Source organism: Nuphar pumila, chromosome 2, assembly GCF_984573655.1.
Source record: "Nuphar pumila chromosome 2, dmNupPumi1.hap1.1, whole genome shotgun sequence".
NCBI classification, from domain to species: Eukaryota; Viridiplantae; Streptophyta; class Magnoliopsida; order Nymphaeales; family Nymphaeaceae; genus Nuphar; species Nuphar pumila.
Genome location: NC_143250.1, coordinates 136,663,334 through 136,807,512, shown reverse-complemented (window position 1 = coordinate 136,807,512; position 144,179 = coordinate 136,663,334). Strand labels below are relative to the sequence as shown.

General features: G+C 36.4%; 4 protein-coding genes across 5 annotated transcripts in view; 2 read left to right on the top strand and 2 right to left on the bottom strand.

The window, feature by feature from the left end:
* LOC149847253 (rho GTPase-activating protein 4-like) overlaps window positions 1-7,899 on the top strand; it is a 10,169-nt gene extending 2,270 nt beyond the window's left edge. The window contains exons 2-5 of the mRNA XM_089998360.1: window positions 4,895-5,015; window positions 5,105-5,224; window positions 6,755-6,985; window positions 7,081-7,899. Coding sequence (XP_089854486.1) covers window positions 4,895-5,015; window positions 5,105-5,224; window positions 6,755-6,985; window positions 7,081-7,653 — 1,045 coding nt within the window. The 3' untranslated portion in view covers window positions 7,654-7,899. The remainder of the gene's footprint in view (window positions 1-4,894; window positions 5,016-5,104; window positions 5,225-6,754; window positions 6,986-7,080) is intronic.
* A 35,416-nt stretch (window positions 7,900-43,315) lies between these two features.
* On the bottom strand, window positions 43,316-103,648 carry LOC149847251 (uncharacterized protein At2g38710-like). 2 transcript variants are annotated; one of them, XM_089998358.1, is made up of 5 exons: window positions 103,277-103,648; window positions 86,646-86,765; window positions 82,018-82,132; window positions 80,625-80,715; window positions 43,316-43,494 (listed from the first exon to the last, which is right to left on the bottom strand). In XM_089998358.1, exons 1-5 carry the CDS (start codon window positions 103,378-103,380, stop codon window positions 43,430-43,432), a joined length of 495 nt encoding a protein of 164 aa, XP_089854484.1. In that variant the 5' UTR covers window positions 103,381-103,648; the 3' UTR covers window positions 43,316-43,429. The 2 variants fall into 2 exon arrangements, with proteins under 2 accessions (XP_089854484.1, XP_089854483.1); XM_089998357.1 differs by lacking the exon at window positions 43,316-43,494 and adding an exon at window positions 79,956-80,386 and having other exon boundaries at window positions 103,277-103,590.
* LOC149847252 (uncharacterized) lies at window positions 55,507-57,021 on the top strand. The gene has a single exon (XM_089998356.1). The coding sequence runs from the start codon at window positions 55,978-55,980 to the stop codon at window positions 56,746-56,748; it is 771 nt and encodes a 256-aa protein (XP_089854482.1). The 5' UTR covers window positions 55,507-55,977; the 3' UTR covers window positions 56,749-57,021.
* A 19,314-nt stretch (window positions 103,649-122,962) lies between the features above and the next one.
* LOC149847250 (F1F0-ATPase inhibitor protein) lies at window positions 122,963-132,349 on the bottom strand. Its single transcript, XM_089998355.1, has 3 exons — window positions 132,152-132,349; window positions 131,936-132,007; window positions 122,963-123,149 (listed from the first exon to the last, which is right to left on the bottom strand). The coding sequence occupies exons 1-3, from the start codon at window positions 132,290-132,292 to the stop codon at window positions 123,120-123,122; spliced, it is 243 nt and encodes an 80-aa protein (XP_089854481.1). The 5' UTR covers window positions 132,293-132,349; the 3' UTR covers window positions 122,963-123,119.
* Between the last annotated feature and the right edge of the window lie 11,830 nt (window positions 132,350-144,179).

The following is a 144,179-nucleotide window of genomic DNA, read 5'->3' as shown; positions in this document are numbered from 1 at the left end:
ATCTTAATGATCTGTGTGCTTGAACAGCTATTTTTAATATCTTAGCATAGAAATGATTCTGGCATTAGTTATGATGGGTGGTGGTCAATAGACATCTTTTTAGCAGTTATATGTAATGCTTCTGTGTTTGACAGAATGATCCTTGACCTTTAAAGACAACCTTTGAGAAACTGAAATGTTTTTCTTTTTCACACTTTATGAGAGTTTTTTCAATTTTATAGTTATCTGATTTCATCTGCATAGAAGGTTCTCCATGACCTACAAGATGAGGAAGACTTTGTTGATGTTGTATGTGTAAGAATTGTGCTTGTCCTACTCTGTTTTGTGGTATATATATATATATATATATATATATATATATATATATATATATAGAGAGAGAGAGAGAGAGAGAGAGAGAGAGAGAGAGAGAGAGAGAGAGAGAGAGAGAGAGAGAGAGAGAGTAGCTGCCTATGGTAACCTACCGCAACACAAGGGGGGTTTCTGAGTTGTTTTTCCCAAATCTGACAATGCAGATGCATTCAGTGTGGTCACTTTGCTAGGAAACAACACTTTGATCATGTTTTTTCAATAAAAAACATGATTTTAAGCCTTGATAATTATAATATTTATAAAAAATTTACACCGTTGATTTTTCAACCTTATAAAAACCTACCTGCACGTTGGAATCAAATGATGCAAGAGTCCATTCCTATAAAATCAAACACGTAGAACCTATGTCACAGGGACTCGGCCAACTAGGTGCTGCACCCGCATCGACGCGACGCGACGCGATGCGATGCGATGCGGGTGCAGCACCCGGTGCGGTTAACCTGATCCTAGGTGTGGTCAACACACCCAGGGTCATTTATGTCCAACTTTTGGACTATATATATATTTTGCCGCACCCCCGCACCCAAGTTTTTTGAAAGTGCCGCACCCGCACCCATGTGACATAGCGTAGAACACATCTGTATTGTCAGATTCGAGAAAAACATGTAAAGAAACCCTTCAAAATCTTGATAGGCAGCGGTAGGCACGAATCAGTGTAGGCAGCTACTCTCTACTTTATATATATGTGTGTGTGTGTGTGTGTGTGTGTGTGTGTGTGTGTGTGTGTGTGTGTGTGTGTGTGTGTGTGTGTGTAAAATCTTATTCTTCATGGTATATGTTAGTAAATGATGTGAGAATAGAGATAAATCTGGCAAGCTAAACAACCCAAGACAGTCATTGATGATGTTCATGAAGCTCCAATCTGCAGAAAATTTCTCTTTGATAACATCATCTATCACATTTTAGCCACAATTTCATACTCTTTTTTGGAAAGAAATGCTTCTCTTTTGCTGTTTTTTCTTGTATAATTTTTACCAATTTCCCTTTTTTCTTACATTTGGTCTATGTCTCTATTGTTTTTTATTAAAAAAATATGTTTAACCCTTTCATTTCATCCCAGTGAAATTAAAAAAGTCTTCATGTTGGGCAACAATTTTCTGCTGAGCTGGTTTGCCATATCAGCTGTAAGAGAAACAATGATCACTAGGAGTTAGGGTAATGCCTTCTTCTCTAGTTTGTTGGCATCACCTAGAGAATTAGATTAATAACAGACACTCTCTGAATGAAGGCACATAGCATTTGACCAAGTTCAGGATAATAGCAGATTTTCCCCTGAATGGAGACACTGAATGTTTGGCTAAGTTCAGCTTTTAACCTTCCAGGTAGCTTTTGAATTTTTCTAGTATCTGTTGGCTAGGCAACAAAACCCCTAGTTTGGCAGGTTAGATATGGACCGGTTATTATTATGGTGGATAGAAGCTTCCCGAATGGCCTGGAAGCCCACTTTTTGGAGGACATTTATGGAAGTTCACTTGATTAGTGCTCTATGCTTCTCAGACTTCTATGATCTACTCTAGAATGGCAGTTGTGATTCCCTCTTGATTGTGTTGACCACTTCAAAACCCCTATACTTTCAGTTTCTAGTTTTGAGAACTCTTCCTACTTTTGCTTGGAGCAACTGATCCATGGGCTCATTTGTGGTTGGAAATTGGTACTCAAAAAGAGTCACTTATGCGAGTAAACTGGTCATATTGGTAGTACATTCCATGGGTAATCTATGGGGTTATGGTTGGTAGGTTGTGGGAAGGCAAAATTTCTATGCAGTGACAGACTGCCGGTAGGGAATCTGCTCCAAGTACACATCATTAAAGGCATTCTGTTAGGAACTGCATCTTCTTCTGCTACTAGTCCTTTTAGTCAGCGTGTCAATCCCAATTAGGGATGCAAATGGGTCAGATCCAGAATGGAGATTTTGCAATTTTTGGCTGTTTCAGATCTGATTCCGATCTGATTCCCCATGTATTTAGCTGTTTCCAGATCCAAACCATTTGCATCCCTAATCCCAATAATAGAATAAGCCTTCTAAACTTGGTGAGCTGCTTGCCTTTTTTTTCCATAAGTTTCTTTATAACTCTGTTTTTAAGCTTTATCCTTAGCATCAAGGCTCAGTTATCTTCATTTTTCTTTTCTATTGAGCAACATAGCAGCATTCACTCATCATAGTTTTTTATATTGTTTTTTTACCACTTACCCTCCCAAACTATGTTATTTTCACTTTCTCAGATGTGATAATCCTTTCGACTTATTGGTAAAATAGATGGTAAAATTTTCTTGTTTATCTGTGCACATTGCACTCGCACTGTATGTGCATAGAATTTGCTAATTATCAATGATCCTTGACAATTTGTATGAAAGCTGGACATGCCCATTATCGAAGCAAAACAAGACAGGAAATAGGGTGAGAGAGCATGGAGGAAAGCACAAGGAAACTTCATTACTTCACAAAATGAATGGTTACAAACTTACAACAATAAAAAGGGGGCAACCCTCCAAGGCATTACAAGACAAAAATAGTTGACTCTGTAACAAACCATGGAAAAAATACAATAATATCCCTATAAATAATGATATGCACATAAGGAAAGGGGTAGCACACAAAATGGTAAAACATATGACACTTCTCAACACCCATGAGGCATGAGTATTGTAGGATGGCAAGGAATTTTGTTTTATTAAGTCCAGAAACTGGTGCATCCTATGCACCAATTTTAGATTTCATGCATTAAACAGAAATTATTTCACAGTGTAATTTACTCAAGTCAACAATGGTTCACTTAAAGCTCATATTCTATGGCTCATATCCTATGGTTGAATAGAATAATGTAGCTGCATATATCTGCAGGATATGCCATTTAATAATAGTTATTGATTTAATGGATAATAACAAATTCGCTAGATTATTGCCTTTGAAATTCTGTTTGTTACGTTGCATTAACTATCACCAGTTTTAATAATATTACAATGAGAGCAAATCACATCTGCAAGAAGGATTTCTATTTTTGCAAACTAAAACTGATAAATGTACTGCTTATTCTGTCATGTCTAGGGACTTACATGAGACTAGTTCAGTCTGAGCATGGGCTGCTTGAGCTTAGCTCAGTGCCTTAGGTATCAGGCTCAAGTTCGGCTCGAGCTTGAGCTTGGTTGCAAACTTGAACACCTATTTTCAAACTCGGTTGATTGAGCTTGAGCTGATCTCTCTCTCTCTCTCTCTCTCAAGGAAAGATCTTCCTTCGAGTTTCGAGGGATAGCTTGGTTGCAAACTTGAACACCTATTTTCAAACTCGGTTGATTGAGCTTGAGCTGATCTCTCTCTCTCTTTCTCTTATATGTATGCAAATTTTTTTGTTTCTAAACAATGAGGATGGGATTTGAACCCATGATCTCTCTTTTTGAAGGAAAATATGGTAAACTACGTTGTTTTACTTGTACACAAAAATGTGCTTAATAATTATATATGTATGTTCTGGACGAGCTTAAACAAGCTTTAATGAGCCCAACCTCAGGTTTACTCTCAGCTTGTTGGGTAGCCTAGTCACAAGATTGTTATATTCATGTATTAATGCAAATCCCTATCTGGTCTATCAAGGGGAGATATGCTGATTGGATCTTCTAGTTTACAGAATTTTTTATGTGCCATGAACTATTTTACTCTTGGAATATCATTTACAGATTTATTGGCTTTTTCATGTATAGTAGTGGATGTTTTTCAATGTGTACTTTTCCTGGTATCACTAAGGGTTGATCATTGAGTTGAACTAGAGTTTTTATTTCTTTTTGTATGTCTGCTTTGTGCTTAGCTGCTGCATTTTGACTGTTAAAGCTATGGTTGTCAAAAGGTGAGATTTGGGGTCTGATACCTGGCTGAATCAATCCCCATTCATGTTTGGAAGGGGAAAATGGCATCAAGATAAAAGGAGGCTGGATTTTGGCAAACTCAATTGGGTGTGAGGTGGATACGGGTTGCATAGAATAACATCAGGTTAGGTTACCTGTATTGGTCACCTAGTATTGCTCTCATCTAATGGGCCTGTGTTCCATCATTTCTTGTCATGCATGAGTGATGTGTGTGCATGTGTACAGGACTGTTGGATGAGAGGAACGCTAAGTGAACAATAGTCAGTTTCACTTGTTAGCAATGCTATACACTCAGATGCATTAAGGTTGGTTAGGGTCAAACTGTTGCAGTTTACAAATTTGGTAGTCTGTGGATTTTTTATTATAGGAAAAGAAATCCATTTGGATTTGAATTGTCCCATATCTGAACCATGATACCTGTAGCTGAATCCAGATCAGGCTGACCCTGATCTGACCTGTTGATAGCTTGACTTAAATCATTCGACTATTTGATATAGAAACTTTGTTTTATACTGCTTGCTGATTGCTTTGAAAATGTGCGAACCTCTTCGCTTCTATGTTTTCCTTTCATCTAGTATTTCCACTTGTTGGTCTTTTTTATTCATGTGTTGGAGTTTCTTGGTTCTAATTCATACTGCATACAAGTGTTTTTTTTGTTATGCAGTACAAGTGTTTTTGGGGTCTCTACAGAATCTATGCAATGTTCCTATGACACCAGAGGCAATAGCGTACCAACAATACTTTTGCAGATGCAGAGAAAATTGTATGCTCAAGGGGGACTTCAAGTATGCCCTCCACTATTCTGATGATTGTATTGCTTTTATTTTCAAAACCTAATATTCATCTGATTTTTCTTATCGTGATTAATGTGCAGGCTGAGGGCATATTTAGAATCAATGCAGATAACAGCCAAGAGGAATATGTCAGGGACCAGTTGAACAAGGGCATTGTGCCAGATGGTATTGATGTCCACTGTTTGGCAGGTTTGATAAAGGTACTTACCATATTGACCATATATGCTTCTTATGGACTTACCTATATGTGACATGTTTTATATTGGGGTTTTGCGAGTCTTGGTCATGCATTTTGCTGGGTTTGCTCAAATTCCTTAAGCTTGCCTACCCTTTACTTGAGATGAACATCTTATAATCTCATTGTCCTTCATGAACTTAATCATTTTTGTTGGCTTTCATTCTGAAAAATGCTCTGTGCCACTTTTTCCTTTTATTATAAGAAAAATATGTACAACATATATGCTACTAAAAGTAGTTCATAGATTCCATGTTATATATCATTTGTTACACATTGCTTACTAGTTGTTATGATGTCATTTTCAATATTGTTACATGAATTTAAGATGCGAACTATTTTTATATTTTTATTTGCTGTATAATAATAGTTTATTTCTTTCATTGCATATTAATGAACATAGTATTGTTATTCTGTCCAATCCCATAAAATAAACAATTTTTTTGAAGAGAATACTTATTGCCATCTATCTGGGTTGCAATGGTTGTTCTTAGCATAAGATGTATCCACAAACTCGTCTTTTCTTGTTCTCTCTATTTTCTAAAAATCCTTATTGATGGGGATTTCTATTGCCTTTCCCTGGTCAACATATCACCCTGACACACTCGGTCTGTTTGTTTCAGGCCATTTTCATGAGAAAGTGCCATGCTGGTACTGCCTTCCCACCATGGGTGAAACAAACAGCCAAAAGGTACAGAGGAAGTCCATTCTGATCCGTGGTGCCCAGCATCTCACTTCCTTGTTTCACTTGAAAATGCCTTTGCTTCTCCCCCCATGTGAAGGGACTTTTCTTAAGGGAAAGCTGAGCTGGCAGGATTTTTTAAAAGATCGTGCCCTTTCCCATGAAAGGGCTCTCCCTTCCATGGGAACGAACCAAACGACCCCTTAGGGATACTTGTCATTTGACAGAAAAAAGAAGGAAAATATGCATTTTTAAGAGTTACAAAGGAATGCAGTGAACACATGCATTCTACATAACCCCCATCTTAATTCAAACCTGAATCATCTTGGATAAAATTTTGAATGATATCTATCTTCATGCCAATCGTTGTTCACATTTGTAAAAGTAAATTAGCCGTATTTGTCCCACTTGTACAGTTGATATCAAACTTATTTAGTACCTTGTTAACCCAAAATTGGTTAATGGGTAAATTCGTAACTATCTTCATATTAGTGTGTGGGGCTTGAAAATTGATGACTTTTATTTATTATTTCATAATGTTTGTTAGAAATACTGAATTTCTTTGTTGATGGGTGAGTGTGAGATTGATGCTTGATCTCCTAAAGCATATTCAGGTGAAACTTGCTTGGTGCCTAAACAGTGACTTTCTCCTGGTTATTTATCACATGGAATGCATGTAGACCACCTGTAGACTTTAGTAATCCATTGTTTTCTTGCTCTTCTTGGGTTTTCTCTCATCTCTCAATTTGAAATCAGCATAATGTTATTCATAATTCCATTTCTGGGTTCTCATGCTTTCCGGGGCTTCCTCAGGCTTGGTTTAGGGAACTTCCAAAGGGGGTGCTGGACTCTCTTACGCCTGAACAGGTGATGCAATCAAATACGGAAGAGGATTGTGTCCAACTTGTTGGGCTTTTGCCATCAACAGAAGCAGCTCTACTGGATTGGGCTGTGAATTTGATGACTGACGTTGTCCAAGAGGAGCAGCAAAACAAAATGAATGCTCGCAATGTTGGTATGGTGTTTGCACCAAATATGACACAGGTTCTAACTTGCTATTACTTTCTATTTCCAAAGAATCTTATTTTTACAGCTATTTTTCTTATTGAAACTTTCTATAAATGATTCCTCAATTGCAGATGGCAGATCCCTTAAGTGCATTGATGTATGCAGTTCAAGTTATGAATTTTCTTAAAACATTGATTCTAAAGACGGTAAGAGAAAGGCAGGAGGCCGGTCTTCAGGCAGCACCGTCCTCTTCCCAGTCAGAGCCCTCCGATGAGAATGATCACCACAAATCATCACAGTGCTGTTTAAGCACAAGCACTAAAGGGGAGCAAGAACAGGAAGAGCATGTATTTGCAACCACTGAGCCCAACAATGGTTCTTCGATTGATGATGTAGGTGGCCGTGTCGAAGATCAAGAAGACAAATCAAGTACTGATGTCTGTTGTAGGGCTTCTGTTGAAGAATGCACAAGGGAGGAGCCTTCTCAGCCCACACTTCTAACTAATGGAACAAAAACTGTTGTAACTAGTTCTAGAACTGGCAGTAAGGGAAGTGGCCACAGAAGCAAAAATGGTTCAAATGCAAGAAAAGATGCAAAGAATATGGACACTGTTCAGGCAACCACACCATTCGAGAAATCAAGGGGAACGAGCATTGTAAGCCATATAAATTCTAGTTTGGAACGAGTTGAAGCATGGAGGTAAAGTTGGTTGGTGATGACTAACTGCTTCTGGGTAATTCAGGTTTGTTGGTTCTGCTGCTTTGTCTTTTGAGACTATGACATTTGAAGGTTGACCGTTGCACGTGCTTTGTATGGTTGGTTTGATTTTCGGTTTGATGTTTCCAACTGTTTTGAGGTTTTTAAAATTTGTACAACACTAACAAAGGTCTCTTTGAATAGTGTAACTCTGTTGATCCATGAAACTTCTCACTGTGTTTATTCTCAAAAATTTCTTTTGATGAATTCTGTTAGATAATTCTTCCTTCTTATCAAGATCTGTATGGTTAGGATAACGAACGTCCACCTCATTCTTTGGATACCTGTTCAAGCATAACCATCAATGATTGTTAAGTGATTAAAGTTTTTAGATATCAATTCTATGGGAGCTTAAGGATAAAAAACTTATTAATTAGTCCAAGTTCATGTTCCTTAAATGAGTCCAAGATCCTACACAACTAATTTGAAGGTGACCACCAACTGTTATAAGAGGGGCCACATTTCATGGAATACGACGGCCGAAGTAGTGGCAAGGACCATCAAATCTTTACAATTTAATTTGTGGACGTTACTTTAGAAAATCAATGTTATCTCTCCTACCCATTGGGTTTTATTTATTGGGCAGGGTGCGTTTGTTTACCTTGGTTTCGATTGTATTTGGAAAGGGGCTTACACGAAATCCACGATTCGTGCAACCATGGGGTCTCAAATCCTGGGATTTGAGATGCAAAAAATGGCTTTATATTCATGAATCTCTCTCTCTCTCTCTTGAAAGACAATCTGGGGTTAGGCGGACCCCTAACAGATCAGATAAAGATCAAGCAACATTACAAAAGAATTATATCTCTTCCCTTGGCGGCAATGTGGGGGATGATCTTTCCAAGATTTTCTCATCCCCACTTTTGCTAAATTTGCTAGATGTCTAGCAAATTTAAAACTATACAAAATCGTTCTCAAATTAAGAGGAACCTCACGTTCGTTGCCTGTCTTCCAATGTCCGTTTCACCTCAGCTACCAGGTCCAGCCTGCCATTTTCTATCACGACCTTAGCTACAAGGTTCATCAGCCTTAAACCACTCTTGGTGGCCAAACACCCTCTATAATTTGATTTGAAATACACCTGCACCTATCCCAACAATTGTAAAAATAATAAATTGTTGAAAAATATTTTACTCAGTGGATAAAGCAACTGAGCTTAAACCAAGTGTGCTCGGAGGCATTCATTGCACGCACTGTCTTTAAAGCAATAGTTGCCCCCACTTAGATAGCCTTTGGTGCAATGAGTATTCCTGCAACTTCGCCCACAGGATACAACTGAGTTTTTACGCTCGAAACTAGGTGAGACTGATAAACTCGATACATGCTACCTTGAATAACCTTTTGACTAAGTTAGGTTAACCTAAACTCAACTATAGCCATACCTATGCTCTTAGGCATGAACTTAGGCAAAACCTTGACTAAGTCAAGGTAGAAAAAGTACTAGAGAAAATGAGAGAGAGAGAGAGAGAGAGAGAGAGAGAGAGAGAGAGAGATGAACGTTGCACTATATAGGGCCAAACCGAACAAATAGAAATTAACGCCCATAAAGGGCATTAAGAGGACCCAAACAGCCAGCCATAAGGTGCCTAGGCTGGCCAAACGGTTAGGGAATAAGGCAGGTAAACGAGCTGAACAAATCAAACATGTTGTGTTCAGGCGCAACTCATTTACAATGAAACCCAGCTCAGGCTTGGCCTCAAGTTTACCTGAGCCGAGCATGAGCAATGATTGAGCCCGAGCCAACTCATGTTAGAAATTGTATTGAATATGTAAGATGGGAATGATAGGACTTGAAGTATTGAACCTTCATCATACTTGTTATACACATTGACCAATTGCACCTATATTCTATATATCCTTGTTTAACTGAGTGTAACAAGCTGGGCTTGACTCATTTATACATAATGAACAACTCGTGGTTTGACTTACCATCTATATGACCCGATCACCAACAAGTCTCTAATGAACCAAACCAAGTTGAGCCATGAGCTACTCAGCTCGTTTAACAACCCTACTAAAAAAATCCAAGGGTAAAAAGACTTGGTCACCAGGACAAATAGGATCCTATTGGGGTCAAAATTGTCCAAGATTTGGTTTGGGGTCAACAGTCAAAGGGCTTGGGTAGCTAATGGACCATTTGACTATACGCTTATTTTAGTGTTAATCGATAGCTTAACACTATGACCTAACGATGTAGGAAAAGACTTACAATATTAATGATCATATTTTCTTATAATTTTCTCCATATAGTGGGATTGAGTTAATGCATACTGATTCTCATGTCTAATCAACTTAAAACCAAGTATAACATCAGTTAAGTCCATATCTTTTGTCTCAAATTTAAATGAAAGTGTCTGATATTATTTATTCATTTTATATTATTACTCATGATTAACATATCATCCACATAAAGACAAATAATTATAACATGATTATTCTTTATTTTACTATATATATATATATGCATTTATCAAAGTCATGAATCTTAAACCAGTATGAAATGATCACTTTATCAAATTTCTCATGTCATTGTTTAGGCAATTGTTTGTTTCTAACCATATAAAGACCTTAGCAACTTACAAACTTTCTTTTCTTGACCTGGTATAACATAACCATCAGGTTGTTCCATATAAATCTCTTCTTTAAAGATACTATTTAAAAATACAGTTTTAACATCCATTTGATGGATTTCAAGTTCAAAAATTGATGTCAAAACATCCATTGTTTTAATGAATGCAATCATACTTGCAAGAACATATGTGTCAAAATAATTAAGTCCATCAAGTTTTCTCTAGAAAATCCATTTTCATCTTAAAGGTTTAAAACAATGGAATAAATCAACCAAAATCAAAGTTTTTTTTTAAATGATAAAATCTGATTCACTCTCTATAGCCTATTTCTAAGAATGAGCATATGAGGAGGTCATGACTTTAAAAAAATAGGTATCTACCTATCATGTAGAGATGAAAATTAAGACCAAAATCTTTTGGTTTTGTTAATCTTTTAGTTTTTTAAATTTCAAGATTTTTGGGCTCACAAATTCTTTTTCTTAGTTAGCTTCAATAGATTTAAAGTTAATTTTTTTTTTTAAATTTGGCTTAGATACTTTCTAAAATCACTTTGATTTCAATATCTATAAATCTATAGGTTTTGCTATTTGGGGAATATCTAATAAAGACATACATTTGAGTTTTGGATCAAGTTTGGTTAATTTTGTTTTAGTAAGTTTTATATAAGCAATGCAACACAAAACTTTTAAATAATTTAAATTTGGTTTTCTATATTTCTAAAGTTCATAAGGTGTAGTGTTTGAACTAGAATATATAACTTTATTTAAGATATGAACTAAGCAAGCCATCACAGCATAGATTATATTCTATTCCAAGATTTATAAGCATTGAATTAACCATATTTATTAGAGTCCTATTATTATGTTCTATTACACTATTATGATGAGGAGCATATGGACCAATATTTTGTTTATGTATCCTACGAACTTCACAAAATTTGTTGAATTCATTTGAAAGATATTCACCGCCTCTATCAGATCTAATAGTGAAGTTCTCACCTCTTCAATATGGGACAAAACCTAGTAAGAATAAATAAACACCCATTAACTTACGTAAATGTAGGATGAGGAGTAGAAAACCTAGATAGTTTTGAACCAAAACCCCAATAGTTACCTTATATCAAATGCTTTGAATCGTAGTTTTCATTTATTAAAAAACTTTTGTACCAACTAATGTTATAATGATTTATCATTAATATAAAGTCAAAAACAATCATAACGAAAAATGAGCATACTGTACGACAAAATAACATGTTTCTTAACTTTTTTAGATGATTTTACCCCTTACAACTGTGAATTTCTGATTTTCGTGATTCATAAAGCTAAAAGTGGATGGACCCACGAAACTTGTCAATAAAATTGCATTAGAGGTTGCAATATTCTAAAAAATATTGCAAAATTCCAAAACACTGTGAAAATCATGACGAATATTGCAAGACATGTTGCAAAAATCTTTTAAGTGCTACAGAAGTCTGTACCTTGTGAAATTCCAAAAGAGTATCACATAGGTATTGCAAAATTCCTTGTTTTTTGCAAAATTTTGTTCGATATAAATGACACCTCATTTCTCAACCCCTTATTTGCATCCAAATGCCCTATTTTTACAACCCTAAGGTTCTTTTGGTTCCCAACCGGTGATGTAATGCCTCAAAATCTTAACCCAAAAATTTATAATTGTTATTTTAAATTTAAATAGCAAAAAATGATATTTTTCATACAGGAGTTAAACAACTTTGAATCGGGTTATAAGTGCCAATCAACAACACAAGATCAAAGGATTCATTACGAACAAATCATGATTTATAAAAAGCCAACCATTTATATATCATTTGTAAATAATTCACAAAACAGGGTGAAACAAATGAAAAATATAGAGTTGTAATTAAACAAATACTTAGAATTAAAATAGATATTATAAAAAAATCCTAAGTCCAGTCCTATATCCTTAGAAGTTTTGGTCCATCAATCTCCACCTTGCATCCTGGCACTTGCATCTTGGTATTTCATTCATCAACTAAAATGTTAAATATAGATTGGGTTAGAACAACCCAATCTGGTAGGTACGCACCAAACACAGGTAATTATATAACATTAAAATATAAAATGTCACAGTTCATCAAATGAAACAACTATGTAGGATAAATATGGAATGTTCACAATATTTGAAAGTAGTACATCATGCTATGATTCAATAAAATCAATAGGCATATTTTTAAAATGTGTTAACAACAAGGTCTTTTTTTCTCTTGATTATTCTTCTCTTGGGTACTCGGGTAAACTATTGCAACAGTTGAGGCCACAATGGCTATTTATTACGCAATATATTTTTATTGCCCAAAATGTCTAACTATATAGGGTCCAAAGTGGGTGGCTTATAGTTAAGAGGTAGCTCTTGCAAAGGCATCATTCAGTACAGATGCATCCATAGACTAACAATAGTCATTGAAAATCTATCACCAAGGACACGTAGATAGCCCCAGTCTCCTAAACCTCCAAGTGAATAGAGACCATTTGAGATGCCTTGCTTTCATATGGTCGATCTTTAAGAATACATTGGCTTTTAAACATATCTTCAATGTATGGCAGAGGATAGTTATTCTAGATCGTGGCCTAATTAAGCATCCTGTAGTCGATGCACAACCTCATTGATCCATTATTCTTTTTAATGAACAATACTAATGCTACCCATTACGATACACTTGATCGGATAAATCTTCATTTCATCAACTCGTGCAATTGTTTCTTGAGTCCCTTTAGCTCTGTTGGAGCCATTCGATATGGTGCCTTTGAGATTGGAGCAATTCTAGGCAATAATTTGGTGTTGAACTATATATCTTGATGTAAAGAAAGTCCTCACAACTCCTTCTGGAATACATCTAGGAATTTGTGGACTATCTCTAAGTCCTCAATTAGCAAGATTGTTGGCTCTGTCAAGATGACACTGACTAGGAAAACAATGCATCCTTTTCTTAGGTACTCCTGGGCCTTCAATATAGAAATCACCTAGTCCTTTAGAGCAGGTCTAGATAGCCTGAATTCCACCTTAGGAATTTTAGGACGAGCTAACACCACTTTTCTTTCATGGTATAGTACCTTAATATGATACTTATATAACCAATCCATACCTGATATGACATCAAACTCGGTCATATCGAGTAGAATTATATCGACAGGTGACATCTATGTTGGATACATAATTCACGCATATTTCTTTGGCCTTTAGTAGGTTATATACTTGAAGATCGTGTTCTAGTGATTCAATATGTACATTCAAATTTTTGACAAAGTTTATAAAAATAAAGGAACGAGTTGCTCCACAATCAAATAAAACGAGAATTGTTTGTCGAGCGATTAGCATAGTAACTTGAACCAAGTCGCCCTTTGTCAGCTGCTCTACAGAGGTAACATAAACACATTCAACCACCTTTTTTATGCATTTTACTATTGTTGTGACCGCTATTGGGGCTAGGATCCTCCAATACCTTTCTTCTTGTCATCAGCTCCTTCTTACGACATTCCATGATGTAGTGGCCCATCTTGCCATAATACAAGCAACCTTCAGTTTCTTAGAGACATGATTGTCCCATATGGTCGTGATTGCATTTTTGGCGTATTTGAGCTGATCGTTGTTATGGTGGCTGGGCTACAGTCCGTTATTGTGGCCGAGCTTCTCCTTAGAATCTCTGCCTTTTGAAAGGAGGAGTAAACTTCTTTCCTCCAAAATTTTTCTTAGTCCAGCTCCTCTAATCTCTGGACTATGTACAAACTTGGTTGACTGGGACTTTTGTGTCTCAGCCCAATCATCTTAAAGCAGAGTGGCTACCTCAATAGCATTGTCGAGTGTCTCTGGCCCACTGGTGTAGTCCTTAGTCTAGAGTGTTGGTTTCAAACATCTTGCAAACTTTATTGCCCTTTCTTCCTTCATTGTATAGACGTTCAAGAAGTACCTCGTTAAACCCTTGAATTTGATGATATAATCAGGCAAGGTCAATCCTCCTTGATGTAGATTAAGAAACTACTACATGTTGCAGATTCTCTCATGTTTTGGGAAGTACGTTGTATATAAGACTGTCACAAATTGATCTCATGTGACTGGCTCATTTCTGAACTTCACGTCTAGGGTGGTTGCCCACCAACGTTCACTGTTATTCTTCAGACAGTATGCTCTGAAGTTCACTTTTCTATCCTCAGGGACTGCCAAGACTCAAAAGATTTTCTTTATCTCCCCAATCAATTCTCGACTACTTCAGGATTCGTCTTTCCTGTAAAGATCAGGGGATCCAACTTTAGAATTTTTTAATATATAACAATGTCTTGGTTACAGTTCATCTCCATAGGTGTAGCAGGTTGTCGCTAGGTCTACACTTTGTCCCATATGGTTGTGGCCAAGCTATTAAAGGTTTTCATGATGAATCATCGCTGGTTTGTCCACTCATTTGGTAGATCTACATTCATCTAGTGAGTTATCTTAAATTATTAATGTTTTAGGTCAACGGTTCGCAATTTAAAAATAACCAACTCTATGACCTATAATGTCCAGAACATAGGAAAAAAACATAGATTAAGCATAATTAACTTAGTACATGTTAGAATATGTTAAAAAACCCAACACTACTGGTTAACTTATGCATAAATAAATCTATCTAAAATAGGAATTCATTAACTTGAGTCCAAAACAAAAACCTTTGGATGCCTTGGCATGCGTAGGGTGAAGGAGGGCAAAGTCGGAGTGTAGGCGGGCAAAGCCAAAGTATAGATGGGCGAAGCTGGAGTGTAGATGGTCTCCCAATTATCTAGTACGTTCAACGATGAGTAAAAAAATTACCTCTACTGGCACTAGTGTGTCAAGGAGGCCACCGACGTGTGAGGCCTTATTAGCAGGATTTGCTACTGCTAGTTGCCTCTTGTCATTGGTTTGCCTATGTTGACATTCATAAATAAAATGACCCATTTCTACACAATAGATGCACTCCTCAAGCTCCCAAAAACATATTTGTCCAATGTGAATTCCTTGCCTTAGGCAGCATTCTAGCACATCACCAAGCCCTTCTCGGTTTGTATTTTCATGATTCAACTATTAAACCTAGAGTTTCATGTTTTGAATGATTGTCCTTTGATGTTCCACGGCTTCAATCAGGGCATTCAGTGCCTAGACTATTTTGTTGTACAACATCTACCCAAAAAGAATTCTTAGTATTCCTAATTATATTAAGTTTTATAATATCTTATGTTGAAATAGTTAATAATATTTCAAGATAAAAATACTCATAGCATGATGTTGGATGCATGTCGAGACTCGAACTAGAAATTTTGAACCAGAGCCTTAACACCAAATTTATAATGGCGCAAAATTTCAACTGAAAATTTAGCAAAAATTTAAAAATTTTTATGCAAGAGTTAAATGACTTTGGAGTGGGTTACAAGTGTAAATCAACATTATAAGATCAGAGGATTCATTACAAACCAATCATGAATTATTTATGAAAAGTCAAACCATTTATTTATTATTCATAAATCATTCACAAAATATGGTGAAACAGATGAAAATGATAGAGTTATAATTAAACAAGTACTTAGGATCAAAACATATATTATAAACAAAATTCTAAGTCTAGCCCTAAATCCTTAGAAGTTCTGGTCCATCAATCTCCGCCATGTATCCTGGCACTCATATCTTGGTATTTCATATATCACCTAAAATGTTAAATATAGATTGAGTCAGAATAACCCAGTCTGGTAGGCACACACCAAACACAAGTAATTACATAACATTAAAATATACCTCCAAATATAAGATGTCACAGTTCATCAAATGAAAACAACTCTGCAGGATAAATATAAAATGTTCACAATATTCAAAAGTAGTACATCATGCTATGATTCAATAAAATCAACAAGCATATTTTCAACATGTGTTAACAACAAGGTCTTTGTTCCTCTTGATTATTCTTCCCTCGGGTACTCGGGAGAAACCATTGCAACAATTGAGACAACAACAAGGGTTTATTATGTAATGCATTTTTATTGTCCGAAGTATCTAACTGCACAAGGTCCAAAGCGAACAACTTATAACAAAGAGGCAACTCTCACAAAGACATCATTCAGTACAGATGCATCCACGGATTAACAACAATAGTTGGGGATCTATCACTTAGGACACATTGATAGCTCCAGTCTTCTAAACCTCTGAGTGACTAGAGATCATCTGGGATGCCTTGCTCCCATATAACATATGTTACTCAAGGTTGTACCACCTACCCCTCTAAGGTAGATATAAATATGAGTGAGTTACATTGTTATCTTTATAAAAGAGACTTAATAGTTCATGTGCCTCTTACCAGTAGGCAATTCAGGGCCCAATATCCCAAGTAGCCCTCCAAGTTAACAATCATATTATGACTCATTTATATGTACCAAATCCATTTAGTATTGTTCTGTCACCTTTAGACCATATGAACACCTCACCTGTGAAGGCAAATATAACATATTAAGTGTGTGTGCATGTATCACTCATAGTACAATGTCATTTTTGTACATCAGGTGTTTGTATCAACCCCAAGCTTGTATAAAAAAATCACAAGTATATACATGCTTCTCATGCCCTTTAGTACAACACAAATCACATGCTATACACATCAATGTACTCAAATTGCACCATAAGGGTTCCTTGAACCACAAGCTATGATACGAGCCATCATTCATGCAAATCATGCATCATTTCATGTGGCATAAAAATAAAACATATAAGAGCATGTTGCGCATGTTTCATGAACCATGAGATCTATCATAAGCGATAAACAATTATCGTATGCACATATACATAACATTATGTAGCATTTTAATATCATATATATCATATGCATCGTAAGGTAGTCACATGAAACATTGCATTCTATCATGCATTAAAATACCAGTATTCAGGTTTTCCAAAACACCTTTGTATTTAAAAACCAACAAGGGTATTAGGAAAAATTAATACAGTCAAAATAATACCCAAGTCTCATGCCGGGGTATTTCAGATTTATTGGTTGCATATCAAAGAATTCAATCTACGTTCAATCATAGTTCACATAATCGAAGTCCCGCAATTGCACAATTAAAATATTTCAATTAAACATTCCAAAATTTTATATACATCAAAAATATATTTTTGAACAACATACTATTTGAGACATGCATAGTAATGTGCATAACAACTATCATTCACAAAGTCATCATTCCAAATGTGAAAAATGCATAATTCATATGTCAAGATATTTTAGAATTTATGCAACAAGTTCGAGACATGCATAGAATCATCTAAATTCATGCATACATACAAGTACATTCAGAACATGCATATTAAATATCATGCCTTAGTATTTTATATGTAAAATATATGTATTTAACAGTTCTATGGACCTCAAAACATGTATGAGTATTTTATATATATTTCAAAACATGAAATCATATCATTAAATATATATATTTATGCATTTTCTATATAATTTTTATGTAACATATATTTTAATATTATATAACTATCATGCAATTGGCAGATTCCCTACGTCGAAGTTCGTGCAGGTTTACAAAGCAAAAAATCCTAAAAATATTCAAAGGGATTTTCCTCCATAACTGTTTGGCATGGGTCATGTTTCTTTGATGGGCCAAACGTGGGTGAAGCTTAGTGAGTCCTAGGGTCCCGTGTTGCAAGCATGCATGCATGCGATATTGTTTTGCTTAAGTGGGTCCATAAAACGAGGTGGTGGCAGTTTGTGGGAGACAATCAAAAGTGTGAAGCTCGACTTGGGTCAAGTTGTGGTTTGGCAAAGGTGACAGCGAGGCTGGTGAAGTGGCTCTGAAAACTCCAGTGCAGGTGGTGGCTATGAGCAACATTGGGTCAAACTCGTGCTTAGCTCGTCTTGGCTAGGTCAAGCTTAGTTCAAATGATCGCGTTGAAGGGAGAGAATGTCACTGGAGTGGCGGCCTTTCTGCAGGTGGTTTTGCAGCCAAAAGGGAAAGTGGTGCAGACCAAAAGTGGGTCAGTCCACAACGCACACCCTAAATCTACTAAAATATAGAAACTTCTTTTGAAAACTGGAATTGCTCCGAGACGGATTCTATTTCTGCGAGATTTCTGCCTAGAAAAACTCAGATTCAGGAAAAATGTCCAACATGGGAAACATGTTCGACAACATAATCTTTCCAATGAATTCTAAATTGCCTAAAAAAGATCTTTGGTTGCAGATATATCGGTAACTAGGACAAAAAATTCTATGAGGAAATGGTCCTAGGGTAGACAAGCAACAAATTGTTCATAACCAGTTTCAAAGACAATATGGACTGAATATAAAACTGGTCCAAACATGAAAGATTTAAACAAATTAGTTATCTTTCCATTAAAACAAAAATCAAAGTTTTATTTATTTATTTTGGATGGTCTAAATATGATTTAATCAATGAGACAGACTGACAAAGGACAAAACAATCACCACAGTAGTTGTCTTTCCTATTCTGGGCCATCTTTGACAACGATAACCTTGAAAATAGGGAAAGTCAACAAATTTACAAATAAATAAACTACATATTTTTTTATTACAAACGAGAGAGTTATGTTTAAAATACCACAGGCAGATCAACTTAGGTCATAACTCTGAAAAAGCACACACACATAAAACTGAAGCATACGTTCAATTCTGTTTTTGGAAATAGAGATGATTGAATCACATGATGGTCAAAACTTGAAAGTTGTTAAGCTATTCAAAAACTTTCCAATAGGTCCAAGAACTCTATAAACTTACCAATATCAAGAGAGATATGATCTGTTTAATAAGATTGGGATAGAAGAAAAAATCCAAACCGAGAACAAATAGACCTTAAACAAACAAAAACTTAATTTATTTGTTTTTAGTTAGATGTTAAGTATACCCTATACAGAAAGTACTTCTAATCCAGTTCTCTAATGAAGCTAATCCCTTCCTCCTTAAAACCAACTTCGGTTAGATAAACATCTACTAAACATGAGATAATATTTGAAACAACTTTCACAAAATGAACTTTCGAAAAACACCATTGAAATTTAACTTTTTCAATATAAATCAATAATCTAACCATCCGAAACAAAACCATTGTTAACAATTGTTCAAATACAAGATCAACAAAACATAAGTTTCTAGCCAAACCGATGAAGGAGGAGTTGGCTAAACAACATGAACAATGATCCACAAGTTGACAAGGAAGGAGATGTAAACTTCCAATAGTTACCAATATAGAACCAACAAGCTTCTCATGTCCAGTAAGACCATTGATGATGCATGAAATGCATATCATATTATCATAAAATCATGCATTTATATAAACTTTTATAGCTTAAACCACCTTGTTTATGTTGTTTTAGGTGTGAAGGAGCTACAGTTCGAATTTCATCAGAATCAAAGTTAAAATGAGGAAGTTAGAGCATTTTCTGTGAAATCAGATCTGTATCGATGTGAACTGGATCTAGATCCGATCCAAATCATACCAAATGGATATCAAATCTGGTCCACACATCCTTCAGACCCAAAGTCTAAGATCGACACATGAACAATTTCAGAAAAATCCTCATTGAAAATGGCAGGCACATTTTAGCATTTTTAAAATGTTTCAGGTACTAAATTATAAATAGTATAAAATAGGCCTTGATTTGGAATTGTAAAAAGTTTTTTTACATATAGTGAACATCTTGTTCATTGTATTTTTCTAGGGTTTCACGCCACCCTCTCTCCCAAATCCTTTCTTCCTTTTTGCTTTCTGATTTCTTTTTTCTTTTCTTGTTCTTCCTTGCCTGCAATTTTTGATATTCTTCTCCTTCAATGTTTTGCATGTTTCTTTTTCTTATTTGGCTTCATTTTTTTGTAGGTACACACGACTGGAGACTTTTAACTTTCATTTGGTGTGAACCACCATCTACTTTCATGATTGAAGGTTGAGAAATCTTCCCTTGCAACTGATCGGTCTCTTTTCTTCCACCATCAATCTTTCTCTTCATCAACTCAGTCTCTAATGCGCTGCAGCAAAAAATGGATTTCAGCAATAAAAAGGATATTTGTGGCATGAAAACTAAGGCATTCGCCGAGCAACCCTTTAGGTGTGCCTTCCTCCCCCTCACTACTTTTCAGTCTTTAAACCTTTTTTTTTAAAGAACCCAATCTTGGCCTCTTTTCTCTTTCGCTTTTCTTTAAGTTTTTGGTATTAGGTGTTATTTTGTGTCTAGAATACATTTACGGTGTCTGATTGTTATTTTTGGTATTTTGGTCGAGTCTTGTTTCGTCCGGATCCAAGAACTTAATCGAAAAGGCCCATCGAGAAAGTTCTGTTTTGTAAAATCTGTATGTATAGATTCGCAGCATAGTATATTTTTATATTTACTTTGATTAGATTAATTTTATATTAGATTTAGATCTGATCTCAGTTTCTTGGGTTTTAGATTTAGGTTTTTCTAAAAATAAATTCTGCAAAAAATTAGGGTTTTTTAATTTTTTTTTGTGTTTTCCTTCATATTTTTCATATTTTTTTAAAATCGTTAGTTGTAGAATAGGTTATTTTTATTATTTTCATGATTTTTTATTAGCTTAGGTTAAGATCTAGGTTAAATTTAATTTAAAATAGATTCTTTAATCCATTATTTAGTTTTAAATAATTATTTAGTAATGTCTCAATAGCCGATTAGGGTTTCTTGAATTATTTTGAATCTTTTTATCTTCAGTAGTAGATCTAATTTTTGTTTGTGTATTTTTTTTAATTAGGTTAACTAAATACTGATTAAATTATGTTCTTTACATATTAGTAATTAGAATCAAATAGCCGAATAAATTAGTTTCCTTTGAATTTTTTCTTTTCTTTTCTTGAAATCGGGTAGTTAGATTAGACCTTGTTGTTCATTAGGTTAGATTATTTAAGTGTGCTTCATGTTTTCATTTATTTACTCAATAAAGTAGCTAGTCAATATTTCTTTTAATTATTGTTTATTATTATGTATGCATCATTGATTTTGTTGGATAGTTAACCGCAGTTTAAAATAGTCTATTTTCATTATTAACCACATAGATTAATCAATTGGTGTTCATTATTAATTAGTTTATTCCCGATCTTTTAATTCTAGCAAGTTATTTTCAGAATAGTTAGTGATTAAATTAAATTAATCTTTAGATATTAATGCATGTAGTGGATTTTTTTATTCCAGCCAATTTGGTTAATAGTAGTTATTTTGTTATTTCATAGTTATTAATTCACGTCAAAGCCTGTTTACACATTAGTTAGATTAGTATTATGTTAATTTAATATCACTAAATTAGATTGGAGTAAAAATTAATTAATTAGAATAAATTAGTTTAGCTGAATTAGATAGTTAATGCTTTTATTTTTAATTAACTATTTTAATTTCATGTTTATTCTTGTTTTCACATCAAGTAAATCAAGGTTAATGTAGTTAAATTAATTGAAATTGGATTACTTAGACTAATTAGTTTAGAATAAATTATTGTAGTCGATTCACTCTTAATTTCAATTATCATTTTTTTATATGGCCTAGTTAATATTAAAAATCCTTTTCATCATGTTTTGCTATAGCTTAATATTATGCTAATTTAGTTAGTCAAAGTTAGATTTGTTTAGCCACGTAAGTAGTTAGTTTGCTTTTTATCGTGCAAATTGTTTAGTTAGTTAAAATACATATAGCCGATTCTTTATTCTTGCATTTATTGTTTCATTAATTAAGTTAGTTTTCATTTAGTTTTCTAGATTGTTATTCAGTTACCTTGTATATCCTCACAACATAGTTGTTATTAGGTTGTTAGTTTGTTTTTTTATGTTTGTCATTTAGCTAGTTAGTTTATTTAGTTCAATTCTCGATTAGTTAATTAGTTAATGTTCTTAGTTAGTTATTTCTTGCTTTAGTTGAATTAGTTATGTTATTTAGTTAGTTAGCTTCTTCATTCATTGAATTCATGATTTTATATATTGAATTAATTGAATTTAGTTTAATTATTTATTCATTGCTTAGACGATAATTGTAGTTTAGTTTTAGTTCCCTCTTTTATTAAGTTCCTTTATTGTATTTATTTGATATTTATTTGCTTATTGTTTAGAATAGGGTAGATCCCTTTTTTTTATATTACAGGTGCCTACTGTGCCAGCATAAGGAGGAGGGTGGGCTGGGGTGGATACAAAAGAAGAAGATGATTGTACAACTCCCTGAATATTATTTGAGGGCCCGAGCATAGTTTGGAATTTTTATTATTTTTATTCTTTTTTAATTTTAATTAGCATTACAATTAAAGATAGTGTAATTTTCTTTTCCAGTTATTAATAAAGTGAATTGTTTTGCCTAAGTTCTGTTCCCTAAGGAGACGATCTGACTTGCTACTCTGCAACGAGTGTAAAAACTGGTTTTTAAATTATTATTTGATGCACAGTTCTTGGTTTAAAAATATTGTTTTCAAAATTGTCACCAAATTTTTGGCATCGTTGTCGGGGAACGGCGAAAGACAATAGTTCACTACTTGCTTTATTAATATCTATGTTAGTTTAGTTTCTAATATAGTTAGTTAGATTCAGGTTTTAACATAGTTAGCTATATATAGGCTTACTTTCTTTTGTGTTTGTAGTTAGATTTTTTATTATTATTCGATTAGGTTCACCTGCATACCTGATTTATATACCAGTGTATATAAGGGCGTAGAACTTTGGGTATCTCATTGCATCCCTTTGTCGATGATCCTAAGAGAATAATCCATTCTTCTCTAGGTCCAAGAGAAATGGGTGACATGGCTTCTGCTGCTCCTACATGCTTTCTGAGGGAGTACTTCGTTCCCACGGAGTACACCCAGGCATCTTGCATCAAGAGACCTGATGTAGGAACACCGTAATATGATATTAAGGCTAGTGTTATCCAAATGTTATCATCCTTTTATGGCCTTAGTCATGAAAATCCCTATAAGCACCTTGACGAGTTTCTCGAAATATGCTCTACCATGAAAATCCAAAACTTTGGGGTCGTTGGTTTAAAGTTGACCCTTTTCTCATTTTCATTGAAGGACAAGACCAAGTATTAGTTAAAGTCCTTAGATACCATAGAAATAGGATAATGGGATCATATGCAAAAGGTGTTTCTAAAAAAATACTTTCCCATAGGTAGAACCAATTTGTTTAGGCGAACCATCACTAGCTTCTCAAAGCTAGAGGGCGAATAATTCTATGAAACCTGGGAGAGAAAGAAAGATCTCCTTCAAAAGTGTCTCCATCATAAGGTGTCGAGATGGCAGTTGGTGCAGTGCTTTTATGATAGTCTATCTGATCATAATTGTCAGATGATCGATTATTCCTGTGGGAGCATATTTATGTTAAAGAGCGAAGATGAGGCATGGCAGATATTCGATATCTTAAGCGAAAAATTCTTCCATCGTGCCTCTAGCTATCGTATTGAGAGACCCACACATGACATTGTCAAGAAAGGTGGTGCCCTAAAAATTAGAGAAGCTGCTGAGTTAAGGAGAAATGTTGATCTGATTACTTAAAAGCTCGACCAACTTCTTGTGAGCCCATCACCTACTCGTTAGGTGTGTGTTCTATGTGCCAGTTTGGCACATTCTGTTACTGAGTGTCTTTCGACATCTCAGTACTCTGAATTTGTCCAAGAACAAGTTTAGGCTACTCAGAGGTTCGCCAAACCCATGAATGACTCATATTCTTCTACATATAATCCGAGTTGGCGAAACCATCCTAATTTCTCATGAAAAAATCTACAAGCTATATTTCAGTCCCTTTGAACCAATAGGTTAGGCCCAGTACTTTCACTAATACTTATCAAAGGATGAACTATCTCCAGACCTCTCCAATATTTCCTTCGGTTACCGCTTAAGAGACCGCTCCACAATCATCTTTTGAGGAGAAACTTCTTCACGCACTTTAGGATGTGATGACTTCCAATCAAAATGCATTCGAGAAGTGTAACAAAGTGCTAAGTTCCCATAGCCAAGCTTGAGCAGCAAATGGGATAATTAGCAGAGGCTCTAATGCGAAGAACTGAGGGTAGTTTACCCAATCAACTTGTTATGAACCCCAAAGGCAAGGAACCCAAGTTTGGCCTGCACATGACAAATATTCATCAACAACAGGCTAAGACAGTGATGGCCCTTAGGAGCGGACGAGAGTATCATGTAGCCTCGAGAGAGATGATAGATGATCCCGGTGAGATCATGCCATCTATTTTTGCTCAGTCGTCTATCTATGATAAGAAAAATGATAGAGGTGAGTCTCCTCAGCAGGAGGAAGACCTCCAACATATGTCCCGAAACTACCCTATCCAAAAGCATTAGAATCTTCTGTTGGCATCAGCAAGCAAGTATTTAAGATGTAAGACATGCTTGAAGTATTCAAGCAAATGTGAATCAACCTTCCCTTGCTAGATGTCATTCAACAAGTTCCAGCGTACGCCAAATTCCTGAAGGAACTTTGCACACAAAACCATAAATCTAGAGACAAAGTTCCTACCAAGGTTCTCCTGACCGAGCAGGTGAGTTCAATGCTTCAACACCAAACTCTACCTAAGGTCAAGGATCCTGGCGCCCCTATTATCTCATGTGTTATAGGGAATATCCATATTGAGAGAGCATTGTTGGATTTAGGGGCCAGTGTGAATATCCTACCCGGATATTTCTATAATTCTTTTGGGTTAGGAGAAATGAAGCTGACTCCTATGACCCTGCAACTAGCAGATCATTCTATCAAGGTTTCAAGAGGAATCCTACAAGACATGCTAGTCAAAGTTGATGAGTTTTATTTTCCAGTCGACTTCATCATTCTGGACATAGAGAGCGTAGAAAGCCATGGACAAACTCCGATTATTTTAGGCTGACCATTTTTGGCAACGACCAATGTGTGTATTAACTGTCATACCAGAGTGATGGATTTATTCTTTAGCAACAAGAAAGTAAGATTAAATATCCTTAATGCTGCAATGAGACCTGTTAGAGATGAGTCTTGTTTCCATGTAGATATCGTTTAAGAGTTACTAGAAGAAGACTCTGACTTCTTGTTGTTTAAAGATCCACTCGATGTATGTTATACAGTAGAAGATAGACTAGACAATGATTTTGTTGAGATGTCTTCTGTTGTGTCAGAGGAGGGGATTTTGCTCAGGCATATTGTGCCCAAGAGAGGAGTCTGATAGGATTTGAGCGGAGATCTTGTATTATATGCGTATAGTAAAAGTGGGATTAGATTGTATTTTCTTTTCATCTTTGCTTTACTTTTGATTTGATTGTTTCATTTTTGTCATGCATATATGCCTTGATCTTTTGCGCTTTAGTGTTATGAGTTACAGGTTATAGGACACAGAGCACTTTACAGGAACATCTCATTGGCCAGATCAGCAAGAAATCATGCATTCGTATATGCATGATGGTGGTGCAAGGACAAGACAACTATTAGCTCAAGAGGCTCTGCATAAATAGGTTGTATCTTTCCTTTCTCCCATATTTATTTCATTTATGTTCTTAGGTGTGCATCAACATTGCATATTTACATTATTGTATGCCACTAGGGACAGTGTCATTCAAGCAATGTGGAGGGTATGGGATGCACACCCACAATTTTTTCTGTTCATATATCTGTTTTTGATCAAAACTCATAAAATTAGGATTTTAAGAAATAAGTTTTAGGCATATATGAATGTTTTTACATAATTTGACATTTTAGAGAATTTTAAGTCCCATGTGAATTTTTTTTCTGAAACTAATCTAGAAAGAATGGTTATTTATGTGGATTTCAAGGAAAAGATTGTATATGAATGTTAGAGTTTGTTTTGAATCATAAGTATGAATATGCATAGTATGTTTTTGAAAAACTAAGCGAATAAAAAAATTAATAAGAGCTTCAAAAAAAAAGAGCATACATTTAGTTTATTTGATATTTTGGTTGTTCCCAAGTAGTTGGGCTCAAACACAAGCTGAAGTGTTTGCTTCCCATGTTGAAAAGGACAATGAAGGAAATCACTTCCTTGTCTAGTCAACATCTGTAGCCTCTTTGGTTTGAGCAAGTAAAACCTGATGAGTGTTTATACTTGGTTCCCTAAAGCCATCTGGTTTGTGAGCCACTAGCCTGCAAGCCCATTACATAGATTTTATAGAAATCCTAAGAGATATAGATATTACACATGACAAAAAAATGACTATACGTAACGATAAAAGTCTAAGGTCTAGTGACTCGAGCAATTAAGTCTGAGAGATACTCTATATCTGATGCTCTAAGGTCGTCTGGCCTAGGAGTCACTGGCCCAAAGCTCGCTACATGGGTCACGAAAACCTAAAAATTGAAATAGTGCTCAACTGAAAAAAAAATATGAAATAATAGAAAATAGAAAATAAAAAATAGAAAATAGAAAATAGAAAAAGAAAAATAAGAATAAGAGCTTAATGAAAAATTCATTGCTTAGAAAAAATTATGAAAAACTGTGTAGAAAACATATAGGTGATGATGAATGGGCAATGGCATGATTATACTTGATTTTTTGAGAAAAAAACATAGATAATTATAAATTTTAGAAAAGTAAAAAGAAAAGTTTTTCTATTGTGGATGCATGTTAAACTCTAAATATGTTGTGAGAATGTAATTGCATGAAATGTTTGTTTAAACTAATTTCTTAATTTCCTAATGCCTTTTGAAAAACAAAAATTATATGTATGACATAAATGTTTGTGGGTAGCAACACTACAAACCCTCATGAGACCTTACTCATCCACTGGGTAACCTAGGGGTATAAAGGGCTTATTGCATATGTCAAATGCAACCGTAATTCCTACTAAAGTGAGTTAGGATTTATTTATTATTTGCTTTTAAATTCATGCATTATTTATTTCTAGTTTTTTAGCAGAGTAGTTTAGATTTAGTTTGCTTGAGGACTAGCAAACAAATAAGCATGGAGGCATTTGATGAGGCATGAAATCTATATCATATTATCATAAAATCATGCATTTATATAAACTTGTATAGCTTAAATACCCTTGTTTATGTTGTTTTAGGTGTGAAGCAGCTACGGTTTGAATTTCATCAGAATCAAAGTTAAAATGAGAAAGTTAGAGCATTTTCTTTGAAATCAGATCCGTATCGATACGAACTGGATCCATATTCGATGCAAATTGTATCAAATGGATATCAAATTTGGTCCACACGTCCTCCAGACCCAAAGTCCAAGATCCACACGTGAACAGTTTCAGAAAAAACCTCCTTGAAAATGGTGCAGGCATATTTAGCAATTTTAAAAAGTTTCGGGCACTAAATTATAAATAGTGTAAAATAGGGCTTGATTTGGAATTTGTAAATTTTTTTTCTACATATAGTGAACATTCAGACCTGTGTTCATTGTATTTTCCTAGGGTTTCATTCACCCTCTCTCCCAAACCCTTTCTTCCCTTTTGCTTTCTGATTTCTTCTTCTTTCTTGTTCTTCCTTGCCTGCAATTTTTTATATTATTCTTCTTCATTGTTTTATATGTATCTTTTTCTTGTTTGGCTTCATTTTTGTTGCAAGTACACACAGGTAGAGACTTTCAACTTGGATTTGGTGTGAACCACCATCGACCTTCATGATCGGTGGCCAAGAAATCTCTCCCTGCAACTGATCGGTCTCTTTTTTTCCACCATCGATCTTTCTCTTTGTCAACTCGGCGTCTAATGTGCTGCAACAAAAAATGGATTCTAGCAATAAAAAGGATGTTTGTGGCATGAAAATCAAGGTGTAAGTCTGCTCTCCTCTACCCCCACATTCGTCGGACAGCCCTTGAGATGCACCTTCCATCCCCTCTCTACTTTTCGGTCTTCAAACCCTTGTTTTTTTTTAAAAGAACCGAATCTTGTCTCCTTTTCTTTTTTTATTTTCTTTGGATTTTTGGTATTAGGTGTTATTTTGTTTCTAGAATACGTTTACAGTGTCTGATCATTTTCTTTTTGGTTTTTTGGTCGAGTCTTGTTTCGTTCGGGTCTAAGAACTTAACCAAAAAGGCCCATCAGAAAAGTTCTATTTTGTAAAATTTGTATGTATAGATTCGTAGCATAGTATATTTTTATATTTGCTTTGATTAGATTAATTTTAGATTAGATTTAGATCAGATCTAAGTTTTATTGGTTTTTAGATTTAGGTTTTTCTAAAAATAAATTAGGCAAAAAGTAGGGTTTTTCATTTTTTTTAGTGTTTTCCTTCATATTTTCTTGAAATTGTTAGTTGTAGAATAGGTTATTTTTATTATTTTCATGACTTTTTTTAGCTTAGGTTCAGATCTAGGTTAAACTTAATTTAGAATAGATTCTTTAATCTTGTAAACACCCCAAATTTTTCTCATACACCCTTTTTTTAGTAGATGCCAATCCTCTTATGTCAGTCTACCCCTAGGTCCATTCTAGTTTAGGTGTCATTTTGGCCCTTTTGTCAATAAAATTACCATTTTACCCCTATGTAACCTTAGATCCCTAACAATTAGATCCAGTCAAACTCATTTCAAGTTCAGAACTGTTAGAATGTCAGTCATTTCTAGCTCTCCTGAGCTCACGATGAGCAAACCCTATTCATTTTCTGACCATTTCAGTTAAAATTGATTCATTTCCTCAAAAATGAGCTCAATTCCAGTTTGAATTGTAGTCAATTGTTCCTGAGTCAGTTAATCCCAGTCAACCTTATTCCTCTGAGTCTAACCTGAGCTCACCAAGAGTTCAAGTAGCCTAGATCTAGTTCAATTCCATTTCTCACAGTGTAGGAGTCTATTTTAGCTTGTTTCAGCTAAAATTGAGCTGAGTCCAGTCAGTTGAGCTAGTGTTTGAGCTTCAGAATTAGTTCACCTTAGTATTACTAATCTTTATTCTAGCTCAAACCCAGTGCGGTCTCGTTACCCATTTCATTCAAGTGATCATTTCTCACAATTTCTCTGAGAATTACACCATTTATCAATCATTCAATCGGGGAGTTTGTTTGAGTTAGTGTCATTTTGGTTCACTTGAGTTCATAAACCTTAGGATTCAGTGTAAACCAGTCGAGACCAGTTCAAACCCCGTTCCATTATCACTCCATGCCCTGCAGGGACAAAATCATTTCTCGGTTATCTTGTCCTAAACTTTATTTTTATCATTCCCCCACTTGGTACAATCAATAATCGGAGCTCAGATCGGTTCTTTTCCTTAAAATTTTAGATATATTTGAGACCCATTTCACATTTGGATCAGATCCAGTGTCAGATCAGATATTCAATTAACAATTTTCATCCTCGAACAAAAATGTTCAATTCTTTATCTCTCCTAGGGTTTCGAGAAATCAAACCCCTCATCCAGGGTTAGCATTTTTGTAATAATTTCATATCATTTCTTGTCATTTTGTGTCATTTTGTGGCGTTTCATTGCATTTTATGTCATTACATGTCATTTTCGAGATCCAACACTTTAGTTTTTCAAAATCTTCAATCCAGATTTGAGTTTTAAAACCCTCTTTCGAAATCAATTTAAAAAACCTGGGTTTTAGATCGATATTTGTCATTTGTCAACCCCTAGGATCTTATATTACTTTATTTTAAAATATTTTCCTTAGAAAGCGATCTAGATTCGTTTTAAACTCAATTTTTAATTGATCGGATGGGACCCATCTAGGTAGTGTCGCTTCTGGATCACTGATTTCATTTAGATTTCTTAAATTTTAGTTATTTCAAAGTTTTAGTGGATTCAGGACTCTGTCTTTTTACCTTTTCAAACTTTCATTTTATTGGTTTTAAATCAGAGGTGGCCTTACCCCTTGCCCATTTCTTTCATTTGGCCTTTTTTTTAGAGTTTAGTCGGATTACGTCTTTGTTCCAGAGTTTCAGTTGGTTTAGGACTCTAACCCTGACTTCATTTTCGAGAAAATCTTTTAAAAAACTCTTTATTTGTCCTTAAAAAAAACAAATTTCAAAGTTTTAGGACTTTATCTCAGAATTTTAGTCGGTTTAGAACTCTAGTTTGGAGTTTTAGTTAGTTTAGAACTCTGTTTAAACTTGTGATTTTAATCTTGTTTCAAAAACATTTTTTAGTCTTTATTTTGACCTTTTCAAAACCCAAATATGGGGCCCGCACAACTGGCACCACATTTGAGGGATTTTCAATTCATTTAGGACTCTAGTTGAGTTGAAACTTTGGTTTTTATCTTTTGTTTCAAACCCTTTTTGAAAACCTTATTTTTAATCCCTTTATTTTGAAGTTTTAAAATCGCTTTTTGAAAAACCAAATGAGACCCACAGTAGGTGGCATCACATTTGAAGAAGTTTAGGTTAGTTCAAGTCTAGTTAGTATTCAAGTTTGGTTAGAAGTTTAAAAGAATCAAAATTGATTTTTAAAACTCTTCATTTTCACTTTGATATTTAACTTTGATTTTTAGCTTTTACTTAAAGTTTTAAAAACCAAATGTGGGCCAATAGAGGTGGCATTACATTTGATGTCATTTAAAACTAATTAGTACTCAATTAGGTTAATTAGGGTTGACTAATTAGAGTCTTAAAAGGTTAGAATTTCCAAGCAAAACCACCCCCCATTTGGTTTATCCTAATTAATTAAGAGTGATTTCAAAAAAACTAAATTCTTTAATTAAGAGTTGAAAAAAAAAGTATAAAAGGGGGTCATGGGGGGGTTGAACAGGCCATGCTTTCACCCTATCTCTCTCTCAAATTTGTGTGGCTCTCTCTCAGCCTTCCTCTTCCTCCATTGGTGCAAGCAAGGTAAGTCCCTCTTCTTTTTTTAATTGTTTTGTTTTATTTTTTTATTATTTTTGCCTTTGTCGCCCCTATGTGTTGGTTCTTCTTTAATTTTTTGTTCAAAGCCCATGCTCCATGATTCAAGATGATGATCCACTGATCAACAATGATTATTTTTATATTTTTGATTTGTTGGATTCGTTGTAAAATTGATTGTTATGTTAAAAGCCCTCAAAAAGATCGAGATTCGACCTTTTTATAATCTGAATCCCTCTTTTAATGGCTAAATCAAATATCTAACCGTGCTTCCCTGATTTTTTTTGTTTATTTCATCATATTCATGTTTATTTTAGTTGTTCAAGCATCAAATCATGGTTCATTGCACTATTTACATGTTTTTTTTTATATTTTTAGCATGAATAATCTATGCTATTTTGTTCTAGGGTTTTAGATTCGATATTTGCGATTTTGGCCGTCTGTTAATGTATTTATTTCTCTAGTTTATATTTATTAAAAAAATCTAAATTTTTTATGGTAAAATCATGTATGTGTCTACGATTTTAAATAAAAAAATCAGGATTTTTAGAATTTGTAATTTTATGTTCAAAAATCAAAGCCGAAACCTGTTTTATGAGTCGAGAAAACGCTATGAAAATTCAAGAGTACCTTTCCAAGGTCATATCTCCCTTGTTCAAGATCCGATCGACGATCCATAAAAATGGTTATTTCTGTCTGAATATCTAGTTTGTTTTGTAAAAAAAATTTAAATTTCAATGATAAAATGCTATTTTATTTCAGTCAAGAATCGGATCTGTATTTCTGTAATTGTCAATCGTTATTTAGAATCAAAGCTAACTTGCCGGAATGATTTCTCCCAAACTAGAGATCTGATAGATGATCCGTAAAAAGGGTTGTTTTTGTAAAAATCTATAGTATGTCTCTATAAAATTTTATAAATTTGGAAGACTATTTGTTATATTTCTCTTCACCCGAAACTGGATCTATCTGTTTTACATCGTTATACATAAGCCAAAATTAGGTACGTATTGTCGAAATCATATCTCTCTAACCGAAGATGCTTCTTCCAATCTGTAAAAAAAGTTATTTTTATTCATCTATCTATTTTTTCTTTATAAAAATTCATAAACTTTCATTATTGTTTGATATCTAAATCGGTTTTTACACTATGACGGGTACGTGACCGCGAACAAAACACATATTTTCATGTTTTTATTTAAGTTTTATATCCAAATAATCCTAAAAATTATATTTTTCAATTAAATTTTATTTTAGAGTTATTAGAAGTGTCCATGTCAATTTTTATGAATTTTGGAATTCATTTGATGCATTATTTAGTTATTTCATAAAAACAGTATGCCCACGGAGTCTTGATTCAATCGAAACACAGGCAAAATTTGATTTTTGTATAATATTTCGAATTTTACATAAAAAAGTTTTATATTTTTAGGGTTTGATCATATCAGGGTACCCTCCACCCGATTGGACTTCGTTTGATCTCCGGATTAAGCATTTTACCAAAAAACTTTTCTGAAAAACCTTATTTTGCAATAAAGGTCAATTTTCAAGGGTGTTTTAGCCATTTTTTTTAAAATTCAAAATTTCAAAGTTGTTTGTTTTTATTATTCATTTAATTTTGCATCATCTTTCATTATGTTTATTTCAAGGAAGTATAAAAAAAGGCTTATATATGCATAAATCCCTCAATTTCTAATATTGTTGGATAAATCCCGAAAAGCCAACATTTGTCCACTAACAAGTTTGTTAATTTTGTAGCAAAGTTCAAGAATTTATTATTTTTATTTTATTTCAATTATTGATCTAAATTAAATTGTAAATTTGGAATAAGAATTTACTTTCCTGCTTAGTGTAGGGTTGCATTGCATATAGTTTATTTACAATAATATTAATTGTATGATGGATGATTCATGCATATTCAAACCCATAATGGTCTACATGAATAGCACGTGCACTCACTTCTAAGAAGTTAATAAACTCGATTGAGTTTGTATTTGTGGCCATAATCAGAATATGAACAATATCCAAATTTATCATCTTCTTTTAACCCACAAACAACCTACACTCTTAGGATGTTTTCAGAAATCATGGCACATTTTTAAAACTTTTCTAAGTATTTTCTCCTTTTAGAATCAAACGAACTATATTCAATGCATATTCGTAACCATACTCAGGAATATGTGTTGAGTTTATTTCATCAAAATTCTATAAGGTATAAAAATCCTTTTACAAATAATTCTCTCAAAATTCTTCAAAAAATAATTTTACAAAATTGCATTCATATATCATCTAGGTTTAGACTGCATCATGAAAAGATTTCACAGGGCCACGTGCCTATCCTTTTGATCAATTCAAGGGTTCAAAAATCGATTTTCTTAAAGTTACCTGGGTTTTTCTCAAAAATCTATTTTCTCAAAACTTCAAGATCTCCTTTTCCCACAAAATTGATTTTGAAGGTTCCTCCCCTTTTCAAATATTTTCCTAAGTCCAATTCATGATTTTTCAACCTTCAATATTTCTCAATTTCAGAGTTTAAATTTAGAGAAATCAATTTTCTTAAAACATCATGATTTCTATTTCTTCAAAAATTGATTTTCTTTTCTTCAAAAACATTTCTCAAATGTGGCTCACAATTTTCAAAGTGTTTCCTTTTCCAATAATTTTCAAGAAATATTCAAAGCATATATCATGTTTTCAAATTGCATTTTCCAAAGTTCATAGCACATGCCTGATTCTTTGTGCATTTAGGAATATAACATCGATTTAGACGAGTTGAGCAAAATCCAAGCACATGGTTGATCCTTGGTTCGATTACCCCTGGTTATGGTGCTAGGAACAGTTGAACATCGTACCGACAAGCGAGTCTCATTCCTCGAAATTTTCCCGTATTTTAAAACGGAGGCAAGTTATTTTCAAAATCTTTTTCAAAGGTTTGTTTGACTTGCAAAAGTAAAATTTTGTGATGATAACAAATCCATTATTTAGTTTTAAATAATTATTTAGTAATTTCTCAATAGCCGATTAGGGTTTCTTGAATTATTTTGAATCTTTTTATTTTCAATAGTAGATCTAATTTTTGTTTGTGTATTTTTGTTAATTAGGTTAGATAAATATTGATTAATTTATGTTCTTTACATATTAGTATTGTTTTAATATAATGTTGCCTAATATTCATGTGTTAATCAATTAGAATCAAATAGCCAAAAATTAGTTTCCATTGAATTTTTTCTTTTCTTTTCTTGAAATCGGGTAGTTAGATTAGATCTTGTTGTTCATTAGGTTAGTTTATTTAAGTGTTCTGCATGTTTTTCTTTATTTACTCAATAAAGTAGCTAGTCAGTATTTCTTTTAATTATTGTTTATTATTATGTATGCATCATTGATTTCGTTGGATAGTTAACCGTGTTTTAAAATAGTCTATTTTCATTATTAGCCACATAGATTAATCAATTGTTGTTCATTATTAATTAGTTTATTCCTGATCTTTTAATTCCAGCAAGTTATTTCCAGAATAGTTAGTGATTAAATTAAATTAATCTTTAGATATTAATGCATGTAGTGGAGTTTTTTATTCCAACCAATTTGGTTAATAGTAGTTATTCTGTTATTTCATAGTTATTAATTCATGTCAAAGCCTGTTTACACATTAGTTAGATTAGTATTATGTTAATTTAATATCACTAAATTAGATTAGAGTAAAAATTAATTAATTAGAATAAATTAGTTTAGCCGAATTAGATAGTTAGTGTTTTTATTTTTAATTAGCTATTTTAATTTCATGTTTATTATTGTTTTCACATCAAGTAGATCAAGGTTAATGTAGTTAGATTAATTGAAATTGGATTACTTAGACTAATTAGTTTAGAATAAATTATTGTAGTCGATTCACTCTTAATTTAAATTATCATTTTCTTATATAGCCTAGTTAATATTAAAAATCCTTTTCATTGTGTTTTGCTGTAGCTTAATATTAGGTTAATTTAGTTAGTCAAAGTTAGATTTGTTTAGCCATGTAAGTAGTTAGTTTGCTTTTTATCTTGCAAATAGTTTAGTTAATTAAAATACATATAGCCGATTCTTTATTCTTGCATTTATTGTTTCATTAATTAAGTTAGTTTTCATTTAGTTTTCTAGCTTGTTATTCAGTTACCTTGTATATCCTCACAACATAGTTGCTATTAGGTTGTTAGTTTGTTTTTTTATGTTTGTCATTTAGCTAGTTAGTTTATTTAGTTTAATTCTTGATTAATTCGGTTAGCTTTTTCTTGATTAGTTAATTAGTTAATGGTCTTAGTTATTTCTTGCTTTAGTTAAATTAGTTATGTTATTTAGTTAGTTAGCTTCTTCATTCATTGAATTCACAATTTTATGTATTTAATTAATTGAATTTAGTTTAATTATTTATTCATTGCTTAGACAATAATTGTAGTTTAGTTTTAGTTCCCTCTTTTATTAAGTTTCTTTATTGTATTTATTTGAATATATCTTTTCTTATTGTTTAGAATAGGGTAGATCCCTTTTTTTTTATATTACAGGTCTCTATTGTGCCAGCATAAGGAGGAGGGTGGGTTGAGATTGATACAAAAGAAGAAGAGGACTATGCAACTCCCTGAATATTATTTGAGGGCACGAGCATAGTTTACATTTTTTATTATTTTTATTTTTTTAATTTTAATTAGTGTTGTAATTAAAGATAGCGTAATTTTCTTTTCCAATTATTAATAAAGTGAATTAAGTGAATTGTTTTGCCTAAGTTATGTTCCTTGAGGAGACGATCTGACTTGCTACTCTGCAACGAGTGCAAGAATTGGTTTTTAAATTATTATTTGGTGCACAATTCTTGGTTTAAAAATGTTGTTTTCAAAATCGTCACCAAATTTTTGGCACCATTGTCGGGGGAACGGTGAAAGGCAGTAGTTCACTACTTGCTTTATTAATATCTATGTTAGTTTAGTTTATAATATAGTTAGTTAGATTTATGTTTTAACATAGTTAGCTATATATAGGCTCACTTTCTTTTGTGTTCGTAGTTAGAATCTGTCCTCAGGATAAAGAGATGAACTATGCAATGTAAGCAAATTTGGATATTTGCGAGAATAAGAATGTTTGCAACTTATAATTCCAAGAGATATAGAACAATAATGTTCATGCATGTTCAGAAAAATAAGGTTATCAAGTTGAGAGATTACCCGATTTCCCTGATTTGAATTTTCACAAAAAAATGCATTTAACCTGTGCTTGAAAATCAACAAAAGATAGAGTTTGCAAAAGATTGTCTTGACACAACAAGTCATCTATCATACAATATTTAACAAATTTTTCTTGAAATAATGCATAAATAAAAACTTTTATCATTAACATATAAAAATTTTCTATTCAGCATCTCACTTAAAAGATACTTTTTTTTTGCTAAATTCACCACAAGATACCAAAAAATGATGCAGTTTCTTTTTCAGAATTAGCAAGGAAGTACATTCTAGAAATCAACAGTTCAAACAATCTATATGTATTTTTCTTAGATTCAATTACAATGCGTGATGTATGTTCTAAATCATCTAAGTTTTGATGTAAACAATAATGCATGTACACTTTATTTTCAATTCTAACAAAATTTTGGTTATCACAAAAAAAAATAGGGCTTCTATATTCACAATATCTAATGTGTTCAACTCGCATTTAGGATTATGATGAATCTCTATTGACTCAACATGAGAATTTTCAATTCCTAAATGCTTAATGACATACATCTTGATCGAATTTTCAATGTTAAGATTAGACTTTTCAATTTCCACATCTTCCTTGATGATGGATTCAATAATGATGTGTGACATCATTGTTGACAACTATGAAATCCTCACATTCAGATGAGACTTCTTCTTCAATGTCCTCATCAAATTTTTTGAACATCGGATTTTCATATATTAGTTTGTTCTCACATAAGAATAGACAATCTTCATCATCCTCAACGAAGATAGGGTTATCAAAAATGACACGAGAAGGTTATTCATGATATTCTATTTCAGAAAACAAAGAAATTTGGTACAACTTTTTGAGCACCTCATATTCATCAAAGATAGGTTCGTTGATGATCTCAAGTATAGGAACATCTTCAAATTCAAATGAGGGTTCCTCTTCATCTTCCTCATCGAATATGAGGCCCCCAAAGAATTTATGAGAAGGTTTATCTGGGGGTTCCTTTATGAAAATATAAAATGTAGGATTAACCTCTTTGTACTAGGGCTTATCCTTGAGATCCAAACCAAGTTCTAGATCTTCACTCTCCAATATGACTTTCTCGATTTTCTCAATGAATTAAGGTTCTAAGTCTTAATAAAAAATTGGGTTTTGTTCAACCTAACTAGCATACGAGGCAACTTCAAACATAACCCTAGAATTTGAAGGCCTAAATGAGGTGGGGTAGGGTTGTGGATAGAACGATGATGACACATGAGTATTCTATCTCGGTCTCTTATGTGAGGATTCACATAACTCTACATTAGATATTGAATATCGAACTCCCATTTGGATATCCTAGGCGGATCCAAAATACCACCCGAATATGAACGCCAAGGTGAATCAAACTCACGATCGAAGTCATATCCGCTAAAAGATCCTCGAGATCCATGGACACCATGCTAAGATTGACACTCTCTCTAGAAAGGCATAAAAAAAATTTAAAGTCCGCTCAATGACTTGGTTCTGTAATTATCAATTCTTGCAGTGAAGTGCACAATTTTTAGACCTTGTATCATACACTCTATAGCTTACTCATTTGATCCGACATGGCGAAAGCACCCAAGAGACATACTAGAATCAGAAAAGATTCTACTAAGCTCTGACGCCAATAATGATGCAGACCAAAAGTGGGTTAGTCCACAACTGACATCCTAAATCTATCAAAATGTGGAAGCTTCTTTTGAAAACTGGAACTACTTACAGACAAATTTTCTTTTTACAAGATTTCAGCCCGTAAGAGCTCAGAATCAGGAAAAATGCTCAACATGAGAAAGATGTGCGATAGCTAGATATTTCCAAAGGATCCTAAATTGCCTAAAATAGATCTTTGGTTGCAGAGATAGCAATAAAAAATTTGAACATAAAATTCTAAGAGAAAATGGTCCCAGGACAGACAAGAAATAGATTGTTCATGACCAATTTCAGAGACAGTTTTGACTTGATCTGAAACTTGTCCAAACACAAAAGATTTAGAAAAATTAGTTATCTTTTCAACAAAATAAAAATCAGAATTTTTTTATTTTGGATGGTCCAGATATGATTTAATCAATGAGGCGTAATGACGAAGGATAGAACAGTCACCCAAGTGGTTGTCCTTCTAGTTCAGGGCCATTTTCGATAGCAAAAAACCAGAAATAGGAGACGGCCAAAACATAAAGATTGTCAAAAAAATTAACAACTTTTCAAAGAAATAAACCACACAATTTTTTGATCACAAATGAGAGAGTTATCTCTAAAATACTACAGGCAAGTTAGGTTACGCCAGAACTTTGAAAAAGCAAGCACACTTAAAATTGAAGCATAAGTTCAAGTCTATTTTTGGAAATAGAGACGATTGAATCACATGATGGTCAAAACATAAAAGTTGTCAAGATATTCAACAAATTTCCAACAAGTCCAAGAACTCTGTAAACTGACCAATATCAAGGTAGATATGATCCGCTTACTAAGACTGGGATAGAAGAAAAAATCTAAATCGATAACAAATAAATCCTTAAACAAACCAAAACTTGATTTATTTGATTTTAGTTAGATGTTTAAGTTTAACCTGTAGTGAAAAGACTTATAATTCAATTGTCTAATGAAACTAATCCTTTCCTCCTTAAACCCAACTTTGGTTAGATCAACATCTACTAAACATGCGATAATATTTGAAACAACTTTCACAAAATGAACTTTTAAAAAACACTCATAAATTCTAACATTTTCAATATAAATCAATAATCTAGTAATCCAAAACAAAACCACTGTTCATAATTATTCAAATACAAGATCAGCAACACATAAGTTTCTAGCCGAATTGATGAAGGAGGAGTTGGCCAAACAACAACACAAATAATGATCCATAAATTGACAAGGAGATGTACCCTTCCAATGGTTATCAATATCGAATCAGCAAGCTTCTCATGACCAACAAGACCACGAACATGATCTCATCAATCTCACATCAGCAACAATGGATATTTGCTCCATCAATGGTGCTCAACCAAAATGGTAGCCACCAACAAGTTCAAGCAAGAATAACACCCTAGTTCTGCTAGGGTTTTCTTCATACAAGCCCTAACCAGGGTTCCTTCAAAGTGGTCGACCTTCTCAAGGGGGACTTTTTGATTTTTTTTTATTCTTTCTTTTCCAAAAATTTTCTTTAAAATAGTGAAAAGACCCCCACTTTTTTCACTGAAAAAGTTTTATATATGGGAGACAATGTAGCATGACCTCTCATTGGGCTTTTGGGAGGTCACCTTCCAAGAGGCTAATGAGAGAACAATATTTGAATCTGCTTGTCCCATTGCACCTTAATCTTGACCAATGGAAGCTACCAACATTCATAAGAGACTTAAAGTGGGTGGCACATCAAGAGGCCACCAATGGGAGGGTGGTGAGGTGGCTGAATTTTGAATGACATCATAAGTGGTCACCTCACACTTTAGCCAATGTGACTCTAAAAGAGTTGGCCAATAGGAGCGCTCCAACTTAGATGGCTTGGACATCCAAAATTCAAGACAAAATTGAATCCAATATCTTAATCAATGGTTGGAATTAAATAGAAAACTACCCTATTACCTCTTAAGCCTATAGTGCCACAAATAAATCCTAATGAGCACTAGACCTATCCGAATCCGTAGAATCCGACACCTAAAAAACTAAAACAAAAAAATACAAATATTTTTAACATGGTTCCAACAATCACAAAAATAAAACTAATATTACAAAATAATTTTTTTGAGGTGAATGAAACAAAAATCTCATAAAATTAAATGATATAAAATGACCAAAATGCCCCTCAACTACAAATAGGCCCAAAATGGGCAATTTTCACATAAGGTTGCAAGTCTTGCAATCGTGATCGAATCTTATGCTCCTTGCTAATATCCGGATGCTCTGCATCATCCCCTCTTAGGTCGAAAGACTTCATCTTCAGAGCCTTGTTCTTCTCAAGTGAAGCTCCATAATTTCTATAAAATTCAAAATAATATCAATGCAAAATTTGTCCCCAAGATAAAGAGATGAACTATGCAATGCAAGCAAAATTAGATATTTGTTAGAATAAGCATGTTTGAAACTTATAATGCCAAGAGATATAGAACAACAATGTTCATGCATGTTTAGAAAAATAAGGTTGTCAAGTTTTGAGAGATTACCGAATTTTTCCAATTTGAATTTTTACAAAAACCATATTTAACATGTGCTTGAATCTCAACAAAAGATATAATTTCCAAAAAAATGTCTTGACGTAACAAGTCATCTATGATACGATATTTAACAATTTTTTCTTGAAATAATGCATAAATAAATTTTTTGATCATCAACACATACAAATTTTCTATTCAACATCACACTTAAATGATAAAATGTTTTGCTAAATTCACCACAAGATACCAAAAATAATGTCAATTTTTTTCATAATTATCAAGAAAATACATTCTAGAAATCAACAGTTGACACAAACTATATGTATTTTTCCTAAATTCAATTGCAATGCTCGATGTGTGTACTAAATCATCCAAGTCATGATGCAACTCATACTGCATGTGCACTTTATTTTCAATTCTAACCAAATTTCGGTTATCAAAAAAAAATTTAGGGCTTTTATGTTGACAATATCTAATGTGTTCAGCTCACATTTTGGACTATAATGAATCTTTATTGACTCAACATGAGAATTTTCAATTCCTAAATGCTTAATGACATACATCTTGATCAAATTTTCAATATTAAGATTGGATGTTTCAATTTCCACATCTTCCTCGATAATGGGTTCAATAATGACGTGTGAGGTCATTATTGACAACTATGAAATCCTCACATTTAGATGAGACTTATTCTTCGATGTCATCATCGAATTCTTGTCACAAATGAGTTTGTTCTCTTATAAGGATAGACAATCTGCATCATCCTCAATGAACATAGGTTTGTCAAAAATGAAACAAGAAGGTTCTTCAGGATATTTTATTTCAAAAAACAAAACAAAAAATTGGCACAACTCCTTGAATACCTCATCTTCATTGAAGATAGGTTTACCAACAATCTCACGTATAGAAACATCATCAAATTCAGATGAGGGTTCTTCTTCATCTTCCTCATCAACCTCGTCGAATATGGGGTTGCTAAAGAATTCACGAGAAGGTTCCTCTGGGGGTTTCTTCGTGAAAATATCAAATGTAGGATCAACCTCTTCGTATTAGGGGTCATCCTCAAGATCTGAACCAAGTCTTAGATCCTTGCTCTTCCCTATGATTTTCTTAATTTTCTCAATGAATTGAGGTTTCAAGTCATAATAAAAAATTGGGTTTTCATCAACCTCGTAACTAGCATACAAAGCAACTTCAAATCTAACCCTAGAATTTGGGGGCCTAAGTGAGGTGGGGTTGGGTTGGGGACCAAACGAGCACACTGAGTATTTTATTTCGGTCTCATATGTGATGATTCACATAGCTCAACATTGGATATTGAATACCGGACTCACATTTGGATCTCCCAGGCGGATTCCAAATCCTACCTGAATATGAACGCCAATGCAGATCAAACTCACGATCGGAGTCATATCGACTATAAGATCCTTGAGATCAACAAACACCATGCTTGGATCAACGCTCTTTCTCTAGAATGGCATCAAAATTTTTAGAGTCAGCTCAACTACTTAGTTTTACAAGTCGTGATTCTTGCACTGATGGGCATGATTTTTTTACCTCCGATCATATGCTCTATTACCACCCATTCGCTCTGACATGGCAAAAGCACCCAAGAGACACACTAGAACCATAAAAGATCGTACTAAGCTCTGATACCAACAATGGTGCCGACCGAAAGCGGGTTCGTCTAAAAGGGACACCCTAAATCTACTAAAATATGGATGCTTCATTTGAAAGTCGTAATTGCTTACATGCAGATTCTATTTCTACTAGATTTTGGCCTAAAATAACTCTGAATCAGGAAAAACACCCAATAAGGGAAAGATGAGGAACAACACAATATTTCCAACGGATTCTAAATTTTCTAAAATGAATCTCTGGTTAACGACATATCTATAAAAACCTGGGACAAAATTCTATGAGAAAATGGTCTTAGGGAAAACATGCAACATATTGTTCATGACCTGTTTCAGAGACAGTGTGTACTGAATATGAAATTGGTGCAAACACGAAAGATTTAGACAAATTAGTTATCTTTTCAACAAAAACAAATCAGAATTTTTTTATTTTGGATGGTCCAAATATGATTTAATCAATGAGGCATACTGGGAAAGAAAAGAACAATTACTAGAGTGATTGCCCTTCTTGTTCTGGGTGATTTTCGATAGTGATAACGCTAGAAATAGTAAATGACTACAATATGAAGATTGTCGAGAAAGTCATCATTTTGAAGAAATAAATCATGCAATTTTTCAATCACAAACGAGAGAGTTATGTCTAAAATACAACAGGCATGTCAGGTTAGGTCAGAACTCAGAAGAAATAAGCAAACATAAAACTTAATCATAAGTTCAAGTCTATTTTCAGAAATAGAAATGATCGAATCACATGATGGTCAAATCATGAAAGTTGTCGAGCTATTTAATAGCTTTCTAACAAATCCAAGAATTTTGTAAACTGACCAATATCAAAGGAGATATGATATGTTTACTAAGACTCAAACAGAAGGTAAAAATCCAAACTAAGAACAAATAAAACCTTAAACAAACCGAAACTTAATTTATCTAATTTTAGTTAATTGTTTAAGTTCAACTTATAGAGAAAACACTTCTAATTCAGTTCTTCAATGAAACTAATCCTTTTATCCTTAAACCCAACTTTGGTTAGATCAACATCTACTAAACACGCGATAATATTTGAAACAACTTTCACAAAATGAACTTTCAAAAAACACCAATCAAATCCAACATTTTTCAATATAAATCAATAATCTAGCAATCAAAAACAAAACCACTGTTAACAATTGTTCAAACACAAGATCAACAATACATAAGTTTCTAGCCAAACTGACGAAGAATGAGTTGGCCAAACAGCAACACGAATCTCAATGCCCCAACGTCTATCATCTCACCCCTCTCCCCTTTCCTCTGACGGCGACAGCTCCAATCCCTCTCCATCTGACGATGCCCCTTTCTTCTTTCCCATCTCTTCTTCTCCCTCCTCTCCCTCTCTTGAAAGGCAGTGACTCCCTACCCTACTTACTCTCTTCCTTTTTGCTCTCTGCTCCGCTCCCTCTCCCACACGGGGTTACCATCAAATCTGCAGCAATGGCTCAGTGTCGGTCTCCTTAGAGGTTTCTCTAAGCAAATTGGTGAATTCTCACAGCTTCTTTGCATCTTTTTTGCTTTTCAACTGAAATTTGATGTTCTGATGAGAGAGATATTAGAGCTTGTATTGGCGCCTGTTAGGGATTTGATTAGAGGAATAACTAGGATGAATTTTGGTGTACATTCGTTGATAGAAATTTTTCCTTAATGCAGGTTCATTTCCATCTATTCCTTAGGCTACAGTATGGACATTTGAATCTCGTGTCAAGCTACCAAACAAAAAAAATTAGATTATGATGCAAATGGGATTTCTTTCCTCACATTAAACAAACATGAGATTTGAATTGCATGAGATTCAAAATCAAAATGATTTTGAATCTCATTAGATTTCAAATCTCATGTGATTTACTTTTACTTTTGAAAAGATGCTTCCAAACTTTTGAAAAATGCCATCAAACGTACCCTTGAAATCTCATGAGATTTTGAAAGTAAATCTCCTTTTAACTTTATTTTCATTTTTCAAAAACACAACGTGTGCATGCGTGAAATTGAAAAAGAAGCATATATAATCACTAATTTTTATTTTCTTAAAGAGGTTTCTAATTTATTGAAAAACAAGATCCAACAAGGAAGGGGAGAATCAAACTCCTCTTTTGTTAGAATTAGAACAGAAATGAGATGATTTATTTCTATGTTCAACCCAAACAATATTTCCATGTCCGTTGAGCACACATGGCTAGCAGGGTGTGTGTGAAGACACTAGAGATGAAGGATGTCGGATCAAATCCCATTGCTTGCAGGATGTACCCCCACTGCATTTTTTTGGTCAGTCTCCGTAAGATGTGGGGCTGCTGGATTACCCAGGGTTCACTTCGTACGCCTGGCCAATTAAGTGACCCATGTCCCTAAGAAGGTTCATCGTCACAAATAAAAAAAAGAAAAGAAAATGTACCTGAATTTCGGGTTTGGGTCGGGTACCCCATACAAACCCTACTCCAACTTGTAATTTTTCTAAAGCTGACATGGAATTTTGGGTTCGAACCCGTATTGTCATTATGGGCCTGAATCAGCCGATATGTATCGTATCGGTAGAAAATCAATACGAAATAGACTATTGTTTAATAAATGTAAAAAATATTTAAAATTAGTTTTTAATATTATTTTAATGGTTTTAACGTGTCACATTCTAATTGACACGAAATATTTTTTAACGATTCACTTGAGAATCAGTATCGGCGCCGATTCACCTGAATCGTTGGCCAAACTATTCAGGGCCGATACCATACTGGCAACATTGGTTCCAACTCCAATCTTATGTAGCAAGCAACCAAAAGAAGCATATCTGTAAATTGAAAAAAAAAAAAAAGGCAAAGGAGGAACACTTTTCCAAATACAAAGGAACACAATTAAAAAAAATGGAAGAATGGAATCCGAAGGGAAAAATAGAAACACAGTCCAAAGGGCTCCACCTTCCTGGCTAGTGGCCACCCTCGTTTGTTACTTTACACGGAATGACTACTGTTCGAAACTCACGGATGGCATCCCTTTCTATAAGGTCAAACATGGGTGTGCTCCCTTGTGGGTATGGAGGAAGACCCTCAGGGTCTTTACCAACCGGAATCCTGCCAATTTGCGTTCGACAACAGGGGACTTTTCCCTTGGCTTAGTCAAATAAATAAATAAATAAATAAATAAATAAATAAATAAAAGATGTCAATAAGTTGGATCATGTAGATTGCATTCAAATGAATCATAGCAGATAAATCAACTAAATACAGATCATGATAAAGTTTAAAATCTGGTTGGGCTCCCCAGTGTGCAGGGAGACCTCAAAGATTTTGCCAATGTATGTTCAGTGACTAGAGGTTTTTCCTTTGGCGTAATAAAAAAAAATAAAAAAGGAATGTCAATGGGTTGGATAATTCAGATTGCATTCAAATGAATCCTGCCAGCTAGTCAAGTAAATCCAGATCATGGTTACAAAAGTTTAAAATGACAAAAACAACAGCAGCCAATTTTTTGGATAATCTAAGGTAAAAAAATACTTCATCACTGACCTCACATTGGCTGGACTTCGGTTGATAAAAACCTTTGAGGTCCTCCCTGTCCACTAGAGAGTACGCCTAGGTTTGACCTTGCGGCAAGAGCCGCCACATGTGGGTTTCAAACTTGTGATATCCCGTCAACTTGGTGACATTCACAAGTTGCCCCTACCACGTGAGCAAAGCCCTTGTAGGCAAGGGCAACAACAACAACAACAACAGTCAACTGTGTGTCATGAGAAATTAAACCATTTTTGTTTATTTTGCATTTTTATCAGTAAAATATCACCCTAAATAAATAACCTATAAAACTAAGAACAAAGATACATAAAAAAGAAAAAATGAAGAATATAAAAAATAAGTTAACACAATTTTTTCTCAAGATATGGCTGACACGAACATAAATATCATGATAAAATCAAAATATCCTCATTAAAATTACAAAATTACGATATGTTGAAAAATCATGATATTTTGGTTGTTTAAAATGGTGTCCTTAACGTCACATCATATTTTCAAGAAATCGTAAATATCTGTCATGTATGATCCAGACAACACCCAGTTCATTTTAGTAATTTTTATCCACACCCAGCTAACATACAAAACCAAAAACCAAAATTAGATTTACTTCATTCCGTATTAATTGGCCCAATCTAGGCCTTGTAGGTTCGAAATCCTTCAGACCTGAACCCAAAAAATACAGGTCCTAATCGGATCTGGATCTTGACCTTCTTAATAGGTTATTAGCGGCAAAATTTAGCGACAGAATTATTCTGTCACTAGTTAGCGACAGATTAACGAGCGAAACACATCCGTCGCTATAATCAATGAAATTTACGAAAATAGCGACGGAATATATCCCATCGCAAAATTCGTCGCTAATTAGCAGCGGATTTTGCGACGAAATATTTTGTCGTAACGGATGCAACATTTAGCGACGGCGGTTGCAACGGATAATCTTTCGTCACTAACTAGAGACGAAATATATTTCGTCGCCATTTACGTGTTTTGATTTACGGCGGCTTAGCGACGGAATTAATCTGTCGCTAAGCCGTCACAAATTGTTGCATAACCCTAATCCGAGCCCTCTTTTTCTTTTCTTCTTTCGCTGCTTCCGCTCCCGCCAGCCTTCCGTCGTTCGCCGTTCACCGGCCCCACCGTTCGCCGGCCCGACCGTCCACTGTTCGCCGGCCCCACCGTTCGTCGTTCGCCGCCGCCCGGAGACAGGTAATTTCTAAAATACGTTAAGGGGGTCGACCCCCTGTCAAAAAGGCAAGGGGTTAACCCCCTATGTTTCGGCAGGGAGTCGACCCCCTGCCGGAACAGCAGGGGGTCGACCGCCTGCGGTTTTCGGTAGGGGGTCGATCCCTACCGAAACGGAGGAGGTCAACCCCCTACGTTCCGGCAGGGGGTCGACTCCTTGCGGTTTCCGATAGGGGGTCGACTCCCTGCATTCCTGCAGGGGGTCGACCCCCTGCGGTTTCAGTAGGTCATTGGGTAATGTGCTTCTCAAGGCCTATGCAAGATGTTATCATTTGCCTCGGGTTTTTTTTATGGTGACTTCATTTTAAAATAGTGTTTTTTGCAGATTTCTCAATGGAACCTGTTTGTGCTCAGCCACCTATGGTAAGTAAGTGACAAAAACAATGCAAATCGGGTAAATACCTGTGGTGAGTAAGTGATGCAAGCGCATCACATGTTATTTAATTTATTAGATGTAACACTTTATTGTTCACACACTCACTTAGTTGTTGATATCTAGGGTTTCTTTGTTGGATTTCGGAGATCATGTTGAACATGATTTTAATGTATGAATATAGAAGTGTTCTTATTTTTAGAGTACGGATTCCATGCTAGGCATGGTAGTAGTTAGTGGAATATTGAAGTGTGTTTGCTACAGGTACATGTTTGCCATTTGTTTGATATGAATGATTACGATGTATTACAATGTTTGATGTAATTATATTCATGCTTGCATGTAGTTACTTTCAATTTGATTATGGCTTTTATGTGAAATTGTATAATGAAAGCATGCTTCAAATGATTGTATCGTGTCATTAATAGTTTGCACATGAAAATATTAAGTTATCAATGCATGCATCATAATTTTTGTTATTGTATGACATCATATATTGCATGATAAATTTGATATTTTCTTTATCATAGCATTCTGATGGTTCTCTTTTAACTGGTTAGGTTATTATTCGTAGCATCATAAGAAAATGACTGCAAACCGTGAATGTATTATACTTGATGTGAATGATTTGAATTATTTGAATGTATTGTAATACTTGTTGCGAATCATTTGAATGTATTGCAATACTTGATGCGAATGATTTGAATGTATTGTAATACTTAATGCGAATTATTTGAATGTATTGTATGACATTTGTTATTTGTTAGAATATGGTTCGTGGAGGTTACAGTGGTCGTTCATCCAATAGTAGCTAGACCCAACCTTCATCTTCACGGGCTTTTGTTATAGGTATATCATTTAACTAATTGGATGCTTGATTAGTTGAAATGCGCATTCTGAGAATTTCTAACGTATTTTTTTATAGATGATGTTTCGCCTGTACACGACCCACCTACACCAGTTGATCACATAAGTCAGGAGCCAACACAGGATGCAGGGTCTTCTCAGTCTGGCACAAGAAGACTCATTCAAATAGTGTATATCGATAATCGATTGTAAGTATTTCGTTTTCAATTATTATATATCTTATAAATATTTTATATTAATATTTACTGTGTACCAATTCATACACAACACGAGGTTTGAGCCACAAGAAGTACTACGCGAGATTAGGAATTCACTTCTTCAACATCTATCAGGATCAGTCGCTCAATGAAAAGAGTATCCAAAAGAGGTGATAGATAGATTGTGGTCCTCATTCACGGTATACAGTTGTTTCTCATGGTTAATGTGTTTCATATTTAATTTTTTTTTAGTCATGTCTAATAACTTTCTGAAAATATTTGTAGGCTTCGAATTGCTTCACAACTACGGTGGAAGAAAATGATGCAAGGAAGGTGTGGCAGAAGGTGGTTGCCAATCGATTTGCAGACATGCTGCATAATATGAAGACTGCAGCAAAAAAAGCATATGGCGGATTAGATGATCCACTACAGTGGAAGGGTCATGGCCCTATTACTATCAGGAGACATTATTGGGATGGAATGTACGATAAGTGGGTGGAGGATGCATTTCGAAATCGCTCTGCAAAGGCTGTACAAAATCGAGTAAAAATGTTTGAAGCCCATCTGCACATAGGTGGATCTAAGACATTTGTGAGCCACCTGCAGAAAATGGTAACTCATTAATATATAATATTAATTTTATAAGTATTGTTGCAAACTTGTTAACTAAATCTTTTATCATTTAACTTCGCATGAAGCAGAAAAAGGAGGCATTGTACCATATAAGGAAGTGTTTGTTGAAACACATAAACGAAAGACCACGGGAGACTTCGTATCAGAGAAGGTGAGAACGACAACGGTATGTATTTATTCTATTAATAATCATTGAAATATGAAAGTTATCATAATATTATCATTAATTATTAATGCATACTTTAAACATTATTTTGTAGGAGACATATGAGCAGCAGATGGTAGAGCGATATGGCGATGACACTATTCAACATTCATCATTTGATCCTGCAGCATGGGTGACTGCAGCAGGTGAACCCAAAAAGGGTCGTGTGTTCGGGTTTGGGAGTAATATGAGCACTTCACATGTTATTGCTTCTTCCAGTTACGGCTCACAGACCTCTTCCGTCGACATAAGCTCCAAGCAGTAGCCTATTCTTTCTAGTGATGATGTACGCCAGATCGTTAAGGACACAATGCGTGATTACTTTCATGAAACTGTCGTCGACGTTCTTCGAGCTGAGTTCAACAGTTTTTTGCTGAATAGGGGAACTTTGATTGCAGGTCCCTCTCAGGTATGAAAGTTTCATGCAATATATTGCATGTCGTTAGATTTCATGTAACTTTGATTGCCTTAACATATTCAGTTTTTTGACTGCCTTAGAACACATATGAGCATGCTATAATCACATATTCAGTTTTTTGACTGTCGTATAACACATATGAGCATGCTAGAATCACATATACAGCTTTTTAACTGCCTTAGAGCACATACGAGCATGGTAGAATCACATGTGAGCATGCTATAATCACATATTCAGTTTTTTGACTGTCTTAAAACACATATGAGCATGATCGAATCACATATATAACTTTTTGCCTGCCTTAGAACACATATGAGCATAGTAGAATCACATATAGAGTTTTTTGCCTACCTTAGAGCACATATGAGCATGCTATAATCACATATAAAGTTTTTTGCCTGCCTTAGAGCACATATGAGCATGATAGAATCATATATAAAGTTTTTTTTACTGCCTTAGAACACATATGAGCATGCTATAATCACATATTCAGCTTTTTAACTGCCTTAGAACACATATGATCATGCTATAATCACATATTCAGTTTTTTGACTGCCTTAAAACACATGAGCATGCTAGAATCACATATAGAGTTTTTTTACTGCCTTAGAACACAAATCATTCATGATAGAATCACATATAAAGTTTTTTGCTTTGCCTGCCTTAGAGCACATATGAGCATGGTAGAATCACATATAGAGTTTTTTTTTACTGCCTTAGAACACATATGAGCACGCTATAATCACATATTCAATTTTTTGACTACCTTAGAACACATATGAGCATGATCGAATCACATATATAGGCTTTTTGCATGCCTTAGAGCACATATGAGCATGGTAAAATCACATGTAGAGTTTTTCTGGTTGCTTTAGAGCACATATGAGCATGATATAATCACATATAGAGTTTTTTTATTGCCTTAGAACACATATCATTCATGATAGAATCACATATAGAGTTTTTTTCCTGCCTTAGAGCACATATGAGCATGATAGAATCACATATAGAGTTTTTTTACTGCCTTAGAACACATATGAGCACATGATAGAATCACATATAGTGTATAATTTATTTTAATATATTTTGTTTATCAATACTGATTGTTCTTTTCTTGTGTAGGTTGCTAGCGATAATCAGCGTAGCGGAGCTGAATGGACAGATCAAGGCAATGAACAAGAAGACGCACAAAATCTTGGCGATGATTAGATTAATGTGTTGAATTTGTTCTATTTTTTTTTTGTTTCAAAAATGTAATTGTTGAATTGTAAATAATTAAACTTGTTAATTTTAAAGTGGAACGATTAATTGTTTTAGATTCCTTTTATATGAAATTTTATGTGTACTTTGTTTTTTATTTACAGGAAATATAAATTGTAGCGTTCTCGATATTTAATTTTCAAATATTTTTTTTCTTGTTTGCGACGGATATATCTGTCGCTATACATATAATTTAGCGACGGTTGTAAATCCGTCGCTAAGCCGAGGTTGTCGTTTAGTACCAGCGGATTTGCGACAGAATTCGTTGTTCGTTATTCTGTCGCAATTAGCGACGGATTTATTCTGTCGCCAGTTAGCGTTGAAAAAAATGTGACGTAAGCTATCCGTCGCTAATCCTTCGCTAAGCCGGTTAGCGATGGATTAGCGACGGAATGAGGTCGTCGCTAATCCACTGCTTTGTTGTAGTGATATCCAACTTGTACACACGTGGAGAAAAACCCAATCTAGACCTTGTGGGTGACCCATATCCATATCCATATCCATCCCATATACTCATTCCATATTAGCCCAATCTAGACCTTGTCATGTGTTTGCATCATGGGACAAACACCGCACCGACAGGAAACGCAAGCCTTTGTCCCAGACTCGCCAATCGCACCCTTAAGGGTGTGACTAGCACGTCCTATACATACACTTTACACAGGATGCACTTTGTTTTGTCCTTAACGTTGCACGTATCAAATGCCAGACATGCAACACCTAGGTAGGGACAGGTCTATCCCCACTATTTCAATTTTAATTTCATATTGTTATTTAGTTATGATGTTTTATATGATTGTGTCTCTTATTGTCTTATTGATTTCTCATGTTTTTGTTTTTTCTTCAGAAATGTGGCGGGTCAGGCTTGGAAATGTTCTAAATTTAAGAGTTTTTGCTATGTGCATTCTTAAGCAAATATATAGTGCAAGTGGATGAAAAAAAAATGAGCAAATTTATACAAAAAAAAAAGATTGAAGCATAAAAGAGTCACCTCATTTACGTTTGCTACAACTTACGATTGAGGCAAAGGTATGCAAAATTATAAAGATTATTTGTCATTTTCATGTATTTATTTAAAGTTTTTTTATATCATTCAAAACCTAACTAATTTTATTTTTTTTATGTCATCTTTTTAGGCAAATCAAAATGTTATCATCAAGGAAGCACAAAGAATAATTTGATCATATATCATTTTGAAACATTTTGATGAATTGAATGCATGAGTTGAAGAAAAAACATGAACTTTTTTTAATTTAGAAAACATTTGGTGGATTAACGTGAAAGAATCACATTAGGTAGATGATGAAAACCCTCTGTATCTTGAAAATGATGTGGATGTCGAAGAAAGAGGAGAATAAGAAAAAGAAGATAATGATAATGAAGATGATTATGATTATTGAGGTTTTATAGAATATGTTTAAAAAAACTTGATTATTTAACATTTTATTATTTATAGACTTTATTATTTTATTTTTGTTTATGTAATATAAAAGTATAAGTCTTGTGGCATGTTCATAATTGCAAGATATTTAATATTTTGCATTTTTCTTGTGAGACATGCATGCAATATTATTGATTCTATATTAGGTGATATTTGATGATGTTTTATGCGGCTCATATAGATATAAATGTTTCATATGTGATTTTATGATTATATTTTGTACAATTCTATATTAGGTGATATGATTTTTTTTATTTTTTAAAATTTTTTCTTAAAAAAAATTGATATTTTATGATTTAATACTATATAGTCTTAATTTTGGTCCGACCGATATGGGCAATGATATGACACTTGCAACCTTGGTCCCAACCACTACCTGGTCAGCCAAGTTTGACGAAAATATAAAAATACAAAAATACAAAATTAGTCATTTAAATAATGACTAAAAAATAAATTTAAATTAAAGTACCTATTCTGCCCCTGAAAGTATATGTTAAGTGCAATTAATCTACAAAATAATTAAACTAAAAACTTGATACCCAATAGGTATACCAAAGATACTTGAATACAAAAAGAAAGAAATACAAAGAGAAACCTACAAGTATACTTAGGTATGTACAACATATTTACAAGATACCACGACATTACATATATCTTAACACATCCATCCTTTTAGAAATTGTCGTGTCCTACCTTTGTACCCTGTCATACCCTATACCTGCATCCATACCTATGTGACATAGGTTTTGTTTTATGAACCCCAAGCCTTATGGTTTTGTAGGTATGCTTTCCATGCACTGGTGGTTCTTGTATTCTTGTGATTAATGATATAGGCATCATATTATGTGACATTACAGGCCTCTCAAGGGAAATATATCTAATGGAAATTTTCTTAACAAGGTTAGAAAATTTTGGGAACTTTTGCCTTCATGTTGAGCAGGTTTATGTGTCACTGTTTGTTCATAATGATAATCCAAATGAAGGAAGAATTAGCTGTTATAATCTATTTTAGTATAAATTGCTGGAGATGTTCTGAGATATCTATTTAGCCTTTGTGTAGATTGGTAAAGCTAAAAATATTTGCAACAATAGCTTAGTTGTGTGCAGTGTTATTAAAAACGCGCCTCAAGGTGCAAAAAACGCACCTCGCCTCAAGGCGAGGGGCTTCATGCCTTGAGGCGCATGGGTAAAGCGCAAAACCTATGAGGCGTGTGCCTCATAGGCCTTGAGGCGCATGCCTCAAGGTGAGGCGAGCCTCAGAATAAGGCATAAACGCCTCAATTGATTTGGTCAAATGAGGGTCAAAACCCTCATTTGACCAAAAACTAGGGCTTAAACAAAGCCCTACTGACTCTTTTATGTTATTCTTTTACTTTTTTTCTCACCCTATTGTTGTTTTTTTTTTCTCACGACCTTCTCTCCCAGCTCACAGCAACCTTTTCTCCCTCACGACAGAGCATTCTCTCTTGTGGTGGAGACCAGAAACAGGTACGGGTTTTCTTTTCTCTCTCGTTCTCCTCTTCTTCTTCTTCTTCTTAGCTCTTCTCTTCTCTCTCACGTGATACAACATTCTCTCTCTCTCACGCGTGAAACTTGAGAAACTTTCTCAACTCGCAGCTTCACATTCATTTGTCCAGTTGAGAAACTTGAAATCACAAACGTGCGATATGAAGAGATACATGTTGTCTGGTATGACTACATGACTCCATGCATATTCTACCAGCCCCTTTGAGTTGAAGTATAAATCTGTTTCTGGGTTCCCCACCTGCATCATGACTCGGGTCAACAACATTAGTTGCTAGCTAGCTAGTTAGTGGTAACAAACCAACTCTTGCACCTACATGTCCTTCTTTATATATGTGCCATTGAACTATGCTTTCTTTTCTCTGTCTATTGATTTAGAATGCATGAAACCAGATGCAAAATGGCACGTTATTTGACTCATTCTAGCAGTACATTATGTGTTTTCTATAGATCCAAACTCAAAGGCCAAAACCAATCCTTGGATCATGTTTATTATGTGCATTCTGTGCTTATTTTTCATATGGTAAAGTTGACTACGACATGATGTGTAGGGTCAAATTTGCATCTTTATCTTTTTACGGTCTTACAACCTATGTCACATGAGTGCGGGTGCGGGTGCGGGGGTGCGGTAAAAACTTAGGTGCGAGGGTGCAGCATTTTTATTGTAATTACATTCTTTTTATTGGGGTTTGAACTTGCAACGTCCCAACACAACGACCGCAACCCCCCAAAAAAAATCTTTCCCCTATGACCCCCCGCCCGCTGACCGTGCAGCGGGACCCACGTCGGGGGGAGCCCCCGAACCCCCTTACTGCTAGGGGAAAATCTTTGAATCTTTGCATTGTAACTATGCTTTTATTTCATAAAATTTGTTTATATTTGAATAGACCTTATGTATTCACATTCATTGAGGCTGGAGTTGCAACTTTAGTGCTTACTACATGTGTAATCTGGTAGGGTTTACTTAGCTTTGCCCATTATATGTTATCATTCACATTGAATCTTTGCCCATTTACTTAGCTTTGCCCATGATCTGTTTTTATTCACATTGAATACATTGTTAGTTTTTTCTATATTCTCCTTTTAGTGGCAAGTAATTCAAATTGGTTCCTAAATAAAAAAAATTAAACTAATAATTTTCTAGTTCTCACTGACTTCATGTGTTTGTGTTTTCACTAGTTTTCAATTTATATATACTGATTCTTATTGAATATGAATCTATTTTTTGTGTTGATATATATTTTGTTATATGTATTTTTGCAGTTGAACAATGGGAAAAGATGTAGGATGGGATTTTTTATTTTTTGTTGTTGCATTAATGTTACTTTTACATGTTAATCTCATATTTTTTCCGTATTTATTTGAGATTTTTTATTTTTTGTTGGTTGTTGCTTCATCAATAAAGCATTTCTTATTGATTTATAATTCTAGATAATTTTTATAGTTTTTTTAAGTTTTAATAAAAAAAAATTTTGAGGCTTACGCTTTGCGCTTCAAGGCTTACGCCTCGCCTCAAATTTTGGTGGAGCGCCTCACTACACCTCAACCCTTTTCACAACACTGGTTGTGTGCAAAAGGAAGAGATTTCCTTGGGACACAAGGGCAGGGAACTAGAGCTATCTTTCATTCTTGAGACTTAATCTTAATAGAGATAACTGCATGGACAAATTGCAATTTTAAATAAAACATAATTCTGCTGTAAGAATATCTCGATATACAGAACAATGTCACCGATATTTTGAAAACATGCTCTGTAGGCTCCCAATCATTCAGACCCTAACCCAAAAAAAAAATGAAAATAAAAAACACAGTCCCTAATCGGGTCTGGATCTGGACCCTCGTGGGCCCAAGATTCAACATATACAACGCGTGAGGAAGAAGCGATAGGGTCAGATTTTCCAACCTCACGTCCCAATAAATCAGGAATGCGAAAACCCCGCCACTCAGAAAAAAGGATATATGTTTGGAAACTTTCGCGAGAAAATGAGGAAAACTTCACGAGATATATCCAACTCTTATTTTCCCTCGCCAGAGGAAAAAGCCTCCTAATTATAGGGAGAGGTTGACACCGCAACGCGTTGCTTTGCACCAACAACCCTCTCTCCACATCCTCCTCTCATGAATTGAATCGGCTCCCTTCTTATTGCCCTTCTTCCCCACACCACCTTTCCTCATCACACACCTCCTCTCATCTTCTCTGCTGAGATTTCAATTGGTTCAATCTTAATTCCGAGCTTTTTCCGTGGGAAAAAATGGCTACCCTCGAAGCCTTACGCCATTACTTTGACAACCCAATTCAAGAAAAGAGCCTTCTCGACGCGTTGAGTGCGCTCAGCCAGATGAAGACCATCACCCCCGTCGATCTCGCCACCTTTACGGAGATCTTCGGTGAGCTCCACTTCAAGGAGGATCCCCATGAAGACACCCATCAACCCGTTCAAGACGCTTCATCCTCTGTTCCTCCCGATTTCCCAATCGTCGATGATGCAAAGAATCCCTCGCCGGATTCCCATTCTCGCCGTCCGGCCGATTCGAAGTCCGGCGGTTGTTTTCTGAAGAATCTGCAGATGTGTACAGAGGGGTTGGGGTCGGAAAGTTGCGGTGATATGGAAGAATCCGTCCAGAACTCTGCGGTTGATTCGTGTAAGCCGTCGGCGGATCAATTGGGCAATGGAAACACTCAGAGGAATTGGAATAGGAGAGCTAAGTATGAGGGATTCCCACCGCCGATTTCGAGCATAGGAAGAAACGGGCAGCCGTGGGTATCGTTCAGATCTTATAGGGAGGGTGGGAGACTTGTTTTGAGAGAAATCAGAATCCCCAACCAAGAGTTTTTACATGCGAGTCGCGAAGATGGTCGGCTGAAACTTCGTTTTGTTCAGAAGGATGATGAGATTGAGACAGAGGAGGAAGAAGAAGAAGAGAGTGGTGATGACCAAGAAGTGGATTCCCCACAAGCAGATGATGCTATTGTTGTTGTTGATGATGATGATGGGAATGAAGTGGAAGAGAAAACGAGTTAGTGTAGTTAAAATCTTCCATTAGAGATGCAGAGTTTTTTACTCAGAAAAATTGGGGTCTCTTTTTTATTTTCAAAACAGAAAAGAATATCAACATGTAGATACGGAATTATGGTTGTGAATATAAGTCACAGAATCTTCTTCTGTCTTCTATGATTGATGGGACTCCAGTTTGATAAGTTCAAAAACAGGGCAGAAAAGACAAAGAATCCTGTCATTATTTTGTAATTTTTTCTTCCCACTTGTTTTCTATATAAGATTATTAGTCTGTAGTAATTGGCATTGTTTTTTCACTGATTGAGTACGTACTAAGATTCTAGTACAAATTTGATCATCCAGCCCTTTACTGAGACTTTTTTATTTTTTTTTATTTTCTCTTACTGTAAGTCAATGCTTGGTTTCGCTTGATTGAGAGAGACACTATAGTTCAAACTTCAAACTAGTGTGGAGCAGAAGCAGCTCAGTTGAGACAAGCTCGGAAACTGCTATTGTAAGATCAAGATATTGTTCCTGCAAAACGCGTAAAAAGGCTAAAAGCAAAAAAGTTGGAAAACAGAACTGCGAATCCCTCAATTTTAAAAGCAGAGGCTGCAAAAGAATGGTCTCTTTTACTTTTTCTGGTTTTTTGGAGCAGAGCCGATCCAGTGATGGGGGCCCGAGTACCCAGGGCCGGATGGCCTCTTTGAGATTGATTTGAGGTCACCGCCTAGTGCCTTAAATGAAAAAAATATATATAAAACTTATATTTCACATGCTGAGAGCCACCAATGAAAAACAAATATATGGAGAAATATGGGCCTCCAATGAAATAAGCTTAAGGCCTCAACTTCTCTTAAGCCTTCTGTAATGATGCTTTACAGGAAAAGTGTGCCATTAGTGATTTTCTGTGTTTTATGTGGCCCGAGTAACCACCATTATGATTAGGGGCTGAGAGGTGCCGTGTTGACTGCCATCTTGTTTTGGTGTCAGTGGTGTAAAACCCCTAAGGTGACTGTCTCCCTGCCTACCAGCCAATGTGCGGTCCATGGAGGGTTTTTCTCATTGAATTGTCAAAAAAAAAAAAAATCTTCCAATGATTTTAGCTTTATGGCCAAGTACAGCCTCTCCCGCAAGGATGTTGATAGACAATCTGCTTCGTACCTCAAAAAAGAAGAAAAAAAAAAAAGGATAAAAGATCTGCCTCTTGACAATTATCAAAAAGTGCGAGCTTAATCGAGAAAGGAAATAGACAACAAGAAAAAACGAATCTATAATATAAAAATAACCACTTACGTGGCATGCATGGACAATCCTAAAAAGAAGCTTTGTGCTTTAAAATCCCAACTGTTGTGGAGGTAATAGCCTGGTCATAACTCATAAGGGTTGATCTTAGTTGTCCCATTGATCCAGTTGTATCCTAAGGGTGCCTTTGTGTGTCACGGAAATGGTGGGTTTTCGCAGAAACGCGCAAAGCTCGAAGTGTTTTCGTGAGCCCCACCATGACCACACAAACATAGGGATCTCTTTCCTCGACGAAAGATAGCTCCAAAATCAAATTCGTATATTTTGGGAGAAAAATCACATATTTAGGAGGACATTATCATATTCTCATGTTTGAGAGAAAATTCACAAATGTGTGAAAGAAATTTCACAAATAAAAGAGAAAATTTGCATATTTGGATATTTGAGAGGAAAGTTTGTATATCTGAAAATTCGCATGTGCAACGAGTGAAAAGGTCCTTTTACAGACAAAAAGCTGCAGTTTTGAACATGGGGTATATTTTCAAAATTGTAAGATTTTTATGAAAATACATCATTTTTGTTTCACAGTACAATCATTTTCCGTAAATTTAATGGCTTGTAAAAACTCACATTTACTTTTCTCTCTAAGGAGTTAGCAAGTAGTGATTCTAGATAACTTGTTCTAATGATTTTGGAGAACTGGGTCGATAATGCCCACAACCCAATTTCGTTTGTAGGGAGGTCCAATTAATCATGTGACTAGGGGTGTCAACGGATCTTATAAGGATTACATGAACCCAGTAGAATAAATTTTTGTTTATCCTTTTTACATTTAAAAATACCTGATGGCAATCCGTCAGGGGTGCCTTTGATGTCATTCATCCATGTGATAAACTGCAACCCAAACACCATATTTGGATAGCTTACTTCTCATATGGGTCCTACAAAAAATTTCAAAGTTGTTCATGTTCTAGATGAACGTCATCTAAAGCACAAAAAAAAAGAACAGCTGAAAAACACTAAAAAACGGTGGTGTTTGGATATGGCATCTAATTAAGGCACCTCTTACGATAATACCGTGAGAGACCCGATACAATCTCATTGAATAATTTTTATTTTATTTTTCGATAATCTAAGAGAATCCCCACCACCCCTCCCCCAATTACTGACTGCACATTGGGTTGGCTTCCAGATGGTAAAAACCTTGAGATCCTTTTATCCACTGGACAGTACGTACACCTTGCTTTGACCTTGTGAAAAGGGATGCCACTAATAGGTTTCAAACTTGTGACGTCTCATCAACTTTGTAACATTCACAATCCCACCAAACCAAATGAGATAGAAGATAGATGTGATGTCAAATAAATATGCAATATCACATCAATTGTTAGAATTAAGGGTGTCATTCACCTATGAAAATGACATGAGGCAGACACCTTTCAAAGATTTCTCTTCTACTAATTCAATGTCACAAAGATAGAACAAGAAACATGCCTTGCCTTTTATATCACAAAGATTTGGATATGGTAAACGAACCGAGCAGCTCGTGACTCGGCTCGGTTAAGCTAGTCACGAACTCATTCATGATGGTAGTTGGCTTGCCGAGCCACGAGCAGCTCGTTTATCTTAAACAAGTCGAGCCCGAACACAATGTATTCAGCTCAGCTCGGCTCAATAGTGCTTGTTTATATAAAATATATATATTTTTATGAATGATATATATATTGTGTAATATATAAAACGAAGAATGCATAAAATATATAAAAAAAAAGGATGAATGAAAATATATGCATACAATATGAACTATTAAGTGTAATTTATAAAAAGTTACATATATTTTCAAGTATGATATATAAAAATGTATATACTATGTATAAATAACCTGAAATACTTTTACACAAGGCAGCTCGTGTTCAGCTCGTCTCATTCGGGGATGAACCAAGTTCAAGGTCAGAAACACAAATGCAAGTTGAGCTACAAGCTCAATCTAGTAGTAAACGAGTCGAGCCCAAACATGCCCTATTCGGTTTGTTTGGCTCGTTTACCAGCCCTAGATATGGATATAACCCGAGTACACAACACATGTTAGGGCATCTAAGTAGGGCTAGGAAATGAGCCAAGCTCGGGCTGTTCGGGGCTCAGCTCACAACGTACACCCTACTTGAGCTCAGCTTGTGAACCCTCCCTTTTGTCATCCCTGCAGCTTTCAGAGGTGAGTCTTTTTTGCACAACATTTGGTGAATTTGCCTCGCTCGTCAACGTCATAGGAGGGCTACCTAAGTGTGTGCTATCACTTTATGCAAGTATTTTTGTTGATGCTATTTTACCACTAGAAAGCTTCCACCATACCTTGCCTCGCTCATCCGCAACTCTATATGAAGTTGTTGTTCTAGTATTTAAATTAGATGATGATGTGACATTTTTCTTCCAAAATCTTGACACATTTTGCTTACTAAAATACCTACCTAAGCTAAAAAAACACATGGTAGCAATTTGCAAAAATTTTGCTAATATATATTATTGCAGTGCTTGCTTTTATTATGGGTGAGTAGAAGTATCTTTACGAAAATTAAAAATAAGAGTTACTTGGTGTAGTGGAAGAGGGGCTTGGGTGCTTGGTGGGTGGTTAGAGTTCCATTCTAACGGACGTCAGCCCCTTCATATAAGAAGGGGGCAAAGGCATTATGTCCCTTGCTCGTGCCGAAGCAAGGTGAGTCCCTAGGGCAAGGGGTGTGCCACAGGTTTACACCATTGAGAAAGCGATCGTAATCACGACAAGCTTAGCCAGTGCAACTAGGTCTCTGATCCCCTATTCCTCATGGAAGAAAACAAGAGTTACATGGAATTTGTTTGTGGATGATTGGATGCCTCTCTTTTATGGAAAGTGTAACGTTGATCAAATCAAGGGCTTCTTGCCAAAGCTCTTTATCTCTTCTCTGTCCTTTAATGCTCATGATTCTTTACCTAACATTAGCAAAATTGTCATGTTTTCAGTTCATAAAATGGCTAGAAATGAAAAATGTATTCATCTTTCTGATTGGATTTAGATAAACTGATCATAGGCGTGGAATTGGTCTCAAAAGGTAGTGGGTGCTAATTCAAGGGGAAATGAGCGGTGGGTTGCATTTTGTTAAGAATATGTTGGATCCAAGACAGAACCCGCACCAATTCATATCAGGCAGCCCATATCCAAATCAATTAAGAGATACCCAGTCGTTCGAGACTTCTTCCAAGACTTCTTCATTAAGAAAAATGTTAACTTGGATAAGACTCCTACAGATGATATGAAACCAAAAGAGAAAGGAAAGGCCAACTACCTACACTCTCCCACAAATAACAAACAGTTATCCAAAGCTAATCATATGAAGACTCCTAGTGTGAATAGGTGACTTTTAAGAGAAAGGTTCTATCTAAGAGATAACTCCAACATTGTATTCTACGTTAGACTCTAATGGTATGAATCAAAAAACCGTGTACACCATCGAATCATTATATGTGGAACCCCTCATCTCTCAAACCAACAGAAAAAGATAGAGAGAAACCATTGAGCCGTGGACATAGGCTCATCCAAAGTCTTGTGTGTTTGTGTGAACTCTTTTATGGTGTCAGAGCTCACGTCCTGGTGTATGTTCACCCCCGATGATCCACTGAATCCCACGTTTGTGTTCGGGGGTCCCAAAAAGCACCACGTATATAAGCACATGGGGCTCGTATTCTCGTGTATGTTGACATCACTTAGCATTGGAGTCTGGTTTGATTGCAAAGACTTAAGTACCCTTTCTTGCTATTCTTGCCATAAAACGACGGTTTGAGAAAATGATAAAAATGTCCTTCATTCAAAAAAGGAAAACAAACGGTTCAAAAAAAGAACAAACATGTTCTTCATCCAGAAATTCGATGATGATGTTGACTCTTCAAAGTCTACATAGCGAAATGAACCTTAGCCGACGATCCGATGGTGATTTGGCGAAATGATGGTGAGCCGGCGATCCAATGGTCATCCGGCGAAACGAACCTGAGTCATCAAAAATGTCTCTTTGAACTTTTCATCGTCATCTTCTTCTTCTTCCTTCTCCGTAAAACACTATAAAACCTCTCTCTCTCTCTCTCTTTCTCTCTCTCTCTCTCTCTCTCTCTCTCTCTCTCTCTCTCTCTCTCTAGAGAAGAAATCATGGGAGGCAAAGAGTTCCCCCTAGAGAAGGCCATGAACATCAACCCTCTCACTTTCTCTCCCTTCTCTTTCTACTTTTGTGCACATCCAGCAGACGATCCTACATTGCTCCATCAAACACCGACTGACCTGCACACTAACTGTAGCATCGTTCAACTTGATTCGTTGTGGAGCCTGATTCAGAATTTTTGCCCTTACAGGAGGGGTGTTTGGGGGCTCCTCCCAGCATGGGTAGCATTGTTCAACTTGATTCATTGTGGAGCCTGATTTAGAGTTTTTTCCTTTACAGAAGGGGGGGGTCGGGGGCTCCCCCCCGGTGCGGGTCTGTGTTATTTGAGTTTAATTGCACAGAATAATAGGGGTCTGGCTTTTAGTTAAAATGGAGAATGAAATGATAATAGAAATTGCTAAAAATTTGCAGAAATAAACTAGACTCAATAACGAAGACAACATTTTTTACGGATTTGAAATATGACCTCCAGTTAGGGAGATATAACCCTGACAAGTTGGTCCTAATTCGAGTAGTGATTTACAGCGATTTGCTTATTGAATAACACTACAAATCGCTACAGTGATTTGCGAAAGACACTACAAATTGCTATAGTGAGATCCAACAACACTATAAATCGCTATGAGGCTCATTGGAGACCCAAAAATACTATAAATCGCTATAGTGATTTACGGAAGACACTACAAATCGTTGTTGAAAGGCTGGATAACACTATAAATCATTGTGGGGCTCGTTGGAGACCCGAAAATACTACAAATCATTGTAGAAAAGCCCGACAATACTACAAATTATTATTGAAGGGCCGGATAACACCATAAATCGTTGTGGGGCTCGTTGGAGACGCGAAAACACTATAAATCAATGTAGGAAGGCCCGACAATACTACAAATCGTTGTTGGAAGACCGGACAACACTATAAATCGTTGTGGGGCTCGTTGGAGACCCGACAACATTAAAAATCACTGTAGGGGAGTCATTAAAAAAATTATGGGAAAGAAACAGAAAAAAAAAATAGAAAAATCGTGGGAAGAGGTGTTACGAAAACCTCGAGCAAAAAACAACCGAAGGAAACATGAGCCCCACAATTAAACAAAACGCTTTATTGTTCTTTTTCGATAGTTAAAAGAGGGAAAGAAAATAAAAAAAATTATACAAGGCCCCAAAAAAATTTGGTCCGAGGGCGCTGCCCTCCGAGCCCCTCACCAAGGGCGGCCCCCCGCTGACTGCCCAGCGGGACCCGCGCCGAAGGGAGCTCCCTGACCCCCCTCCTGTAAAGGCAAAAACTCTAAATCATGCTCCATAACGAATCAAGTTGAACGGTGCTACCCATGCTGAGAGGATCCCCCAAACCCCCCTCCTGTAAAGGCAAAAACTCTGAATCAAGCTCCACAACGAATCAAGTTGAACGATGTTATCCACGCTGGGAGGAGCCCCCAAACCTTCCTCCTATAAGGGCAAAAACTCTGAATCAAGCTCCATAACTCATCAAGTTGAATGGTGCTACCCACGCTGTAAGGAGCTCTCAGACCCCTCTTCTGTAAGGGTAAAAACCCTGAATCAGGCTCCACAACTCTTCAAGTTGAATGATGCTACCCACGATGGGAGGAGCCCCCAGACCCCTCTTCTGTAAGGGTAAAAACTCTGAATCAGGATCCACAACTCATTTAGTTGAATGATGCTACCCACGCTGGGAGGAGCCCCCAAACCCTCCTCTTGTAAGGGTAAAAACTTTGAATCAGGCTCCACAATAGTCAATGTGCAGGTCAGTCGGTGCTTGATGGAGCAATGTAGGATCTTCTGTTGGATGTGCACAGAAGCAGAAAGATAAGGGAGAGAGAGAGAGTGAGAGGGTTGATGTTCATGGCCTCCTCCATAAGAGATTTCTTTCTCGAATAATCCTGCAGTGCAGAGACTGGGTCTTAAATAATCATCTTCGGGGCACTTAAGTCTTTACAATCACTCCTTTTCTAGAATCGTTATTTTTTTTGGCACCAATGGAGGAGAGGGTACTTAAGTCTTTGCAAACGCATCAAACTCTAATGCTAATTAATGCTGCCAAACATGGGGATACGAGATGCACAGGCTTAAATATGTGGTGCTTTTTGGGACCCCCGAGCATGAGATGCCATGTTCGGGGGGGGGGCATATAACCTACTTCGTCCTGCAACCTTATTTATCAAGTTCATGTTGACGCCATCATCATACTATGACTCGACTTGTATCTCATTATCATGGGTTACTATGGTTGTAGAAAACAACTATGTCATTATAGGTGCGACTAGCCTCTTTAATTTGCTTTCTACTCCTACTAGCTTATAATACTTTCTATCCAAAAATTTGTCTACCGACAAATTGCTCTCGTTGGAATCACAGTTATGATCTCATGGGGTATGCTGATAGTTCAAAACCCCATCAAAATGAATATAATAGTGAAGAAAGAAAAGAAATAGAGAAAAACCCTAAGTTTATCAAGTGGGAATGCATGGACCAGTTATTATTGAACTAGAATTTTTCCTCACTCTCAGACAATATGCATTGCCAAGTGATTGGATTGACCATATCATATAGCATGTGAAACACAGTTAAGAAAACCTATGTTGCACACTCCAAAGCTAGAGTGTAACAATATTGAAATCCAAGTTACAAAGTTTGAAAAAGGGATCTGACAATATTACTGCATATATTCACAAAGTCAAAAGCATCGCCCATCAATTGGCTATGGTCAAAAAACCTATATCTAATTATAACTTTACTATGCATATCCTTGTTGGATTACCCATGAGCAAATATGGCTCATTGAGAACTGTGATAAACACTAGAGAAGTCCTTGTTTCACCCAAAGACCTTCTTGGTATGTTACTTGTTCATGAAGCCCAACTGCATGAACTAAAGGAATCTGAGCCACTCATGGCCAATCTAGCCTACAAATAGCCCAGCGAGAGTCAAACTCAGGTAAATCGTAGTACCCAAAACCGATTTAACTCCTCACGTGGGAGAGGAGGAAGACAACAATCCAATAGGATCGGCCAAAACCATGGGTACAACCAGTCTAGTTTTAGTAGTTCAGTAAATCCTATTATATGTCATGATTGTAGAAATCAAGGACACATCGCTACTCAATGTTATACTATATGTCAGTCAAAAATAAGGTCATGGTGCATTGCAATGTAAGGCATTCTAATTTCAGAAAGATCCTCTTAGCCCAAAAGCTTATAACACCAATATGATGCATTATGTTGATAATGGAGCATGGTTCCCTGACTCTGGTGTCACCCACCATGTCACAGTTGACTTGAACAATCTCTCACTCCAGTCTGAATATCAAGGGAATGATCACATTAAAATTGGTAATGGTTCTTGTTTATAAATTCAGAATATTGGTGATTCTATCTTTCATAGTGCTAACACTGAATTTATCATGAATGATATTTTGCATGCTCTTGCTATGACATGAAACCTCTTTTCTGTTTTAAAATTTACTAAAGATAATCATTTGTTTTTTAAATTTTATCATGATTGGTGCTATGTTAAGGATCGCAAAACGAGGACAACAAATCCGCAGGAAACAAATGATCGAGGTCTTAACAGGTTGGACATCACCAAACGTGGATAGCGAAAGGAAGAGCATGGTGTGTCTGCCTACTTAGGTGAATGTGCTTCTATTGAGCAGTGGCATAAAAAGATGGGACATCCTTCTTTTCAGATTGTTAGTCAAGTTTTAAATGAACATAGTCTTCCTGTTTTGAGTAAGCATCATAGTTCTTTTTATGAGAAATGTCAAATGAGTAAGAGTCACAATCTACCCTTAGAGTTGTCGACATATAAGGTTGGTGGACCACTTAGACTTAATTTATTCTGATGTTTGGGGATCAACATTGGTTCCTAGTGCCAAGGATATTCCTATTATGTTAGCTTTGTGGATGACTTTTCAAGATTTACATGATTATTTCTTATTAAAAAAAAGTCTCAAGTTTTTTTCGTATTTTAAAATTTAAAAAAAAAACTATGGAAACTAAATTTGAGTGATGCATTGGTCTTCTTCCTCCTTAGATTTGACTAGGATATCATCAACATATGCATCCATAATCTTATGCATCTGGTCATGGAAAATAACTTTCATTGCACGCTGATAAGTTGCCCTAGCATTCTTAAGCCCAAATGGCATGACTGTGTAACAGAAAGTGCCCCACAGCGTAGTGAAGGATGTCTTGGACTGGTCACGAGCGGCCAGCTTGATCTGATTATATCCAAAATATCCATCTATAAAGGAGAACATGGCATGACCTATTGTATTGTTGATCAGTAGATCAATGTTGGGGAGTGAATAGTCATCCTTTGGAATAGCTTTGTTGAGATCACGAAAGTCGATGCAAATTTAAACTTTACCATTTTTCATGGGAACTATCACAATGTTTGTTAACCAATCTGGATAGTCTATTGCTCGAATGAATCCAGCTTTGAGTAAATCCTAAAGTCCTTCCTTGACCTGTTGCTCAATTCGAGGATCCATTTTCCTTAACTTGTACTTAACTGCCTTGACGTCCGACTTCAACACGAGGTGATGTTCAACCAATTTGGGGTCTAAACCAGACATATCCTCACAAGTTTATGTGAACACTTCTTGATATTGCTTAAGAAAATCGATGAGCCTTTCCTTCTCATCTGTGCTCAGACTAGTACCGATCTTGAAAATCTTCAAACTATCCTCTAAACTGTCTTCAGTTGGATCCTAAACTAGGGATGATGGCTCATCTTGCTTCTGAATTGTTGTAAATTCTGGCAATTCTTAAAGAGATGAATCAAATTCTGTGAGTTCTTCTAACTGCTTTGTTGTCATACTGTCCTCTATTCTTGCCTTGACCCGATAGATCTTTGCGGGTTTTGACATAATTGAAGAATTGACGACGGGTTTCCTTATTGATTGGGAAGACATTAAAATGCAGAAATCAAAGAAATGAGGTAAAGAACGATGGAAGATGCTTTTAATGGATCCCCTTGATGAAGACAATATTCTTATGAGATCTCCTTCCTGTGAATCTCAATCATGCTCTGCGCGGGTGATGGTTAGGGATTACTTGCTCTAGCCGGTCATTTTTGTTCTTGCCCAAGCCTTTGAAAAGTTGATAACCATGCTTCAATAAAAGTTCAAATCCTTTCTTGACTTTTATAAACTGTGGAAATAAAGGATGATCTCTGAGAGTATTGTAATCAAGATGACCTTCAATCTTAAAAAAATGTGGTCCTTGCCATCGGACCATTGCGGTGGTATGTTCTGTCGCTTGTGTTGCCTCTAGCTTTAACACACTATAACAACGCAGTAGATTAGCGACGACCACATTCCGTCGCTAATCCGTCGCTAATCCGTCACTAATCCGTCGCTAACCATGTTAGCGACGGATTAGCGACAACGCGGCGACAGTATGCTTACGTCGCGAATATTTCGACGCTAACTGGCGACGGAATAATTCCGTCGCCAAGTCCGTCGCTAATTGCGACGGAATAACGAGCGCTATATTCCGTCGCCAATCCACCGGTACTAAACGGCGACCACGGCGTGGCGACGGATTTAATTCCGTCGCTAAGCCGTCGCTAGATTAATATGAATAGCGACGGAATCATCCGTCGCTAATCCGTCGCAAAAACGAAAAAAAATCAAAAAAAATTATTTAAAAATTAATTACCGAGAACTGTACAATTTATATTTCCTGTACAATTTATATTTTCTGTAAATAAAAAACAAACCACACAAAAAAATTCATATAACAAGTATCTATAATAATTAATCGTTCCACCTTAAAACTAAGAAGTTTAATTATTTACAATTCAACAATTACAATTAGGAAAAATAAAAAAAATAGAACTTCTTCAACACAGTCCTCTAATCATCGCCAAGATTTTGTGCGTCTTCTTGTTCATTGTCTTTATCTGTCCCTTCAGCTCCACTACCCTGATTATCGCTAGCAGCCTACACAAGAAAAGAACAGTCAGTATTGATAAACAAAATATAATAAAATAAATTACACACTATATGTGATTCTATCATGTGCTCATGTGTGATCTAAGGCAATAAAAAAACTCTATATGTGATTCTATCATGCTCATATGTGTGCTAAGGCAGTCAAAAAATTGAATATGTGATTATAGCATGTTCATATGTGTTCTAAGGCATATAAAAAAACTCTATATGTGATTCTACCATGCTCAGATGTGCTTTAAGGCAGGCAAAAAACTATATATGTGATTCGATCATGCTCGTATGTGTGCTAAGGCAGTAAAAAAATTGAATATGTGAATATAGCATGCTCATATGTGCTCTAAGGCAGGCAAAGCCAAAAATTTTATATGTGATTCTATCATAAATGATATATAACATGTTCATATGTGTTCTAAGGCAGTTAAAAAACTCTATATGTTATTATAGCATGTTCATATGTGTGCTAAGGCAGTCAAAAAACAGAATATGTGATTATAATATGCTCATATGTGTTCTTAGGCAGTAAAAAAACTGAATATGTGATTATAGCATGCTTATGTGTTCTAATGCAATCAAAAAAACTTTATATGTGATTCTATCATGCTCATATGTGCTCTAAGACAGACAAAAAGTTAAATATATATATATATATGTGATTCTATCATGCTCATATGTGTGCTAAGGCAGTAAAAAAATTGAATATGTGATTATAGCATGTTCATATGTGTTCTAAGGCATCTAGAAAAACTCTATATGTGATTCTACCATGCTCAGATGTGCTTTAAGACAGTCAAAAAAACTATATATGTGATTATACCTGAGAGGGACCTGGAATCGAAGATCCCCTATCCTGAACAGCGGCCTTGATCTCATTTCTCATCTTTAGGCAACATACTCTTCACAATCATGCACAAACGGTCAAAACATGATTGACTCAAATTATACTCGGACTTCAAATTCATTAGTTGAAGAACTGCAGACAAGATAGTGTGACTCTCACAACCGTTCCAAAGTGGCTCATCAGCATCTTTAAGTAAATCATAAAATCTACTAGCTGCATCGTTTGGTGATTCTTCATCTACGACAGTTCTTACATCACTAGAACTCATAGCAGAACCCAGTTCTGTTCCTGCAGCATCAAATATCAAATTCGTATATGGATTATCGTGCACCATATTTGAAGCATGTTTTTATTTATCATGCAATATACTATGTCAAACAATAACAAGAATTTTGATGCATGCATTGATAACTTAATATTTTCATGTGCAAACTATTAATGACATGATACAATCATTTGAAGCATGCTTTTATTATAAAATTTCACATGGAAGTCAAAATCAAATTGAAAGTAACTACATGCAAGCATGGATACAATTACATCAAACATTGCAATACATCATAATCATTCATATCAAATAAATGGCAAACATGTACCTGCAGCAAACACACTTTAATATCTCACTAACTACTACCATGCTTAGCATGGACTCCGTACTCCAAAAATAAGAACACTTCCATATTTCTACATTAAAATCATGCTCAGCATGATCTCCGAACTCCAACAAAGCAGTCCTAGATATCAACAACTAAGTGAGTGTGTGAACAATAAAGTGTTGCATTCAATAAATTAAATAACATGTGATACGTTTGCATCACTTACTCACCACGGGTATTTACCCGATTTGCATTGTTTTTGTCATTTACTTACCACAGGTGGCCGAGCACGAGTTTGTTCCGTTGAAAAATCTGCACAAAAACAAAACAAATTAAGTAACAAACTAACTAATCATGAAACAAGATGAAACACTAACTAAAAAAATTAAAACAAATTAAAACAACTCTAACTAATTGAAAGAAGAGAAAAGAAAAATAGTATATATGTTAAGCCAAATCTAACTAGAAGATGCTAATTTAACAAACCAGCTATAACATGTTGAACCAGTCGACTAACATAAAGTCATAGACAATTTCTAATCTGAACTACTTAGCAAAGGAATAGTAAATTAATCAATTAGTTTACTAGAAAAGATGTGAACTCCGTTTAACCACCACTATCATAAAGAATTCAAATAGCCCTAATCTAACTAACTGATTGTTAGAACATTAAATACCAATCTATCTAAGAAAAATATAATTATAAAAGACTAATAGATTGAAATACTCTAACTAACCAGATTTCAAGAAAACAAATTGAAGTAAAACTAACTACCAGTAGACATTAACAAACTAACAAATTGATAAAAATTTATGAACTACTCTAACTAGAACAAACTAACAAATTGATAAAAATTTATGAAATACTCTAACTAACAACAGTTGATTAAATCTCAACCTAGCCAGTTGATTTCGATTTGAATTTTTTTTATAATTAAATTTTTTTTTGAATTTTAAATCTCAACCTAGCCAGTTAAACCACCTGCCTTTCCGGCAGGGAAGGGGGTTAAACCCCCTGCCGGAAAGGCAGTTCCGGCATGGGGGGTTGACCCCCTGCCGTGCCTTTACGGCAGGGGGGTCGACCCCCTGCGTTTTCGGCAGGGGGTCGACCACCCATGCCTTTCCGGCAGGGGGTCGACCACCCCTGCCGGAAACGCAGGGGGTCGACCCCCCATGCCTTTCCGGCAGGGGGTCGACCCCCCCTGTCGGAAACGCAGGGGGTCGACCCCCCTGCCGGAAAGCACGGGGAGCGGCGGCTGGCGAGGTTGCCGGTGGCCGGCGCAGTCGACAGCAGAGAGGGGGAGATCTGGAGCGAAGCTCGGGGGCCACTGGGTCGCCGGAACTCAGAGCGGAGGCGAAGAGGTGGCTGCAGGGAGGATCGTCGGTCGTCGGCGGCTGAGGACGCCGGTTGCGAGTCGCCGGCGAAGGGGAGACAACACCTCCCGGCAGCAGCCACAGAGGAACAGCAGGGAGGAGGAAGAGGTCGGCGGCGGGTCGCCGGTGCTCGGAGTCCCTGGCGCAGCCGCTAGCCAAGCAGGGAGGTCGGCAGCGAGGATCGTCGACGAGGCGGCGGCCGGACGGTGGCCAGAGCCGACGGGCGGCGGGAGGGAGAGAGCGGCGGGCGGGAGCAATACAGCGAAACAGGAAAAAGAGAAAGAGGGATGGGATTAGGGATTTACGCGATATTTAGCGACGGCTTAGCGACGGAAACATTCCGTCGCTAAGCCGTCGCTAAATCAAAATACAAAAACCGCGACGAAATATATACTGTCGCTAATCCGTCGCTAATTAGCGACGGATTAGCGACGACAGAGTTCCCTCTCTAAATCCATCGCTAAAATGGTGTTCTTGTAATAAAAAGTAGCGACAAAAAATTTAGTCGCTAATCCGTCGCTAAGTAGCGACAGATTAGCGATAAAATTTGTTTCTTCGCTAATCCGTCGCGAATTAGCGACAGATTCTATCTCTAGCTAATCTGTCGCTAATTAGCGACGGAAAAAATCCGTCGCTAATTTCCGTCGCTAATTAACAATTTTCTTGTAGTGACATTTCAAGGCTTTCTCTGAGAATAACCTCATCACTTTCTATGATGCTAGGGATATCCGCAGTGCAGGTTGGTCTGGAAATCATTGGTTGTGGCAGCCTTTCTTCTAGATCTTTCCCCAAGATCGTAGTAATCATGTCGCCTTTGGACCATTTGATGCACTGATAGAGAGTGGATGGCACCGTGTTCGCATTATGGATCCATGTGCATCCCAATAATAGATTATATGTTGGTGGCATATTGATGACATGGAAGAGAACCATGTAGACCGAATAGTTGATGAATATCTCTAAGAAAATCATCCCCTTTGCAGTCTGCTCATGGTTGTCGAATCCATAAATGTTGATGGGATTAGGGAGGTATTCTTCTTCCTTCAATCCCAGAGCCTTGGCAGTCATTTCTGGATAGATGTTGAGGTTGTTGCCTCCATCGACAAGCACATGGGGTACCGTCATTCTCCTAGTTCTGACTACGATATACAAGGCATTGTTATGGAATGCATGAGGCTTTGGCAGGTCTTCATCTGAGAAAGTGATTGGAGTGTTAGTCATGGCCTGATTGACGATCTGGGCCATGTCTTTCGGAGTTATGCCTAGCTTTACTTTGATCTTTTGCAGTAAATCATCCAGGACTTGTTGATGCATGGGAGAGGCATGCGCCAACTCAAAGATTGAAACATTCATGAGGGCAGTGATTGGCCTCTAGATCAGGTCGGCATTTTCATCAGATGCCTTGCTCTTTTCTTGGGCAGTCTTGATGAATCACTTAGAAAACCCCAGAATTCTTCTGACAACTTCAGCGGATGCCTTTGTGGGATTAATTGATACATTTAGCTTACTGAAAGCTGAGATGAGATTCATCTTCTGGGCACTAAACTAGGCCTGATACAACACTAAGACCTGATGTTGAACATAGATATCGTCACTGGAACATGACTAAATGTGATCTTGTGGCTGGAATGGATGGCCAGAGATTGTTGCTGCTGAATATTGGAAAAATGGCTAATTCAAAATGGTTATTTTCTCATTATTGCTATTTTCTACCAGAAGGTTTTTATCGATATAATCCTGAATAATATTTTTGAGAACAAAGCAGTTCTCAGTATCATGTCCCACTGCCTGGTGGAACTTACAAAATTGATCATTCATCTTTCCCATGACGATGGGTGGATCGGCTACCTTCGGAAGCTTGATCATTTCACTTATGAGCGTATACTCAAGCACGGTTTCGAGTGATTGATCCAGTGGGGTGAATTTGCGATTATAGTTCCACCCTTCATGTTTCACTTTTTGTTGCGGTTTTGGTTTCTGCTATGGTGTGACAACATTGGTATGTCCTATCTCGCTACTAATCCTGTGTTCCATAACTGCACCATGTACATCGACATTGATGTTCACTTCATTCGGGATCATGTTCTTAAGCATCATATTTAAGTTTGGTACATCTCCTCCACTGATCAAGTTATCGATGCCATGACTAAGCCACTCCCATTGAGCTGCTTTTATTTCTTAAGGGACAAACTCAACACCCTCCCCAGGCTGTTGAGATTGAGGGGAGCTGTTAAGGATACGTTGAATCTAGGACAGAACCCACGCCAATACATATCAGGCGACCCAAATCCAAATCAATTAAGAGATACCCAGCCATTGAAGACTTTTTCATTAAGGAAAAACGTTCAGTTGGATAAGACTCCTATAGATGATATGAAATCGAAAGAAAGAGGAAAGGCCATCTACTTACAATAAGACTCCTGGTGAGAAGAGGTGCCTGAGAAAGGTTATATCTTGGAGATAACTCAAACATTGTATTCTACGTTGAACTCTAATGGGATGAATCCCAAAATTGTGTACACCATTGAATCATTATATAGGGAACCTCTTATCTCTCAAACCAACAGAAAGAGATAGTGAGAGAAAAACCATTGAGCCGTGGACGTAAACTCATCCTGAGTTAAACCACGTAAAACCAGTCTTGTGTGTTTGCATGAACTCTTTTACATTGAAAATTAAATATGAGCTTCAGGTCCAGTATGGTCTTGGAAAGATTTTATTAAAAGATAGATGTGTTCAAGCTTGTAGAAAGGATTGATGACAGTTTACAAACTTATGATGAAAGTGGTGAATAGTTTAAGCATTTAATTTTGGGAAGAGCCATTTGCTTTTGGAGCAGCCTCTGCTTGCAGATTTGACTTGCTTCACATGGAGGACTTTGCTCTCACACCAGATTTGGACGATCACTTTGTTTCAAGAGGGGTGTAGTTACCTTCAACTGCCTAATATGTGTACCTATCTTTTTGGAAAACATCTTAAACCGTGCTCTTCTAACATGGAGAAATGAGTTCAAGCAGAGGTCAACTCGTATGAGCCCAAGCCAAATGACCCAAGCTGGCTCACCTAAATAAAAAACTATTATATATTAAAGGGTTCATAGTGAGAATGGAACCCCTAATTTGGATACAAGTATACCCCACCACTTAGTTGAGCTAACATGTTTTTTGAACACATATGGTACATAAAATTCTATATAAGTTATTTGAATGGGCCTATACGAGCCAAGACAAACACCCTATGTTCGTGCTCAACTCGATATATATAATAAGCAAGCTCATGCTCGGCTCACCATCCAAACGAACCAACACTAAAGAGCATGCTGAGCCACGAGTTGCTCTGTTCGTTTACCAGTCCTAAAGCCTAAGAATATGGACTAGTGTCAACAGAAGCTAGGATGAGAGGCTTTATGTCTGAAAGACAAGCACTAGGCTAGAAACTTGTTTTCATAACTGGCCTGTCATTTGATTTGTTGAAATCCAGCCCAATGATCCTTGTAGATTATTTACAAAAGTTTGGCTATGATCTCATCATTCCTCAACCTCCGAGCTTGTAATGCATGAGCGCCCTCGTGGATATTCACTTTTCTCCATTCAAACTTTGAGAAGGTGGCTAGTGATAAGTGAGTATGAGCAAAAATGTTGGTGCATGGTTGGGACTCTTCTGCTAAATGCTTGAGGTTAACAAAGGAATCACATCCTATCGAGACGAATGCAGGGTCACATATAGTAGCCAGGCGCATCCCAACCAATGGGCCTACATGGAGTGCCTGCACTTGATCCAGTCTTACTGTTGGACAGTAATTCTAAAAGCTTTGAAAACCAAACCCCCCTATGGCATCTCTCAATGACACCATGTCACATAACTGGGTTGCCACCTTAAGTCTCTAGGCCAACCGCAGTTGAGAAATGTAATATCGTGTTACACTTCAGTTGATTTGTTTTTTAGGAAAATAGATTTCATTCAAATACAGAAAACATTACAGAGCTGCAGCAGCTAGTGATGAGGAATCACCTGCTGCTACAGAAAACAAAGCGCCAAAAAGAAATACAATTACAGTCCAATACAGTTGGTGTGACCCCTCTTATGTGCATACTATTATTACTAAAGGTATTCCTGTCTATAAATGTAACTTAACTGCAGGGTCAATATTTGAGTCAGAAAGGGTTAAACTTAATTGCAGGGTCAATATTTGAGTCAGAAAAGGTTTATATCTTTATTTTAGACGTTAGATAGCTAGAGGTCGACCCTTTATCTTCTTCTCCGTCCCCTCTTGCTTCCTCTTGATTTAATATACTTGTTGGAAATCATCACCTCCACTGCCTATGTGACCGCACAGGTCTTTCTTTAGAATCATCTTGCTGTCTTAGGTTCATAAATTGCACCAACATTTTTGCTAAGACTGCTCAGGACTGTAATTGCGTCTTCCATGTCATTGGCATTTCTACAGATGTACTGCTATCACCAATTCACCATGCTTCTGCAGAGGCGAGATCGATCATGCATAATCTCCAATGCTTGATGAAAATCATTTTGTTCAGTTGTCGTTGATCAGTCAGTGAACCGCACGGCAAGGCCTTGTGGAAGATGAACTACTTATTGTTGCCTATTATACTGTACCACAAGGACTCAGCAAACCCCCCAACCCATCTAATAAGGATGTGATGCTTTGGCTATATAAAAACAACCGATTTCTCAATAAGGCTGCAGCAGACAACTGTCACAATCCTTCAATTTCATGAGAAGAACGATTTTCATTGCTAAAGCTAAAGTTTCATAGCTCTAGGATAAGAACAGGTGTTTTCTATTTTCTTTTTTTGGATGATCAAACTGGGGGATTAAGGCCCCCCTTCCCTTTCAGTAGACAAAGCCTTACTGGTAGCATACAGCTAGGATATGTCACCTAGGTATGGATATGGATGGTACGCTACCATAATTCTAAAAAAATGTGGGTACGGGAACACAATTATATATATATATATATATATATATATATATATATATATATATATATATATATATATATATATATATATATATATATATATATATATATTACAAAAACACAAAATAAATTTAAAATAAACTGAATATAATTTAAATATATATGCTATATCTAAAATATATATTATATTCTAAAAATATAAAGTTATAAATTAAAGTGTCTAGTACCCACTCCTGTGTCGACAGGTGTCAACACGGCTACGCTGACCCAAATGGTGTGTCCCAGTACCATAGCAGCCAGGCAGTTATTCAACCACACCCATACTAGTGCGGTTCGAACTTGTTAAGTCCCATCGCATGGTGACTTGCACAACTGCTCCTACCAAACAGCCGGATCCCCATTGGTTGAGGAAAATAGGTTAGTCAAATATCCTTTGTATACCTGGAGATCATTTTTGTTTCATGCTAGCTTTTTTTTTTTGTTATGATTTGGAATGCATTATGAATTTTCATCGATATATGTCCATGTCACTATCTGGAATACGACCTATCCTTGTATATTATGGAGGTGGATGCTTGAAACCTTTATTCGTGAATGGAAAATGAGATTATTAACAGTTTTTTTTTTTTCGACAGAGAAAGCTGGGGTTAGGCAGACCCCTACCAGTTATACAACCATACCATGGCAAACTTGCAACGTCCCAACACAGGGTGACGTGCACTAATTGCGCCTGCCAGACAAGCGGAGCCCCCCTTGGTGAGATTATTAACAGTCTTGGTACATAATATTCACTGCTTGAAGGTTTAGTTTGTTATAATTGCTGATATGCATATGAATCATCTACATTGAAAATGATGAATTCATCTGAGAACGATGTGTATGTGCCTTTATGCATGCATGTACACACATGCATACTGAAGATTCTACATGAGTAATGAACAAAGTTAATACAAATTGGCATTATATTTTCCCCCTTCGATGAGACCTGTCTTCCTTGCAACTTGGTGATCACATTTACTTGTTTCGAAGGAACGTCAGTGTTGCTCCACTTTTATTCTGTGAAGGGTTCACCTCTTTTTCTTCAACTGTCTCAGAATCAATATATCATTGTTAAGCAAATTTAAGTTGTCAGTTGGTATGTTATTGGGCTGTTTCTTGATAGGCCAGTGATATGAATCATAGATATGGGTGGAATTTTCATTAGAAGTTTGGTTGTTATTCTGCAATGCACTATGACACCTTTTCTGTTCTGCATTGTTTTTATTAGGTTCTGGATGGTGGGGAAAAAATTAAACTTCTTGTGAATAAAACTGAAAACTTGCAATTCCAGGTGAAAGATGGATCTGACCTGTGTTTGGAGATTTCACTATATATCGTACTTTGTTTTTTAATTTTTCTCCTGTTTTAGGCTGATAACTTCCAGTGGCAAGGCAGGCAACTGCAGCTGAAGATGTGGTTACAAAACCTCAGATTCAAGTTGATGGTTGTGGGAGCCGTTCTTGCATTTATAATTGTAGTATGGTTGATGGCTATGTAACGCTCTGTTTATATTGATGATGTAAATATGTTTGGTATCTTTGAACTTGTGATGAGAGTATTAGTCGTCTTGGTGCCTCTGCAGTTTTATTCAGGTAGCAGTTTAGTTTTGCATACTTAGTATTGAAGCCGAAACATGGTTCCTCATTTGCTTCTGCAGTCTGGGTAATCTGGAAATAGCAATAGCTTACCTACCCAAATACTCCTCTCTGATTCCCTCCTGCATATTTAGAGATTGTAGTTTCCCGCCTCCCAGTTGCTTGTTCTCATCATGTTCTCTGATGATAGTTGCATTGGAGACCTTTAGGTTTCAAGTGTCTGGCCCAAATAGTTGCTTGTTCTCATCCTGTTCTCTGATGATAGTTGCATCGGAGACCTTTAGGTTTCAAGTGTCTGGCCAAAATAGTCTCATATCTCAAAAAGGAATTCCGGATCTTCATTATCAGCGTGCAGTTGCCAACCATGATCCCTTGTATACCTTCTTTTGGGATAATCCAAGGGAACAAGCCTCCCTCCCAAATCACCGATCTCACATGGGCTGGTTTCCGGTTGGTAAAACCCTTGAGGTCCCTCCAGACCCCCATCACAGACTGCACATTGGCTCGCCTCTTACTAACCCTTGAGGTCCCCTCAGTAGGGGTGCACACAAGCCAGACTCTAGCCGAGTTCAGGCTCAAAAAGCCTGGCTCAATTTAAGCCGAGCTTAAAAATCTGTGTACGAACTCAGCTCGAGTTCAAGCTCAAGCCAGGCCCTGCTTGAACCGCATTAAATTACATTAAAAAAAAAAGAGAATTCATAGTGGGGGGGGGGGAGCAGGATTTGAACAAGGACCTCAATCATATAGGCAAAGGCATTACCTAGTTGTCTAACGGCAAGTTTTATAAATATTTGCCAACAAAAATAGCACACATCTTAAAAGTAGTCCCCATATTACTCTATTAATCGGGCTAATTGAGCCTAATCAAAGCTCAAACGCCTGATCAAGTTCGGCTCAGTTATTTACTCGAACGAGTCCAAGTCGGGTTTAAACGAGTTGAGCCCGAGCCCGAGCCCAGCTCAGCCCTAACCCCCAGACCACTACACCCAGCAGCAAGGGATGCCACCTTGTCTCACCAAATGCCTAAAGCCCCAAGGCTAGGTATGTGGAGACAAAAAAAAAAAGATGACCTGGGGGATACATGCTTGGAACCAAAGGAGACCTCATGCATGCAGCCTAAACCAAATCTGGTCACATTCTACAACTTGGAGGCATCAAACTGCGGAAAACATGGGTTGTTGACAATCTTTCTCGAGGACAATGGTGTGCTTTAATGGCGTAATTTTGGGTGCACATCCTTAATGTGCATTTCACTATTTTCACACAAATAGTAATGAATTCAAAAAGAATATCCATTAGAAGTAGACGCAAGTCACAACATGACCAGCATTCATGTTATAATTTAAGACAGCAAAATCCTTGTTTTCTTCAAATAATGACATCAAATTGGTAAGAATTACAGTGACCTGTAAACAAATATAATTTTTAAAATTCGCTTGCTTTTTTTTTATTGAACATTGTTTAAACTAAGTCAACAATTAGAAACTTGCACCCCCACTAATCAGCAAAGACGCACAATAGGTTGGGAGGGTGAGGTCTACAGTACTTGTACTACCATACGCAACCATTACTTATACACTAATTAGGATTAGAAAAACTGAAGGAATAAGTCTCGAGATGATTGTTCACAATAAAGTAGCAGATAAATAGAAATGCGTCTAAATCAAAATCGCAACATTATGCTGCAAGAGTGGAAGCTTAATAAAAATTGAAGATCAAGCACTTTCACATATATGAATCCAAACTCTAGTATACACCAAATTAAAACTGAACCAAAGCAAGGAGATCTTGGCAGACTACTCATACACGCGACAAGGAGAATTGTTCAGCACAAAACCATACTCAAATAGTGACACCAAATCAGAAATATAAAAGCAAAACGCTCCTTCCACCAAAACAAAAAAAGTGTCCACACCCAGACGAGGGCAAGACTATCTGTTGGAAGTCGCTTATCATATAAATCACTTTATAGATATAAGCCCAAGACTGTGTGATTATGTGAGTCCCTATCTGCTGAAATCACCTATATACAGGAGACGTTTTAATCAAATCATTTATATAATAGGTGAACACATGAGACATGACTTTCTATTTGTTGAAGTCACTTTGCTTTTCTTTTTCTTTTTGTTTTTTTGAGAGATTGTTGAAGTCACTTCTTAGTATCTTACATATATAGGTTATGTAACTTAATAGATGACTTCCATAGTGCTCATAAACCCGACAGGGTCTGACATTCACAGTGCAACAGAGTTATGAACCAATTACTTTTGAAATCTCATTAAGAAAGCCCTCGCAAACATTACCAAGACTGACATTTGTGACACCAAAGCATTAAACTCCATGTTCAGTCCTAAATCAATCTAGTGGCATTTCCTATGAAATCTCATGAAAGTCAAATTTAACAAGCATGCATATCATCTCACATGCTTGCATAGTAGAGCACAAAATGGCAAACCCTTAAGTCTGGTTATGAAATAGGAGAATCTTAACAGCAATTGATTGCATCTAGAACCCATGGAATTGGGTTTTAAATAAGCAGTCTTATAGAGTTAAATATCAGTTAACAAATTATAATTGGCAGGAGGGTGGTGCATGAAAACAGAGCCTCACCCTACTTCGGCCACAACTAAATGTCTGATGAATAGATCTTCACAAGTTAATTGAGAAGAATTTCAGAGTCAATGGAAGGCCTTTTAACCAATTGCCGGAGCTTGTCCTCTTGTTCTTTTGACGTATGAGGCATAGTCACTAAAGTGCATTGTATACAGTGTGCTTTGGTAGCGGGTCAAGCGCACTCGCTTGCGGAGTGACTCGGTGATTGCACCATCATAACCCGCTTTGCGCATCAAAGAATCAATTGTCTCGGTCTTTGTCCATCCTAGTTCACATACAAAAGATTAAAGGGTCTTGCTCATGGAAAGACACAAAACCAAATTAAACCATCAAAAATCTTGAGAATGGCAAGCAAATGATTATTAGTATTCAAAAACTTATATTTGGAACTTGGAGAATTCAGTAGTCAAGTAACAAGATTAAAGTTTAATCACTTCGAAAATATGGGAGAGTTTAATCCAGGAAAAGCACAAATCCATTCAGTTAAAAGAAACAAAACATACCTTCATGAGCAGCTACCTCAGGCAAATAAGTTGCACTTCGCCTAATATTGTGAGTATCAATAAATTCTATGATTAAACCATGTTTTCCAATCTGAAAGATTAAGCACAATAAAAAATGACTTCCCATGAGAGTAAATTGAATTGATAATGTTGATTACCAAAATGAGAAACAAATTCCTTTCATGCCAGCTTCATCAATTAAATCAACCCAACATTGTAAACTCTATATATATATATATAAGAGAAAAAGAAAATTATTTTTCTTAGCTATTTTTGTAGAACGATGTGTTCATTGACTTACAAATGACCTAATCAGCCACAAAAAACATGCTTCCCCAAAAAATAGAAGTTTAAAAACGAAATATTTAGTATTGTACTATGTTGATTATGCTGAATAGCAACTGTTCCCTTCTTTGAGAAGGAAACAGAACCAGAACAATTGATGTAGCTGACAAAAATTTTACCATCCTCAAAGAAATTGCAAAAATGGGAGCAACATCCAGGTGAGACTTGTCCAGTCAAAATTATTATCAGAATATGAAGCGTTTGATACAGAATCCTTTATGCATAAATTTCAGATATCTCTATGGATGGGCCTCTGTTAAATCTTCGGCTGGAAACTGATTTGTTCTCATCATGCAGTCAAATAACTAGAAGCAAGGAAACACCACGGGTATATTTAGTGATCTATGACAAAAATAAACCTAGTTCCACAATCATCCTGAATCGAACCCTAGAAGGAAGAAGTTTTAATTAACACAACTGAGTGAGGGTTTAAACAAGGGGCTAAGAAGAGGATATTGGTATCAGTGAGGCAGAGAAGAATGCAAAGGAGCTTGGAAAGTGTTAGGTAGAATTCCAGCTTATAATGGCAAATGGTGAATTTAAAGTGATTGTTCAATTTTAAAAAAACAGAAAGATAAGTAGGTAAATAGCCCATGCACACCCTCCCTCTCCCTCTCATAGCATAATTACAATAAGACCACATGCTCTTACAAACAGTAGTTAACGTTACAATAGGCACAAATAGGCATGTTACCTTCAGTTTCTGGCCATGGCAATTGGCAAGGCCAGATACCTGGGAGTGATGCCATGCAATATGTTGCCAACCCCACCAGTTTTCAGTATTACCGCCAACACACACACACACACACACACACACACACACATATATATATATATATATATATATATATATATATATATATATATATATATATATATATATATATATATATATATATATATATATATATATAATTTTTATTTATTTATATAAAACCTTATCTGGGTGTGTGCAAGACACACTGTCCAAAAATCATGTCAACATCACAGAAGTAACACTTAGGTGTTCCAACTTGTATAACATCTTCCTTAAGGGTGAAACTTGTACCTCCCAATCAAGATAGTGGAGAGCAGATTCATAATCAGTCAAAATGGAAACTGTACATTCTAGATAAGGCAATTCCTTAGCCTGAATTGGGGGAAACCGACGGTCCCTCAATGCACTGCAAGATAACAAATAAAAGAGAGATAGTAAATCATATGTATCGACACTTCTACATCCTGGTCTGCAGTTCAATTAACAAATCAAATCACTACAAATTAAAGACAAAAACTAAGCTAATAATGCAAAGAAATCAACCACACATCAATGGATAAAAAATAAAATTTAATAAACATTAAATGCACATACCAGAATAACACAAGTATCTCATTCAACATCTCAAAGTGCTAAGTTTGTGGTTCCAGACAACAGGGTAATGCCACAAATCAGAAGCACAATAGGTTCAATAAGAAAACCCACCTAACTATTTTTAGTAATTTATTTTTCAAAATGGTTCTTTTTAAAATATTGTGATATTTTCATGTAGCTTTTATTCTTACAACAACAACAACAACAACAACTACGCCTTCATCCCAAAACAATTGGGGTCAGCGATATGAACCAAAAAGAAATTCATTTTGGGTCTTCCACATGAATCCTTTTCCTCCAATCATTTCTATCCAACGCCATGTCCTCGGTGAGGTTCAAAGCATTCATATCCTTTCCTATCATCTCCATCCAAGTCTTCCTAGGCCTACCCCGACCTCTTTTAACTAATATATTTTCCCATTTCTCCAACCTTCTAACTGGAGCATCATTAGGCCTTCGCCGAATATGTCCAAACCACCGTAAACGATTCTCTCGCATCTTATTTTCAATGGGTGCAACACCTACCTTCTTACGTATCTCTTCGTTCCGAATCTTATCTTTTATTGTATTTCCACACATCCATCTAAGCATCCGCATCTCAGCTACACTCATTTTTTGAATATGATGTCTCTTGGCAGCCCAACATTCCGTACCATATAGTAAAGCGGGTCTAATAGTCGTCCTATAAAACTTTCCCTTCAACCGCAATGGCATTCTACGATCGCACAGCACTCCAGTAGCACTTTTCCATTTCATCCACCCAACCTTTATCCTATGATTTACATCTCCATCAATTTCTCCATACTTTTGAATGATGGATCCCAAATATTTGAAATAATCATTCACCGGTATATCTTGCTCACCAAGCTTCACTACACTCCCATCACTACTTCGTTGCTTACTAAACCGACATTCCATATATTCAGTCTTACTCTTACTCAACTTAAAACCTCTAGCTTCCAATGTCTGACTCTATAATTCTAACTTAGCATTAACCCCAGCTCTAGACTCATCAATCAAAACAATATCATCAGCAAACAACATACACCACGGTACATTTTCTTGAATTGATCTCGTAAGTTCATCCATCACTATCGCAAATAGGAAAGGGCTTAAAGCAGATCCTTGATGTAACCCAACCGTTATCGGAAAATTGGTTGTCACCCCTCCACAAGTGCGGACATTGGTTACTACTCCTTCATACATATCTTTAATTATACTAATGTACTTGAGAGAAACACCTTTCTTCATCATTGTCCACCAGAGAACGTCCCTAGGTACTCTATCGTATGCCTTCTCTAAATCAATAAAAACCATATGCAAATCTTTGTTCATCTCTCTATATCTTTCAATAAGTTGTCTAAGAAGATGTATAGCTTCCATAGTTGATCTTCCATAGCTTTTATTCTTAATTTGTAAAATAAATGACTCCATTCTTATTCACTTCTCTTCATATCTTGTCGTTCAGACAAATTTGTCCCATTTCCGCTGAAAGTTATGCCACAAGGATACAGGTATGACTTAGACACATGATGTGGGTTTGATTCAATATGAGTGATGGTAAGAGGTGGACACTGCTTCTTCCCAACCCTGCTCAGCCTGATGCCTATTAGGGCCTGACCAACCAGGTCTTAACCTTGACCTCCCAACAACATGACCTGGTTATTGTTGGGTTCAGGTTGGGCTCGAGTCTCAGTGGCTCTGGCATTAATAATTGCCCACAAACCCACCCAATAAGCCAACCAATTTTGGGTCAGGTGGCTCAGGTCAAGTGGAATTATGTAGTGTGTTAAATGTACACCATAAGTTTATATTGCATGCTTGATCTTTCCTACTTATTGGGATAATCAGGTAACAACAATTGCCCTCCTAAAATTGAAGCCTAACATTTGGTTTCACCATACACCAGACTGAGTCCAGCAACTGGGTTTAGTGTACCGCTTCTGGCATCCATCCTGCATTGGTGAGAGACAGCAACATGGGACCTATTTGTATATAAATGTTAAATGGGAATTGTTCTAGACTCCGCCTCAACTAGGGTTACATGAATTTGTGGAGAGAGAGAGAAGAAGAAGATACATAATTGGCAGTACCAAGACAGAGAGAGAGAGAAGCATTGTTTCACGCCTCACTGATCATCAATCAGCAACTAGGGAGAAATAGTTAAGGGTGGATGCCACTCAATGATGACCAATGGAATAGTCGACCACTAGTGATTCCCCTTCCCCTTTCGCAGCATGCACTTTCTATCTCTCTCCTATCTCAAACATTTGTTGCCCCTTTTTATTAACTACATTATAAGAAAATTAATTGAGATATTAAGGGCCTGATTCAATGTAGTGAAAAGCATTGAGGTGTAGCGTAGCGCTCCACCAAAAACTGAAGCAGGCATAAGCCTCAAATTTAAAAAAAAAAATTTAAAAATCCTTTAAAAAATCCTTTAAAAATTATCTAAAAATATAAATAAAATTAATAAATAAAAGAAATGCAACATAAGCTTTAGTCAACAAATATCATACAACAGATCATTTGATCAGAGAAGTGCTTCAATCACTAGTAATTATCATAATAAACCTAATCAAACAATATGCACCAAAGAGAAAATGTAATGACTACATTGGCACATGAACCTTGTCGCTCCCAAGAAGATCGGTGATCGAAGACAGAGAGAGGAAGAGGGAGAGCGAGATAGGGTGAGAGAGAGAGAGAGGGTGACACCACCTTCTTCTTCTGCTGCTGCTTAGAGGAAGACAACGAGAGAGAGGAGGGCGGGAGATTAGAATGAGAGACGAGAGGAGGGAGGCCCTAATCAGTCGGCCCTCCCCCTTTTTCGGGTCAAATAGGGGCTTTGACCCCCATTTGACTCATAAAAAATGAGGTGCGCCTCAGTAAGCTTATGCTTTATATGTGCGCCTCAAGGCCAAAAGGCCCTCGCCTTGTGGAGAGATGTGCTTTTGTGCCTTAGAGGTGCGCTTTTAACAACACTGGCCGGATTGAGCCTGACATAACACTCAAACATACCTGACAATGCATTAATTCAAGTTTAGACTTAGTTGTCAAAAGTGCCAGACGAAGCCTAGGTGGAAGACCCCTAAAACGACTAGTGCAGTTCCAAAAAAATAAAGCATTAAGAAAAGCAAAAATATTACAAATAGTTAAATTTAGTAAAAAATATATTGTTGTGGGTATCTTGAGTTTTGGACCTTGTTCGATTCATGACCCGATCAGAAAATATTTTGATGACCGTACAGTGAGAATTTACAATGAAGCTTGTGGTGGTAGTGGAGGGATTGGGCAGTTACGCCTGAGACCATACAATGAAAACTTTTAAAACTTGTTTCTTTATATTTTTGCAAGAAACATCTTTCTTATTATGATTTATATTTTTTCAATTTTTATAACCTCCAAGATTTTAATGAGAAAAACCACTTCTTGAAAATATCTCCGAGAAAAACCCTTGGCAAGAAATTACCTTGAACAATACAGGTGATTATGATTTATACATTTATATTTATAAAGATTTTATTATGTGCATGCATGGTCACAGCCAAAAGCACCCAGCACAAGCACACAAACAAGAGTATGCTGTGCATACCGAATATTGGATGAGGGACAAGTGAGGGGTGAAAGGACAGCACACGAGTAGAAAATTTGCAAAATAAACTGTATGGCTGGATAACTACCAAATAAACAAGGAACATAACATGCCAAACTCAAACCGTTCTGGTTTCTCAACCAAAAGAAAATTTGGATAGCCATGAACCTTATATAGCAAAGAATCTTGTTGCCTGCACCTTTGCTTTTTCATAAAATGTTTCTCATAGTCATTCTCTTTAGCCAAAAAGACACTCACATTAGAAGAAACATAGAATTACCACCTTACCATAAAAACAATTGTTCACCACTCACCAGTCTTGTGCAGGTGAATTTCACATGTGAAGTAGATTAAGTACCATTTTAAATCCTAGTATATGGAATGATAATCATACTTTTTCCTAATATGTACACCAATTTAGATGAATCAAGACTAGAATTTCAAATGAGCATATAACACCATTTTGGCCTCCTACAAAATGCTTCTTACCATCCATGAAAATATTCAAACTTGCAGTCTTTTTCAAAAGTCATCAGGAGGCAAGTGCAAGATATAAGTTCAAAAGAAGTATGAAAAACACAGCAATTTCTCACAGCATTTCAATATGGACAACCACCTGAAATACAAACTAGACATATAAATTAAACATTTCACAAAATGATATCATGAAAACATTCATGAATAGTGGATGTCATTGCCTGCTAGAAGAACATAGTTCCTTCACACATACCTTGTTAAAGCATAATCCCTGAATCCATTGATCAAGCACCGTGCTTCCAAAGTTCCAATACATCCTCGTAGGCGAGGTTCTCCACCATTGACTGTTTTCTTCCAAGTGACAAACAATGGACTGAAATACACAGAGTTACACATACTATTTTAGAAGTCGAATTGAAACCTCTTCTAAGCAGAGGACAATGTATACTTCACCTCAATCATTACAAAAATATTATATGTTAAAATATGATATATCATATGGCAATCTAACATTCCATAAAATAAAAAAGAGCTCCCCATGACCACACCCATACCTATGTGACATAGCATATAACATTTTTTACAGATAAACTTATTATAATAGAGCACTCTCATAAATTATTAACTTACAGTACAGATATATGATATAGTTGTAACATACTATTATTATTACGAGTCAGATAGATTATTAACTTGGTTTAGGAAGAGAGAGTCTCACCTAGTATCATTTAAAAGTGGGGTTAATACGAGTCAGGTAGATTTTTTCCTACTTAGAAAGAGAGATAGGGGTTGTTGCATCGATTGTAAGGTTATACCGGGAGAAAGTGTAGTTACACAACATAGAGTCTTAATTTTAGATCTTAGAATTAGAAAATGCCACAAAAGGGATAGACATAGGATAGATCCTAGAATTAAGTGGTGGGCACTGAAAGGAGCTAAACAAGGAATGTTTGTAGAGAAGGTAGTTAAGGAAGTTGATTGGTGTCTCGAGGAGGATTCAGAATCAATGTGGAATAAGATAGCGGGTGGCATGAGAAAGGTGGCTAAGGAGGTATTGGGTGAGTCTAAAGGCGGTGCACCGCTAGGTAAGGATACATCGTGGTGGAATGAGGATGTCAAATTAGCTATTAAGGTTAAAAGAGAGTGTTATAGAAATCTAAGTAAGAGTCGTGATAATGAGAATTTGAAAAAGTATATGATAGCAAAGAAGGAAGCTAAAAAAGTAGTTTGGAACGCGAGGGATAAGGTATATAAGGAGGTTTATGACAAGTTGGATACCAAAGAGGGCGAGAATGATATTTATAGGCTTGCAAAGATGAGAGATAGGAAATCGATGGATCTGGGTATGGTTAGATGTATCAAAGATGAAACGCAAAGGGTTTTAGTCAAAGATGAGGAGATTAAGGAGAGATGGAAAGATTATTTTGATAAACTATTTAATGAAAGTCATGCTCAAGATCTTGGAGATTTGTCCATTCCTTTTCATGAGATGAATCGTGACTTCATGCGCAAGATTCAAAAGAAAGAAATTGCAGAGGCTTTGAAGAAAATGAAATCAAGAAGGGCAGTTGGCCCAGATGGTATACCTATCGAGGCTTGAAAATGCTTGGGAGAGAAGGGTTTAGAATGGTTGACAAATCTTTTTAACAAGATTTGGCGAACAAATAAGATGCCTAATGAGTGGAGGAAGAGTACTTTAGTGCCTCTATATAAGAATAAGGATGATATACAAGATTGCACAAACTATCGTGGTATAAAACTCATGAGTCATACTATGAAACTTTGGGAGAGGGTGATTGAGTCTAGGTTGAGGAAGATTGTCATGATATCGGAGAATCAATTTGGTTTTATGCCTGGAAGATCAACTATGAAAGTTATACATCTTCTTAGACAACTTATTGAGAGAAATAGAGAGAGGAACAAATATTTGCATATGGTTTTTATTGATTTGGAGAAGGTGTTTCTCTCAAGTACATTAGTATAATTAAGGATATGTATGAAGGAGTAGTAACCAATGTCCGCACTTGTGGAGGGGTGACAACCAATTTTCCTATAACGGTTGGGTTACATCAAGGATCTGCTTTAAGCCCTTTCCTATTTGCTATAGTGATGGATGAGCTTACGAGATCAATTCAAGAAAATGTGCCGTGGTGCATGTTGTTTGCTGATGATATTGTTTTGATTGATGAGTCTAGAACTGGGGTTAATGCTAAGTTAGAATTATGGAGACAGACATTGGAAGCAAGAGGTTTTAAGTTGAGTAAGAGTAAGACAGAATACATGGAATGTCGGTTTAGTAAGCAACGAAGTAGTGATGGGAGTGTAGTGAAGCTTGGTGAGCAAGAAATATCGGTGGATGATTGTTTCAAATATTTGGGATCTATCATTCAAAAGTATGGAGAAATTGATGGAGATGTAAATCATAGGATAAAGGTTGGGTGGATGAAATGGAAAAGTGCAACTGGAGTATTGTGCGATCGTAGAATGCCATTGCGGTTGAAGGGAAAGTTTTATAGGACGACTATTAGGCTCGCTTTACTATATGGTACGGAATGTTGGGCTGCCAAGAGACATATTCAAAAAATGAGTGTAGCTGAGATGCGTATGCTGAGATGGATGTGTGGAAATACAATAAAAGATAAGATTCGGAACGAGGAGATACGTAAGAAGGTAGGTGTTGCACCCATTGAAAATAAGATGAGAGAGAATCGTTTACGGTGGTTTGGACATATCCGGCGAAGGCCTAATGATGCTCCAGTTAGAAGGATGGAGAAATAGGAAAATATATTAGTTAAAAGAGGTCGGGGTAGGCCTAGGAAGACATGGATGAAGGTGATAGGAAAGGATATGAATGCTTTGAACCTCACCGAGGACATGGCATTGGATAGAAATGATTGGAGGAGAAGGATTCATGTGGAAGACCCAGAATGATTTTCTTTTTTGGTTCATATCGCCGACCCCAATTGTTTTGGGATGAAGGCGTTGTTGTTGTTGTTGTTGTTGTTATACTGTTATTATTATTGTGATGCTTGAAATGGCCATGTACGAACTTGTTTGCAGCACTACTAACAACCAGTAAGTATTATTCAATACATTATACAATTTTGGTTAAACCAAACAACTGCAATTATATCTTTACACAATTTAATAACAAAGCTTGCAAGCTTTATAGGTTACAATGTGATTAGAGTTCATACTTACCAAAATTGCATCTTATTGTTAGTTATTTAATTTGTCAATCGTGAAAATGTTGGCAAAAGATTAGCTTTTTATCCTACCTAAACCTAAAAAAGACTAAGGGCATCAAAAACCTAGAGACAGAGATGGTATCATCAGAGCTTTCTAAGAATTTATTTTTGTTGTTCCTATGATGCACCTGTTAGAAATATCGTGTTTATATGTAAGGGTAAAATAGTCTGATGTTATGTTTGTATTGTCATTCCATTAGATGTCTGTAGTAACAGTAAACCAGTCTTTTATCATACCTTAATGTATTGTTTATATACTGATTAATGAGAACAGAACCTACAAGAGAGAAATCATGGGATTTGGCTACACTCGCACATTCAGATCTTGGTGGAAGGCATGAATTTTCATGGTATCAGAACTCAGTACAGGCAAGTTTTCTGTTGGATCCAAGCTTTCAATCTTCTCTCCTTTTCTTTCTATTGTCCTTTCTTCTCTCTTGTTGTATCTCCTTTTTATTTCTCTTGTTGAGTCGTTGAACCTGTTATAGTCTGATTCAGATCCATTGATTTTCTGATCAGATTTTACCTGAACTGAATTTACTCAGGTTCATATCTAATATTTTGAGCCAAAATATATCCAGAAGAATACTCAACCCTTTCTTATACAGATCTTCTGTATTTCTGATCAGATCTGATATGGATTGAGTTTTACCAAGATCAGATCTGAATCCTCACATCAAGATACACCTTGGATCTTGATTTCTATAGCCAATCCAAATCTGTGTGCCCCTTCCTTTCATCTCTGTATTTTTAAATATTGTTTTTCTTTATATATGTTTTGTTCAATCTCTTATTTCAGTTATATCTCATCACCTCTTGCAGCCTTTTATTTGTCTTGGATCAGAAGTAACATGAAACCTGTTAAAATATGAATGTTTAATATGTATTTATATATATATTCTTAAATATAAAACAATATATATATATAATGCCCACCAGGAGCATTTTGGTCATTTCACTGTATGTAACTAGGTTAAGTAAATATTTTTTATTTTTTTAATAAATGTAATTTAGGTTAGTGTAAGGGGCTCTACGGAAATTAACCCATAGAGACGTTGGATAGCTCCCAACGGCTACAAATATAGCCGTTGGGAGCTCCCAACGTCTCTATGGGAGCTCCCAAGGCTCCCTCTATGTGTATAAATAGGGACATAAGCTCCCCATTTATTTTCAAGCTTCTCACTAAGTTTTTTGACAATAAAAGATATTTTTTACATTTTGTTGCAAGCCCTAGTTGGCTTATTGTGTTATCTTTAAAGTGGATTTGTGGTTGTATTGTGTGTTTGTATGCCCTTCGTTGGCTTGTATTTATTTTCCACTCATTTCATTACATGGTATCAGAGCGATAGGGCCATCGATCTTGAGGAAAATGTTTGTGTTCGTGAAGAAGCATCCAAAAGTGTTTGTGTGATAGTAAGTGGTCAGATTCTTCTACCTCTCTGTCCTTTTTCTCTATCATTCAAATGGGGCATGAACAAAAGATTAATCTTTCCTTCAAACTCAATGGTATGCATTATCCCCTCTTTGGATGAATTGGCACTATTAGAGCCTAAATGGGTGGCCACCGAAGACCTAGAACTTAGGTGGGAACAAATAGAAAAAGAACACTTTTTTTTCAATTTTTTTATGGATTACGTTCGGAATTTGAACAAGTAAGATCGTCTCTTCTTCATAAGACATCTTCAATTCACTTAAAAGATGTCGTTGTCGAAGTATGCCAAGAAGAAACTCATCTAGGCATGGCTAAAAAAGGAGATGAAGTGATGACCGTATCTAGGCCCAAAAACAATGTTAAAGCATATAGAACTCCATAATTTGGGAGGCAAAATGGCTCATGGAACAACAACTATGGAGAATCAAAAAAACTTATTTGGCACTTTTTGAGCCAGGTCACATTAGACCGCTTTGTCCAAAGCTTAGAAACAATGTAGCTTTCGTAGAAGAATTCACACCAAAGAAAGGAAAAAGGCAAAAGTAGAGGAGAGCTAAAGGACACACTTTGTCAATTAACTATGGCGCTTCAACAAATACTTAAATCTTCATCCTCTACATCGGGCGCCGCCATTGCCACCTCTTCATATCTCGATGAGTGTTTATGGATTCTTGACTCGAGAGCTTCCTTTCATATGACTCCACATGAGATTTCTTTATCCAACATATGCACTAACCCAAATTTGTCTTGTGTTTCCACCGCCGATGGAACACCTTTAAAAATTAAAAGTATTGAAAATTTAGAATCTCAAAAAATTAGGATTGTTCCTACGTTAAATTTGAATCTTTTTTCCGTTTCTCAAATTACCGACCATGGATGTGAAATCTCCTTTTCATCTAAAAGTTGCTTTGTGCAGGATCTCTGGTCCGAGAAACAGATTGGGCAAGGCCATAGGAGGAGAGATCTCTATTTCATGGACTCTTTATCACTTCTACCAAAAAAAAATTGTAATTATGTCCAAGATAATGATATTAAAACTTACAATAAAAGACTTGGACATTCAAGTTATTAAATAATGTATCCTTTTTCTTTTAAGAAAAAAATTTGTAAGAAAAATGATGTAGTATGCAAAAATGGTATACTTGGCCAAATGAAATCCATCCCTTTTCCAAATAGAACCTTCATTTCTAAAAAAAACTTTTGAGTTAGTGCACTCGGATGTTTAGGGTCCTTCTCCGGTTATATCGAAAAGAGGTTATTCATATTATGTGACATTTATAGATGACTTTACTATATATGTATGGGTCTAATTTCTCAATTTAAAATTCGATGTATTTTTTTCTTTAAAGAATTTTATATGATAGTCAAAAATAAATTTCAAAGTAACATTGTCATACTTAGATCCGATTCGAGTGGAGAATATTTATCAAAAGAATTTCAAAATTATTTAAAACAATATAGAATTTTTCATCAAAGATCTTGTCCTAAAACTCTCCAACAAAATGGGCTAGCGGAAAGAAAACATAAACATATTATGGAAACAGTTAGAACCCTCCTTATTTTTAAGAATACTCCAAAATCCTTTTGGGCTGAAGCCGTGTTGACTTCAACATATTTAATAAATCGAATGTCATCATTATTGCAAAATATTTTCCCTTGTGAAAAGTTATTTAAAATAACACCCGATTTCAAAAGATTAGGGGTTTTTTGTTGTAAATGTTTTGTGCTCCTACACAAGAGAGATAAATTATCCCCAAAAGCCATTGAATATGTCTTTATTGGATATGGGTAAAAGCAAAAGTGATATAGATGTTTTGATTTTAACAACAACAAACTTTATGTTTCCAAAGATGTAACTTTCTTAGAAAATGAGAATGACTTTAATCAAATAAATGAAAAAGAAGAAGTAGACTATACTTTTTTATTTGAACTCGCTCCAAGGAATGATAATAAGACTTTAAATAATGATGATAACCATCCTAGTGATGAGAGTATAGAACCTTGTGATCATCATACTATAGATGGTGATATAGTAGATAAGAGATCTATTGAAGGCATACGTGTTTATACCCGACGTGAGGAAAATAATCTTCAAAATGCTTTAAAAAAATATTCTCCTCCCGAAGAAAAATCATTAGATAAAAATTTAGAGATCAACCATAATCATTCTATAGAAGAATGCAACCTTAGAAGATCTAGTCGTTCATTCAATCCACCTAATAGACTTGTGTCTTATGACTTCTTATCCCCAAACTATAAAGCATGCCTAATAGCATTACATTCTTATCATGAACTATCTAATTATATTGAAGCTAAAAACTTCTCTCATTGTAAAGAAGCTATGAAGGTGGAATTAAATGCCTTATGAAAGCCACAACATGGAAAATAACTACTTTACCATTAGAAAAGAAAATCATAGGTTGTAGATGGGTGTTCAAAGTTAAAACCATGAGTAATGAAAGTCTAGAAAGAAATAAAGCATGGCTAGTTGCCAAGGGCTATTCTCAAGAATACGGAATTGACTATGAAGAAACTTTTGCCCTTATAACTAGGATGACTACTGTTAGAACCCTAATAACCGTAGCTTCCATATAAAAATGATTTATCTATCAACAAGATGTCAAAAATGCATTTCTCAATGGAGAATTAAATAAAGAAGTTTATATGGACCCCCATCAGGTTTTAGTATTGACAAAGGAAAATTTCTTAGATTAAAAAAAGCGTTATATGGTCTCAATCAGGCCCCAAAAGCCTGCTCTTTTGTTAAAAGTACAGGTACCAATATTGTCATTCTTCTGCTACACGTGGATGACATGATATTAACAGGGAATGATGAACAAGGAGTTATTGAAATTAAAAATGTTTTAAAAGAAAATTTTGATATGTCTAACTTGGGTTTTTAAGATATTTGAGGTATTGAAGTCGCCTATTCTCCCAGGGGCTATACTCTTTCTCAGATGAAGCTTTCTACTGATATTTGTGCTAAGTTTGGTATAACAGATGACAAAAAAGTGGAGATACCTGAAGTTGTCAATGCAAAGCTAAAACTTGAAGATGGGACACTTCTGGACGATCCTACTCCATATAGACAGTTGATTGGGTCACTTACCTATTTAACCATCACCAGACTAGACATAGCTCAGGTTGTTCACTCTGCAAGTCAATTTCAGCATGCTCCAACCATCGTACACATGAGTGTTGCATTGTATATTGTGAGATATATAAAGAATTTCATAAATAAAGGGTTTTTCTTATTATCATCCTTATCTTTGGATTTGCTTGCTTATACTGATACTGATTGGGGAGGAAATCCAAATGATAGAGTTTCAACTACTAGTTTTTATATTTTTTTAGGGGATTTTTTAATTTCATGGCGGTACAAGAAGCAATAGAAAATTTCACTATCATCTACTAAAGTTGAATATAGGGTTATGGCTACAACAACTATGGAACTTGTATGGCTAAGGAATCTTCTTAAAGATATGGGAATAGACATCTCCAGACCTTCAAAGATGTGTTGTGACAACAAAAGTGTTATCTACATTGCCAGCAACCACACCTTCCATGAGCGCAACAAGCATATCAAAATAGACTGTCATTATGTATGAGATAAATTTTTGAAAGGAATCATCGAGCTTTCATATGTTACTTCTAAATATCAACTTGTTGACTTCTTCACCAAAGCTCTTGCATCACCTCGTTTCATGTTCTTTACTTAAGAGTAAGTTTGAGGAGGGGCTAAGTCACACGAATTCAGCAAAGCAGGTGTCGCACCCGCATCGACACGATGCGATGCGAGTGCGCATGCGGCACCCAGTGCGGTCAACACGACCCTGGGTGCATTGACCGCACCCAGGGTTATTTTCGTCCAAATTTCAAACGTAAAAAAAATAATTTTGGGGATTAGGGCAAATTTTTGCCCTAATCCTCTTTCGCAGCTCTCCTCTCCCGCGCAGCGTTGTTTCTCTCTTGCTCGCCTCCTCTCATCCTGACGTCTCTCAGGGGAGCCCGACACCATGGTCGCCACCTCCTCCTCTCCTCCCAACATCTCTCAGGGGAGCCCGACGCCACGGTCACCAGCTCCTCCTCTCCTATGAGTCTCAGGTAACCTCTCCCTCGTCCCCTTCCTTCTTCTATCTTTTCCCAACCCTTCCCCCCCCCCCCCTCACTCTCTATCGCTCTCTTGTTGAGTCGGCAGGGGAGGGGCCGAGCCCCCCTCCCTGCTCCTCATGGCACATGGTGTGGTGCTATTGCGGTGCCTCATCTACGTCATATGGTTCGCGCGGCTGCGATACTTGTGGGTGTGGTTGCGTGCACCTGATGCGCGTAGTTGCGGTGCAGTACAACAGTTGTTGGTGCGGTCATTGCACATGTTGCGCACTGCGACAGCGATTGGGTGGTCAAAATTTTTTATGGTTGCCCAGGTGTTTTTCGGGTTCCTCCTGTCAGGCGGGGGTCAGCGCCCAAAACACCTATACATGGGACCAAAAATTTCGATCCTCGTGGCACGCGGTGCGGTGCTAGTGTGGCACCTCATGTGCGTCACATGGTTCGCGAGACTACGGTACTTGTGGGTGTGGTTGCGTGCACCTGATGTTGCTCAGCTGCGGCGCAGTGCAGCAGTTGTTGGTGTGGCCGTTATACATGTTGCGCACTGCGACAGCGATTGGGTGGTCAAAATTTTTTATGGTTGCCCAGGTGTTTTTTTGGGTTCCTCTTGTCAGCGGGGGGGTCAGTGCCCAAAACACCTATACAGGAAACCAAAAATTTTTATCCTCGTGGCACGCGGTGCGGTGCTGCTGCGGCACCTCATGTGCGTCACATGGTTCGCGCGGTTGTTGTACTTGTGGGTGCGGTTGTGTGCACCTGATGCGCGCAACTGCAGCGCAGTGAAGTAGTTGCTGGTGCGGCTGTTGCACATGTTGCGCACTGCGACAGTGATTGGGTAGTCAAAATTTTTTATGGTAGCCCAGGTGTTTTTCAGGTTCCTCCTGTCTGCGCCCAAAACACCTATATAGGGGACGGAACTTCGGAATGTTGAGGCGCGTGATGTGCATGGGTGAGGCGTCCTGTGCATGCGTTGCCTACTGTCTGGGTTGCATCAGATCTTCTCTCGCGTTCATCGTCATTTATGTAATTATTCATGGTCCTGTTGTGGCACCTCTTTTGGTACATAATTTAGTTCTTTTCTGCTTTACTTATTTAATTGATATTTAGGTTGATTTATGTAATTGCTTTACTTATTTGATTGATATTTAGGTTGATTTATGTAATTGTTTTACTTATTTGATTTATATTTAGGTTGATATATTGCATGCATGATGAATGATATTATGACAATGTTAACTGTTAAAACTTCAAAATTATATATATATATATATATAATATATATATATATATATATAATTTTTTACATTTTTGCCCTGCCACACCGCCACACCCAAGGTTTTTTAAAGCGCCGCACCCAAGGTTTTTTAAAGTGTCGCACCCACACCCGCACCCATGTGACATAGAGGAGGGGTGTTAAAATATGAATGTTTAATATGTATTTATATATATTCTTAAATATAAAAGAATATATATATATATAATGCCCACCAAGGGCATTTTGGTTATTTCACTGTATGTAACTAGGTTAGGAACAGGTTAGGTAAATAGTTTTTATTTTTTTAATAAATGTAATTTAGGTTAGTGTAAGGGGCTCTATGTGAATTAACCCATAGAGACATTGGATAGCTCCCAATGGCTACAAATATAGTCGTTGGGAGCTCCCAAGGCTCCCTCTATGTGTATAAATAGGGACATAAGCTCCCCATTTATTTTCAAGCTTCTCACTAGGCTTTTTGACAATAAAAGATAGTTTTTACATTTTGTTGCAAGCCCTAGTTGGCTTATTGTGTTATCCTTAAAGTGGGTTTGTGGTTGTATTGTGTGTTTGTATGCCCTTCGTTGGCTTGTATTTATTTTCCGCTCATTTCATTACAAACCCATTTATTTCACGTTATATATTTTGTCTACGAACTGTTTGGTGATTGATTAATGATCGTATGAACTGAAATTGATATTAATGTATTGGGATCTCCTACGTCTGCTTGCTGCAGGTCATCTGCAAAAAAAAGGATAATTGTTACAGTTGCTGAGTCGCATTTCTTATCTACTTTTTTTATCCGATTACATTAGTGTTTTTTTCATGGCTGCAAATTTGTCCTTTCTTTTACCCATAAATTCTTCTTTTCTCTCTCAGCTTGTTCCATAGAAATTGATGACTTCCAACTTTCTGATCTGGAAGCATCAAATCACTTCCTTTATTGAGAGCTTAGATTTGATGGGACACATGGACAATTCTGATCCTATGCCCCCTGAGTTTCTTATAAAGATTAAAAGGGAAGGAGAGAGTGTCAAGGCAGACACCTTGCTGAACCCGACATATTGTAGTTGGGTGAAGCAGGATAAAATGTTAGTTGCATATTTGTTGTCTACACTCTCGCAGAAAATCCTTATCAGTCTCGACGATGAATTATCAGCCAAAGAATTATGGGACAAACTTCGTCAATCATATTCTCAAGCCTTAGAATCCAGGGTCATGCAGTTGGAGGAGTTTTGAAACACCAAAAGAAGGGATTCTTCAATCATGGAGTACATGAACAAGGTGAACAGAGTCATTGATGAGTTGGCGTTGATCAGTAGGCCCATACCCGATGATGAACATGTTCATCAAATCCTTGCAGGTCTAGGCCCGGAGTATACCATGCTGATTGTCTCTCTTCAGTACCAAAAAAAATTGTTGTCTTATGAAGAACTGTGTGCCACCCTCATACATTTTGAAGCCAACCATGTACAAAAGATGAGAAACAACCGGCGAGATGCTGGTCGTGGGAGAAATTGGCAAAACAGAAGAGGAGATCGTGACAGAGGTCAAAATAATTGGTCTGGTGGAAGAGGCATTCTTCCTCTTCCACAAAATGCACAGAATACCACGTAGGAAGCCAAGTGTTGCTGGTCAGAACAATAATCAACAGAGGAATGTAGTGCAGTGTCAATTATGTAAGAAAAGAGGATACACAGCTGATAGTTGCTGGGATTTAGCGGCTTATGGTGTTGCTGTCAGTGCCAAGAAAGTTGATTATAATGTTAATTACATTCAAGCTCAAGAGGGTCGTGTGCAACAAGAGCAGCATGGACAGCAAAGCAATGAGGTATTAGCAGCCACTCTATAAGGGTTAAAGCTAGACCAGCATGCTTCCCAAGGTGAATAGTACATAGGTTTGAGGGCCAGAAATCATGTAACTGGCAATTCGTCTATGATTTCCAATCACAAAGCCTTTAAAAATCATGGTAGAATATTTACAGGAGATGGGACTCCTCACCCCATAACTCACTTAGGACATGCCCAAGTAGTGTGTAAAAGGGGGTCGCTTGTCATTACCAAATACCTTTCTTGTTCCTGGAATTAAGAAAAACCTTATTTTTGTATCTCAGTTGTGTGATCAAACTGCTTCTTATGTTGTCTCTTCACTCTTGTCTTGTACATGTGAAGGATCTTCGCACGAACAAAACGTACGTTGAAGGAGTAAGATGCAGGAGTCTATGTCATTAAGGAAGCTCATGGTAGTCCTTCTAGTCCATATTCATCCAATTCAAGTCCGAGTTCGAGTTTTGAGGTGTTGATTTCCAAGACCAAGCCCAATTTGGAAGATGTTGATATTTGGCATCATTGTTTCACCCATTGCAGTGTTTTGTTTTCGAAGTCATTGTCAAATAAAGGAGTCATATCTAAAGTATCTTGTAATAAGTTAGTAAATGCACCGTTGTGTCCAAGTTGTCAAATTTGTAAGAGTCGCCAACTTCCCTTTCAGCAATTAAATAAAAGAGCTTCCTTTCCTTTTAATATCATCCATTCTGCACAAATTCCTTTTCATCTAGTAGATTCTATGTCACTTTCATCGATGATTGCAATAGATATAGTTGAATATTTTCATGAGATGTAAATCTGAAGTATTTGGTCTGTTTCGTCAGTTCTACTCATGTATTCAGAGTCAATTTGGGCAAAACATAGTCAATTTTCAAAGTAATGGTGGGGGTGAGTATAGTTCCCATGCATTCGGAGATTTTTTGCATGAACACGGTATACATCATAGGAAGTCATGCCCGCATACTCCACAGCAAAATGGAATCGCTGTGCAAAAACACAGGCACATTGTTGAAAGAGTGCACAATTGGGATTGTGGACAGAGGCCTTCCATACTGTTGTGCATGTCATTAATAGGCTACCAATACAAATATTAGGAGAGAAAATACCATATTACACATTGTTGTAGATCCATGGTATGATGAGTTAAAAGTATGGGGTTATGTGTGTTATGCTCATATAGATGATTTACAGAGGAATAAGTTTTCTCCAAAAGCACAACTCTATAGATTTTTTGGGTATGCTGATAGGTACAAGGGTTATAGGTGCTGGAATCCAGAGAAGAGATGCATAATCACATCGAGACATGTCATATTTGATGAAAAGAAATTTGATATTGCTGAAACTTTAAAGTGCAAACAGGTACATAATGGCAATTCTCATACATGTGTAGATGACTTTGAATTTTGGTCAGATTTGTCACTGTTGCAGGGCTCCAGTGGTGAATGCAATCTAGACCATCATCAGCACATGCAAAGCCATGAGGAATCATCAAGTATCAATGCACCTATTTGTGTAGAAATGCCAGCAGCAAAAAAACTGAATACTGATGACTATATTCAGCCACATGCAGAAAATACAAATGTTAGCAGTTACGTTCAGCAGTCTACAAGTGCACAGCAGCAACAATTAGTCAGCAGGGGTGAACAAAGTAAAGACAGGTATTATGGCCAGACTTATCAAAGAAGAAGAATTCAGCCTGGGAGAGTTGATACATATGAACAGATTAATGATAATCAGACTGATGAAGCTGGACAGACTCAAGAAAGGATTGAACAGCCCCAGAGTCAAAAAGACACTGATGCCTTGCAAGCTCAAGAATCTCTTCTTCGGAGGTCAACTAGAATAAAGCATCTGATTGATAGGTGGGTTTCATATGACACCTTCAGTTTGGAATATCAAGCTTTCTTCAATGAGATTCAACATGAACAAGAACCCATCTCTGATGCTCAAGCAAGTAAGAATTACTGATGGATCAAAGTAATAAACGAAGAAATGAGTGCACTGCATTATTGCAAAATATGGAAAATCGTTGATAGACCACTAGAAAAGAATGTAGTTGGGTGCAAATGGGTACATAAGATAAAATACAGAGCAAATCGCAGTGTAGAGAGATACAAGGTGTGTCTAGTTGCTAAAGGATACACCCAAGAGCAGATTGGATTATGACGAGACCTTTAGTCATGTGATTTAAATGGGGACTATAAGGTTAGATTTGTCCTTAACTATGATACATAATTGGGAGTTGTATCAAAAGGATATAAAGAATGCATTTTTGCATAGAGATCTAAAAGAATTAGTCTACATGCAGCCATTGGGTTTTATAGAAGGTGATCCTCATTAAAAGGTGTGGGAATTAAAAAGGTCTCTAGATGGTTTGAAACAGACCTCTAGGGCTTAGTTTCAGAGTTTCTCTTATGGAATTTGGGCATATGCTTTTCAATGAAGTCAAGTGGACTATTCGTTATTCACTAGTATTGGGAATCATGGCATTACCATTTTATTTATATATGTTGATGACATTGTCATCATCAGGACCTCTATAGATCATATAAATCTCTTGAAAAATTACATGGAAAGGCGGTTTCAGATGAAAGATTTGGGTGTGTTAAGGTATTTCCTTAGAGTGGAAGTGGACCGCAACAAAGAAAGTATGTTTCTATCGCAACAAAAATATGCAATGGATCTTCTCCAAAGAAGTGATATGAGAGATTGCAAGCTTGTGTCCACACCTATACCAATTGGCTCAAAACTGAAAATGGATGAAGGAGAGCTATGTAAATATCTGATACAGTACAGAAGTATAATGGGAGCACTTCCGTATTTAACTTTTACATGGCCAGATATCTCTTTTGTAGTCAACCAAGTGCCCCAATATATGCATCATCCTAGAGAGGGTCACTTGGAGGCAGTGAAATGTATCATGAGATATGTCAAGGGTACCGTGAATGATGGGTTGAAGTACGTCAAAGAGTGTGATAACCCATTGGTTGTCATTGGTTTTACAAATGTCGATTGAGCTCGTGATCCGAATATGTGAAGGTATGTGTCGGGATATTGCATGTTTCTTGGTAAGAACTCGATATCCTGGAGCAGTAAGAAACAAAGAAACCATTGCAAGATCAAGTGCGGAAGCTGAATATCGATCCATGGCAGCCTTAACAGCAGAAGTAACATGAATCAAGCATCTACTTTCCGTCTTAAACAGATCATAGGAAAAACCCTGATATATTGTGATAACCAGAGTGCTATCAAGATATCCATGAACCTCGTTTATCATGTGAAGACAAAACATATTCCGGTTGATCAGCATTTGATAAGGAAAAAATAGAAGATCAAGAGATAGAAGCAAGGTTTGTGGGTTCTAAAAATCAAGTGGCTGATATATTCACGAAAGGGCTATCGAAGGCGTGATTCTGGTTTCTTAAAGGCAAGTTGTCCATGATAAAGAAGACATGTACAACTTGAGGGAGGCTACTAAAAATATTGTGTTTGTAAGGATAAAATAGTTTGATGTTATGTTTGTATTGTCATGTCATTAGCTTCTTTTATTAAGGGTAAACCAGTCTTTTATCATACCTAATGTATTGTTTATATATTGATTAATGTGAACAAGACCTACAAGAGAGAAATCGTGAGATTTGGCTGCACTCTCCTCACCTTTCTTCTCCTTTCTCTCCCACACGCACATTCAGATCTTGGTGGAAGGCAGGAATTTTCAGCACCCACTAAGCTACACAGGAGTAATTTTAATATATGGAGATGTAGCATAGGTTATAACCCTCATAAATGAGAAGGGATAACTCAAAAACACATTCCTACTTGCTTCTTTTTGTTTTTGATAGTTCAAGGGAAAAACCACACACCCATCATCGACAGCACATTGGTTAGCCTCTAGTTGATAAGACCCTTGAGGCCACCCCTGCCCACCAGGGAGTACACCCAGCTTTGACTTTGCGGCAAGGGACGCCACCCGTGGGTAACTTTCACCTACTTGCTAGGACAACCATGCTAATATTCTTGCAGGACATCCTGATTAGTGTGTTTGAGGGCAATAAAATGGCCAAAAAAATAACAATAGCCATTATGAAAAAATAAGAAGCTACATCAAAGCCCACATCTAGTTTCTGTTAGAGCAATACGATTCTTCAAATATGAAAGAAAGAAAGAATGTGGTCGAACCTTCTTTTTTAAAACAAATAAAGGCCGAACATTTGAATAGGTGTTTATCGACAATGACCCTGTAGGTAACACATTCCAGAGACGTTGGTGTAAACAATAAGTAGTCTTTGGGCATCGTAGAAGGTAGTTGCAAGTTGCAACCACGCTCAGGATGAGCCCACACCTGTTAATCTATTGGGGCTTGTCCTTGCAATCAATACTTGGACAGGACCACAAACCTCCAATAGGCCGAGATTCAGGTGAACCTAACTGAAGATAATTTAGTAACAGTAGTATATTTTCATCTCAACCACAGCTTACCTTGCATATCCAAAAGAGACATAAAACAGGTCACACCAGAAAAGTAAGACGAGTAAAACGAATACACCCATATCCGTTTCAACATGCAAATTACAGCCAAATCCGTTTTAACATACAAATTACCTGGAAAAATCATTCACCAAAACCCACATGCATGAAACCCAAATTGACAGAAACTTGATAAGTAGCATCCCCAATCTAAAAACTACCATTCTAACCCAACAAACCAATCCTATGAATACCCAACAAGAAATTTACCCCTAATGGTGAAGACCTTCCAGGATAAAATCCAAACCCAATTGGCAATATTCAATAAGCTCCCACATTATTAAAAAAAATATCTACAAAAAGGAAAAAGAGAACGTTTTCATGCTAAAACTGAAAATGCACAAAATATCACTCACCAAAATCCGGAATCCGTCCAACAACCAAGCAATGAAATCACGAAACATAACAAAACTAAACAATTCCCACCAAGAAAATACTAAGAATCATTGAAAAAAAAAAGAGGGTGGGAAAGGGATGAAAGTTACTGTTGGCCCTCGTCGAAGGCCGGGGGAGGAGCTTGCTCGCAATTGTAATGTGCGACCAGTGTGTCGAAGCAATATACCACCATCTCCCGATTTGCGGAAACCATCTCTCTATCTACGATGGTCGGAAGCAATAGCGATTCTATCAATATGAATTTCAGGAAATTGAAAACCGAGAAAAATCAGGGACGAATTGAAGCCCCAAAAATCGGGAAAAAGACAGGAAAATCAAGAAATCAAGCAGAATAAGAAGGGGTTTTAGGAAATCATCGTTTGGTAACGGAGGAGGAGGCCCATTCGCCACTGAATGAATGAGTGAATTAAAGAGGGGCCAACGTGGGGGGTTGCAAAACCTCTCGGTGAAGGAATCCTCAGGCAACCACTCTTCCCCACAATTATTGGGAATCTGGTATTTCCGTATTTATCCCTACTCTTTTAACAAATGACAATCATATCCTTTAACCTTTTTTAGCGTAATTGTGGGTTATATTCATGGTATTATGGTTCCGGTTGAACTCTTCGAATTAGGGATGTGAATGGTTCGGGCTCGGATCAGTTCTGGTCAATGCCAGATCTGACTAATCGGATTTGGATTTGGATTCGAATGGTGAAATACTCATACTAATTGGATTCGAATATCCGATAAATTTGGATATGTTTTGGTTTCAGTGGCAAGAAATTAGAAACATATCTGCATGAGTATAATTGGATATGGTCTTGGGTTACCAAATCCCCAAGGGAGTACATAAACCCCAAGGGATTGCCCATATGTCCTCGAGCTTGTGGATAGAGAGTTTTTCCTATATTGAATAGAAGCTCTATTTTGCCTTACATATGTCGTTTAGTTTTGGTAAGAAACTAAGTTAAAAAAGGCCAATAAACTCGTTTCTAAATGCATATGAAACCCCTCTATAATAATATAAGAATTTGGTTCCTTGTACATGGAAAACCAATACAAAATTTGATTTCATTTGTGCTAGTGGCATTGTATTCATCTCAAATAATGTAAAATCATGGGATAATAGAACCTCTATAGCCCCCTCTTTCTTTTATACGTAGATCTATCTTACTTCCATTGAAATCATCAGCAGACTTCTATAGCTTCCATTGAAATTGTGGGAGGTTATTTATTTTTTCAATCCAAACCCTACTTTCATTCTTTTTATATTAATCTTATGGTTGAGAGTTGAGAAGACAAGCAAGATATCATGCTCATAGTTACATTTCACAAATTCTTGCAAGAGTCAAGATTTACATCTTTGACCATATTAGTTTGAGATTGTTCTATGCTTTTTCCTTTGTTAGGTTATTGTTTTAAAACATTTTGATTTTACAAGTAATACCCATTGTTATAGCTATATATGGTGAAATTATGTGGAATTTGTTTTCTATAGTTAAGGGTTTTACTTTTTATCTCAACGTTATATAATGTCAAGGTAAATGATGAGATTTAATTTCTAAAAATTCACATCAATTTCATTATCATCAAGTAAACTATTTACCAAAACCTTCTATCAATGTCTATAAAACTGGTACCCAATTTTTTTAGAGACATTTCCATAAAAATGTACCTGAAACTTTTGAGGGTCTTGCATACTGGCTTCCGTACCCATCTCTAACAACTATGGTTTTTCCCATACCCCAAGTTCGAGTACCCATGTGAGAACTTCTTTTTGCAAAGAGTAGGAGGCTCCCTTGGGGTCAACGGGGCGCTTGTGGAGTTTTAGGCAACCGAATCAACAATTGAATGTAGTTTTTTTCATGTAATAAACAAAAAAAGGTCAAAAAATGAATATATATGAGATTTTTCTTTGAAAAAATAGGAATAGAAACTACATGATTCAAATTCACTACTTTATGTGATTTGAACTTGAGATCAGACAAAATTGGACCCATAATTGAGCTTTTTGAAAAGTTTTTTTATATAAATTTGTGTTGTATAAAATTTTCCCTCAAAAGGGCGAGTATTTTTGCTGTTATTTTTTTTCAGATAGGCTTTCGTTTGTTTTGTTTTTCTCAAATCTCTATCCAAAATAATACACAAGAAAAACCCAATTTGGCTAGGTTATGTGCCAACAATTACTTTGCACATAACATTACTGAAATAGGCCATTTTGGTGTAACTTGTATTTGAAAGGATAAACTACCTAAATACTTTCCTTCTCTGGCAGATGTATAGGCTTACTTGTACTAGTAAGGTCTGACTAACCCTAGCTTGACTATAAAAAAAAAAGTGCTTTATTGAGAAGGCATGCTTTAAAAGAGTTTTGTTTACAATAGGCTGAGTATAGTAAGTCCAAGATCCCATACTTGATCAAAGCTTGACTTTACTTGGGTCTTGGCTATGCTGGGTCTAAGTCCATGAACAAGATGTAGTCAAATGTGATCAATGGAGTAGAACTGGTCTAGGTTTCAAAGTCCAAGCTTGACAATCAGCACAACAAAAGAATACATGATCAATTAACCAAGTGACCTCAAATTTTATCCTAAATTAGGTGATGTAAGACAAGTGCAGGATCACAAAGGTATATGCTAAGAACTACCTTAGGTAATCTAAATTAAACCTAAAATCTATTGAAATTATAAAAAATAACAATAAAGTAAAGAAAAACAAATAACAATATCTAGAATTCAATGCAAATTTTTCTTTAAAACTAACAATATATATAAAATGGCGCCAACCTTTAAATTATCCGATTTCGGTAACAATATATATACTTTTTTTATTCTAGAGTAACAATATATATAAAATTATCCGATTTCGGTAAAAACACTTTTTTTTATTCTTTTAGTTGTTTTTCATGAAACCAACCTTTAAATTGCCTGATTAGGACAGATAGGTGTTTTTTTTTTAGGCGAGCTGGAGTTAGGCAGACCCCTACCAGTTATACATCATACCATTAGGATTTGAACTTGCAACTTCCCAACACAAGGTGATGTGCACTAACAGCTCCTACCAAACAAGCGGAGCCCCGGGATTGCGGCGTGGGTATGGTTTTATAAGGCTACAGAAATCAACAGCCTACAATGTGGGATACTTTCTTGGGTCATAAAATTGTGTTTTCATTAAAAAAATCACAACTAAGAGCTGGTTCCTACTATTTTGAAACATGGTGAACACATCTATGAGGTCTGATTGAGTCATATATAAATAAATTTTTTGAATTTTTATGTTCCTTTGAAAAACATGGTTTTTTTTAGCAGACCGATTCAATCCAGACTGATTGGGGCTTTTGTTTTTCTGTTTTTTTTTTTAAATCGATTCTGATTAAAAACATAAAAGAAAACGATTCTGGCAACATTAATGGTCACCCTCTTGCGTAAAGTCAAACTGAGCTAAGTCACTTGGTCTAAGCCCCCCATGGCAGGGTTAAGTTTATGGTCACCCTCTTGCGTAAAGTCAAGTTGAGCTAAGTCACTGGGTCTGAGTCCCCATGGCAGGGTTAAGTGCACAAACAGAAAGGAAGACCAAGATTAGTATATATCTCATGGACTAGTGGCTTGGGACATTTTGGACATTGTTGAAAAGTGGAGGGGCAATTTAGGCATCTCGGAACAAGAGCGATGGCAGAAAAGTTGCAGAGGTTAGGAATCTGTTCCCTTTCCGTCAACGCGTCTCGCTTTCGGCCTTTTCTTACGCCACTCGTGTGAACACGTTGGCCAGGAGACACAAGCCTACGGCAACCTGTTTTAGGGTGTCAATGGGTCGGGTTTGACCCAGACCCAAATCCTTACCAAACCCTGTAAGGTCAGGGTTTGGTAATAAACAAGGAGGTCCAATTATAATCCACGTTTGACTCAAAGGGTTTGATTAATAGATAGAGTCGGGTATAGTTTATTAAATTTCATACCAGACCAGAGCCCGACCCGAGTTCCCAACTAAGATTCATAAATTTTCAATATACAACAACAACAACAACAACTACGCCTTCATCCCAAAACAATTGGGGTCAGCGATATAAACCAAAAAAGAAATTCATTTTGGGTCTTCCACATGAATCCTTTTCCTCCAATCATTTCTATCCAACGCCATGTCCTCGGTGAGGTTCAAAGCATTCATATCCTTTCCTATCATCTCCATCCAAGTCTTCTTAGGCCTACCCCGACCTCTTTTAACTAATATATTTTCCCATTTCTCCAACCTTCTAACTGGAGCATCATTAGGCCTTCGCCGAATATGTCAAAACCACCGTAAACGATTCTCTCGCATCTTATTTTCAATGGGTGCAACACCTACCTTCTTACGTATCTCTTCGTTCCGAATCTTATCTTTTATTGTATTTCCACACATCCATCTAAGCATCCGCATCTCAGCTACACTCATTTTTTGAATATGATGTCTCTTGGCAGCCCAACATTCCGTACCATATAGTAAAGCGGGTCTAATAGTCATCCTATAAAACTTTCCCTTCAACCGCAATGGCATTCTACGATCGCACAACACTCCAGTAGCACTTTTCCATTTCATCCACCCAACCTTTATCCTATGATTTACATCTCCATCAATTTCTCCATACTTTTGAATGATGGATCCCAAATATTTGAAATAATCATTCACCGGTATATCTTGCTCACCAAGCTTCACTACACTCCCATCACTACTTCGTTGCTTACTAAACCGACATTCCATATATTTAGTCTTACTCTTACTCAACTTAAAACCTCTAGCTTCCAATGTCTGTCTCCATAATTCTAACTTAGCATTAACCCCAGCTCTAGACTCATCAATCAAAACAATATCATCAGCAAACAACATACACCACGGTACATTTTCTTGAATTGATCTCGTAAGCTCATCCATCACTATCGCAAATAGGAAAGGGCTTAAAGCAGATCCTTGATGTAACCCAACCGTTATCGGAAAATTGGTTGTCACCCCTCCACAAGTGCGGACATTGGTTACTACTCCTTCATACATATCTTTAATTATACTAATGTACTTGAGAGAAACACCTTTCTTCATCATTGTCCACCAGAGAACGTCCCTAGGTACTCTATCGTATGCCTTCTCTAAATCAATAAAAACCATATGCAAATCTGTGTTCCTCTCTCTATATCTTTCAATAAGTTGTCTAAGAAGATGTATAGCTTCCATAGTTGATCTTCCAGGCATAAAACCAAATTGATTCTCCAATATCATGACAACCTTCCTCAACCTAGACTCAATCACCTTCTCCCAAAGTTTCATAGTATGACTCATGAGTTTTATACCACGATAGTTTGTGCAATCTTGTATATCACCCTTATTCTTATATAAAGGCACCAAAGTACTCTTCCTCCACTCATTAGGCATCTTATTTGTTCGCCAAATCAAGTTAAAAAGATTTGTCAACCATTCTAAACCTTTCTCTCCCAAGCATTTTCAAGCCTCGATAGGTATACCATCTGGGCCAACTGCCCTTCTTAATTTCATTTTCTTCAAAGCCTCTGCAATTTCTTTCTTTTGAATCTTGCGCATGAAGTCACGATTTATCTCATGAAAAGGAATGGAGAAGTCTCCAAGATCTTGAGCATGACTATCATTAAATAGCTTATCAAAATAATCTTTCCATCTCTCCTTAATCTCCTCATCTTTGACTAAAACCCTTTGCGTTTCATCTTTGATACATCTAACCATACCCACATCCTTCGATTTCCTATCTCTCATCTTTGCAAGCCTATAAATATCTTTCTCGCCTTCTTTGGTATCCAACTTGTCATAAACCTCCTTATATACCTTAGCCCTCGCGTTTCGAACAACTTTTTTAGCTTCCTTCTTTGCTATCATATACTTCTCCAAATTCTCATTATCACGACTCTTACTTAGATTTCTATAACACTCTCTTTTAACCTTAATAGCTAATTTGACATCCTCATTCCACCATGATGTATCCTTACCTAGTGTTGCACCGCCTTTAGACTCACCCAATACCTCCTTAGCTACTTTTCTCATACCACCCGCTATCTTATTCCACATTGATTCTGAATCCTCCTCGAGACACCAATCAACTTCCTTAACTACCTGCTCTACAAACATTCCTTGTTTAGCTCCTTTCAGTGCCCACCACTTAATTCTAGGATCTATCCTATGTCTATCCCTTTTGCGGCATTGTCTAATTCTAAGATCTAAAATTAAGACTCTATGTTGTGTAGCTACACTTTCTCCTGGTATAACCTTACAATCGATACAACAACCCCTATCTCTCTTTCTAAGTAGGAAAAAATCTATCTGACTCGTATTAACCCCACTTTTAAATGTTACTAGGTGAGACTCCCTCTTCCTAAACCAGGTGTTTGCTAAGATCATATCATAGGACAAACAAAAAATCTAAAATCCTTTCTCCACTTTCATTTCTTTCTCCTATACCATAGCCTCCATGGATATTCTCAAATCCATCCCTACTAATGCCTACATGTCCATTAAGGTCACCGCCGATGAAAAGCTTTTCTCCATAAGATGTCTCTTGTACTACTTCATCTAAATCTTCCCAAAATTGATGCTTAATGGAATCATCTAAACCTACTTGAGGTGCATAAACACTAATAATATTAATAATATCCGTACCTAATACTAATTTAATAAGTAAAATTCTATCACCCTTCCTACGGACCTCAACTACATTATCTATAAACTGACGACTCATAACAATCCCTACTCCATTCCTATTCCTATTTATTCCTGTATACCAAATCTTATATCCCCAAGGTTCTATCACTTTAGCTTTCTCACCTACCCATTTGGTCTCTTGAAGACATAAAATATCAATCTTTCTCCTACACATAACATCTACTAACTCTACCAACTTACCATTTAAAGACCCTATGTTCCAAGTGGCTAACCTAATTTTATGGTCTTGGACTAACTTCTTTACCCCCACCCGTCCAACAAAGTGAGGGAACCCTTGCCTATTTGACACCACACCCGGGCGCCGGTGTGACGCGTCGCTTCTGGGCGACGACCTAGCAACCCTTGCACATTTATCACTGCCTCCGGGCCTAGAGAGTACAGCGCGTCGCTCGGTAGGGAACGCCCCAACGAAATTCTCATATTGGTTCATTTACATAGGATATGACAAAGTTTTTATGCTGGCTGTCACAGGCCTACCGCAACCCTCCTCCTTTATCCGGGCTTGGGACCGGCAGTGTATAACTACACAGGCGGAGTTATAAATTTTCAATATAAAAAGATAAAATATTGTTGCAATTGGTAGGGGATTCAGGTACTGTTTTTGACACAGGTCCAGATCCAGTACCAGCATCTCAAATCAAATTTGGGTTTGGCACTTGAGTTCGAACCAAACACGATTCTTTAACATCCCTAGTTGTCCATGCATGACATGGACCAGATCTCCAACTATTTGGGTTCAGTCCAAACTTGAGGGGAGCCTCGGATCTACACCATTAAATGCGCCAAATGGACAAGATTGAGACATTCTTGTGATGAGCCCAGCTCGAATTCATTGTAAATCCAAATTAAACAAGCTGAGTTCAAGCTAGATCCTCAACTAAAAGTACATTTTTATTTTTATAATTGAATATAATATAACTTATTGTTAAAATCACTCTGCCTTGCCTAGTTTGGACCCGAGATGGAGAACATGAAACGGGGATGAAAGTTAAAATCAAAACCTATGTGGGGATGGAGGCTAGGATGGATTTATATGTTTTCCTGCCTTGCCCTGCCCCATCTCCGATCCTTGTTAGTAAAATAATTAAAATACCCTTCGACGGTTCGACCTCCTTCTTTAGGAATGGCAGTGGACTGGAGGGAAACGACCCCCTCCCCCGTCTAAATCGGAGGAATGGAGGTTAAAATTAAAACCCGTGCAAGGATGGAGGACAGAATTTTAAGACGAAGCCAGAGACTTTGTCCCACACATCCACCCCGTCCCACTGCCATCCCTAGCTGGAAGACAATACAGAGAAGGAAACGTTACATGAATGATGTCACCAAAGCTGTGAAGATTTTTTTCCAAGACGGTAAACTCTTGAAGAGAATCAATTGGACCAATATAGCTGTGATTCTAAAATTTGAAAGAGCCAACATACTTACACAATTTTGTTCTATTGGATCGTGTAATTTCATATACAAGGTCATAACCAAGATCATGATAAACAAAATGTGGGGGAAGGAGATCAAGCAGAGTTCTGATTCTATCCTTGGTACCCTGAAGCACCAAAAAGGTCAGGTACCAATGCTTAAGACATATATCAGAGATAAAGTGAACAGCCAAGAAGCTCCCCAATGCCTCTATGAAAAAAACTAAAGGATAGAAAAATCAGAGATAAGGAATTTTGATTAAGTCTTTTTCTTGATACAATGTTTTTATAATGGTTGAGTATATAAATACAATTTCTGTGTTGGTTTACTATTACACCTCAAATGTAGGTAATGTCTGAGCAGATAGATTATTATCCTGAGTTGGTTGTTCCCTCCTCAAATGATGATAAAATACTTTAAATGCAATTAGCGGTTATCCTTATATATGAGCCCAAACGACCTTCGTAATGATGAGCACAAATGAAGTTGTACTTGTACCTACAGACGAGCCTCAAATGTAGCTACGGATACCTTTCTTAGATATTGTGGTTAACCATAATCTCCTTTAGATGTAGTAAATGTAGATAAATTGTTATATGTAGATAACGATTTATCTGAAACAACTAATAAGCTCCCTCAAGTGGGAGCATGTGGATCAAGCATGCCCAACTTGGAGGGAGAGTTGTACACTGCCCAAGGCCTTTGTGAAAATATTTGTGCATTGGGAATGTGTAAGAATAAACAGAGTACGGATTAACCCACTTTGAATTTTTTTCTTAAATGAGATGACAATCAATTTTGATGTGCTTGATGCACTCATCATAAACAGGTTAGCAGCAATATGTAGTGCGGTTTGATTGTCACAAAATAGAGTCATTGGTTGAGGATGAGAGATCCCAAAGTCGGTCAATAGGGACTTGACTCAAATGAGCTCACAGGTAGCTAAGGCCATAGAACGATACTCGGCCTCTGCAGATGATCGAGAGACGGTTGACTGCTTTTTGGATTTTCAGGATATCGAACTCAGACCGATCATAATGCAATACCCAAAAGTAGACCTGTGAGTTATCAGGCAAGATGCCCAATCTGAATCAGAATAGTCAACAGACTAGATGAATTCATGAGAATCTTATGGCCCAGGGTACCTTTGAGATAGCGCAAAATCTGGAGGGCGGCGCCCGTATGAAGAGTGTGTGGTTGGCTTGAAAATTGGCTTAGAACACGGACTGCATAGGAGATGTTAAGGCAGGTGATGGCGAGATATATCAATCAACCAATCATCTATCGATAAAGATTCAGATCTTCCAAAATGGATCAATCTTCATTATTAAACTTGGAGTTTTGTTCTTTGGGAAAAGAACATGGCCATAAACCTAGATATCCCATGTCTTCTAATATATCCAATGTATACTTGTGTTAAGAGAGGAAGATGCCCTGCTTGGAACGAGTCATTTCAATACCCAGAAAATATTTGAAAGTGTCAAGATCTTTAAGGCAAAATTTCTAGTTGAAATTTTGTTTGAGGTCACTGATCTTATCAAAATTATCTCCTGCAATGATTATGTCATCTACGTACACCAATATGAACAGATGGTGAGCATTCCCTATATGAGAGAATAAAGAGTAGTCGGCCTTCGATTGAACAAAACCAATATCTCATAAATAAGAGGAGAGCTTCACAAACTAGTTTCACAAGGATTTTTTGAGGCAACAAAGAGACTTATGTAGGCGACAAACTTGGTGTACCCCCTGACGAGAAAAACTGGGAGGAGGTCGCATATATACCTCTTCATCGAGATCACCATGAAGAAATGTGTTGTTGATATCAATTTGAAAAAGATGTCACTTATGTATACTAGCAATGGCAAGAAGGCATCGAACAATGACCATCTTGGCCACTGGAGCAAACATCTCATTATAATCACAACCTTCGATTTGAGTGTACCCTTTTGCAACCATGTGGGCCTTATAACATTCAACGAAACCATCATACTGAAATTTAACTTTATAGACCCATTTGTAATCGACAAGATGCTTACCTTCAGGTAAGGTCATCACCGTCCAAGTATGATTCGCCTCAAGTGCTCAGATTTCAGCAACCATGGCATCACACAAATGTTGGTGTTTCATGGCTTGAACAAAAGTCTTTAGCTTGAAATTTTGGGTGATGGCGGCTAAGAAAAGTCTGTGAATGAGAGAAACGCTGGTATGCAAGGTAATGGTTAAGAAGGTGGTGGGTACTTAGAGCCACATCACACGAGTCATCTGATTGGAGTACGAGGGTTGTAGAGTAACACTTGAAATCTTGGAAGTACGATAGTGGTTGGCGAGAATGATCAAATCTGTAAAGGTGAGGGATGGCGAGGGTGCTATGACTGGTGCCAAGATTGGGCGAGTGGTCTGAAGGAGACGATAATGCGGGATCGTTTGAGGCATTTAGAACGGTGGGCAAAGGCTTAAGAGCTTGATGCTGGGGTGAAGAGTTTTGGGGTTCAAATATGGGAACACTACAAGAAAAACCCTGATTAGCGACGGGTTTCTTTCATCGCAAATTAGCGACAGAACATTATCCGTCGCCAATCTTTGAAATATTTCCCAAATTAACGACGAAACAAATTCTGTCACAAATTCATCGCTAATTACCGACAGATTGGCGACAAAAAAAAATTGTCACAAAAACTGTAGCAACTTAGCGACGGAATTAGTGAGAGAAATATTTCATCGCAAATCTGTCGCTAATTACCGACATATTTGCTACAGAATATTTTCCTCGCTAATTCTGTCGCTAAGTTTCCAAATTAGGGCGCTAAATTCTCCCTCCCTCTGTATCTTTTTTTTGTTTTACTTACCTGTTGGTCGTCGCCATAGATAAAGAAAAGGGCGGAAGGGGCACAACTCCTTCCGCCTTTTTCTTTTCTTCTCAGATGGAGAGGGGTCGGCTGATGGAGCCAACCCTCTCTCTCTTCCTTTCTATTGCAGAGCGGTCGGTCGGCTGGCCCTCTCTTTCTCTTGAAGAATTTTTTTTTCCTGCAATTCATCGGCAACCATGGCTACCGGTCGGATTCGTACTTACGGGGTCGCCGGCAGTTGTTCCGGTAAGCTTCCCCCTCTTTTTGCAACTTTGTCGATTTTTTTTCTTCACACCTCTTTCTCTATCACTCTTTTGTTTGATCGACGGGTGGAGGAGACACACCGTGAGGGCTTTGGGTAAGGATAAACCTCACCTCCACCCGACGATCTTAGGGGGGTGATGTTTATCTCGTCCCCCTATCACGCGATAAGGGGAAGGGGGAAGGCGGTGAGGTTTGATTTCTATTATAACAATAGGGTGCCCCACCTTGCATCTGTTGCCGTATAGGAGGAGGAGAATTTTTCTATTATAACAACAGGGTGCCCCACCTCCTCTATTCTGTTTCTTGTTTTGATGTTCTAGAGAGGCAGCAAACCAGAGTCTGTCTGGTACATTATCTGCAGAAATAGGAAATCTGACCAATATTATCTCTGGAGAGATACCTGCAGAGCTAGGGAAACTTTCAAAATTAAAGACACTTGATCTTTCTAATAACAAATTTTCTGGACCTCTCCCTGATAGCCTTGGTAAGCTCACTAGTCTTCAATATTTGTGAGTTTTTATCCCTTTTTAAGTTATCATTGTGTGTGTGTTTCTGTTTTTCCTTCTCTTTCTTCACTTGTAATGTATGGTCTTATTTTTCTTGAGGTAAATAACATGGTCATGGTTGAGTGCATGCAGGAGGTTAAACAATAACAGTCTCTGTGGAGGTTTTCCCGTTTCTCTTGCTAAAATCCCACAACTTATTTTTCTGTAAGTTTAGTCTCCCATTTATTTTTCACTGAGAAGTTGAAGTGCTAAATTCCTAAGATGTTTCTAAATATGGTGATGTTTAATGACTTTTAGATGCCATGATGTTACAGGGACTTGTCTTTCAACAATTTGAGTGGACCAGTGCCCAAAGTTCCTGCTAGTACATTCAAGTAAAAATGTTCTATGGCATCCTTTGTTATGTTCTTTTCATATTGTTGTTTTTTCTTATGTGGGTTGTATTTTATCTGATGTTAGTATTGAAGGCAATCTTCTAAAATGCGGGAGCGGTTCTACACAAGATTGTTCCACAACAACTCAGTCAATTGTTCTTTCTTCCCCTCCAAATGCATCACCTGGTACATTTCTTTCTCTCCATCCACTAATTCTTCTTCTTCCTTTTTTCACTGTATGTTTCAACAGGACTTTCTACAATTTAGCATTTTGGTATCTAAAGATCTGTTTGTTGGCTTTTTGTCATTCTTTTTTTATTCAGGAAAACAAAAGGGCCATAAAGTCGTTGTTGCATTTGGAGTTGTTCTTGGCTGCACTTCAGACCCCCTCCTTGTTTTAGCTTTTGTAGCTTGGTGGAGAAAGAAGCAAAACAAGCAAATGATCCAGGATGACTATGGTTGGTCCTTTTCTTACTTTTTAATCTAAATTTTATCATCCCCCAAAAAAATTTGTTGTAATTTTTCAAAGCACACTTTGAAAATAGATGTATAGTTGTATACTATCTCTGTTGGAAAGTTAACTGTGGTATGAGATGATCACACTTTGGATCTTTTCTCAAAATATATGATTGTCATGAAATTTTGGTACATTGCGGTTGAAATCTGAAAACCTTGGAAAGCCAACTCATGTTGCAGACACATAACTCAAAGCATGTTTTCTACTAAAGAAACTGTATATATCACATTTATAAGGTTAGATCTGTAGGAGTGGAACAAATTGACAAATGTGTTGTTTTCTACTAGATTGCAGGTACAAAAGACTAGCAAATTTATATCCTATTAGGAGGTTTTCATGAGCAGTTCTTATTAGTTTTGAAAGTGTTGTTAAATGCTTGGTTGTGCTTGCCAGCATCAAACAGAATCAGGCATAAAAAGATATTTCTAGTAGAACCCAATCTATGTAGGTGATTGTGCATTGGACTTATTCTATTGACTCTTTCGGTCATATTTTTCCATAAGAATGTATATAATCTGTTACATGTTATTTAAGAGTGGAAGACAAAAATATTTCATTTTTGAGATATTAATCATAGCTTTCTCTTCTTTTATGACATGTAGCCTTATTGCAATCTTATATTTTAAATTTGATGTTTCAGATTGCTTCAGTCAGGTAACAAATCGTACCTCTGGCCAAGGTAGGCTTTCCCATAGCATATTCTTAGTGCACAACTACTTTTTTATTCTATCGCAGGCTTAGTTTCTGTTAGATCTTTTGTGGAGATTTTGGCACTATTTTGCTTTCTCATGATTTAGTTTTATGTTATCCTTGGGTGCTTCAGCAGAGCCTTTGGTCATCTCATTTTTGGGTCGAGTGGAATATATGTTGGCTACACTGATCTGGCTTATCAACAAGTTGTGGAAGATGGAGCTGATGTCCTTCATTGCCCAGTTCAAATGACGAAGGATGGATTTGCTATATGCATAAACACTTCAGAATTGAAGAAGCGAGAACTGATGTTATTCATTTTGAAGATTGTATATGTGACCTTGTCGACACATTCAGGTTGTCTTTAAAAAAACTCTATGCAATGACATTTGCAGTGCACAATATTGAAATGAAATTAAAAAAAGAAATTTTCTTCATTTTAGCAGCTGTTGTAAAGGAATGAAAGCCCACATGTAATGCTAACATATGGTATCATCTTCTCAATGTTAATTTATCAGGCACATTTGCAAGTGGAAAAGTAGAACTCTGCCCTTGGAAAAGTGGTTGACCTCAAGACCAATAATGAAGAGAAATTTCATTGCCCCTGGGAAAGGCACATGAGGCGCGCCTCAAGGCGTATGAGGTGCACGCCTCGGGGCTCTTTTTTTTTTTTTAATATTTTTTTAAATTTTGTGACATATTAGCGACGGATATTATCCGTCGCTAATATTCGGGAATTATGCGTTTTGCGACGGATTGTATTCCGTCGCACATCTGTCGCTAACTTGGCTCATGAAAAGTTAGCGACAGAATTTATCCGGATATACTCTGTCGCAAATCTTTCGCTAATTAGCGATGGCTTTGCGATGAAAATAAGTCATCGCAAATTCGTCGCTAATTAGCGACGAACTGGCGACAGATAAATTCCATCAGAATTTAGTGACTAGAATGATGCGATGGACGATATTCATCGTTAATCCATTGCTAATCTGTCGCTAAACAGTTTAGCGACATATTAGTGATGGATTAGCGACGGATATCGTCCATCGCTACTTGTCATTTTTCTTGTAGTGGAATAGGTATGAAATGATTAGCATAAAAAGGAGGAGCTGGATGATCTTGAAAAAGAAAAACATTTTCATAAAATTTAACATCTCGACTAACAAATATTTTTTGAGATTCAAGATCATAAACTTTATAACCAACTTGATCATATGAATATCCTACAAAAATACATTGTTTGGTACGTGTGTCAAATTTTTAGGTATGATTAATGTTAAAAGCATAACATAAATATCCAAATATTCATAAATGATCATATTTGGGTGCTTGATTGTATAACACTTCATAAGGAGTTTTACCCTTCAAGGGTTTTGAAAGGAGTTGATTGATATGGTATGTAGTAGTGAGAATACATTCCCTCCAAAACTTGATCGGTAAATTTGATTGAAATCGGAGGGCCCAATCCACATTCAATAAATATTTATGTTTGGGTTCAAAATTTTCATTTTGTTGCGGGGTTGCTATGAAACTATGCTGGTGGTTGATTCTATTTTCTCTAAGATAAAATTGCATGTCATTTGAAAAAAAATTGTTTCCATTGTCGGATTAAATGCTCAAAATGTTGGTTTGAAATTGATTTTGGATCGACACGATAAAGTTTTTTTATAATATTGAATGTCTCAGACTTATACCTCATGAGATATACCCACGTGCATCTACTATGGTCAAGAAGAAGTGAGCTCCTTACATAGAAGGAGTTTGATATGCACCTCATATGTCGTAATGTAGTAATTCAAATGGTTTGGAAGTTGATATAGTCCCATGCAGAAACGACAATCTAGTTTGTTTAGCGTTATGACAAACAGAACAATGTTCATGAAAAACTTTTTCATTAACTTTATTGGAATTAATAAGAATTTGAAGTTAGGAATTCGATAAATGTTCAAGTCTAGGGTGCCAAAATGGGAGGGGATGAAACATTCAAAGCATGATTACCATCAGTCTCAAGGATATACAGGTTTCCTTGCAACCTACTTGTTTTAATCATCATTTTTTAGTGTGGGTCCTGAAAAACGCAATTATTATTTTTAAACACATCATATTTCAAATCATGAATTAACTTACTAACTGAGATGAGATTAAATTTGAAATGCGGAACATATAAGATATTGTGTAAGGTTATGGCAAAAGTCAACATGACGGTGTCAGTGTGAGTAACAGGGGCGGACGTCCCATCAGGGAGACTGATGGGTGGAGAGAAAATCTACATTGAGGATGAAATGTTGGATATTGAGTTTATGATATGATCCGTGGCCTCCGAATCTATAATCCAACATTGAGAGGCAAAGAAACAAACTAATGGTTTGAGCATATTACCTGCAAGGTTGGCCATAGATGGAGTGTTTTGGTTACCTAGATTGACAATGACCATGATCTTATTATATTGCTTTGGGGTAAGTTTGGGAAGAGAGGAACTGAAATTTGATTTTTCGGGTTTGGTTGTGGGGGAACATACATTGACATTAGCTTGACTTTTGAAACGAGCATCAGAAGAACCCCTTGATCGGTTAAAAAAAACATGAAGGTAATAGCATCTTGTTTTGACATGACTCATACGCCCACAATGGTCGCATTTGGGTTTGGGATGCATCTGGCCTATCTTCGATGTGTCGGCTTTGATGGGCAGGTTACCTCGATCGATTACCATGGTAGTCAGTTCATGAGATGACATGAGATAAAGATCACGTTGTCATTCTTCTTGAATGATCAATGAATATGCCTTGGATATGTTTGGTAAGAGTGTCATGAGGAGTAATTGACTTCAGATGGCACTAAAACTGTCATTAAGGCCTATCAAAAATTGAATAAGCCTTTCTTGTTGTTTGAGGTCATGAATGACCTTCATGGCTTTACACGAACAAGTCAGAATCTCAATATATGTGGACATTTCATCTCATAACCCCTTCAGTTTGGTGAAATACATTGTTACTGAAGAATGTTCTTGCTTGAGATTGATTATCTTTTGTTAGATTTGATATATTCTGGGAGTGTTCGATTGGGAGAACCTCTCATGAAGCTCTACCCATACCTCAGATGTGGTTTGAGCATAGATAGCGTTGACTGCTACATCCTTGTAAATGAAGTTGAGCAACCAAGATAACACCATATTGTTGTACCGCTTTCATATAGCAACATTTGATAATGAAGATTCGGGTTTTATGATAGATTCATCGATGAAACCCATTTTACTTTTAGCACTTAGTGCCATAACCATGCTCTGCTCCACATCGAATAATTATCTCCAAAAAGTTGTTGCGACACTAAGGATATCTCCGAATTATCGGAGTGATGGAGAAAGAAATGATTGATTGTTGATTCTTGAGCATTCTCAAATGAACCGGCACTGCTGTTGATACTATTAGAAGCCATTAAACAAAAAATCGAAGATGCTGGAGAAAAGCATCACTGGCAATGGCCAGGTAACGTGGGAAGATTTGTCAAGATGAAATGCACTAGATCAAAGTCCCAACTCTGATATCATGAAGAAAACTAAAGGATAAAAAAATCAGAGATAAGGAATTTTGATTAAGTCTTTTTCTTGATACAAAGTTTTTACAATGGTTAAGTATATAAACACAATTTCTGTGTTGGTCGATTATTAGACCTCAAATGTAGGTAACGTTTGAGCAGATAGATCATTATCTCCTGAGTTGGTTGTTCCCTCCTCAAATGAGGATAAAATACTTTAAATGCAGTTAGGGGTTGTCCTGATAGATGAGCCCAAACGACCTTACTAAAGATGAGTCCAAATGAAGTGGTGCATGCAGACGAGCCTCAAATGTAGCTACCGATACCTATCTTAGATATTGTGGTTAGCCACCTATTTGGTCTTTGCCCAGTAACAACAGGATTGTGGAAATGGACTACCAACCTATATGATATCCATTGGCGACCGGTATGTAATCTGGTGGAGGGTTCTCAGTCAAAAATGAAAGGGAAAGCACTCGAATGGTGTTGGGAAATATTCTTCCAAGTTGTCATTTGGATAATGAGGAATAATCGAATTTTTGTTGAGACAAAGAAAACAATTCAACAAATACAGAAAGAAAGCATTGTTTTTGTAAGGAAGCAGGTTTTGCAAATATTAAATAACTCGGAGGAAGTCGTTGCAGTCTGATGGAGGAGACTCATGACTCGTGTTGGCTCCCACCTAGTTCAGATTGGACCCAGGTAAGCATCTGTGACATCTTCTCTGATAGATGGTGCATGGAATTCAAGATGAGGAGTCACACAGGTAGATTCATTGAAGCAAGGCGTTTCACGGTTAATCGTTATTTGAGCCAAACATGAAGGTATCTCTTGTCGTAAGGTTGAAGCTAGATGTAATTGACGATGGGCAGAAGGGACTTCAAGGGTTTGACCAACACTGACGTGAGGTTGACAATTGGGCCACTTGGATGGTGTTCATCCATGTGATGAACGACAACCCAAACACTGTTGTTGGACAGTTTACCTCTCAGATGGCTCCCACAAAATTTTTCAAAGCCATTCATCTTGTAGACAAACATCTAAAGTACAAAATATAAATGGCTGAAAAATAAGGAAAATGCTGGCGTTTGGGTTGCTGCTCATCTCATCGTCGGAAAGCCCTATCATGGAAAAGGGCATGTAGTTTGAGATCTTCTCATGCTTCCTGTGAAACAAAAAGGGCCTTATGCTTACATGACAGACAGATACTACGCCAAGCAGCCCATCTTTGTTCCTTATGCTTAACAAACAAAATTGAAAAGAAAGGGGGTTCTAAGCTCAACATGCTCATCTTATATATTTGGCGGCCAAACTACAAGCAGCTTAGCTTATTTACCAGCTCTACCAAAAGAAAGGGGATCTTATGAAAGCTTTTTCAAGTGTAACTATATTTTCATGGTCACAAACACTGGCAATACTTGAGTTTATTCGAATTTTACCACAATCAACCTATAACAAGCCCTGAAAAAATCAGAATCCACTCTTAATACAATGTCATTTTATTATGATTTTAGATCAGTTTTACCTTATAAATTTGCGAGAAATGGGAACATGCTAAATGGGCTCAGTGCTAAATAAAACAAGTTTTTAGATTTATGGTGTTTTTCAAAATTCCGACCTCATGGATGCATTCAGTATGAATCATGTAATAAAAATAAACACTTGGCTCATGCATTTTGAATGAAAAAAATGGTATTTGTAACCTCAATTTTTTATGAAAATTTTAGGCTGATGATTAAAACCTATCCATGCATCAGAATCAAATGCTACAAAAAGTGATTCTTATAAAAACAAAAGTCAGAATATTGAAAAAACACCAAAAATCCAATAGCATGTTCCATGTTCCCATGTCTCATCATTTTGCTGATGTAATTTGAGCATTTCGATTACCTTTTTATATTCACATTTCTTTCTTTAGTTTTATTAACAAAATTTCCCTGAAATTTTTGCAGACCAAAATTTCCTTACCAAGGAAAAAACAAGATTCACAACTAATGCTACAAACCAAATATCTCATTTTGCCAACGTGGATATGACAAGATAGCTACTCCAAGAGGGGCACGACACGTGGGGAATCTCGATAAGGGTACGAGATGCAAATGCACAATTTTTTCAAAACTAGGACACAAGGATACGGACTAGTTCAATTATTAGATTGATAAACGTATTTCCTTGATATATGAAAACATAAAAATGCATTTTTATTGAAATTCTGATCTCAAACTATAAAAACAACTAAATAATACCCATATGTGTCGCAGCATGTCAACATGTTGTATCGTGTCCCCTCAACAAAGGACCCAAGATGGCGTGCGCCTGTGACATAGCCAATCAGTTATACAAACATATCACGGCTTTGAAGCCATCCATAATGGAGCTGCTGGATGGTGTAACATTGTGTGAAACGGGTTATGCGATCCCTGCTTCTTTCAAGATGAATTGTTGTTCACAGAGGTGCATCATGCATACAACTTGCGGTTCAACAGCAAATGAGTGTGTTGAACAGAGAAGGTTCAATCCCCCTACATTTACGGCCGGCAGAAGAGTGCAGCAGAAACACGCTTTGCCGAAACATGCATGCAGAGTGCAATGCAACTGAACATGAGTTGGAATTCACAGAAAACCAGCTAGCAAAAACAGTATGAATCTCCAACCAAACCTCCCAACATTTAAACCCCAGTTGAAGAGTGCAGCAGAATCACGCTTTGCAGGAACTTCAACTGAACACAAGTTGGAACTTGGAACTCATAGAAGCCCGGCTAGCAAAAACAGTATGAATCACCAAATCTTATAACAGGGAACCGGACAATGTCCAATAAAAGGAATTTTCCAGTTCACCTTGTGCCAAGCAGGAAAGGTTCCAACTATCCACATGAATGGAATGGTTTATCCGTTTCAAATATGAAAGTATTCATGAAAAGGAAATCCAAAACCATAATTCAAGAAAAGCAAAGTTAATTTTAGTGATGCAAGTCAACAAAGTTGAACATGATATAAGAGGTCAACCAACATCATGTAGAACATGTACAATTATTCATAAAAGGTACAGGAAGAACAACCTCCATCCCAGGCATCATTACCATGATTTAGACAAATTAACCTTTGTGACCCTCTTCAGCTGGCTTCTGGCAAGATAATGAAAAGTCACATAAGTATATGAAATTAATACATAACAATAGTTCAGTTAGATCGTTTTTCAGATGGAACACTTCAGCAGGGAAAGAAATAAACATATTAAAAGCCAATTACTCTTAAAAAGATTTCAGCCACAAAGCATCATTCAAGTCATCCACGAGAGTTATTCTTAAAAAAATGCTTCCTGGATAATTAGTGGTTGATTGAATTTAATTTTCAAAATCATTAGCATTGATGCAATCGGCTTATATCTCCAAGACAGTAAGAAATTACAAGATTTTGAAGACTATATAGCCATATGCTTAAAATGTTGGGTTAACTCAATCATATGCCAGAATATGAACCTGAAAGAACAAAATCTTCAAGTTGTCATAAACCATGTTGCAGGACTAGCCAATTACCGTTTTTATGGCAAAATTCCAATTATATTTCATCTTTATGTTCATTTTGACAGTTTAATCTCTTTCAATTACATTTTCTTTTGCCCACATCTTTGAAAATTATTTTCTTGATGTTCTGTCCCTCAATCCCTTCAAAGTTTGTGATTTCAAAATTTTTAACTCCTTAACTTGTCTCCAAACTATTAACCAAGAGCTTAAAATCACAAGCCAAAATTTGAGTATCATAACATTTATTTGCTATAATGGTCCATCATCAACTGTTTCCTACATGTAGATTATTTACTTCTTTATTTTATGATTCTTCATATTATTCTTTGCTACATCATCATATATGCTCATTCTATATGGGCAGTAATAATGTAAATACCAACTTTATCTTAGAAACAAGACTCCAATAAAGTGCTGCTACTTTTAAAGAAAAAGCAAGGTATGTCTAATGTATTAGGGTTTCCTAGAAATGTGATGCTTAGCAGTAAAAGTAGCAGTGCTCCATTATGAACCTAGCTTTAAGATGATGCCAGGATTAACCCAACCATTTTCCTTTTATTATATAGTAGTTTAGTCAAGCTAACAAGTGTCAGCAAACTCTCTCTTTTTGGCCTTTGGCATTGTTGTGCCTCCACATGCAAGTAACATTTGGATATAGCATGCTATATCTTGTAATGATATTGGTTATTATATGGTTGTAATACAATGAAAACTTGAAGTTGGTGGCATGGCATTGTTTCTCACCCTAACATGCAAGGTCAGAGAAACCTGAAAATTCAAAGAACTAAACATTTTCCAATATAGAAAATTCATTACCATGATTTATTTGTATGAACATACATTCAACTTTTCAAATCACAATTAGGGATGGCAGTGGACCGGGAGAAAATGGGGCCCCGCCTCGCCCCGTTTGGACCGGAGATGAAGGGCATGAAACGGGGATGGAGGCGGGGATGAAGGTTAAAATTCATCTCCGCGCGGGGATGAAGGCGGGGATGGACTTACACTTTCCCCCGCATCGCCCTGCCCCGCCCCATCCCCATTAATAATATTACTAAAATACCCTAACCTAAGTAATAAAATTACAAAAAACACACACTTATATACTAACTAACCCTAAATCGTATTAATAAAAAAATGGAGTCAGTCGCCGACTCACCGCCCAGAGAGAGAGAGAGAGAGAGAGAGAGAGAGAGAGAGAGAGAGAGAGAGAGAGAGAGAACGTGAGTCTCCCTTTGCCGCATTTGCCTTCTCCTCTAGGCGAAAAAGAAGAAAGAGAGGCGTTCGCTTCTCATGATGGATCGGCCCCTCTTCCTGCCGAGGAAAAGGAGTTTCCTCCTTTTCTCTTTGTGGAGTTTTCATCGTCGACGATGATCGATCGAGCTAGGTTTTGGACTTCTTTTGCAGGTATGGTTTTTCTTTTTCTTCCTTTTGTGATTGTTATTATATATATATTGTGTATTTTTTGCTTATTTATTTTGTGAATTTCTGATTTGGTGTATGGAATGAGGTTTTGAGAGGAATCATGTTATTTTGAGGGGGTTTTAGGGTTTTGATTTCTGTATGGAATGGTATTTTGGCGGGGGCGGGGACGGGGCGGGACGGGGCCGAAGCGGGGATGGGGATGGGGATAATTATGTTGAGATGGGGGCGGGGGTGGAGGTCCAAAGTCCCCCCCGCCACAGGGATGGACCGGGGATGAAGGTTAAGTTTTTGAGACGGGGTGGGGGTGGAGACCTTGTCCCCCGCCCCCGGTCAAGTGCCATCCCTAATCACAATCATGTGAATTTAACCAGTATGATTGCCTAATGACCTCATTAGTTGGCATGCATATTCCCAACATGTCAAATAAACCATTACTAGGACAATAATTATAATCTTTTTGTAAGAAAACATCAGCCTTAAACTTAATGTAAATAGCCTAGCTGGGTAAGTTAGAGAAGCATTCTCTCTGTCACATGGGTACAGGTACGGAGGGTACAACACGAAAATTTCAAAAGATTTGGATACGACTATATATATTATTATTTAATATTTTTAAAAAGTAAATGGTGTTTACTGCTCAACTTAGTCAACTAGATATGATTAATAGTTTAATATCCATTTTACCTATTTATTTTTAGAATTATTTATCTTTAAAAATAAATGATGTTTACTGCTCTTTTTCCCTCTTTTATAATAAAAGGGGGGATGGGGTTACCCTTTTATTATATAAGGGGAAGGGGTTACCCTTTTAAATTAGGATTTTTAAATTCTTTTTATTTTTACTTTTCTTTTTTTGTAAAAGCCCAAAAAGGGCCCCACCATAGAGTCGTTGGGGCCCCCAACGACTCCATGGGAGCGCCCTTTTGGGCTCTTCTTTTGAGGCTCTTGGCCCTCCTTTTTCCCTTGATTCTTTGTATAAATAGGGGTGAACCCCTTTGTATATTTTCATGCTTGAGAGCTCTCTCTCTTTCAATAAAGAGACTTCTATATTTTTGCCTATCTCAAGGCTTGTGTATGTGTTGTCCCTTTGTGGACTTGGCTATTGTCTCTTTTGTTTGTCCATTGTAGGACATTGCAAGTGCTTATAACACTCTTTGTATTTCCGCATATCTCATTACAGTGTCATCACGTGTCGACATGGGTACGACAGGTCTATATGACATAGAGCATTATGTTTAGTAGCAGAAGTCTGTCAATGTCGGACCTAAGAACCAAATATATAACCCAATAAGGAAATCCATCCAAAACTTAGTAAAATGTGTCATGAAAGCGCAAGAATTTAGAGCATGCTTGCTTTGATGTCAGGCTTCACAAGATGTGAAAGTTTGTCCTTAGGAATGTGCTAGATAATAATGCTCAAGGACAAACTCTCATGTTTGCTTTTGTGTGAAAAAGCACAACCACTTCCCTAAAAACAAAAGTAAAATGTCAAACCCAGAGTTATTGGAAGCGCCTATGTAGTAGGGGAAGTGCAAAACGTCGTGCTTCCGAAATGCATGGGGAAGCGTCCCTTTTTTGGGGAAGTGTGCTTCCCTTTTATGAGAAGCGTGCTTCCCCCTTGCTTCCCTTTATTTATTTATTTATTTATCTTCTTTTTTCGCTTCCTAGGTCGCTTCCGGTTCCTGATTCGCTTCTAAGTCGTCCAACGCTTCCCGCTTCCTAAAATTTTGAAAGTGCCTCACTTCCCGCTTCCTCAACTAGCAACCATGGTCAAACCATTGTCTTTATCAAAGATAAAACAACGTCAAATCATTGTTTTATTCAGATTCTCAATTGAGAATATAGAGCAAATTTGGTCATAGGTTCGCACTTGTGACCAAACTTTCACAAGCTATAAGGCTTAAAACTTTCACAAGGGTAGTCACAACCAAGTTTGCAAGACTAGGAAGCGAAAGCAGGAACGATAGGGAAGTGAAAGCGAGATGCGATGCATTTTAAAATGTATAGGAAACGAGAAGTGAGAAATAAAAAAAGAAATATAAGAATTGAATGAGAATAAAAAAACACAAATAAAAACTAAATAAAAGTGACTAATATTAAATTTCATGATTTTTTAGTGTAAGAAATAAATTTCTAACAAAATCTAAAAATGATGACTACCAATTTAGGGAAAGCAGATGGAAGTGAGTGAGAAGAAACACATAAAAAACATGAAAAGTTGAGTAAGAGAATATATAAGAAGAAAAGATGAAGCGTGTGAAAAGCATAAGAGAAGCGTGGGGGAATCGAGGTTCTCATAAGTTGCGGAAGCAAAAAGTATTGCGCTTCCAAAGCGAGTTTTCTGAAAGCGAGCTTCCCACCTATCTAAGAAGCTTCTGGTAACTCTGGTCACAACCAGAGACAAACTTTCTCATGTTTGCAATGCCTAGTGATTCCATAGTTGGCAAACCCGGTGAGTCGACTCAAAAATCGCCTGAGTCGACCTAGATCAGACACCAACAGAGTCACGATTAAGGACTACCAATCCAACCTATTAAATAAAAATTTTATCATGTATTTTATTATTTTAATGCATAATTCTTATATAAAGTCACTTGTTATAAAGAATCTAATATTGTTCAATGACAAAAGATAATAATCATGTATAATCATATGTTTTTTAACTTAGCTATTGACATATTAGCTTGAAGTTTAGTTATTTCCATGTCTTATTCATGTGCTTACACTATAAAATATAGAGTCCTAACTGATCAGAGTCAACCCGCTGACTCGGTGACCCAGTAGGGGTCCGATCCAAGCCCAAGTCAACTATGAGCAATTCTTCGGTAATTGTGATTTAGAATCATAAGAATCTATGAAAATTTCAGAATCACTGGCCGCTGCAAACATGCCCTTAGAGTACACATCTATTATTGCATCTAAAACATAAGCTTATAATTGAAGTTGAGCGAAAAGGCTAACTTTACATTTAGGAACCACTGAATTATCCAATCTAGGCAACCATTTCTATTGCAATGCATCCAATTTCAAGACAAGCTGCTGGTGTTTCAACCTATTGTAACCTAATCCGAGTTCACAAGACAAATCCCTTCAAAGGGTTTTGAGTTTGTTTCTTACTCTGGCTGTGGTGACACAAACTGGCTGTCATTATCAATAAATCTACTTAGCTCTATGGTAGAGGACATAGAAGAGCCCTAACCTTCTATAATTCCTAATCAAACCCAACATATATCCAACCACAGTTAACCTGTTATCCTTTTTGTCACTCTTAATTAGGTTAAAAGTCTATCATGTCCTATCTCGTTATTTGATGATGGATCATGGACCATCTTCCCTAGTGTGGTCATGTCTGAGGTAATTAAACCACATCATTTTAATCACAAAATCAATACATTGCACGCTCTAGACAGTAAAACTAAATACTAAGTTTACCTATCATTGTAAGCATAAGCTTTAAGATCTGAATTTTTCTAAATCAATCTCATACAATTACCAAATCATTACTCTTGATTAGGGGTGTCAATGGGTCTGGTTTGGTTCGGACCCAGGTGGAACCAGACCTGGACCCGATTTTTGGGTATGGTATCAGGTCCAGACCCGGGTCTAATCAGATCCACCATAAGAGAAACCATGCCCGGACCCGATAAGAACTACATGAACCAGACCCGGTAAAATAATATTTATATAATTTGTACATTGAAAAAATGCAGGTCTTAATCGAAACTCAGGCCGGGCCCGGGTCTGGTATAAAATTTCACAAACTATACTCGGATCCATGTATTAATCAGACCTTTGGGTCCAGACCTGGGTCTTAATTGGGTCTTCCTATTTATCACCATACCCAAACCCTATAGGGTTTGGTCCGGGTCGGGTCCAGGTAAACCCGACCAGTTGACACCCCTACTCTTGATACATGACTCCCAGCAAAGTCAAAGATACTGAATGCAACAGCTGCTCGTCTCTTTTAAATATCAACAATGCAACAAATTACGTGCCCTTTTTTCTGAAAGAAAGAAATCTAGCAAGTTCATAAAATACATGTCTTCTTTGATATGCATAAACTAAAATTGAATGATGACTTATGATTTCATTCCCACAAACATTATAAGTTTTGATATTATAATCATGTGTACCAACCATTGTAGTTGTTGGATAAGCATATCATGCATCATGAGCATTTCTCAACATGCAAAGCAAATATCTCGCCAGGGAATTAATTGTAATCCTTATGTAACACTCAAACTTATTAAAATGATGCAATAGAATCAACACCACAACCGGGCAGAAGGTGAACCCTATGGACTACTCAAAGCATCTTTGCTGTGGTATAATACAAGAACCTCTGGGATAAGGTGGTCAAGGGCCTGTCCCACTCATAAACAATAGGAAATCTACAGATCAACCAAGAAGAGTTATCATAACTGAAGCACATGCATGTTTTACAGACCCGATGCCAACTATTATCTGTCTGGAGCTTGTGTTCTAAATTAAATTGATGAGCTATATCTAAACCACAGTCACCAATAACAGCTTCATGATAATGTTGACGAGAGTTTTTTTCAAGGAAAAAATGGCTTTTCTGGGGAAAACATTGTGAAAATATCAGGGTTTTAAAAATGAATGACAATAAAAGGATTAAGTTAAAAGAATAAAAAGAACCAAAATTCTTAAAAATATCATATATAGCACGATATTAATGCAATATTTTCACTTTTAGGGCTTCATAAAATTACTGTGCTATTTTGGAGTTTTTAAAGCTTTAAAAACATGACAAATTCAATATATTGCAATATGTGACGACTATGATCTATACAAACCCTTAGGTGCCATTCAATAAAGGCCGTACCCAGAGTGGTCTGCACATACCTAATGTGGCCTGCATCCCAGATGCTGGGGAGTGGCATACTTGAGGTGATCCTAACATTTTTGCCTTTTTGCATGGAGTGGCAGCTCTCAGAACTCTAAATTTAAATTTTCATGGTGACAGCCCAAGCACTCCGCCATAAAACCAAGAAATGGCCTCCCTTAGGTCCCATAAAGTGTTCCATCTTAAATGGGCTTTTGGTCTCAGACAATCTAGTTTATCACTTGGACAAAGCATCCAAGGGCTTGGTAGTTATACTGGTTGGATTACACCAACTTTTCTGGTTTTGCCAAAAGGGATCACATTTTACTGGTATAATCATCTTGACTCTAGAGACCTCAAATTCCAGCTGACTTCATACTTCAAACTTTCTAGGCATATGAGGTATACACCTTCTGTCAATTGATCATATAAAATATACATAAAATATCTTGACAAAAAACCATTAGTAAAATTACTATCTATCAGACAAGAAGAACTGTAGATGACATATCACTAATGGCATGTTAGTAAATATGTGAACATTGGTAAAATGAAGCGTAGTACTGTTGGTGTTGAAGCAGTGTTAGAGTCACTTAGCTTGGTTTTCTCTCCCGTATGACACTTAGAAACAAGAAAATTGTAGAAGTAAAACACACTATTCCCAAAGGATAATATGCATCTTAGAATGTCTGGTACATGTGAAACAAACCAAAACCAATAAAAAAATAATAACATTTTAAATTATGCGATAGTTCACAAGATGGTCTCAACTCAAAGATAAAGAAATTCACAACCAAAACCCATAAAAACAAAAACACTTTTAATTGTGTGATAGTTCACAAGATGGTCTCAGCTCATAGATAAAGAAAGAGAACAAGAGATCCCCAACCAATGAGCCCATCCACAAATCAAATAGCCATCTGGAAAAACAAGAATATATCAAATACAACCTGTTAAGACTGTGGTATTTTAGCATTATTAATTTGTTTTCTCATTTTGACAGCAGACTTTTGGTGAAAGCTATCATCAACAAAAGCACAAGTAGAAGAATGCCTAGCATAAAACATAAGCAGAATTAAGAAGATTTTCATTGATAATATTACCAAAACACTCAACCACAACAAATTGGGATTGTGTTAGCAATTTGATCAAATCTTACAAAACCAATGTTGGACCCTGGACCATAAGGCCCACCGAGCCTCATCCAGAGTCCTACATGGTTGGTGCACCTAGGGCTGGTAAACTAGCCAAATGAACCAAACAGGGCTTGTTCGGGCTCGACTCATTTACTAGTGGATTGAGCTCATGGCTCAGCTGGTGTTCGTGTTTAGCCGAGCCGAGTTCGAGCTTGGCTCATCCATGAATGAGACAAGCCGAACTCGAGCTGGCTAGTGTAAAAACATTCCATGTTATTTATACATAGTATATATATTTTTATATATTATACTTGAAAATATATATATTTTTATAAATTACGCTTAATAGTCCATATTTTATGTATATATTTTTCATTCATCCTTCTTTTTTTATATATTTTATGCATTCTTTTTATATATCCATAAAATATATATTTTATCTATACGAGCACTATCGAGACGAGCGGAACTGAACACCTTGTGTTCGGGCTCGACTCGTTTAAGCTAAACGAGCTGCTCGTGGCTAGGCTCGCCAACTATACGAAGCCGAACCAAGCCTAGTCACGAGCTGCCGTGTTCGTTTACCAGCCCTAGGTGCACCTCCTGCTAACCACCTCGGTGATCATGAGGATCTTACAGGTAAAGGATGAGGTATGGTGGTGGATGGTGCAGTATTGGTGAAGAAAAGGAGGTCAGGATCGGTTCCAGAGAACCAAAAGAAAGTTAAGCTCAGAAACACAACACCAAATAACAAAAAAAAAGGAAAACCCAAACAAGATTCGCAGCAGAAATTCATAACCCAAAAACACAAGTAATGCAAACAAATCCATCTAGTAACAAAAACATGGAAAACAACAAACAAGAAGCAACGGATCACAGGAAAAATCCAAAAGCCCTTAAAAAACAAACCCGAATCTAAACCACAAACTAACAATACAAAAATTCCATCCAAACGCCAAAACCCAAGAGAAGAATGCTACCTTCTCCTTCTCCAAGTGCTTCTCTTGCTCCGCCTTTTTCTTCAACTTCTCCCTCTTCTCCCTCTCCATTTTCTTCACACCCAAAAAATCCAAAAAAAATGAAAAAAGAAAAAAAAAATCACAAAGATCGCTCCACCATCACAGATTCGATGCCGAAGAGAAAACAGAATGAAAAGAAAAAAAACAAGCAAGAGGATTCGACTTCGAAATCTTCACCTGGATATACACATTCTCTGCCGCCCGTTCTTCCTCGCTGAGGACTTTGCCCTTCCCGTCGCTGAAGTAGCGACCAGTTCTCGATGCCCTCTCCATCATCGAACGAAACCCTAATCTCCCAGAAGAAAACCTCATCGCCATCCCTTTTCTTCCTCTTCTCTCGATCTCTATCTTCACTATTGAGCACGATTATCATCAGCGGAAAGAACGATCGGGCTTTTATATAGTGTCCTTTAAAACCGGAAACCGGATTCGAACATGGTTTTGGTAAACCAGATAGAGATGACCTCCAACCCCGGTAAGGCACCTGGGGTTTTTGGGTGGGCGTTGTAATTCACCGGGTCGGATCTGAACCTGGGCATCCCGATTTAGTCACGCCGGTTTCCCTGTAGGATAGAGCCAAGGGGGTCTATGGAAGTGGGCTCGTCTAACTGGGTTAGTGCTAGCGTTGAGCGGGTTCAAGTGGGTTCGGGGTGTTGTTTTATGTGCGGAACGTTCATGAGCGTTTTGGTTTGGAGCAGGGTCCGAGTGTTGTTTGCTTGATCCAGATCCGTATTGAATGCGTATACTTCTGTGCTTGAAAAGCCTGAAAATGCGCCAGTGTGGGGCCCGGACACAGTGATTACCCTATGAGGGCGTGACACCTTGCACGTATTCCCAATGATATGGGGCAGATCTAAGTTGGGATTTGTGGGAGGGTTTTGACTATGAGATTGGCGTATGATATTGGCACGCAGTGGTGCGTTTGAGCATCGTCTGAAGGTGACCAAGTTCACGAACTTGGTCGCGTTTAGTGGAACGCGGGGTGGTATTGCGATGATACTGTGGGTCAATCCCAATCCCCTAAAAGGATTAACTTGCACTTTTTGTGACTTATCCCTTCCCAGGCTTCGTCATCGTGTTTATCTTCTTTTAACTTCTTGTTCGTGTTCCTCATAAAATCTAGTGAGGAATTCAGTTTTTTTTATTTAGTTACACGGAGAAACCCACAGCCGGTCCACGGGTAGATCATAGATCGATCCCGAGGAGGAGAAAACTCAGTGGCTAGGACCCTTGTCCCCAGGGCCTATGCTGGGCACGCAAGGAGGTGATGCCCACGAGATTTGAACCTTGACCACCTGTTGGATAACCAAGGCCCAATCCCACTACGCCAACCCCCTTTAAGGCTAATGAGGAATTCAGTTGCCAAGTTTTTTTCTTTCATAGAAGAAATAGAAGCTTGACATTCATCTCTCTCTCTCTCTCTCTCTCAAAAATTCCATGTCCACACAATACAATCATAAGTGTCCAGATGTAGCTGAAAATACTGGCCAGACACAGTCACAGAACTTGGTGCGGGCAAATCTCACGATACTTTAAAAAAGTCTGGATTTTCTTGAAAATTTGCAAGAAAATTATTGTTGCATAAAAATATATAAAACTATATAGTAAACATATAACTAATGTTAAAAATACCAAAAAGTGTTTTTAACTGTAATATTAACTTGTTAAAATCACACTATTATCAAAATAATTTTTTTAGAAGGCATCATGTTTTTAATGGTAAAAAAAAAGTGTTTTTAAGTGAAATATTAACATGGTAAAATCATACTACTTTCGAAATAACAGTTTTTAGGGGACATCATGTTTTTAATGACAAAATAATGGCCATTGGAAATATTACATTAAATTTGTAATATTTTCACACTATCAGCAATATCTGCAACTATGGTCAGAAACTCCACCAACCTGATTTTTGTATTGGAAGATGATTTTAGAAATAAATTACAAAATGTGCGACCAATGGCGCATTTATTGGATGAGGAGGTTTGAGATTTTGTAGACTAAGGCAGGGTCCATTTGATCCATTATCACCTTCTAATTAGTGCAAGCAGTTTTATTTCATTTGAACTTTTGTTGCTCAATTAAGTATTGCAGCTAAGGTTATTTCTTGTGGGCAAAGTATATGATAGATCTAGAATTAGAATAAACATGATGACCCAAAATCTTATGTAAAACCTGAGGACGCCAGCCATCAACATCTCCCCCCCCCCCCCCCCCCCCCTTGGAGAGAGAGAGTTCTTATCCATGAGGATGCCAGCCATCAACATCCCCCACCTCTACCAAACCCAGACTGCACCTGGATACCCAAGTATGAGCTAAAAAAATGATGACCCAAAATATTATTTGAGTCGACCAGAACCCAATCCAAGTAACATGCGGGTTGGGTTTGGCCTATGATTTTTGCTAGATATGTGACTTGATCAGAGTGTTTTCTTACATATTTTATTGTAGAAAACTATACTTTATATATCCACTAAATTATGTGGGTCAGGTTTGAGATTTCATTTTCAATTCAAGACCTGACATAACTTAAACCCAAGTGATTATTATTTGGACGGGTTTGGATGCACCTTGATGGGTTATAGATACTAGACCTGATGACTGCCCTAATTATCATGACGATAATTTCATTAATACCGTCCTGTAAAATGGCCTATAATGCAAAGTGACATTGTAAAATAACAAAACATAAAAAAGGAAAGTGGCGCCTTTTGTTCTTCCAACAGAGACCCAGTTTTGAGTATATATAAGAATTATTACCTACATTTTTTTCATGTCTACTATCCTTTAGCATAAAAAGCTGATTGTTTGGCCAGAGACTTAATTAAGTAAAAGTAAACCCAACAATATGGATTGGATCCAAAATCAAATCTAGAATGTACTAAACAACCCTATAACGGGCCTTCTTTTCCAGGGCCTTGTATAGTGAGGGAAGACTCATGCCAACCATGATATCATCACTATGATTTGCTGTCTTTTCTTGATCAATGTGTTTGACAATGAATGATAGGGGAAGAATTCACGCAAGCTCCACACAACATAGGGATTGACACACTTTTGGGAAAAACATATATAGAATAGTAGAGGATCCAACATGCACTGCTACATTTCCTTGTCTTGCTTCAGGCAAAGCTTCTACTTGGTTGACTTGTTTTTCTTCTCTTGCACTTGTTTGCGTGAAGGCAAAGAATATTTTTGTTTTCAGAGTTTCTTTTGTCAAAGCAAAAGATTCGATCCAAAAGAAATCTCACATATTAAGTGTGGTTATCGCTAGGTGATTATCATACCATATCATGCCATGACTTTTGATAATGGATATCTAAAGTTTGAATGGATGCTCATAAATAAAGATTCACTCTATTGATTCATTAAATGGCTCATGAATCAAATTCTTCACTCTTCTAGCCTCTTATATCCTCCTCTCCAAGATTGACACATTGCAAAGTGCCCGTTCGCTTCACGCGAAAAGGCAAACTAAGCATTCAAGAGACCGCACCGGAGTGGAGCAGCCACAACATGAAGGTCCTTATCTATGCTAGTTGATCTTGAATCCAACTTAAATATTAGGACTCAACCTAGATTGTGTCTGTGTAGTCAGTCAGCCTGTTGTTGTAACATAGCTGGACTCCTAGAGTCAGATCTACATGAACAGTCTTAACTATTCAGGGTCATGAGTTATATCCCTTCCTTAAAGGTCATAAACATCACTTATGAGATTTCATAAATGCACTTAAATAAGTGTTTTGAACATGGTTCTTGATTTGCTATTCTCTTTTCCTTTATAAGTTGTATGACCACTGTCTCATTCTCTTATTTGTATGAAGTTATTGCTTTACAGCTTCCCCAAATTTACAACAGTTTTAAGACAGGATAATCACTGATAACATAAACTCTAAGGCACTGTTTAGGAGTCTTGAATAGGACAGTTTCTCCCAGTACTCTCATGCTCTCTACTATATTGGGAATGGAGTTGGCAGCCTGAACACCACATTTCAACATCCACAAGAGGATGTTTCTGGCAACTCCATCCTCAACACCACATTTTCGGTAGAACCATATTTTGGCAACATGTGGAAAATGGTGTTTTCATCTTAATGCAAGGCTCCCAAACAGACCTTAAGGGTGATTGCACACAAATCTTCCCATAATGGTGCACATCACAAAGTTCGAGTTCAAACACTTTGTAGCATCAAAAACCACCAAACGCTATACTGATGCCACCTAAATTGATTCTATAAGCATTAAGTTGACTACTCATGTATTAGACTACCACATTCATTTTCAAACTGCTTAAAGTGCTGCTTGAGATCTTTAAATTAGAGGTGTATTGTGGTTTCCCCAACAGCTTATGTAAAAACCTGAGTTTTTTTTATAATTAAAATGAATAAATGATGATTTTTATGCATTTATGACTATAATTGTAAATTCTTGATTTTCTTATTTTTCTTGATTTTGATTAATTATAGACTTTTGTTTCAAGTTATGAATAATATTTTAAGAATAAGTGAAAAAGACTAAGGTATGAAGACTATTTTAGTTTGCGTGGTTTTGGATCTTAGACCTCACTTCTGGGTCTAAAATCGTCATTTGGATCTAATATGGATCTGAGGTATTGTTTGGATTAGATTTAATTTAAAAATATTAATTGGATCCAATGGTTATAGATTGGACCCTCATAGGGGATGTCCTATGTGGACACCCATTTGAATCCAAGAGTCCATATGAAATAAAATATCATCTAGTTTTAAATTCAAACCAATAAATTAACTAAAGATAAAAGTGATAATTACGATTTTTAATATTAGAATTTATTTAAAACAATAATTAAGCAATTTAAGAGGGTGGGACGTCCCACATCTCTAAAAGAGCCCATAATGGTTAGAATTTGCTAGAGTTAGTTGTTGAATAGTCAAACCTAATAATCATACTTAAATAAAATTAGAAAAAAATCAAATAACTATAAAATTTGAGTCTAGAAGATAATTAAAAATTTTCTAGAAAGAACTCCACTCCTCCACATGATTTTGAAGAGGAGAGTCCCATATGAATAGACTAGGATTGTAAAGAGGGATACATATATAACCCCTCTCACACACCCCTCTCACTTTTTCAAAAAATCAATTTGTCTCTCTCTCTCTCTCTTCTTTTTTCCCTTTTTGCTTTCTCTCTTCTCCTAAAACATTTAGGAGGTCTAAAGTAGTTTGTGCAGCCATTAAACATGCACATACTTTGATGATTGTGGTGGTGTAGAGATCGGATTGTCCAATTTTCTCCTTTTGCCTTAGAGATGTATTGCTTTTCAAGTAAGATTTATATAATAGATGCTTTTTATGTATATTAAGCCAGCATATTTGAGTTATTTTATTTTTTAACAGCATATTTACATGTTTTGATTTATTATACATATTTTTATTTTTGAATAAATTGATATGTGGATTCAAAGAAGATGAATTATGAGTTTTTCATAAAAATGTTTTTGAGAAATATGCCTAGATAGAGTTTCTTCATTAGTTCATATATATTAGATTCAGTTATAACTTGATTATTGATGGTGTTATTCATGAGTTAATCCATATTGAATCCGATCAAATCTAAAACAATGAGATTTTAAAAGTTTTAAAGTCTCAAAAAGATTTTTAACGAAAATATTTTCTAAGAAACTTAAATATGTGATGATTGATATATTATTTTCAACCAGTTTCGGAAATAAATTAATATCTCATTGAATAGTAGTCCAAAAAATCTAAATAAAAATATTAGGATGACCTATGCATCTTGATCTTGAATTTAGAATCTTGTTTTACCTATTTTAGATTCATATTGAGGAAGAAACAACCATTTTAACAAAGCTCTAGTTTTTGTCTCTAAATGCAGGATTGTTTCAACCTATCTTTGATAAAAGATATAAACGCTCAAGAAAAATGATTCTAAATATTTTATAAAAATTTTGGGTGAAGATTAACAGATAATAACAGACCATATAAAAATAATTTGGTAAAAAATGTTTTATATAAATTCAAAAAAAATATTTAATCTGATAAAAATTTTGCTATTCTGGATCGAAACTCTACTAGAATAGGGTTCTGTAAAAGTTTTTTAATTATTTCTGTACTCATTATTTTTTAGATCGGTTTATTAGGTAGACACCCATGGTAAAAATATCATAATTTTATATATGATTTGTTATTCCCGACAGATTTTATAAAAATGGGTCATCAAGGATCTGAATTTCTCCTGACGGCTTATGCTTGTGATTAATTTGTAACTTATTTGGATCTTGGGATTTCAATGTTTTTCTGATATATATTGTATGATATTAGTATTTATAGACCTTATCAAATCTTAAATATATGGCTAAACATTTAGAAAGATCTGAATAGTAATCTATGCAAGTTGCAATTGAAATATATGACTAAATCTTGATTATCTTGTAAATCAACTATTTTGTTTGTTTCCAAAAGAGAGTACTTTTGTTTATGTGATTATGTTCATCATGTTTAGCTTATTTAATATCTAAATTTATGATCGACTTAATGAAGATTTAACGAGTTGTGGTTAAGAAAATCAAGACCCTGATTTCTCAAAAATTGATTTAGGGTTTTGAGTTTTTTTTTTTGGATTTTGATTCTTTCAAATACATATATTGTTGAAATATGATGTTTACAAATTTTGTGCAGCATAAACTGAATTAAGTTATGTGTATTCACCTTGTTTAAGTATGGTTACAATTGAACATAATTAAAAATATATAAGCCTTTTCGATATAGGCTTATGGAGGCCTGAATTAGGGAAAATGACATGTGTTCTTTGTTATAAGTTAGTTGTAGTGGGTTCTTTAATTTATATGTTATCATGAATATTTTAATTAGGTTTAATATGATTTGAGTACTAAAAAGTCAAGATATTAATTGGAGTCTGGTCAATTTGCTCGATGAGGGTTTATGGGCACTCTTATCGAGAAAGTCGAGTTTATTACTTAATTATTTTTTATATTTCCCTAAACTTTTTATAAATTCAATTTTAAATCATATTAGATCTGATATAAATATTTATGATAAAAATAAAAGTGAGCTTTTTTGCTATAGTTGTGGTGTATGGATGCCCTAATTATGAGGAAAAAGACTCATACACGTATTGTAATTGAGATGTGTGAATAAATTCAATTATGGTGGATTAAGTGTGTTTATTTTCATGAAAATTGAGCATGAGCATGAGTGTATTTACAAAGCATGTGAAAGGATGAACATGAACATATTGATTGTATTAGAAATTAGCAATATGTTTCAGTTGTGCAAATTTGGGCTACTATAGCCATGAGACCTAAATAAAGTGGCAATGATGTTAGAACTTTGGTTATCAGTTTGATTCATAATTGTGAAATCGATGCATGCTTATTCTGAATATTGAAAATTTATGATACTGCATGAATCAATTATTAAATAGTATGTTGACATGATTCCTTGTTATAAGAATGCATGCTATGCTTTGAGATGCAGTATTTATGAAATGTATGCAAGATGATATAAATCTCATAGGGTTGCACAGGCACTTTGAGTACTTAATAAGGTATTAAATTATGGTTACGAAGAGAGAACAATGAGATAGCAATGCACTAGCCTAAATGATAGTTGCATTTACCTATGACCTAATTAATAAAGATAACCCTATGATATATTTTTGGGTATACCTTTATCAAGGTATGCTGAACCGGAATGACTGATATAGTCTACCTTTGAGAGTGTAGACAGTATGAACTATTCGGGCCCTATTTTTTTTATGCTGCAAGGGGAAATGCCTCAATAGTTCCCTAGCTCAGAGACTTTAGGAGAGACTAGGACTACTTCTTATAACTTAGACGAGCATTCTCATAAAATACTTTTGCAGAAGTGATTGATCATGATCATCATTGTGGTGTGATGCCATGCCCTCATGTAGATTTCTCTAAGAGCATGTCGTTACTTCTCACAGCTTCTGACTCCGCTCTTGGGGGATACGACTCAGTAGTTGCTTGAAAAAAATTAAAATACATAGCATAATGAATACCCGAGTAGTCTAGTGTGTTTTGTGTTGGTCCTACGCATACTCAAATAGGCCTTGGTAATCTAGTGGAACATAAAATATTTGTTCACTTCACTTTACTGTACTTTTATTTATGATCATGTGATTATGTGAATTTATGCATATTATTGGATGTTTTGATTCTATTTTAAATGTAGTTGTATATGCTTGAAATTTATATATCATGTTTGTTTAGACTTAAAATTGTGAATGCATGAACTTCTCATAAAATTATTTGTCTGCTTATTAGATGTTAAAATGCAACCTTTTAGTAATTGATGCTTATTATGCAAGCTTTGTTTATTGTATCTTGCATTAGCTGTATGAATTTTACTGAGACTTTTCAAAGTCTAATGCTTTCAAAATAAAATATTTTTTAGAAAATAGGTGATCTGTGAAGCGAGTGCAGGATGCTGGAAAGGATTGTGAGGGTTGATATTTTCAAGATCCTAAGAGCTATTTGTCTGTTTTTAGATTCGATAATAATTGACTATTTATTTGAACAACTGCTTTAATGGTTTGATACTTAAATGAGATTATTTCATACTTAGTTAATTTCTCTTAGTGGCATGTGTTGGTAATGTTTTTAAAATGTAATGTGTCTAGGAGATTTAAACAAAAAGCTAGTTTATTAAATTATTTTCAAAATCAATATTTTCTGTTGTGTTTGCTTACATAAATAATTACTTAAGAATTTTTTTATTTGGACGCTTTATTCTCGAACTTTGTTTTAAGAAGCTATTAAACATCGGTGTATGCACAGGCTGACTCCTTAGAGCTTATTTCAGTTAGGGCAATGCCAATGATGAAAGACTTAGATTAATAATTTCTTCTATATAATGATTCAATCAGATTTGTTAACGGTGGTTGCATATAGGATCTAGTACTATGAGGCTAAGACACGCTCACACTTGTGCTTAGGCAGGCCATTTAGTACTTTATACGGTTGGAATGAGTCCTTTGGTGAAATCGTTATATTATTACATATTGAAAAAAAATTCTTGATATTTTTGGTTTAAAATTTATCGGATTGTTACATCCTATGTTGTTTGGCAGTAACACATTATTGTCCTCTAAACACCCTTTGTTTTGAGGGAATTTTTTTTAATTAATAGTAACTAGATAATACAATTTTAGGCTAAGAAGGACTCAACCAATAAAGCTCGAAAAGAAGAGGGATCAACTTGAAACAAAGGTTGTAACTAATTCACATCCTCAGATCCTAACAAGGTGAAAATTGTCTATTAAGAGGGTACATCTGAAAGATTCAAGGGCAGTAAAAAGTTCATTGAAAGTGCATGTATTTATCTCTTTCCAAGTGTACAACCATGCAAGTATAAGTCAACAGTGCCAAATAAAGTACCAATGATGGTTTCAGCAAATAGTCACAGGACCAAGAATCAAGTCCTTAGCAAAAAACTCCTTGATAATTCAAGTGATACTACTCTAGGAAGAGGACAATAAATGTTGAAAGTGAACACATGCCCAAAACAAGTGATAAACCGTCTCTTCAACTGAGTTGTACATGATACATCAAAAGTAGTATACTCCACTATTAAGCAACACACTCTAGGCCTATATATTAAACTAGGTCTCTTTAAGGCATACAACTGGGCTAATTGAATTTTTTTGGAGAGTTCACTTCTTCAGCTGGGTTTTTGCTATTCATGGGTATAGAGAATTATAGTTTGTGTTTATACTCCTTTACATATAATAGTTAATGGGGTTCCTGAAAATAAATTCTAGAGTTTGAGAGGTATTAGGTAGGAGATCCAATATCCCTATACTTATTTATTTTTTGTTATGAAATGGTTGTCAAGGAGATTGGCTTTGGGTATCTCAAAAAATCAGATTGGAGCTTTAAGTTTTCCTTGCTATGATAAATGTCTCTCTCATTTATTTTTTGTGGATGATGTGTTATTGTCTACTTAGCCTAATATCAAGTACCTTGATTATCTCATGATCTTGAAAGAATTTGAGATATCTGCAGGAATGAAGGTTAATGACTCCAAATTGGTAGTGGTGCCCTTGAATATTGAGCAGAGCCATCTTGAGCCGATTGAAATCGTTTTGGGTTGGTGGCTTGATGGGCTTCCTATGAATTACTTGGGAGTCCCATTATTTGTTGGTAAGCTAGAAGCTGATATATGCACTCTGAGTTGTTGTCTTATGCAGGTAGAGTTATCCTTATTCAGAACACTTTGAGTAGTATTCTTATTTTTGGTTGATATTTTTCAGGATCCTCATAAAAATTATTCATATGTTGAAAACTCTATTAAAATTTTTTTTATGGCAAGATGGAATTGGAGAAAAGAGGTTGTATTTGGTCGTATGGAACACCGTATGTAAACCAAAATTAGAAGGCGGGGTTGGCTTTTAAAGAGTCGATGAGGTGAATAGAGTCTTCCTTGCAAAGCTAGCTATTGATATTTATTATAAAGACTCTGTGGAAAGAGTTTATGAGAGCTAAATATCTCTCCAAAAAGTGTTTTTGGGGGCTGCCAAAAATTTATAAGAGGTTGGGAGTTTAGAAGGGCATCCTTTGGGGTTGTGATGTAAACTAAAAAGGCCCAATCATGAGAAAATCTATCAACTACAATTATATCTTGCAAAAACTAGAAATAATAGGAAATAACACCAAATTGAAATAACTGAAAATTAAAAAAGAATACTCAAATTTATCTCATCTTCAACTCTTAACTATCCATTTACAGAGCTCCCTCATTTATAAATAAATGAGATTTTTTAATTCTAATTCAAGTAAACTTCCTTATATGATAACCCTCTTAAAAGATAAACTTATCTTAATCTAATGAAATATGGATATTGAGTCTAATACATAAAACCAAATAGTAAAATGATCCAAATACAAAAGATCCAAATAATAAAAAAATCCAAAATATAAATTAGATCCAAATAGATTCTTATGGACTTGAGTCTTCTGTTTTGCTCCTGCATCGTTCTTTTTGGGTTGGAGAAGACTTTCCCTCATGTCTAGATCTCTCTTATGTTTCATCCAATTCTGCTCTACTTTATAGGTTATGGGCCCACAATATAAAAATGAATATCCTTATGGGTCTACAAACTGAGTAGTCTAAATTGTTCGGGTATGTGTTTGGAAGCCAAAAAAAATTTCTCCATCCATAGTCATATGGGTCTTGATACTAATCTGGATCAAATAGCTCTAAGGTTGGTTTGATCCAATATGAAGAAGTTCATGAACCAACAATCTGGACCTCTTCTATCATCCTGTGTTTTAAGTGTTGTTGTTGATACACTAAACAAAATCAAGGGGTTGGAATCCAAGGGTGGAGCACCCTAGATCAGACCCAAAGTACCCAAAACCAGGCCACCTTGGGATGTAACCAGTGAAACCTTGGCTTGATTCGACTCCAAATTACCAAAATTGGGTTGGGACCTGATTTCGATATTAAACCAGTTTGGTTGGCTCCTTTTCTCCCAAGGAACTCCACCCATGAAAGGAACCCATAGGTGGTTTAATTGTGGGAAACCTTGCAGGCGGTGGCCCTTGTTCACCATCATCGATAAGGCACTCACCGCCGGTAGGGGTTGCCCCCACTGACCTACCCTGTTCGGTGAACGCTCGCTGAACTGTGCTTGGCCGGTGATGGGAGCTCCCATCGACCCTCCTTTCATCCTTCCTAGGGCAGGTGCGACGGTAAAGGGAGGCCCACTGCTGCTCACCGTCGCTGTTTGTGTGAGGTCTAATCGAACGAACAGATCTAGTTGACAGAAAGATGTCAGTCAGATTCTAGTCTCCACTAGACCCTTGCTCGACTGGTTGGACCTTCCACGCAAGAAGATTTCTTCAACATTATCTCTTTGATCGCTCCCTGGCATCGTCACAAGATAAAGATCTTGCTTTGATATCATTTTTATGTAAATCGAGAAGGCTTGATTCACGAGAAAATCTATCAACTATGTTTATATCTAGGAAAAGCTAAAAAAAGCAGGAATTAACATAAAATTGAAATAACTAAAAATTAAAAAAAGAATATTAAAATTTATCTCATCTTAACTCTGAATTGTCTATTTACATAGCTCCCTCATCTATAAATAGATGAGATTTTCTAATTCTAATTCAAGTAGACTTTCTAATTTGATAACCTTGTTAAAAAAATAAACT

Coding starts and splice junctions, on each gene's coding strand:
- LOC149847252 (XM_089998356.1), top strand. CDS start 55,978: ATGGCTACCCTCGAAGCCTTACGCCATTACTTTGACAACCCAATTCAA.
- LOC149847251 (XM_089998357.1), bottom strand. CDS start 103,380: ATGGTTTCCGCAAATCGGGAGATGGTGGTATATTGCTTCGACACACTG. Junction 86,766..103,276: donor GCCTTCGACGAGGGCCAACA/GTAACTTTCATC, acceptor TGTGTATTTCAG/TCCATTGTTTGTCACTTGGA. Junction 82,133..86,645: donor AGGGATTATGCTTTAACAAG/GTATGTGTGAAG, acceptor GTTATCTTGCAG/TGCATTGAGGGACCGTCGGT.
- LOC149847250 (XM_089998355.1), bottom strand. CDS start 132,292: ATGGCGATGAGGTTTTCTTCTGGGAGATTAGGGTTTCGTTCGATGATG. Junction 132,008..132,151: donor CAGAGAATGTGTATATCCAG/GTGAAGATTTCG, acceptor TTGGGTGTGAAG/AAAATGGAGAGGGAGAAGAG. Junction 123,150..131,935: donor AGCACTTGGAGAAGGAGAAG/GTAGCATTCTTC, acceptor TTATCTTGCCAG/AAGCCAGCTGAAGAGGGTCA.